The 121,896-nt window shown below is 42.1% G+C and overlaps 1 protein-coding gene across 1 annotated transcript; it reads left to right on the forward strand.

Annotated features, from left to right (window-relative positions):
- Positions 1 to 28,821: 28,821 nt before the first annotated feature.
- On the forward strand, positions 28,822 to 119,255 carry LOC138651326 (serine/threonine-protein kinase SBK1-like). Its single transcript, XM_069741427.1, has 4 exons — positions 28,822 to 29,027; positions 70,273 to 70,462; positions 75,507 to 75,706; positions 117,457 to 119,255. Exons 2-4 carry the CDS (start codon positions 70,297 to 70,299, stop codon positions 118,024 to 118,026), a joined length of 936 nt encoding a protein of 311 aa, XP_069597528.1. The 5' UTR covers positions 28,822 to 29,027; positions 70,273 to 70,296; the 3' UTR covers positions 118,027 to 119,255.
- Positions 119,256 to 121,896: the final 2,641 nt, after the last annotated feature.

Here is a 121,896-nt window from a genome sequence, read left to right on the forward strand (position 1 = left end):
TCAGAACACATTACTTAATTTTTTTACAAAACCTACACTACATCAGATGAAGATAAAAGGCGACATAGTGTTGCTCTGCACAGTAACAGGACCGCCCCCCATTTAAAACAGTATCCTCCATCCTGTCCCTTGGGTCTCCATCCTGCCTGTGTCTCCATCCTTCCCCTTATGTATTCCATCCTGCTCCTTGTGTATCCCATCCTGCCCCGTGTCTCCATTCTGCCCCTTGTCTCCATTCTGCCCAGTGTCTCCATTCTGCCCATGTCTCCATCCTGCCCCCGTGTTTCCATACTGCCCCATGTCTTCATCCTGCCCCCCGTGTCTCCATCCTGCCCCCGTGTCTCCCATCCTGCCCCCATGTCTCCCATCCTGCCCCCATGTCTCCCATCCTGCCCCGTGTCTCCATTCTGCCCCAGGCTTGCCCCTTTCAAGAAAAATGAAAAAAACACTTTCTCATTACCTGGCCGCGCTCCAGCGCCGACGTTCCACCTCAGGCATTTCAAGCGTGTACTCACTGGTGAATGACAATGACGTCATATGCCGGCGATGTGCACGTTGACGTCAGCTGCCAGCCTCCGATCCGCACAGCAATAGAGTTTTGAACCTGCATCTTGTTATTAGGTTCAGTTTCTGCACCGGCAGAATCCTGCCGCTAGGGCCCGATGAGCTGAAGAGACGGGGCCCAATGTGGGTCCCCTCTGCTCATCGGGCCCCATACGCCAGTCAGAGCAGTAATGCCCTGATGGCAGCCCTGGTCACGGACCGCTCCTGGTAGCGATTTTCCTGCTTCCTGTGATGTTATATCAACAGAGAAGTTCCTTCTTTTCCCCTCTGTTTTGTCAACGGGGCGTCATTGCCGACATCATGTGGATTGACATCTGGCTTCCACTGCCTAACTGAAAACTGAGGGGAGACAGTTATCAAATAAATATGATGTCAGCATTCACATACTGTCAAGAGAGCAGAGCAGTAGAGGATGTCACAGAAAGCAGGAAAATCCGCACCAGGAGAGGTCCGTGACTGCTCTGAGAACGGAGAAATCGTTGTATGGCTGAAGAGGCAGGTAAGTTAGTAGCTACCTGCTGATAAGTGCTTAGGCTAATAGAAAAAGTCCCAAGCATCTTATATTACAAATACTACATTTACATTGAATTCCAAATATGTCACAATTAGTGTTGAGCGATACCGTCCAATATTTGAAAGTATCGGTATCGGATGGTATTGGCCGATATCCGAAAAATATCGGATATCGCCGATACCGATATCCGATACCAATACAAGTCAATGGGACACAAATATTGGAAGGTATCCTCTATGGTTCCCAGGGTCTGAAGGAGAGAAAACTCTCCTTCAGGCCCTGGGATCCATATTCATGTGTAAAATAAAGAATAAAAATAAAAAATATTGATATACTTACCCTCGGACGCGCCCTGGTTGTCACCGCTGCAACCGCCATGATTCCCTTCCTAAGAATGAGCGCGTTAAGGACCTTCGATGACGTCGCGGCTTGTGATTGGTCGCGTGAGCGGTCATTCTCTCTGAACCCTGCTTATACAGATACTATACAGATGATCAGGTTTTTAATACATCAGATAGGGATTATGTACATTAGATAGGACTGCTCTATTATGGGTATACCTTGGCGATTGGTGGAGCAGCTTAATATACATTTTTTTGCAAAAAACGTATTAACTAAATACCCTGTATTTTTTTCATTTTTTGACCAGCACTTGCTCATTTACTGTGACTTCTTTACAACAGATTATTTTTGACCTCGCTGTGCTCTTTTGGTGTCTTCAGGTTTCTTGGTGGTGTGAACAGGTTTCTACAGACTTGTTCACTATGAAAGTAGCCCATGTGTTTTTGGTTCTATAATTGTTTTCTTCTTTCTACAAGACTGGGGAGTCCACCACTCCTCTGTGGGCCATTTGCATGGAAGCTGTTCCACCCTCGATGTCCACATGTATATTTTCTCTCTGAACCCTGCTTATACAGATACTATACAGATGATCAGGTTTTTAATACATCAGATAGGGATAATGTACATTAGATAGGACTGCTCTATTATGGGTATACCTTGGCGATTGGTGGAGCAGCTTAATATACATTTTTTGCAAAAAAACGTATTAACTAAATACCCTGTATTTTTTTCATTTTTTGACCAGCACTTGCTCATTTACTGTGACTTCTTTACAACAGAGTATTTTTGACCTCGCTGTGCTCTTTTGGTGTCTTCACTTAACTCCTAAACAAGATCAGTTACAGGATTGGATCAACACCACTGCAGAGCTTGCTCAGAAATGGCAGCAGACAGGTGTAAAGGCATCTACATGTACAGGGGAGTTGAAAACTGTTGGAGCATGGCCTGTTGTGCAGAAGAACAGCAAAAAAGAAAAAGAAAAAAATCAAGGACAGATTGACAGTCTGCAGGTCGTACAGCGATTGGATTGCAGAGTACAGGGTAAAGTTATTTTCGCTTATTTTCTTCTTCAGACTGTTTGAGACATCGGCAATAATTGTTGCTTAGAGAACAAATGTGAGAGCTATCATGAGTCCTGTCTCAAGCCAACAGTAAAGGATCATGAGACCATTTATGTACATGGTTACTTTTCATGCAAAGGAATGAGCTCACTCACAATTTTGCATAGAACACTGCTAGATCACAATTTCTGTAAATAATTATTCATATAAAGAATGGTATCTAAACATCCTCCAAGAACAACATCTCCCAAAAAGCTAGGAGCAATTTGCTGATGAGCAATGCTTTTTCAAGTATCTTGGAGCATTGTCACGGGGCAAAGGCAATAACCAAGTGGCTTGGTGAAGAACACACTGAAATTTTGGGTCCATGGCCAGGAATCGCCTCATCTCTCAATCCGATTCAGAACCTGTTGTCAATTCTCAAAAAAGTGGGTGGACAAACAAAAACACAGACATTATGATAAGTGCCAAGCACTGAATAAACAATAAAAGATTGCCATCAGTCAGGATTTGGCTCAGAAGCTGATATCCACCTACACGGGCAAATTGCAGACCTTATTAATGGGGTTGTCCGGTCCAAAATAATAAAATAAAAATTTTAGTTTGAAATAAAATCATTTTCCTTCAGGAGCGCATATTGCTGGGAGAAATATTTACAAAGTATTATCGCTTATGAAAGCACTGTTCAGTGCACTCATTAGTTCCCAGATCTCTGCAGCAAACTGAATGGAAAGAGGAATGGAGTGATCCATGGATTGGATCTACAAGCATTATGTCAAGACACCAAAAAGGTGAGTGAATTCACACAGAGTATAATATATATATCTATAATATAACGCTGGGAGCGTCACTCTGTCCGAAGCCTCTATAGACTGCGCAAGCGCCGGCGCAGTCTGGGCCTCACAGAGCGACGCTCCCGGGAGATCGCGGTGTGCGTAAGCACTGAACGCATACCGCCATCTCCACCGGAGAGTCAGGGACCGCCAGGAGGGAGGGTAAGTATACTCACCTTTCCCGGTTCCAGCGCTGCTTGCGGCTCCGTCTCCCGGCTCCTCTGCTCCCGGCTCCGGAGGGCGCGGACTGCGCAGGCGCCGATTCCTGCTGCCGGAATCGGCGCCTGCGCAGTCCGCGCTTTCCGGCGCCATTTTCTTGAAGACACACTCCGGCTCCACTGCAGGTGTGTCTTCAAGAAAATGGCGCCGGAAAGCGCGGACTGCGCAGGCGCCGATTCCTGCTGCCGGAATCGGCGCCTGCGCAGTCCCCGCTTTCCGGCGCCATTTTCTTGAAGACATACCTGCAGTGGAGCCGGACGATAGGTGAGTATGGTATTTTTTTTTTTTTTTATATGGCAGCAGCATTCGGGGGCATACACACTGGAGCGGGGGGCATATAATACAATGGTGGCGCAGGATGGCAGCAGCACATGACAGAACGGGCGCAGGATGGCCGCAGCACATGACAGAACGGGCGCAGGATGGCCGCAGCACATGACAGAACGGGCGCAGGATGGCCGCAGCACATGACAGAACGGGCGCAGGATGGCCGCAGCACATGACAGAACGGGCGCAGGATGGCAGCAGCACATGACAGAACGGGCGCAGGATGGCAGCAGCACATGACAGAACGGGCGCAGGATGGCCGCAGCACATGACAGAACGGGCGCAGGATGGCAGCAGCACATGACAGAACGGGCGCAGGATGGCAGCAGCACATGTCAGAACGGGCGCAGGATGGCCGCAGCACATGACAGAACGGGCGCAGGATGGCAGCAGCACATGACAGAACGGGCGCAGGATGGCCGCAACACATGACAGAATGGGCGCAGGATGGCAGCAGCACATGACAGAACGGGCGCAGGATGGCCGCAGCACATGACAGAACGGGCGCAGGATGGCAGCAGCACATGACAGAATGGGCGCAGGATGGCAGCAGCACATGACAGAACGGGCGAAGGATGGCAGCAGCACATGACAGAACGGGCGAAGGATGGCAGCAGCACATGACAGAACGGGCGCAGGATGGCAGCAGCACATGACAGAACGGGCGCAGGATGGCAGCAGCACATGACAGAACGGGCGCATGATGGGAGCAGCACATGACAGAACGGGCGCAGGATGGCAGCAGCACATGACAGAACGGGCGCAGGATGGCAGCAGCACATGACAGAACGGGCGCAGGATGGCAGCAGCACATGACAGAACGGGCGCAGGATGGCAGCAGCACATGACAGAACGGGCGCAGGATGGCAGCAGCACATGACAGAACGGGCGCAGGATGGCAGCAGCACATGACAGAACGGGCGCAGGATGGCAGCAGCAAATGACAGAACGGGGACGCAGGATGGGAGCAGCAAATGACAGAACGGGCGCAGGATGGGAGCAGCAAATGACAGGATGGGAGCAGCAAATGACAGAATGGAGGCGCAGGATGGGAGCAGCACATGACAGAACGGGGACGCAGGATGGGAGCAGCACATGACAGAACGGGGGCGCAGGATGGGAGCAGCACATGACAGGATGGGGGCGCAGGATGGAGCAGCACATACCAGGATGGAGACCATATACCAATATAAATGCTCGCCACCCGGGCGTAGAACGGGTTCAATAGCTAGTATATATATATATATGTGATGCTGCGACTGCTGTAAATACATAATATAGGTTATACTGTTTTGTGTAATATATATACAATTTTGCACAGTATATAGTGAGGAGTTGTGTGTGCATATAATTTATTGTACCATATATTGTGGCGCTGTGTATATTTCTCCTGTCCTGTATACATAGTGTAATTCTCAGCATCTACTCTTATTATATGTATGTATGTATATATGTATGTATGTATGTATATATACACTGCCGTTTAAAAGTTTAGGGTCATTTAGAAATGTCCTTATTTTTTAAAGAAAAGCACAGTTTTTTTTCCAATAAAGCTAACATTAAATGATTCAGAAATATACTCTATACATTGTTGATGTGGTAAATGACTATTCTAGCTTCAAACGTCTGGTTTGTAATGCAATATCTTCATAGGTGTATAGAGGCCCATTTCCAACAACCATCACTCCAGTGTTCTTATGGTACTTTGTGTTTGCTAACTGTGTTAGAAGGCTAATGGATGGTTAGAATAACCTTTAAAACCCTTGTGCAAGTATGTTAGCACAGCTGAAAACAGTTTGGCTGATTAGAGAAGCTGTAAACCTGACTTTCCTTTGAGCTAGTTGAGAATCTGGAGCATTACATTTGTTGGTTCTATTAAACTCTCAAAATGGCCAGAAAAAAAGATTTTTCATGTGAAACTCGACAGTCTATTCTTGTTCTTAGAAATATAGAGAAATGCGAGAAATTGCCAAGAAACTGAAGATTTCCTACAATGGTGTGTACCCCTTCAGAGGAGAGCACAAACAGGCTCTAACCAGAGTGGAAAGAGAAGTGGGAGGCCCCGCTGCATAACTGAGCAACAAGTACATTAGAGTCTGTAGTTTGAGAAATTGACGCCTCACACAATGTCAGGACTCTGAATGGTTTTTGGTTACCTTTTGGGCATGCCTGCCCTTTTCCAAGATGGTGTCTTTTATTTCATGTGCTCCTTGTCTTCCTGCCTTATAACTCCACCCCATGCTCTGGTCTGTGCTTGAGTATTCTGCTGGTGTTCTTGCTCCTGGTGGCTTCCTGGCTTTCTGGCTGCTCCTGCAAACCTGTGTGAACATTCTGCTCCTCGCTCTCTGAGATCCTGCTGCATCCATCTGTGCCAGAGCACCTCCTGCTCCAGACTGCTCGTGTTGCTTCTTCTAAGCCGCTGACCTACACCTGCAATTGCTAAACACGTAAGCTGGTTGCTGCTCTGGTTCTGCTTCATTTAATTAGCTGCAAAGCTCTGGACTGCTCTGCTTTATGTAAGAACTCTACCCAGGCCTTCCTGGATAATTTAACACTTTGTGACTACAGTCATGGACAAAAATTTTGAGAATGAGACAAATATTAATTTTTCCAAAGTCTACTGCTTCATTTTTTCTAATGGCAATGTGCATATACTCCTGAATTTCAGAGTGATCAGCTTAACAGCAATTACTGTACTTGCAAAGTCAATATTTGCCCAGAAAATGAACTTTAACCCCCAAAACACATTTCAACATCATTGCAGTCTGGCCTTAAAAGGAGCAGCTAACATCGTTTTAGTGATTGATCCATTAACACAGGTGTGGGTGTTGATGAGGACAGGGCTGGCGATCAGTCATGATTAAGTAAGAATGACATCACTGGACACTTTAAAAGGAGGCTGGTGCTTGGTATCATTGTTTCTCTTCAGTTAACCATGGTTATCTCTAAAGAAACACGTGCAGCCATCATTGCACTGCACAAAAATGGCCTAACAGGGAAGAGTATCGCAGCTACAAAGATTGCTCCTCAGTCAACAATCTATCACATCATCAAGAACTTCAAGGAGAGAGCTTCCATTGTTGTCAAAAAGGCTTCAGGGCGCCCAAGAAAGACCTGCAAGTGCCAGGACCTTATCTTAAAACTGTTTCAGCTGCGGGATCGGACTACCAGCAGTGCCGAGCTTGCTCAGGAATGGCAGCAGCCTGGTGTGAGTGCTTCTGCACGCCCTGTGAGGCGGAGACTCTTTGAGCAAGGCCTGGTTTCAAGGAGGGCAGCAAAGAAGCCACTTCTCTCCAAAAAAAACATCAGGGACCGACTGATATTCTGCAAAAGGTACAGGGAGTGGACTGCTGAGGACTGGGGCAAAGTCATTTTCTCTGATGAATCCCCTTTTCGATTGTTTGGGACATCTGGAAAACAGCCTATTCGGAGAAGAAGAGGTGAGCGCTACCACCAGTCTTGTCTCATGCCAACTGTAAAGCATCCTGAAACCATTCATGTGTGGGGTTGCTTCTCAGCCAAGGGAATCGGCTCACTCACAGTCTTGCCTAAAAACACAGCCATGAATAAAGAATGGTACCAGAATGTCCTCCAAGAGCAACTTCTCCCAACCGTCCAAGAGCTGTTTGGCGCCCAACAATGCCTTTTCCAGCATGATGGAGCACCTTGCTATAAAGCTAAGGTGATAACTAAATGGCCCATGGAACAAAACAGAGATTTTGGGTCCATGGCCTGGAAACTCCCCAGATCCTAATCCCATTGAGAACTTGTGGTCAATCATCAAGAGACGGGTGGACAAACAAAAACCAACAAATTCTGGCAAAATGCAAGCATTGATTATGCAAGAATGGACTGCTATCAGTCAGGATTTGGTCCAGAAGTTGATTGAGAGCATGCCAGGGAGAATTGCAGAGGTCTTGAAGAAGAAGGGTCAACACTGCAAATATTGACTTGCTGCATTAACTCATTCTAACTGTCAATATAACCTATTGGTACTCATAATATGATTGCAATTATATTTCTGTATGTGATATAAACATCAGACAAACACTAATAAAAACCAGAGCGCAGCAGATCATGTGAAAATATAATTTTGGTGTCATTCTCAAAAATTTTGGCCATGACTGTAGATACGGACTTATTTGTTTCCAGCATTCTCAAGTATAGACTGTGCCCTACAGACTGTCTGCTGATTGCATTTCTCCCTGAGATTTCCTACAGACTTGTTAAGTTGTTTAAGTGTTATGGACTTGAGTTTTCTGTGCACATGTTTGAAGCACCGTGAGTTTACAATATAGACTTTTTCACCTACAAACTGTGTTCTGTATTGTCTTGTTCCACGCAAAGAGACTCCTGAGTTTTCCACTATATTATTACACAGGTCCTCAACTGGCAGCTTCATTAAATAGTACACGCAAAACGCCAGTCTCAACGTCTACAGTGAAGAGGCGACTCTGGAATGCTGGCCTTCAGGGCAGTGTGGCAAAGAAAAAGCCATATGTGAGACTGGCTAATAAAAATAAAAGATTAATATGGGCAAAAGAACACAGACATTGGACAGAAGAAGATTGGAAAAAAGTGTTATGGACAGAAGAATCCAAGTTTGAGGTGTTTAGATCACACAGAAGAACATTTGTGAGACGCAGAACAACTGAAAACATGCTGGAAGGGTGCCTGACACCATCTCATCTGTCAAGCATGGTGGAGGTAGTGTGATGGTCTGGGGGTGCTGGTAAAGTTGGTAAAGTAGGAGATTTGTACAAGGTAAAAGGGATTTTAAATAAGGAAGGCTATAACTCCATTTTGCATTGCCATGCCATACCCTGTGGACAGCGCTTGATTGGAGCCAATTTCATCCTACAACAGGACAATGACCCAAAGCACACCTCCAAAATATGCAAGAACTATTTAGGGAAGAAGCATGCAGCTGGTATTCTATCTGTAATGGAGTGGCCAGCGCAGTCACCAGATCTCAACCCCATTGAGCTGTTGTGGGAGCAGCTTGACTGTATGATACGCAAAAAGTGCCCATCAAGCCAAACCAACTTGTGGGAGGGGCTTCTGGAAGCAGGGGGTGAAATTTCTTCAGCAAATTAACTGCTAGAATGCCAAAGGTCTACAATGCTGTAATTGCTACAAAGGGAGCATTCTTTGACGAAAGCAAAGTTTGAAGGAGAAAATAATTATTTCAAATAAAAATCTTTTTTTTGAACTTTGTCAATGTCTGGACTAGATTATAAAATCATTTGGCAACTCATTTGATTAAATAAAAGTATGAGTTTTCATGGAAAACACAAAATTGTCTGGGTGACCCCAAAATTTTGAACGGTAGTGTAGGTACGTGTGTGAGTATGTATGTGTGCATATGTGAGTGAGTGAGTGTGTGTATGTACAGTGGGGCAAAAAAGTATTTAGTCAGTCAGCAATAGTGCAAGTTCCATCCTTTAAAAAGATGAGAGGCGTCTGTAATTTACATCATAGGTAGACCTCAACTATGGGAGACAAACTGAGAAAAAAAAATCCAGAAAATCACATTGTCTGTTTTTTTAACAATTTATTTGCATATTATGGTGGAAAATAAGTATTTGGTCAGAAACAAACAATCAAGATTTCTGGCTCTCACAGACCTGTAACTTCTTCTTTAAGAGTCTCCTCTTTCCTCCACTCATTACCTGTAGTAATGGCACCTGTTTAAACTTGTTATCAGTATAAAAAGACACCTGTGCACACCCTCAAACAGTCTGACTCCAAACTCCACTATGGTGAAGACCAAAGAGCTGTCAAAGGACACCAGAAACAAAATTGTAGCCCTGCACCAGGCTGGGAAGACTGAATCTGCAATAGCCAACCAGCTTGGAGTGAAGAAATCAACAGTGGGAGCAATAATTAGAAAATGGAAGACATACAAGACCACTGATAATCTCCCTCGATCTGGGGCTCCACGCAAAATCCCACCCCGTGGGGTCAGAATGATCACAAGAACGGTGAGCAAAAATCCCAGAACCACGCGGGGGGACCTAGTGAATGAACTGCAGAGAGCTGGGACCAATGTAACAAGGCCTACCATAAGTAACACACTACGCCACCATGGACTCAGATCCTGCAGTGCCAGACGTGTCCCACTGCTTAAGCCAGTACATGTCCGGGCCCATCTGAAGTTTGCTAGAGAGCATTTGGAAGATCCAGAGGAGTTTTGGGAGAATGTCCTATGGTCTGATGAAACCAAACTGGAACTGTTTGGTAGAAACACAACTTGTCGTGTTTGGAGGAAAAAGAATACTGAGTTGCATCCATCAAACACCATACCTACTGTAAAGCATGGTGGTGGAAACATCATGCTTTGGGGCTGTTTCTCTGCAAAGGGGCCAGGACGACTGATCCGGGTACATGAAAGAATGAATGGGTCCATGTATTGTGAGATTTTGAGTGCAAACCTCCTTCCATCAGCAAGGGCATTCAAGATGAAACGTGGCTGGGTCTTTCAACATGACAATGATCCAAAGCACACCGCCAGGGCAACGAAGGAGTGGCTTCGTAAGAAGCATTTCAAGGTCCTGGAGTGGCCTAGCCAGTCTCCAGATCTCAACCCTATAGAAAACCTTTGGAGGGAGTTGAAAGTCCGTGTTGCCAAGCGAAAAGCCAAAAACATCACTGCTCTAGAGGAGATCTGCATGGAGGAATGGGCCAACATACCAACAACAGTGTGTGGCAACCTTGTGAAGACTTACAGAAAACGTTTGACCTCTGTCATTGCCAACAAAGGATATATTACAAAGTATTGAGATGAAATTTTGTTTCTGACCAAATATTTATTTTCCACCATAATATGCAAATAAATTGTTAAAAAAACAGACAATGTGATTTTCTGGATTTTTTTTCTCAGTTTGTCTCCCATAGTTGAGGTCTACCTATGATGTAAATTACAGACGCCTCTCATCTTTTTAAGTGGTGGAACTTGCACTATTGCTGACTGACTAAATACTTTTTTGCCCCACTGTGTATATATATATATATATATATATATATATACACAGTATATCTAATATATAAAGCTGAATGTGTGTGTATGTATGTATGTATGTACAGTATGTATGTATTTATGTATGTATGTGTGTATGTCTGGGATTGACATCTGCACCTTCGCAGCTACAGCCACAAAATTTTGCAGAGTCACACGTCTGGACCCTGAGAGCATCATAGGCTATGTTGTGAGGCAAAATTTTAACCTCACGTGTTTCAATTCACCAAACAATTTTGCCCCTATCTACATAATGGGGAAAAAGTGAAAGGAAAAGTGTTGGAGGCAAATTGACAGCTGCCAGATGTGAACAAGGGGGACTTAAAGAATGAGAGCGCCAAAGAGTATATACCGTACAGTTGCTAAGGTGGGGCCCCGACATGGGATACTCACCACACACGGGGATATGAACACACACACAAAATGCGCCACACACGACACCTCTTTGCTATTATTCTAACAACCTGTAGCATTTCAAATGCTCTTGAGATTTGGACAAAGTACAAAACTGACCTCAGTGAGGACATCCTCATGCAGATTAGAAGAGAAAATCCTCAGCTTGGTGTGCCTGCTCCAATAAGAAATCCTAAAGGCATCCAAATGTGTAGGGAGATTTTCATAGAAACAAACTACAATATTGATGAACTGACAGCATTTGTGTCTCAGAACGAGCCAATATTAGTACCAGATCAAACTACATTTTAAGTTTCAGTGAAACCAACAAAGGTGGGATTGTCTTGCTTGATGCTCCAGGTGGAACAGGAAAGACATTTGTAATCAACTTGCTCCTAGCAAGATTTCGACAACAAAAAAAGATTGCACTTGCAGTGGCATCTTCTAGAATTGCAGCTACGCTTTTAAAAAGTGTCAGGACAGCACATTCGACATTCAAATTACCACTTAACCTGTCTCATAGTGACAGCCCCATGTGTAATATTGCCAAGGGATCAGGACTGACCAAATTGCTTCAAAAAATGCAGTGCCATCATTTGGGATGAATGCACCATGTCACACAAAAAGGCTCTGGAAGCAGTGGACAGACTGCTGCAAGACCTGCGTAGCAACAAATATATCATGGGAGGAGGAGTTGTTGTTTTGGCAGGTAACTTCTGCCAAACACTACCTGTTATTCCAAGATCAACCCCTTCATACGAACTCAATGCCTGTCTCAAAGCATTGTACCTTTGAACAAAAGTGAAGAAAATGTCACTGAACACAAACATGAGGGTCTACATGACAGGCGATGTTTCTGCTGGACTGTTTTCGAGCCAGCGGTTGACTATTGGAGATGGCAAGGCACTTGTAAACTCAACCACTGGACATATCACCTTCCCAAGCAACTTTTGTTGCATTGTGAATTCCATTGAGGAGTTTAAAGCAAAGGTTTTTCCAAACATTCAACTCCATTTCAAAAATTCTGGCTGGCTGTGTGAAAGGGCTATCCTAGCTCCCAAAAATGACAACATCAACAAGATCAATCTTCAAATTCTAAATCTCCTTCCAGGTGTGTGGACAACCTACAAGTCAGTGGATACAGTAATAGACCCTGCTCAAGCATTATTTTATCCAACTGAGTTCCTCAATTCCTTGGAGCCACAAGGACTTCCTCCTCACAACCTCTTTCTAAAACCTGGAGCACCTATTCTCCTATTGAGAAATTTGGATCCACCAAAGCTGTGTAATGGAACAAGACTCTTGATTAAGAACCTGTTTGCACATGTAATTGAGGCAATCATTTTGACAGGATGTGCCACAGGAGAATATATTTTCATTCCAACAATTCCTCTCAATCCATCTGACTTGCCTTTTGATTTTAAACGCCTCCAGTTTCCTGTTTGACTGGCATTTGCTATGTCCATTAACAAAGCTCAGGGACAGTCCTTGAAAGTAGTTGGAATCTATTTACAATCTCCATGCTTTTCTCATAGTCAACTTTATGTGGCCTGTTCAAGAGTTGTAACAGCCAAAAATCTGTTCGTCTTTGCACCTGAAGGAAAAACTAAGAATGTCGTTTATCAAAAGGCTCTCGAATAAGTAGTAGAAGATTGCTTCACATTACTTGGCCAATTTAGTTAAATCTGTGTGGAATATCTCTGGTGTTGAAATATATGATGTGAAATGCTTCTATTAGCTTACTTTTTGCCTTTTTAATAATTGCATTTCTATTTGTTTTGTGGTTTTTGTGTGCAGAATAAATTTTTGTTAACACATCCTATTTTGCGAACAGCAGTTATTAATCCGGGCGAAGCCGGGTCGTACAGCTAGTTTCTTATATAATCCCTTGCTTTTGAAGCTTAGACACTTTTTTTATGTGGCAAAATATTGCATCCATGCTATTTTTATATATATATTTTATCTTTTCTTTTTGAGACCAACCCACGGGCACTGTACCTACATGTGTAACAACTTTCACTTGGGAAGAAATATATTACAGTGTCTCTGTGAGAAAACTATTGCTATCTGCACCATCTAGAAACATATGATATGTATTGGAGTTACTATGTTATTACCTGTTTTGTGATTTATTGACATCTGTCAGATTGAGGGATTTAACCAAACATTATGTTATGGTTTTGTATTTTCTTAGATATTCATGCTTTTAACTGATTTTAACTTGTTTTATGTGGTTTGCTTTTGTCAATAAAGGATTTTGTATTTATTTGGCCTGGATGTCTTCCTGGAACATAACAATATTGCATCTTACAGTAATTAGGTTCTTTAGAAGGATGTAGATTGGGGGATTTATTTTTACGAAATATAGGCTGAACTGGATGGACAAATGTCTTTTTTCGGCCTTGCTGACTATGGTGCCTGCAGTTTAGGTGCTTCCTATGTGGGCTGCAGGAAGTGGCAATCAAGGCTGGTTCAGTAGTGCCAATAGGACAAGCTCCCCCTGTAGGACTGTGGGTTTTTGGTAACTACGGCCGGCTCGAGGCCTAGCAATTTTTTCTTTTCCTGTGGACCTTCTGCTGCTTATCTGAGTTCCAGCACTGTTAGCTGGTTCTTGGGAAGACAATCTTGACTAGGTCCCCCTGGTTCCAGTACCGTCAGCTGGTTCCGGGCAGAGCCTTTGGCTTAGGTGCCTCCTTCTGGGTATCCGAGTTCTACCAACATCAGGTGGTCCTTGGTAGTGCTTTGTGGCACGGGTACTTCCTGCTTAGTAACTGGGTTCCAGTACCGTCAGCTGGTCCTCGGTAGTTCCCTTGGCTCTTGTACCTTGGGAGGCAACGCATCCGGGTTCCAGTACCGTCAGCTGGTTCTCGGCAGTGTCTTTGGCATGGGTACTCCCTCCTGCCCAGCCTGGTTCCAGCACGCCAGCTGTTTCCGGGTAGTGTCAAGGTCACTTAGACTCCAAAATGTTGTCCTGTCGTGGTGCGGTCGGGTTAGCCGACTCTATGGTGCCTGCAGTTTAGGTGCTTCCTATGTGGGCTGCGGGAAGTGGCAATCAAGGCTGGTTCAGTAGTGCCAATAGGACAAGCTCCCCCTGTAGGACTGTGGGTTTTCGGTAACTACGGCCGGCTCGCGGCCTAGCAATTTTTTCTTTTCCTGTGGACCTTCTGCTGCCTGAGTTCCAGCACTGTTAGCTGGTTTTTGGGAAGACAATCTTGACTAGGTCCCCCTGGTTCCAGTACCGTCAGCTGGTTCTAGGCATAGCCTTTGGCTTAGGTGCCTCCTTCTGGGTATCTGAGACCCACCAACATCAGGTGGTCCTTGGTAGTGCTTTGTGGCACGGGTACCTCCTGCTTAGTAACCGAGTTCCAGTACCGTCAGCTGATCCTCGGTAGTTTCATTGGCTCTTCTACCTTTGGGTAGCCTTCTGGGTTCCAGTACTGTCAGCTGGTTCTCGGCAGTGTCTTTGGCTCTTGTACCTTCTGTCCCCATCCTGGTTCCAGCACCGTCAGCTGGTTCCGGGCAGAGTCTTTGGCTTAGGTGCCTCCTTCTGGGTATCCTAGTTCCACCAACGTCAGGTGGTCCTTGGTAGTGCTTTCTGGCACGGGTACCTCCTGCTTAGTAACTGAGTTCCAGTACCGTCAGCTGGTCCTCGGTAGTTCCATTGGCTCTTCTACCTTCGGGTAGCCATCCTGTTTGCAGTACCGTCAGCTGGTTCTCGGCAGTTCCTCAGCCTTCTTGTACCTTCTGCTACATTTCCAAGTTCAAGACCCTAAAGATGATGACCCTGAAGACCGAGAAGCAGAAGAACAAGAAGCTGCAGAACAAAAAGCAGAAGAACATTAAGCATAAAACTAAAAATCAGAGCAAAAGATATTATCTAAATTATAAGCAGAAGAAGACTAAGCAGTTTATGGGGGTGAGTCCGTTCCGCCTCGTGGTGCCCCTGGAAAAAACCTGCTGCTGCAGGCCAAACTGAACGCGGACAAATCCTGTTGTAAATCTTTTGTGACAGGCAGAACGGAAGGTCTAATCTTCTAAATTTTATAGATAACAACTACAGGAATGCCTGTGACAAATAAGAATATGATGAAGAAGAAGAATATGAAGATGATGAAGAAGTAGAATATGAAGAAGAATAATAGTTGATTAAGAAGAATATGAAGAATTAAAAAAAAAAAGAATAATAGGAAGAAGGTGAAGAAGAAGATGAATAAGGTGAATAAGAAGTTGATGAAAAAGATGCTGCTGCTGAGGATGATGAAGAAGAAAGTGTGGGAGAAGTAAAAAAGAAGGTGCAGAGCATGGAAGTAGTGAAACATAAATATCTGACAAAATATAAAAAATCTAAACATAGTCAATATCTTTTTAACTCTGAACATTAGGGTTGAGCGAAACGGGTCGAACATTTTCAAAAGTCGCCGACTTTTGACAAAGTCGGGTTTCATGAAACCCGATCCGACCCCTGTGCGGGGTCTGCCATGCGGTACGCGACTTTCGCGCCAAAGTCACGTTTCAATGACGCGAAAAGCGCCATTTCTCAGCCAATGAAGGTAAACGCAGAGTGTGGGCAGCGTGATGACATAGGTCCTGGTCCCCACCATCTTAAAGAAGGGCATTGCAGTGATTGGCTTGCTGTCCGCGGTGTCACAGGGGCTATAAAGGGGCGTTCCCGCCGACCGCCATGTTACTGCTGCTGATCTGAACCTAGGGAGAGGTTGCTGCCGCTTCGTCAGAAGCAGGGATAGCGTTAGGCAGGGTCCATTAACCACCAAACCGCTTGTGCTGTAGCGATTTCCACTGCCCAACACCACCTTCGGTGTGCAGGGACAGTGGAAGCTACATTTTTTTTTTTTTTCCCCTCAGCGCTGTAGCTCATTGGGCTGCCCTAGAAGGCTCCCTGATAGCTGCATTGCTGTGTGTACGCCGCTGTGCAAACCAACTGCTTTTTTCAAAGCACAAATCCTCTTGTTCCTTCCTTTCTGCACAGCTATCTTGTTTGTTTGTCCACACTTTTTATTTAATTTGTGCATCAGTCCACTCCTTATTGCTGCCTGCCATACCTGGCTGAGATTACTGCAGGGAGATAGTAATTGAAGGACAGTCACTTTTTTTTTTTTTTTTGTGGGAGATTAAGATTGGCATTTCTGCTAGAGTGCCATCCCTGTCTGTGTCATCTCTCACTCAGTGGGCCATAGAAAGCCTATTTATTTTTTTGCTTGATTTGGGTTCTAAAATCTACCTTAAAAAATCACTACATCAATCAGTGGGAGAAAAATATTGGCCTCAGGGCTTGTGTGCCACTCCTTACTCCTGTGTGTGCCATCTCTCAGTGGGCCATAGAAAGCCTATTTATTTTTTTGCTTGATTTGGGTTCCAAAATCTACCTGAAAAAATCAATAAATCAATCAGTGGGAGATTAATATTGGCCTTTGGGCTTGTGTGCCAGTCCTAAGCGTGCCATCTCTCTCTCTCAGATAGTGGGCCATAGAAAAAAAAAAAAAAAGTGGGAGATTAATATTGGCCTCTGGGCTTGTGTGCCAGTCCTGAGCGTGCCATCTCTCTCACAAATAGTGGGCCATAGAAAGCCTATTTATTTTTTTGGTTGATTTGGGTTCTAAATTCTACCTGAAAAAATCAATAAATCAATCAGTGGGAGATAAATATTGGCCTCTGGGCTTGTGTGCCACTCCTGACTCCTGTGTGCGTCCTCTCTCACTCAGTGGGCCCTAGAAAGCCTATTTTTTGTTTTATTTGTTTTCTAAATTCTCCCTGAAAAAATCATTTTATTTTATTTGGTTTCTAAATTATTCCTGAAAAAAATCATTTTTTTTGTATTTTTTTTTCTAAAGTCTCCCTAAAAAAAAAACAAAAAACAAATCAGTGGGAGATTAATATTGCCCTTTCTGCTTGTGTGCCAGTCTTGACTCCTGGGTGTGCCATCTCTCTCTCTCTCCAATTGTGGGCCATAGAAAGCCTATTAATTTTTTTGCTTGATTTGGGTTCCAAAATCTACCTGAAAAAATCACTAAATCAATCAGTGGGAGATAAATATTGGCCTCTGGGCTTGTGTGCCACTCCTGACTCCTGTGTGCGTCCTCTCTCACTCAGTGGGCCCTAGAAAGCCTATTTTTTGTTTTATTTGTTTTCTAAATTCTCCCTGAAAAAATCATTTTATTTTATTTGGTTTCTAAATTATTCCTGAAAAAAATCATTTTTTTTGTATTTTTTTTTCTAAAGTCTCCCTAAAAAAAAAACAAAAAACAAATCAGTGGGAGATTAATATTGCCCTTTCTGCTTGTGTGCCAGTCTTGACTCCTGGGTGTGCCATCTCTCTCTCTCCAATTGTGGGCCATAGAAAGCCTATTAATTTTTTTGCTTGATTTGGGTTCCAAAATCTACCTGAAAAAATCACTAAATCAATCAGTGGGAGATAAATATTGGCCTCTGGGCTTGTGTGCCACTCCTGACTCCTGTGTGCGTCCTCTCTCACTCAGTGGGCCCTAGAAAGCCTATTTTTTGTTTTATTTGTTTTCTAAATTCTCCCTGAAAAAATCATTTTATTTTATTTGGTTTCTAAATTATTCCTGAAAAAAATCATTTTTTTTGTATTTTTTTTTCTAAAGTCTCCCTGAAAAAAAAAAAAAATCAAATCAGTGGGAGATTAATATTGCCCTTTCTGCTTGTGTGCCAGTCTTGACTCCTGGGTGTGCCATCTCTCTCTCTCCAATTGTGGGCCATAGAAAGCCTATTAATTTTTTTGCTTGATTTGGGTTCCAAAATCTACCTGAAAAAATCACTAAATCAATCAGTGGGAGATAAATATTGGCCTCTGGGCTTGTGTGCCACTCCTGTCTCCTGTGTGCGTCCTCTCTCACTCAGTGGGCCCTACAAAGCCTATTTTTTTTTATTTGTTTTCTAAATTCTCCTTGAAACAATCATTTTATTTTATTTGGTTTCTAAATTCTTCCTGAAAAATTCATTGTTTTGTATTTTTTTTTCTAAAGTCTCCCTGAAAAAAAAAAAAAAAAATCAAATCAGTAGGAGATTAATATTGCCCTTTCTGCTTGTGTGCCAGTCTTGACTCCTGGGTGTGCCATCTCTCTCTCTCCAATTGTGGGCCATAGAAAGCCTATTAATTTTTTTGCTTGATTTGGGTTCCAAAATCTACCTGAAAAAATCACTAAATCAATCAGTGGGAGATAAATATTGGCCTCTGGGCTTGTGTGCCACTCCTGACTCCTGTGTGCGTCCTCTCTCACTCACTGGGCCCTAGAAAGGCTATTTTATGTATTATTTGTTTTCTAAATTCTCCCTGAAAAAATCATTTCATTTTATTTGGTTTATAAATTCTTCCTTAAAAAATAATTTTTTTTTTTTTTTTCCTAAAGTCTCCTTTTAAAAAAAAAAACACAAATCAGTGGGAGATTAATATTTACATTTGCGCTTCAGTGACAGTCCTGCGTGTGTGGCATCTCTCTCATTTGTTGCCACCAACAACAGAGTGTGTAACATTGTGCCTGATTTTCGTTGTGGTCTCACCCACCTGTAAAGGGGTAGCTAAATCATACTGAAGTTATAGCTCACCGTGTAAGTTGTGTGACTGCAACAAATACCGTTAGTTTGGTAACGTTTTTAAAACAATGAGGAAGTCTGGTGGAAGAGGTCGTGGCCGGGGGCGTTCATTGTCAGCAGGTAATGAGGGTAGTGGTAGTGGTGGAGCATCAGGTGGTCGTGGGAAAAAAAATATTGCACCTAAGTCTGGAGCTGTGGAGCCAGGTTCGTCGTCTGGCTACACAAGGCCTCGAACGCTCCCTTTTCTGGGAGTAGGAAAACAGCTTTTAAAGCCGGAGCAGCAAGAGCAAGTTTTGGCTTATCTTGCTGACTCAGCCTCTAGCTCTTTTGCCTCCTCTCGTGAAACTGGTAAAAGTAAAAGCAGCGCGTCGTTAGTGGATGTTCACGGTCAGTGACAAGTCGCTTCCTTGTCCTCTTCAGCAAAAACAACAACAGAGAAGAATGCAGCAGGCGACACAACGGGTTACTCCATGGAGCTCTTTACACATACCGTCCCTGGCTTAGAAAGTGAAGCAGTTAACAGTCCATGCCCATTACAAGTTGAATCTGACATGGAGTGCACTGATGCACAGCCACAGCCAGACTACTATGCTGGTCCTTTGACTCAGACCACAACATTGCCCTCGCAGGGTGCTGATCAAGAATCAGACCCTGATGAGACTATGTTGCCCCATCACGAACGCTATACCACCGACCGACAAGGTGACACAGACGAAGTTGCACACGAGCTACAAGAAGAGGTAATAGATGACCCAGTTCTTGACCCCGATTGGCAGCCATTGGGGGAACAGGGTGCAGGCGGCAGCAGTTCTGAAGCGGAGGAGGAGGGGCCGCAGCAGGCATCAACATCGCAACAGGTTCCATCTGCCGGGCCCGTATCTTGCCCAAAACGCGTGGCAAAGTCAAAACCTGTTGGAGGACAGCGTGGCCATCCGGTTAAAGCTCAGTCTGCAATGCCTGAAAAGGTATCCGATGCTAGAAAGAGTGCAGTCTGGCATTTTTTTAAACAACATCCAATTGATCAGCGCAAAGTCATCTGTCAAAAATGTTCAACTACCTTAAGCAGAGGGCAGAATCTGAAAAGTCTCAATACAAGTTGCATGCATAGACATTTAACCACCATGCATTTGCAAGCTTGGACTAACTACCAAACGTCCCTTAAGGTTGTAGCACCCTCGGCCAATGAAGCTAGTCATCAACGCAACATCCCTTCCGGCAGTGTAGGGCCACCATTTTCTGCACCACCTGCAGTATCTGTGCAGGTTTCTTTGCCAGGCCAAAGAAGTCAGGGTCAGGGAATCACCAGTTTCGTAGTAGGAAACACTGCATCTAGGGCACCGGCGGCAACAATACCATCTCCAACCTTCTCTCAGTCTGCCATGTCCACCGGCACCCCCGCTAGTTCCACGATCTCCAGCTCTCCAGTCCAGCTCACCCTACATGAGACTATGGTTAGAAAAAGGAAGTACTTAGCCTCGCATCCGCGTACACAGGGTTTGAACGCCCACATAGCTAGACTAATCTCGTTAGAGATGATGCCCTACCGGTTAGTTGAAAGCAAAGCTTTCAAAGCCCTGATGGACTACGCTGTACCACGCTACGAGCTACCCAGTCGACACTTTTTTTCCAGAAAAGCCATCCCAGCCCTCCACCAGCATGTTAAAGAGCGCATCGTCCATGCACTCAGGCAATCTGTGAGCACAAAGGTGCACCTGACAACAGATGCATGGACCAGTAGGCATGGCCAGGGACGTTACGTGTCCATCACGGCACACTGGGTAAATGTGGTGGATGCAGGGTCCACAGGGGACAGCAAGTTTGGGACAGTTCTGCCTAGCCCACGGTCTAGGAAACAGTTGGCTGTAGCCATTCGCACCCCCTCCTCCTCCTCCTCGTCCTCCTGCAGAAGCGAGACCTCGTCCACAGACCGCAGTCGCACAACCACTCCATCCGCAGCTGCCACTGTTGCACACAAGGTCTCCCATTATGGGGCAGCTACTGGCAAACGTCAGCAGGCTGTATTGGCTATGAAGTGTTTGGGCGACAACAGACACACCGCTGAAGTTCTGTCCGAGTTCTTGCAGAAAGAAACGCAGTCGTGGCTGGGCACTGTAGATCTTGAGGCAGGCAAGGTGAGTGATAACGGAAGGAATTTCATGGCTGCCATCTCCATTTCCCAACTGAAACACATTCCTTGCCTGGCTCACACCTTAAACCTGGTGGTGCAGTGCTTCCTGAAAAGTTATCCGGGGTTATCCGACCTGCTCCTCAAAGTGCGTGGACTTTGCTCACATATCCGCCGTTCGCCCGTACACTCCAGCCGTATGCAGACCTATCAGCGTTCTTTGAACCTTCCCCAGCATCGCCTAATCATAGACGTTGCAACAAGGTGGAACTCAACACTGCACATGCTTCAGAGACTGTGTGAACAGAGGCGGGCTGTTATGTTTTTGTGGGAGGATACACATACACGGGCAGGCAGTAGGATGGCAGACATGGAGTTGTCAGGTGTGCAGTGGTCGAAGATTCAAGACATGTGTCAAGTCCTTCAGTGTTTTGAGGAATGCACACGGCTGGTTAGTGCAGACAACGCCATAATAAGCATGAGCATCCCCCTAATGCGTCTGCTGATGCAAAGTTTGACGCACATAAAGGATCAGGCGTCTGCAGCTGAGGAAGAGGAAAGCCTTGATGACAGTCAGCCATTGTCTGGCCAGGGCAGTGTACAGGACGAGGTAGCGGGCGAAGAGGAGGAGGAGGACGAGGAGGATGATGGGGATGATTATATTTTTAATGAGGAAGCTTTTCCGGGGCCAGTGGAAATTGTTGGCGCGGCAAGGCCGGGTTCTGGTTTTTGGAGGGACACAAGTGACGTGGATTTGCCTGAAACTGCCCCTCAACCAAGCACAACCACAGATTTGAGAACTGGAACTTTGGCCCACATGGCGGATTATGCCTTACGTATCCTCAAAAGGGACACACGCATAACAAAAATGATGAACGATGAGGATTACTGGTTGGCCTGCCTCCTTGATCCTCGCTATAAAGGCAAATTGCAAAATATAATGCCACATGAGAACTTGGAACTAATATTAGCAACCAAACAATCAACTCTTGTTGACCGTTTGCTTCTGGCATTCCCTGCACACAGCGCCCGTGATCGTTCTAACACGAGCTGCAGGGGCCAGCAGACCAGAGGTGTTAGAGGGGCAGAAATCAGAAGTGTCGTTGGCCAGAGGGGTTTTCTGACCAGGTTGTGGAGTGATTTTGCCATGACCGCAGACAGGACAGGTACTGCAGCATCAATTCAAAGTGACAGGAGACAACATTTGTCCAGTATGGTTACTAACTATTTTTCATCCCTTATCGACGTTCTCCCTCAACCGTCATTCCCATTTGATTACTGGGCATCAAAATTAGACACCTGGCCAGAATTGGCAGAATATGCATTGCAGGAGCTTGCTTGCCCGGCAGCTAGTGTCCTATCAGAAAGAGTATTCAGTGCTGCAGGTTCAATACTAACAGAAAAAAGGACTCGTCTGGCTACCCAAAATGTAGATGATCTAACCTTCATTAAAATGAACCACAACTGGATTTCGAAATCTTTTGCCCCACCTTGCCCGGCTGACACCTAGCTTTCCTATGTAAAGGTCTTGCCTGTGGACTATTCTGAACGACTTTTCCAATCTTGTAATTTGCAGCACCTGATTGTCCAGCATCCAACATGTTAACACCTCCCTAAATGGCCAAAGTCCCCACATGGGGCCGTGGTATCGCCACTTGGCGCCAGCACCCGTGAGAGTACTGTTTGTCTGAAGAGGTGGGTGTGCCCGCTTTTGGTCGACGGCACTGCCACTAGGTCCCTCATAGTACAATAAAGTGTCTGGCGGTGGTGGTGCGCACCCAACGTCAGACACACCGTTGTAATATGAGGGGCCCTGGGCCTGTAACGCCGGCCACAAGACAGTCCCCCCCCCCCAGGTCAAACAGTGCTCTACCACTTGCAAAATTTTCTCTCACAGCTCCACCAATGTTTAGTCTATGCGCTGACATCCTTCAATGCCTGGCACTGTCAATACCATTGTATTGACATTTTTCTTATGTTAGGCCTTCGAAGCCTGTCTGCGGTCACTCCTTCCACTAGGCCTCCACTGACCTGTCTACTGCTGCCCGGGTTCCCCTGGAACCAATTTTAAATTGCCTACAGCCAGCCCAATTTATTATGTTAGGGCTTCGAAGCCTGTCTGCGGTCCCTCCTTCCACTAGGCCTCCACTGACCTGTCTACTGCTGCCCGGGTTCCCCTGGAACCAATTTTAAATTGCCTACAGCCAGCCCAATTTATTATGTTAGGGCTTCGAAGCCTGTCTGCGGTCCCTCCTTCCACTAGGCCTCCACTGACCTGTCTACTGCCGCCCGTGTTCCCCTGGAACCAATTGTAAATTGCCTACAGCCAGGCCAATTTATTATGTTAGGGCTTCGAAGCCTGTCTGCGGTCCCTCCTTCCACTAGGCCTCCACTGACCTGTCTACTGCTGCCCGTGTTCCCCTGGAACCAATTGTAAATTGCCTACATCCCAATTTTTGTTATGTTAGGCCTTCGAAGCCTGTCTGAGGCCCGTTTTTCCACTACTACTACACTGACCAGGCCACTGCTGCCCGTGTTCCCCTGGAACCAATTTTAAATTGCCTACAGCCAGCCCAATTTATTATGTTAGGGCTTCGAAGCCTGTCTGCGGTCCCTCCTTCCACTAGGCCTCCACTGACCTGTCTACTGCTGCCCGGGTTCCCCTGGAACCAATTGTAAATTGCCTACAGCCAGCCCAATTTATTATGTTAGGGCTTCGAAGCCTGTCTGCGGTCCCTCCTTCCACTAGGCCTCCACTGACCTGTCTATTGCTGCCCGTGTTCCCCTGGAACCAATTGTAAATTGCCTACATCCCAATTTTTGTTATGTTAGGCCTTCGAAGCCTGTCTGCGGTCCCTCCTTCCACTAGGCCTCCACTGACCTGTCTACTGCTGCCCGGGTTCCCCTGGAACCAATTTTAAATTGCCTACAGCCAGCCCAATTTATTATGTTAGGGCTTCGAAGCCTGTCTGCGGTCCCTCCTTCCACTAGGCCTCCACTGACCTGTCTACTGCTGCCCGTGTACCCCTTGAACCAACATCAGAAAATATAAAAATAAGTATTTTGCTTATAAAAAAGAAAATACTGGAGAGATATCAAATGCAGACATTTTAACATTAAAAACAAACACATACAACAAAAATCTGGTACAGTACTAAAAATGGCCACCAGCTACAATAACTTTCTCCTGCAAGTAGTTAACTGAAAGTTTTTTTCAATTTAAAACACAGATATGGCATCCACCGAGTGTTGTCCTGTCGCGTCTTCTTTATATTATTGCCAAGAAGATGCAAAACAATGAAAATAATAAAATCATTATTTACCAAAAAAATAGAGTAAGTCAAAACCACATTGCAAATAAACATTCATTACAAATAAAGAAGCAGGGCGCGTCCGAGGGTGAGTATATACCTAATAAGAATATAATCACCCTCGGACGCGCCCTGCTTCTTTCCGACAGCCTTCCTTCCTAAGAATCAGCCCTTCCGTGGTGTAGAGAGAGGGTGTGTTACACTCCAAGGTGTTCTCCAGGTTGCCTTTCCTGAGCTTCGATCTTCATGCTCTCGTTTAGTAGTTGTCAGAAAGTAAGCTACAAAATGGGTATGGGGTGGAGAGAGATGGTGTGTTACACTCCAAGGTGTTCTCCAGGTTTCCTCGCCATTGCTTCGATCTTCCGACTCTCGTTTAGTAGTTGTAGAAAACTACACTGCATTAGGCCTACAAAATGGGTATCGGGTGGAGAGAGATGGTGTGTTACACTCCAAGGTGTTCCCCAGGTTGCCTTGCCATTGCTTCGGTCTTCCGACTCTCGTTTAGTAGTTGTAGAAAACTACACTGCATTAGGCCTACAAAATGGGTATCGGGTGGAGAGAGATGGTGTGTTACACTCCAAGGTGTTCCCCAGGTTGCCTTGCCATTGCTTCGGTCTTCCGACTCTCGTTTAGTAGTTGTAGAAAACTACACAGCATTAGTCCTACAAAATGGGTATGGGGTGGAGAGAGATGGTGTGTTACACTCCAAGGTGTTCTCCAGGTTTCCTCGCCATTGCTTCGATCTTCCGACTCTCGTTTAGTAGTTGTAGAAAACTACACTGCATTAGGCCTACAAAATGGGTATCGGGTGGAGAGAGATGGTGTGTTACACTCCAAGGTGTTCCCCAGGTTGCCTTGCCATTGCTTCGGTCTTCCGACTCTCGTTTAGTAGTTGTAGAAAACTACACTGCATTAGGCCTACAAAATGGGTATCGGGTGGAGAGAGATGGTGTGTTACACTCCAAGGTGTTCCCCAGGTTGCCTTACCATTGCTTCGGTCTTCCGACTCTCGTTTAGTAGTTGTAGAAAACTACACAGCATTAGGCCTACAAAATGGGTATGGGGTGGAGAGAGATGGTGTGTTACACTCCAAGGTGTTCTCCAGGTTTCCTCGCCATTGCTTCGATCTTCCGACTCTCGTTTAGTAGTTGTAGAAAACTACACTGCATTAGGCCTACAAAATGGGTATCGGGTGGAGAGAGATGGTGTGTTACACTCCAAGGTGTTTCCCAGGTTGCCTTGCCATTGCTTCGGTCTTCTGACTCTCGTTTAGTAGTTGTAGAAAACTACACTGCATTAGGCCTACAAAATGGGTATCGGGTGGAGAGAGATGGTGTGTTACACTCCAAGGTGTTCCCCAGGTTGCCTTGCCATTGCTTCGGTCTTCCGACTCTCGTTTAGTAGTTGTAGAAAACTACACAGCATTAGGCCTACAAAATGGGTATGGGGTGGAGAGAGATGGTGTGTTCCACTCCAAGGTGTTCTCCAGGTTGCCTTTCCTGAGCTTCTATCTTCAGGCTCTCGTTAAATTGTGGTTAAATGGAACAACTGCATTTGGCGTACTAGTTGGTTTGGGGCCTACTAACAGTGTCTGCCGCTCCTTGCTGTTCTCCTGGTTTCCTGTCCTGAAATTCCGTTTTCAGGCGCTCGTTAAGTAGTTGTTAATGTTAGACTGCATTTGGCCTACTAGTTGGGTTGGGGCCTACTATCGGTGTCTGCCACTCCTTGCTGTTCTCCTCCACTGAACAAAGCTGTGCCGCCTGTTTACTACGGTTGCCAATTTTGAACTGCATTTTGACTACTTACTGATTTGGGCCTACTCTCTGTGTCAGCCTCTCATTCCAGTTGTCCTCCACTGCAATGCCCCCTGGTTATTCCTGTGTTACCAATTTTGAACTGCATTTAGCACACTTTATTATTTGGGCCTATATCTGTGTTTCCTCCTCATCCTGCCCATTGCCCAGCCAGTGATAGATGAGTCTGCTGGTACATTGACCCATAACGCAACATTCCCCGTGCACGCTACACAACAACATTGTGACCCTGCTGAAAGTCAGGTTGCTCTTCCCGCATACCATACCACCTTACACGGGGACAGAGGAAGGTGCAGATGAAAGTGCAGGTTCCTTCATCAGGTGGGGGGAGGAATACTAGTTGGCGACGTCACTGGCACAGGGCCTCTCATAGTACGCAAAAGTGTTGCTGCCGGTGGGAGGCGCCCCCGCCGTGCAAACACACCGCTGTACTTTGAGGGGCCCTGTGCCAGTGCCAACGAGTGGGCCCCCCCTGCTTGCTCAGGTTCACAGCACTTGCAAAGTTGAAATACTTACCTCTCCCTGCTCCACTGCCGTGATGTGGTCCAGATTTCCTGGGCCCACTAATTACTTGAACCAGCCCTACCCACCACAACTTTAGCCAAATGACCCCCAATTTCAAATGCCTTCCAATTATTATAAGGTAAATTACGCTTGACAAGCTTCATTAAGAAGAATGGATGGTTTTGACATTAAAATGGGCACTCTAGGTGTTTTCCTGGCCCCCACTCACTGCCGACTATGCTGCCCCATTGACTTGCATTGGGTTTCGTGTTTCGGTCGATCCCGACTTTACGTCATAATCGGCCGATTTCACTCGACCCGACTTTTGAGATAGTCGGGTTTCGCGAAACCCGGCTCGACTCTAAAAAGGTCAAGGTCGCTCAACTCTACTGAACATCTTTAAAAAATTAATTCCTGCTATTCCATTTGATTGGGCTAAACCTCTATGCCTTTAATGTCTCCTCCACCTCCCCCAATACATTCTACATTATTCTTAGTTGTTTTCCTTCATGTGGAATTAACCTACAAGGAAAGAAAGGGTTTATTTTAAGATGGTCATCAGTGGACACCGCTGTGTGTGCTCGTCCAGACCGGAAACATGGGGCCAGAAGTAAAAAGCGGAGGAGGTCAAGCATGCAAAGAATCCTTGCGCCTGCGCAAAAGAAGGAGGGTGCTGGAGATGGGCAGACGTCTCTGCCCATACTGTTTCAATGCGCACGCGCCGGCAACACTGGTCTGGACGAGCACACACAGAGGCGTCCACTGATGACCATCTTGCCCTACATAAAAGGATGGCATCTTTTGCGGTAAGCTACTTCCCCTGACGAAGCGGTCCATTGTAACCGCGATACGCGTTGGGATCTCCCACCACCTGGTCTTGTTCGGCACATTGGCTGCTGGGCTACCCTTCCTATTTTAGGTAGTATTGGATGGTATCTTATACACTGCTGTGGGGACCTTTTTAGCAGGGTCCTTTTTTTCTGTGGCTTTTTTACCATGGATAGATTGTGTCATCATGGGCAGTAGGTTCTATGCCTGGTCATATTTAGGACCCATATGTATATACTAGCAGACCTCTTTTTCACATATGTAGGTCTGTATATTTGCATTAGCAATTTACATGCATCTTTTGATCACACTGGCAGTGTTATATTATGTGACTTTGTGTAGCATGCAGCACCTTGTGTATTATTTATGCTATTTATGCAGCGATTATTTCTGAACAGACCTTATGGGGGAGTTGTTTGTGTATTGGTTTTAATTGGTTTTTAATTGTTTGTTACCAATAAAGTTGTTCCTTTTTGATATGTTTAATAGGTGGTGTGTGGATTTTTTGGGTGGCTTCTTTTTTCTTCTTTTCCTTTGATGTACACTCCTGACCATAACCCAACTAGTGGCCATAGCCTTGCTTCGTACAATTGTATTGAGCAAGATCAGGTCCACTGGACGGCCATGCCCACTGGATGACTGCATCACCAGACAGGGAGCTTCGCTCAATACAACTGTATGGAGCAAGGCCATGTCCACTAGACGGGCCTCGGTCGTGAGTATGTATAACGCATATATACCCGCCGGTCCTGGCCCAGAAACCACAGTGCGTGCACTGGGGAGATTCTCTTCAGTCACACAGAATGACTACAGACTTATCGATTTAGACTGGACAACCCCTTTAAAAAGAAGGGTCAATCCTGTCTGTACATATTGAGTGTTAGCATAAACTTGATGTATTTGTCAATTAAAGTTGAAAAACTTATGAAATGCTGATAATTGTACTTCAGTAACCATAGAAATTTGTGACTAAAAGACCTAAAAACACTGATGCCGCAACCTTGGTGAAAACCTAAAATTGTATCAGTCTCAAAACTCGTGGCCACAACTGTGTGTTTTTTCTGCTTATATAGATAGGCTCAAGGTTTATTTGTTATTAATGTTATTGTGTGCAACTGAATATAACAGCTTCAGCTTCATTGAATGAAAATGGGTATTATAAATGCTATGCTTGTGGTTTTTGTGCAGAGTCTCACAATATTGATATGGAAACAGGAATTCTAAACAGAACTACAGATAACAGAAAATGGTGGATAACATGAATGCTAGAAAGGTGCTGGTTCAGACTAGTTCAATGATGTTAATAACAAGTTCAAGTATGAGGAGGGGGTCTACTAAATTTAGAAGCACATTCTGGAAAGTGCTTTATAAATGACACACATGCAGATTCACCTCTAGCTCTATTTTGTTCTAACGGTCATGAATAAACAGTGGCAGATACTGCAGCTTCTCATTAATAAGGTTTGAGTCCATCCAAATAAATTGTAGCAAAGGAAGAAAAGGAGAACAGGTTTATTCACAGTGGGCTATCGCTACTGTTACATTGTGGTCAAGGGGACATTTTCAAGTTAGGAGGATAGCATCAAACTTCTCCACTTGAAGGTATGCAATGAGAAATATATCTGTTATATCAGTAGATTTTTATGTTTTTCATTCTAAAATAGAAGGTATTGTGCATGTAAATAGCACTTTCCCACCTTTATAAGTATTTTAGCAGTTTATCATTTTTCACATTTGAAATGTGCTTCCACATCACTGTGCAGAAGTCTCTATCAAATGCATTAATAATTTACAACAAACGTCTGATACAAAAATAGATTGATAGTGATATTATAGTTTTTTGCAATTCTGCATACTGCATTTCCATCACTAAATCGTATTTTCAAAACTCCTCTATATCTTGATCAATTCTTACCAAGATCTAGTGGTAGGCTATTAGTTTTTTCTGCTGTCCATTAGACATGTCCACTAGTGTTCTGTCCAGTGACTGTGCATGTATGCTCCATCCTTCCCTACTGCGCCTGACCTGAATATATAGCAACACATAACCCATATGTGCTTATTGGCAGCAGCTTCTTGTTTGGCCATTATACAGAAATCTATAAAAGTTAATAAGATGGCTTCTATGTACACCACAGACTGCATCTTCTATTATTGTTTTCTTATAGTTGGATATCAGTAGAACAGCTGCCCCATTACTCTACTACCCAGTCCACTATCTGGCGATTGTGCATGCACTCACTGTTCTGGAACCTCGGACCTGTATTCATGGGAATATGCATATATTGCATAGAAAAGTGAATGGGATGGTGGCTCTGTGCATGCACAAATGTGTGAAACCATCCCTCTGTTGACCACCTACCTTCCCTCCAAGTAGATAGAAGCAGGACAATTTCACGCTATTAGGCATGCCCAGCATTGTCCTGTAATTTATTATGCCTAATATTAATTTTCTGCCACTCTTTTCGGTGTCAGCAGTAGGCAAATGTTGGGAAATTTGTCATTCAGTAAAGGTGAACAATAGAATACGGAGTATATACAGTAACATAGTCATACATGGGACATCTGATCCAGCCAATCTGCTATACTGTCAGCATTTGTTTTAAGAGAACATAATGGCTACATGCTGCCTCAATGTCACTCCAGTAAGCAAGGGAAACTATGTGAAATCAGGAGTATTATTTACTATTTGCAAAACAGATCTCCACTTAGATTATTGTGAAAATTAAATAAAAAAAAGTAAAAGAATACAAAACGTTTATAAAGAGCAAACATGATTTTGATCCTGGACTAGGGTCTTCATCAGGTTCTAATTGCATGAGAATAATTCCCCATTGCACATTTAGATGCAATATTTGATGCTCATACCAAAGGTTAAATGTTACATTAAATAATTAACTACTTCGGGAATGCCCACAGACTTTATATGTTGAGGCAGTCAACACGTTACTCTGCACTAACATTCTAAAATGTTAATGCAGAGTCGGTAGCTTGATTGTACAGTTGCTGCGGCAATGAGTTGGCTGTCAGGCCCCCACAGAGAAGGCAAGCTTGGTTTATTACCATCTCTGCCTTCTCAATCACGTTTTACACAATGCTGAAGCAGAATTGTATGCATAGGTTAGAAAGCAGTGATCATGTGATCGCCAGGTGTAGTGAGAGAGCATGAACTGCTGAGTCCTACAACACCCTTTCACCTCTGCTTTGCATCCAGGAAGCTGAATTTTCTCTGTAACTGGGGCATATAAACCAGCCCCAGTTACAGAGGAAATCAGCACAAAAAAGTCTACCACCTGAGTTGTTCCTAACCCTCACCTACCTAGTCATTCTACATTAGTCCACATACATTGAGTATCTGAAGAGTTTTTTTAACCTCAGTATTTGTAAGCCAAAACCAGGAGTGGGTAAAACATGTAGAAGTGGTGACATGTTTTTATTATATTTTTCTTCTGTCTTTTCCACTTCTGGTTTTGGCTTACAAATATTGAGGTAAATTATTCACCAAATACTCAACGTGTGAATGTGGCCTCACTCTGTAGATTGTAAGCCCATGAAAGCAAAGTCCTCTGCACCTCTTCACCAGTCTGTCAATTTGCTTACTATAATATATTACTTGTATGTAACCCTTTTCACATACAGAATCCAGAAGTTAATGGTGCCTTAAAAATTAATAATAATGTATTAACACCTTAACAACCACTGATACGCCTTTTAAGGGTACTTATTCCTCAGCTCCGAGGATCTAGCATACCAAAGGAAAGAGAAATGAGGTCCCCCCACCTCAGTACCTCTGGTGTCCCTGTACCCTCCGGCTCTGTCTCCGTAGCCATTGGTGTCTTCTTCCAGGAAGAAAATGGCAGGCGCACGCGAAATGCGCCTGCCAAGATCTGCCGGCCGGCAACAATAGGAGATTTTTCCTATTGGTTCATTTTGATCACTGTGATAGACCCTATCACAGTGATAAAAATAAAAAAATAGTAAATCAAACCCCCATTATCACCCCGTTAGTTAGGTAAAAATAAAATCAAAAAAGTATTTATTTCCATTTTTCAGTTAGGGTTAGAGTTAGGGTTAGGCTAGGGGCTAAGTTTATGGTTGGGGTTATAGCTAGGGTTAGGGTTGGGGCTAAGGTTAGGGTTGAGTTTGGGTTACGGTTGTGGTGTGGCGGTTAGGGTTGTGGTTACAGTTAGGGTTGGGATTAGGGTCAGGAGTAAGGCTGTGTTAGGGTTGGTGTTAGAATTGGGGGATTTCCACATCAGGGGTCTCCAAACGTGACATGGCGCCCGCCATTGATTCCAGCCAATTTTGGGTTAAAAAATTCAAACGGTGCTCCCTCCCTTCTGAACACTGCCATGCGTCCAAACAGTGGCTTTTGCCCACATACGGGGTATGGATGTACTCAGGAGAAATTGCACAACAAATTTTCTGGTCCAATTTCTCTTGTTACCCTTGTGAAAATAAAAAAGTTTGGGTCTAAAATACTTTTTTGTGAAAATGCAAAATCTTAATTTTTTCCTTTCCTCATTGCTTTCGTCCTTGTGAAGCACCTGAAAGGTTAATAAACTTCTTGAGTGTGGTTTTGAGCACCATGAGGGGTGCAGTTTTTAGAATGGGGACACTTTTGGGTATTTTCTGTCATATTGACCCCCCAAACAGCTAGTGTAGCTCAAAACGCGACGACCGCTGCGCTAACAGATTTTTTAAATTTTACTTTTTCATGTTTTAATCTACAAATAAATGTGATTTTTTGTAATTAATTTTACAGTTGCTGGATTTTCCACTTTAAAAAAAATAAATCATTACACTTATATCTTGTATAATTGACAAGACTCCATAACTAATATATAGTCGTGTGAAAAAAAAACTTTGCCTCTTTCCTGACAAATTTAAATATTAGAAGGGACAAAAAAATGGTCATAGGAGCGCATGCGAGATGGTGAGTTGATATAAAATCTTAATTTATTAGTTTCCAGTGGAAATGAAGATTTTATATCAACTCACCATCTCGCATGCGCTCCTATGACCGTTTTTTGTCCCTTCTTGTTTGATCCTCTTGCGAGGCATCCGGCTGGAGCTGTAGCGTATATTCCGTTTTAACCACTCCAAACACCAGCTTGGCGCTCCTGTGAAGCAGTTCGTCATTTTCTTTTTCTCTAAAATGTAAATATTAGACAAAGATAACACTAGTAGCTAACATAGAAAAATTCAAAAAAACACAACATGAAGTGCAAACTCACCAAAACCTTGTCAGATGACAAATGCACAAGCAGGGTGCAGCAGGCCCCTGATAATAAATGCTAAAGCAGCACAGGTGCAAGCTACTGATGAGAGCAGCCACCCACTCGCCCAAACATTGGAGCGGTTGGCTGCCTAGTAGCAAAAATGCACACAGGTAAGGCTTGCATAAGACACTATTCACACAGATAAATGTGATGCACAGTGTCTGGACAACCTATTGATCACGCCCATAGCATTAGCAGGCGGGCTGTCCAGCACTATATATATATACATGCAACACACAAGGAACAACATAAAGGGGCCCTGCTGCACCCTGCAAAAAGATGATAAAAAGTGCAAAAAAGATTAAAAATGAAATAACGTATATAATACATTAGATAAGGTATTAGTTACAATTTTGGCCAAAATGGATAAGCTCGCAACCCAACATCAAGGGTCCTCATAAACTTGCAAGTCCTACTCTAATATCAAAAACAGCTAAACATAGAAAAATTCAAAAAAGCACAACATGAAGAGCAAACTCACCAAAACCTTGTCAGATGACAAATGCACTCGCAGGGTGCAGCAGGCCCCTGATAATAAATGCTAAAGCAGCACAAACTTTGCCTCTTTCCTGACAAATTTAAATATTAGAAGGGACAAAAAAACGGTCATAGGAGCGCATGCGAGCCGGTGAGTTGATATAAAATCTTCATTTATTAGTTTCCAGTGGAAACGAAGATTTTATATCAACTCACCGTCTTGCATGCGCTCCTATGACCGTTTTTTTGTCCCTTCTTGTTTGATCCTCTTGCGAGGCATCCGGCTGGAGCTGCGGCGTATATTCCATTTTAACCACTCCAAACACCAGCTTGGCGCTCCTGTGAAGCTGTTCATCATTTTCTTTTTCTCTAAAATGTAAATGTTAAACAAAGATAACACTAGTAATCACTAAATGCAGCTTTTAAATGAAGGTTTTATTATTAAGGAAAAAATAATTCCAAACTTACAGGAGCTGTGTGGTAACTGGTTGGGCCACCCTAAGCAGCATCAACTAATCAAGCGTTTGCGATAACTGGAAATTAGTTTTTTTTAAATGCCATGGATGAATTTTGGCCCAGTCAAGTTTGTAATGTTTGCAGAATTGTTGTGATTCATTCACAATGGAGGGTTTCCTAGCATGAACCGCCTTTCTAAGGTCATGCTGCAGCGTCTCAGTTGGATTAAGCTCCAGACTTTGACTAGGCCACTCCAAAGTCTTACTTTTGTCTTTCTTAAGACATTCAGAGGTGGACTTACTAGTGTGTTTTGGACCAGTGTCCTGCTGCATAACCCAAGTGCGCATCCGCTTAGGGTCACAAACAGATGGCCGGACATTATCCTTCAGGATTTTTTGGTAGACAGAATTCATGGTTCCACTTACCATATCAAGTCTTCCGGACCTGAACACAACAGTCCCAGACCATCACGCTATGGCCACCATATTTTACTGTTAGTACGATGTTCCTTTTATAAAATGCTGTGCTACTTCTTCGCCAGATGAAATGGCACATACACCTTACAAAGAGACCAACTTTTGTCATATCAGTCCACAGCGTATTCTCCCAAAAGTCCTGGGACATCTGTCAAAACTGAGTCAAGTTATTATGGCTCGGCAGTCTAGGAACTCTGCCCTGCAGGGCATCTTAGCCCAGTCTGTTTCTTATGGTGGAGTCATGAACTCTGACATTAACTGAGGCAAGTGAGGCCTGCAGTTCTTTGGATGTTGTTGTGGGGTCTGTTGTGAACTCTTGGATGAGTCATCGCCGCGCTCTTAGGGAAATTTTGGTCAGCCGGCCTCTCCTGGGAAGGTTCACCACTGTTCCATGTTTTCACCATTTGTGGATAATTGCTGTCACTGTGATTCGTTGGAGACCCAAAGCTTTAGAAATGGCTTTATAACCTTTTCAAGACTGATAGATCTCAATTACTTTGTTTTTTATTTGTTTCAACATAGCGAGTGGTGATTGTAGCAGCCCCACACATTCCCCTATGCCTGAAAGAATTCGGCTTATGGAGGATATAAGTTCATTTTCTGCCGGTAGCCGTGCTTTTCAGTAAAACAGCAAGGAAGCATTTTAACACTAATCACTTGTAGATTAACCCTGTATCTACGTGTAAATAGCATTATTGCGCATGACAGGTTCATTTTAAGCTCCGGGTGTTTAATTTTTTGAAAGAGTCTATGTTTTTGGTACCTTGTTTTTTAAAATGAAAAGATTCTTGGAATTTGATATTAGACCTCTTATAACAACCTTATGGGCATTATAAGGAAAATGCATCCAGGTCTGAGGTATCCTTGATAGTAAAATATTATTTTAAGCAGCGATTGATTTTATCTCTTTACTCAGGAAGCTACAGGGCAAAAGTATTTTTTTGCCACATTATACAGTTATGTGATGAGGAAAGTGAAATGTTTAGGTTTATCGGGTTATGGTCAGAACGGGTTGTGCCAAATATGGCAGAGGCTTTAGAGCTAACTAAGGATTTTTCCGTGAGTTACAGGATTATCCAATCAGAAAGAACAATTCAGATATCTAAAAACATTACAGCTCTTGTAATCTAGAACAAGTGTGGGATGAGACCTCCTGTTCTGGGAACTCGTGTCCATTTTTGCATCTAATATTAAAGTCCCCAGAGGATTACATTATCTTGCCATATTTTAGGAAGTTAATCATACAATTAAAAATCTGATTTTTGCTAAGGTATTTTCAGTTTGTCTGATCAGGGCAAGTAATGTTTTCTCTCATCTATCATGTACTGTGAAAACACAAAAAAGCACAGTAAAACCAAAAACACACTGTTGCAAAAAAAAATCACAGTGGACAGCAAGTGCTAGTAAAAAGATGGAAAAAACAGGGTATTTGGTGTTAGGGGTCGAGTTCCCGCTTCTGCACAGGGGGAATCTCGAGCCACCTCCGCTGCGGTCTCCCATTCTTGTCCAGCCGCAGTGGGGTCTGCTCAGCAAGGACGTCGGTCCCAGCGTCTTGCTCATTCTCACTCTGTTCTGAGAGTTACTGCTGCTTCTCCAGTCTCTGCTATTAAAGTCTGTGCTGGTCAGCAGCGAGCGGACTTCTCTGGGACTAAGTCCTTGTCTGCATGTACTGAGCATGCCCAGCGTAAGGTCTCCCGTTGTAGATCGAGGGTCATGTGCTCAGGCTCTGCAGCACATTCTATTGGTCCTCTTGGCAGGTCCTAGAAGGGCAAAAGTGCTGTGGCCACTTCCTGTGCTGCTGCTATATAAACTGCGCATGACCGCACGGCCATGCGCTAGTATTGTCAAACAATTGCTAATGTGTGTATGTTGTGAGTGCAAGTCGTCCTTGGATACCCCTACCCTATAGTATGACTGTTCGCGGAAGGTGTATGGCTGCTACCTAGCGCCCGACTTATCCTACAGCACTAGTCACACATTATAGCGTCCAGTTGCTGTGACCGCCAGTACGGCGCCGTGCACTTCCTCTGTGCTTTCCTTACCCAAGCCTGGGTGGTTAGTGGCGTTCGTCAGTGCGGCAATGCATGCTCTTCTGTTTCACTTCACACCCAGTTGCGGTGTTGCGCCAGCAAGGGTCTAATCGGACTTCAATCCCAGTTGGGGTTGAGTTCGCTGACTACTTGCTCGCGCTTTAGGTGCGGTACCGCGGTCCTGTGCCTTAACAGGATTGCTTCTTTCACGCTCGGTGAGGTTAACCCACGCGTGTATACTCTAGTGTACCGCCATATAGTCTGCTAATTGCTAGCAGCAGGTTTTCACCTGCACGGTGGACCCCGGACTGCGAACGCATCTATACCATCTGTCTTGGTGCGTTCCGCCAGTCCTAACATTTGGTTGATACGTTTTTTGCAAAAAATGTATATTAAGTCACTCTACCAAACGTCAAGGTATACCCATATCAGAGCAGTCCTAACTATTGTATGTAATCCCTATCTGATGTATCCAAAACCTGGTCATATGTACAATACCTGTATGAGCAGGATTCAGAAAAGGAATGTCCATGTACTGTATAATACTGGTTGAAAGTTCACTGTGTCTTTAACTGCTTTCTTCGTATTGAAGTCAGCAATAAATTGCAGGAAATTATGTTTAGAAATTGTGTTTCCTTGAAAAAAATGAGAGTAAACATAATTCCATAATTAGTTATTACATGATGCTTTTAACATAGAACTTCAGAGAGCTGTATGATTAGCAAATCCAATGTTCTTACAAGTGATATAGTCCTCATTGACATGGGGAATTGGGAATAAACTCTACATATACAGAGAGATTAATGGGTCTCACTAACTCACTTGTCATAAACTTGCAGAAAAGAAAGCAGGTAAGGCAGCCTGCTATTTTTGGGATACTAGAAATTCTGTTTCAAGAAGAACTGCACCTCTGGTTATACAAAATCTAAATAGTCGCTCCACAAGCTTTGGATTTGCAAAAAATATTTGGTCCTGGTTTTGAAGACAAATTCTGAAAGGTAAGGTCCCAGTTCTGAAGCCATCCTATATCATATTCTGGTTTAATTAGGACATGGTAGTTGCCATATTTGTGAATCAAAAGTTTTGTGAGGAAGTGCTATTTGTACGTTATCTTTGATGAAGATAGCTCTGACCTGGGCAATTTTTTTTTCTTGCTTGAATTGTCATTTGAGATAAATCCATATAGAGGTGTGCTTCATCTCGTGGTTTAGGTAATTGTTGTATAATGGACTCCTTCATATGGAAAAAATGGATGGTCCTGAGATAGTGACAGAACGTAGCATTATTTCTTCTGTTTCTTACAGTTACACAATTAATATGGTGAAAAAAATACATAACTACCAAGTTCTACCACAGGACGGAAGATTATAAAAGGGATGGAATATATGTACAACCATAATGCATGATCAAGTCTGAGCCTAAGGCTGGGGTCACACTTGCGAGTGTGATGTGAGAGACTCACACGAGTCTCTCGCATCCATACCTGACACTCGTACTGGAGCGTGCAGCTGCATGTATTTCTATGCAGTTGCACACTCCGGTCCTGAGTGCCGGGTATTGATGCGAGTTTCTCGCATCACACTCCCAAGTGTGACCCCGGCCTAAGAGACAATCTTTCGCATCTGTTCCCAATTGTTGATCCACTGGAACACACTTTCAGAAGAATTTAAACATTGACATAATTATTTATGTAATTTTCACCTAAAAACATCCAAAATCATGAATTGTTCCCACTGTAGCCAGCTCCTGATGTAGAATATGCCACAGATTAGTAGTTCTCATGGTAAAGAAGCATTGTCTCTTTTTGAGAACCTGTCTTTTCCCATACAGAGGGCATACCTCCTTGTCTGATCATTCTTTTTGTATCAGCTATTTATGTATTTGCACAGTTTTCTCAAGACTAAACAAATGGAATCCTTTTAATTTTTCCCTATACATATTATAATAATTAAAATAATACATGTTATAATAAATACAATAATTATTTTCAATACCTGTTATCAGTTTTATGGCTCTTCTTTCTACCCTTTTCTAGTTCAATGGCATCCTTTTTTGAACTCATGCTCAAAACTGAGCATTCCAGATGTGATCGTAATAAAGAGTAGTATTTCACTTTGTAAAGTGGTAGTATTACATCCCTGTCCCTTGAGTTCATATCTCTTTTAATTCATGACAATATCCTGCTGGCCTTTGCAGCCAATGATTAACATTGCATGTTGTTCTTTAGTCTATCATCTACAAGTACACCCTGATCCTTCTCACAAAGTGATTCTCCTAGTTTTACTTTTCCTAGAACATAAGCTGCCCGCATATTATTAGTGTCCATGTGCATAAATTTACATTCCTCCACATTGAACGGTCTTTTGCAGACATTGCAGTGAGTTGCAGGTTGTATTTCAGCTAAAGGAAAAGCTACTATATTTAAAGCATCTATAGACTGTGCCTGTGCAGTTTGGCTGAACTCTGACACATCCAGTGGTGATAGGAAGGAGGACGAGGATGGAGGTATGCAGTCAGCGCCTATATATACCGCAATCTCCGGCACCATGAGGACATACATTGATCTCCGGCAAGGCTGGAGTAGGTGTTTGGTGCCAGGGTCAACGCCTGCACATAGCGCAATTTCTGGCGCCATTTTGATATAGACAAATTTGCTCATAGTATCTTCAACAAAATAGTGCTGAATACCGAGGTATGCGCTGCCTCCAGCAATACTGTGTTTAAATAACACAGATAACACGCTGCAGGGGAGTGGGAAAAAGGTGAGTAAGAATGGATTTTTTTATGCATGGCGGATCTGGGGGGGGGGGGGGTAGTTATGGCCGGGTTACTTAAAGACGCAGTTCACTCAGCATACGGTCAGCGAGCACCCCCGACCCTTTGTACATAAATAGATGGGGCCGAGACAACTTTTCCCGCAGTTTACCTTGCTCTCTCTCTCCGGTCATGGTAGTCCAGGCAAATTAGAGTACTAGAAGGCAACTGTTGTCCAACAGGGAATAACTTTTAGTGAACAGGGATGGAATATAAGGAGAAGAGTACAACACTGGATTCCTGATCTGTCCCTGACACTCTCCACAGCTGCACCCACAGCAGCTGCAGCAGCCGAAGATTCACTGTAGTGCACTCGTTGAGATCTGGGCGCTTAAAGGGACACTGTCACCTGAATTTGGAGGGAACAATCTTCAGCCATGGAGGCGGGGTTTTTGGGTGTTTGATTCACCCTTTCCTTACCCGCTAGCTGCATGCTGGCTGCAATAATGGATTGAATTTCATTCTCTGTCCTTCATAGTACACGCCTGCGCAAGGCAAGATTGCCTTGTGCAGGCATGTACTACGGTGGACAGAGAATGAACTTCAATCCAATATTGTAGCCAGCATGCAGCCAGCGGGTAAGGAAAGGGTGAATCAAACACCCAAAAACCCCGCCTCCATGGCTGAAGATTGTTCCCTCCAAATTCAGGTGACAGTGTCCCTTTAAAACCCCTTCAGCGGGGGCCCTTCCAGAGTCCTGGGGCCCGTGTTGCGGTCTTTAGTACTTTTTAGTCCTTGGGACCTGTGTTGCGGTCCTTAGTTTTTTCTAGTCCTTGGGACCAGGTCCTCTTGAGTCTGGGGCAACAGATCTTTCCACATCTGGAAGTCTGGCAATGACCCAGCTTTTACTATACATCTGGTCAGGGCTAGCGTACCTTAGCTTCTGACTGGGGACAGCAGCTTCCTGCTGCTGCCCCAGCCCACAATTTAACTATCAACTGTCCCTAACTTAGGCTACGTTCACATTAGCGTTTTGCGTGTTTGCGTCGGGCGACGCATGCGCCCCTATATTTAACATGGGAGACGCATGGACATGCGTTGTGCTGCGTTGTGCGACGCATGTGTTTTTTGCATTTTTCTTGCGTCCAAATTTCGGCAAAAAAGGACGCATGCGTCGCAAAACGCAGCGTTTTTGCGTGCGTTTTGGTGCGTTTTTATTTGCGTTGTGTCGCCGACGCAGCGGCGCACAACGCAAATGTGAACGTAGCCTTAGTGAAACAACAACAGATACTTAAAGGGGAACTAAACCACATTACACAATATGAACACAGTGCAATGTAATACACAAGGGGATAACATTAAATGGTGCATAGCATTACATATGACAATACACAGACATTTTACAACAAGGTATGCAACATATTTATATAGGACGCACGGGGGCCACAATGAGAAGGAGAGGGCGCAACTGAGGGAACCTGCCACCTCCTTACACATGTGTGTATGTATTGGTGGGTGAATGGATGGATAGATGGATCAAAAGCAGTGCAGGCAGGTTGGGGAGCATATAGTAGGATAGGGACCAGGGTGGGGCAGCATATACCAGGATGGGGGAGCATACACCAGAATGAGGAAGCATATTCCAGGATGGGGGACCAGGATGGGGAAGTATATTTTAGGATGGAGGAGCATATACCAGTTTGGGGGACCAGGATGAGGGGGAGCGTTTACCAGGATGGGCTGCATATACCAGGATGGAATAGCATTTACCAGGAAGGGGAACCAGGATGGAAGAGCCTATACCAGGATAGGGGACCAGGATAAGGTCCATATACTAGGATGGGGGAGCATATACCAGGAAATATACCAGGATGGGGTACATATACCAGGATGAGGGAGCATATACCAGGTTGGGGGATCAGGATGAGTAAGCATATACAAGGATGGTGGGCAAGGATAGAGGAGCATACAGTATACCAGGTTTGGGGATCAGGATGAGGGAGCAGGATGGAGGAGCATATACCAGAATGGAGGACCAGGATGGGGAAGCATATAACGGGATGGGGAAACAAGATGGGGGAGCATATTCGATCATAGGAGAAAGTATGTTCCAGGATGGGGGGACCAGGATGGAGGCGCATATACCAAAATGGAGGACCTGGAGGATGGGGGAGCATATGACAGGATGGATAAACAGGATGGGGAGCATATTCCAGGATGGGGGAGCATATTCCAACATGGGGGAGCATGTTCCAGAATGGGGGATCAGCATGGGGGAGCATATTATAGGATAAGGTGTTGTGAATTCTGCTCTTGGGCTCCCTCCGGTGGTTATGAGTGGTAGTGCTGCGGTAGTTGGATCGCAGCATTTATCAGGTGTATCCATTTTTTGCAACCTGGGCTGGGCTATTTAAGTCCTGCTTTATCCTTTAGTCAGTGCCAGTTGTCCATTGTTTTTGGAGGATTCACAGCCATACCTGGTCTCTCCTGATTTGCTGTTCATTTCTTCAAAGATAAGTTCTGGCCTTGTTTTTGCTGTCCACCTGCTGTGGACCATATGGTTCTGTGCATTTTCAGGTTTTGTTTTGTCCAGCTTTGTCTGTGAAGGATTTTTTGCAGCCAAGCTGTGTCTCTGGAGATGCAGATATACCCTCCATGTCTTTAGTCAGATGTGGTGATATGTATTTTCTGTGGTGGATATTTTCTAGCGTTTTTATACTGACCGCATAGTACTCTGTTCTATTCTTTCTTTTTAGCTAGTATGGCCTCCTATGCTAAATTCTGATTTCATGTCTGCGTATGTTATTTCCCTCTCCTCTCACAGTCAAAATTTGTGGGGGGCTATCTATCCTTTGGGTATTTTCTCTGAGGCAAGATAGGTTTCCTGTTTCTGTCTTTAGGGGAAGTTAGTTCTTAGGCTGTGTCGAGGGGTCTAGGGAGTGTTAGGTACCCCCCATGGCAACTTCTAGTTGCGCTGCTAGGTTCAGGGTTTGCGGTCAGTACAGGGACCACCTTCTCCAGAGTCCGTCTCATGCTGCTCCTAGGCCACCAGATCATAACAATAAGGGAGCATATACTAAGTTGGGGGACAGGCTGGATAAGCATATACCAGTTTGGGGGAGCATATACTAGGATGGGGACCAGGATGGAGGAGAATATACCAGGTTGGGGATCAGCATGGGGGAGCATATTATAAGATGGGGGAGCATATACCAGGATGGGTAGCATTCGGGGTGGCGCCTGTCAGTCACCACTCTGAGTATACAGAGCGGCTGCTGTAACCGTGCCCCCGGCCCTAACTGACAGCGGGCTTCAATGTAGAGCCAGTGTCAGTCAGTGCCCGCTCTATATATTCAGAGTACCGCTCCCGCCTCCATAACATACCGAATGTGGCCAGGGAGAATAAAGTTATTTTTCTCCCACCTGCATTCAGCTTCGTGCAGGCGCCTGTCAGAATAATAACGCTATTAACCTGCAGATTAACCAAAATATGCAGTGCATTGATAAAGTATTCATACCCTGTGAACTCTTCCACATTATTTTACACTACACCCACAAACAAAGGGAATATGTCAGCAGTTTTTGCCATGTAATCTGAGAGCAGCATGTGGTCGGGGCTGAGACACTGATTTCAGCAATGTATCACTTATTAGGCTGTGTGCAGTTTTTTTCAATACAATGTTTTATCAACAGGAGACTATTACAATGAAATCAATATTGACGGTCCAATCAATTAATCAACCTTAAGTAACAATAATATTATACATCATAAAACAGAGTTTATTATGACACTATTGAAAGAACATACAAATATAATAAAATCAGCAGGTAACTCAGAAAGGAAAAACACACAAGTTGAGTTGACACCCTTAGACAGTCATAGCGGTCATATAATGTCGATAAGCAATAAAGAGGTTACAATTGCGCTCACTAGCATCCTCTCACACTAGCTGCAGGAAATCTGACAAATCCACTTGTTGCAAATTGATATAATTATAATATATGTTGAACCCACACTTCAGTGGAGGTGCAAGGGTTAATAAAGACTAATAACCTTAGGTAAAGCTAGTATTCAGGTAGGTTGTACAAAGGAACCCATGCCATGAACTAGCTCTAATGGAGTAGTGGGATTTTTTCCATGTAATACGTGCAAAACATGCCGTATACTATGTCTCATTAACAGGAAGGAATTTCCAAAAGTGCATAAGATAGTCATGATCAGAGACCATATCACGTGTAGTTCTACTGGAATTATTTATATTCAATACTCTTGTCTTGCAATAAGATTTATGAGGGAAGAACAAAGAGACCCATGAATAAATGTATTAATGAACATCTGCTTAAAAATAGTAAAAAAAAATTGGGATCGCCCCAAGCATTGTCATAAAGATCTTTGCAAAGGCACTCAGATTTGGGGCATTCAAAAAGTGAAACAAAATTGGAGAGGGGGCAACAATGTTAAACAAATGTCATGGGTGGAATGTCAGTGGCCATTTGAGCTGGACACTATAAAGCCAGAAGGATTAAACAGCGAAATAGATCTATTCGGCTTCCACTAGAAATTAACACAATTGGAGGGCGGCACTGCAATAGGAACTATATAATGGAGCCTATTTAGCCAATGCTGCTAATTATCCCACCAAAGAAAAGTGCTGTTTTTGAAATGCGTTGATCAGAACATAAAAGTTAATCAGCATCCCAAGGAGGGACTTGATTGGAGGCTGAAAATTGTGAAGTCACTAAGCTCCAAGTTGGACCACTGTAAGCACCTACCGCTTCCTTGTTTTACAAAACTCTGCAGTACAAAATGCCATTATAATCCACTACGGTCGTGGACTAAGGTAAACTTGCCAGGGCCACAACTTTGCTTTAAAATGGTGGTATTATTCTCAATCTTTGTAACTTTTCCTTATAATCACCATTTTTTATCAGGTATATCCGAAACCTAGCCCAAGTACTATCGAAAACATTTAAAGCCATTTAGTGTTGCAGATCAGAAATAAATAACCTTTTCTTGGCTCCTATACCCGTAAAATCTTCCCGTAGTCCACCGCATAGTAAACCATGTAAGTGTAGGGCTCTGGGCTTTCATAAAATGTCGGCGGAGCCCCCGCACCACCGAACACCTGCAGCGGCACACATCCAAACACGCCCTCATCCCAACCTGCAGCAACGCTCCACTCTTGCCTCCTCCAGCAGCGACCCTGCTCCACTGCGGCGGGTATGGTATATCCGCATTATTTGTGGAGTATACGATTTAGGCTACTTTCACACTAGCGTCAGGCCGACGTACCGACGCATACTGTGAAATAAAATCACGACGGCGGCAGTGTATGCAGTTTTTCAACGCATCTGCTGCCCCATTGTAAGGATCGGGGAGGAGGGGGCGGAGTTCTGGCCGCACAGGCGCGGTCGGAAAAAGCGGAGCCGACGGACAAAAAAACGTTGCATCCCGACGGACTGCAAAAACACGACGCATCCATCGCACGACGGATGCGACATGTGGCAATCCGTCGCTAATGAAAGTCTATGGAGAAAAAACGCATCCTGCGGGCAACTTTGCAGGATGCGTTTTTTCTTCACAACGATGCATTGTGACGGACGTTGTCCGACGCTAGTGTGAAAGTAGCCTAAGGCTGAAGTCAGATAACCTTATGTTCTCTCATGCAAGATAATTCAGTCATTTATGCAAATACAGTAACAATCAGCTGCCATTTTTTACTCATGCCAAATCGGCATGAGAAAAAGAGTGTTAGTTGGCACTGCATGCTTAATATAACATTGGGCAGAGTGCTATCCGATAAAACATGGGATAGCACTCGGCCATGTTATGTGATTGTGTGAGAGAGCATTAATAGTTGTGCTGTGGACAGTTCCTCCCACCTGAGCTGTGGATCTACAGCTAATTCAGAGTGACCATGGGCCTCTTGGCTGCTTCTCTAATTAGTGCTCTTCTTGCTTGGGATGTCAGTTTAGGTGGATGGCTATGTCTTGGTAGGTTTGCAGTTGTGTGTTACTTCTTCCAGTTTTGGATGATTGATTGAACAGAGCATTGTGAGATGTTCAGAGTTTGGACTATATTTTAATAACCTAACCCTGCTTTACTTTTCTCTATAACTGACCTGTCCATGGTTTTCATGATGATGTTTGATGTCTCAAACAAACCTCTGAGGCCTTCACAGAACAGTTGTAGTTATACTGAGAATAAATTACAGATGGACTAAATTTACAAATGATGTGACTTTAGGAGGCAGAGGCAATTGGTCACTCAGGATTTTACTTAGGGGTATCAGACTACAAGGGGCTGAATACATATATGTCACAATTTTCAGATTTACTTTTAAAATAATTGGAAAGCCATGTATCATTTCCTTTACACTTCACAAATACTTGCTACTTTGGGTTGGTATATCACATAAAATCACAATAAAATACATTTATGTTTGTAGATGTGATGTGAAAAATGTGGAAAAGTACTTGTTCAAGTCACTGTATATCCTATGGGAATAAACAAGCTAGAAATAGGAGGCAACCTCTATAGCTAAATAGAGCTGTAAGGGGCGAAATAAATGATAAAATGAAAGATTAGAGATTGAAACAAGAGGCATTAAATAACTAGAAAAAATGTGTAAAAAGCAAATTAATAAAGCAAAGATTAAAACAGAGAGGTTCATTGCCAAATAAAGTAAAAATAATCCAAACATATTCTACATAAACAGTAAGAAACTAAAGATGACAGTGTTGGCCCCCTCAAAAATAGTCTGGCTAAATGGTGGAAGAGAATTCGGGAAAGGCGAGTATACTAAATACCTTTATCTTTACAGTTTTTACACAAGAAAATCCCATGGCAGATGGCAGGATCAGGGAAACCCCATTTAACCCCTTTACTCTCCAAGGTGGTTTGCAGGTTAATTACCAGGCCAATTTTTACAATTCTGACCAGTGTCACTTTATGAGGTATAGTGCAGCGGGGTTGGTGCAGTGCGACAGATAGGCAGGGAGCACAGAAAGTTCAACATAAATGGTGTCTTTATTTTCAGAACTCACACATAGGAGTAATGTCCTCCGGAACGCAGCCGGGTTTCCACACACACAGTCCAGAACTCAAAACCCATTGCCATGGACAATGGCACCATTGTGTCTTTTGGGTGCATTAGCCGCCTGGAACTCCCTGGCTCCGTGTTAGCTTCACACAGACCTGGGTTGCACAGAGCCACCTGCTCTGCAGCTTGCAAACTCCAACAATTACACACCCGAGGTAAAACTGACAAATTTAAATGGAATCGTGGCCATAGAGCCACTTCCAAAACCTGGAGTGGAGAGAAGGATTCGCTCCACTACCAAACCTGCAAATCCCTCTAAAAATAAAAGCCATTAACAGGTTTTCCTACAAATCTAACTGAGTCACTACTTGGACCCAATCCATTCTTTCTTTTATTTTGCGTTGAGACTCACAGGCATCCTGCTGTGAACACAAGGCACTCTAACAGGTTTAATAGGACTCCATCTGCATCCTGCAGGACACATATCGACCCTCGCATATGATCCCCCTCACTGCCTCACAGAGGTAATAACTCGAACGCTTTAACGAATCCCCCTGATACTGAGATTTTTTTTTGTGTGACATATTATACTTCATGACAGTGGTAAAATTTCTTTGATATAACTTATGTTTATTTGGAAAAAATGGAAATTTGGTTAAAACTTAGAAAATTTTACAATTTTCAAACTTTGAATTCTTACCCCTTAATGATCGCCAATACGTCTTTTAACTGACCTGAGATATAAGAGAATAGCCTCCCCATACAGATGACAATCCAGCATCTGTTGGTTGTACACTATAGCTGACAACTTGCTGTATCAGCCACGATCAGTATTTGCGCCTTCTAAATCTGTTTAACCCCTTAGATGCTGCTGTCAATAGTGACTACATCATTATAAATGGTTAACAGAGTGTGGGGGCTTCTTCTTTATCCCAATTGGTGCCCTCAGATCATGATTTTGTTGTCCTGATGTTTGCGATGGCAATTCATGACCAAATAGCGGCCTTAGAGTCTGCCGGCTATAGTAATCTGTTTAGAAGTTAGCAACATTTAGGTGGTAAAAATACACATTTTCATTTCTGTCATGCCATTTTGCATTAATTCCTGTAAAGCACCTGAAGGGTTAATAAACTACCTGACAGCAGTTTTCAATATGTTTAGGGGTGCTGTTTTTAAAATGGTATCACGTTTGGGGGTTTCCCAATATATGGGACCCCTAAAGTCACTTTAAACATGGATATGTCCCTAAAAAAATAAATGTGGTAAATTTCTTTGAAAAAATGAAAAATTGCTGCTACATTTTTAAACCTCCTAAAATGCTAACAAAATAAAATAACATTTTACAAATGGTGCTGATGTAAAGCAGACATGTGGGAAATGTTATTTATTAATGGTTTGCTGTTATATGACTATCTGGATGAAAGGGATAATCATTCAAATTTAGAAAATTGCTAATTTTTTAACATTTTTCTCAAATTTTTTATATTTTTTATAAATAAACACAAAAAATGTTGAACTAAATTTACCATTATCATAAAGTATAATGTGTCACGAAAAAACAATCTCAAAATCACTGGGATTTGTTGAAGCGTTGCAGAGTTATTACCACATAAAGTGACACTGGTCAGATTTAAAAAATTTGGCTCGGTCACTAAGGGGTTAATTGAGAAATATGTGTCGCTAGTTAATAAATAACATTTCCCACATGTCTACTTTACATCAGCACACTTTTTGAATTTTTTTTTTGTTAGGAAGTTATAAGAGTTAAAAGTGGACCAGTGATTTCTCCTTTTTCTTAAAATTTTCAAAGCCATTTTTTTAGGGACCACATCACATTTGAAGTTACTTTGAGGGGTCTGTATGATAGAAAATGCCCAAAAATGATACCATTCTAAAAACTGCACCCTCAAGGTGATCAAAACCACATTCAAGAAGTTTATTAACCCTTCAGGTGCTTCACAGGAATTTTTGGAATGTGTAAAAAAAAAATTAACATTTAACTTTTTTCACAAAAATTTACTTTAGACCCAAATATGCAAATATCCCATATATGGGGAAAAACCACTGTTTGAGCATAAGGCAGAGCTCAGAAGTAAAGGAGCGCTATTTAACATTTTGAATGCAAAATTTGTTGGAACAAAAATGTGCAAGCACAATGTTGCGTTTGGTGAGGTTCTGATGTGCCTAAACAGTGGAAACCCCCCACAAGTGCCCCCATATTGGAAACTAGACCTCTCAAGGAATGTACTTAGATGTGTGGTGAGCACCTTGAACCCCAAGGTGCTTCACAGAAGTTTATAACGTTGAGCTGTGAAAATAAAAAAATCACAATTTCCCCTCAAAAATGTTATTTGAGACCCAAGTTTTTAATTCTTCTAAGGGCTAATAGGATTTTTTTTCTACAACAGACTGCGGTTCATTTTTTCCTGGGTGCGCCAATACCCCTACATGTAAACTGGAAATATTTTTCAGGCACAGTGCAAAGCTCATAAGGGAAGGAGCGCCATACTATAGTGAAAATGTACCTGTTATGGTTTGTGGGTGCCATGACCCACTTGGAGAGCCTCTGAGTTGCCAGAATAGCAGAACCCCCCCATAAGTGACCCCATTTTACAAACTACACTTATTAACAAATTAATCTAGGGGTGCAGTGATCTTATTGACACCACAGGTGTGTCACAGAATTTTATATTATTGGGCACTGAAGAAAAAAAAAATTTAATTTTTACCACCAAAACTTTTGTTTTAGCTCCAGATTTTACATTTTCACACAAGAACTGTACTGCTTAGGCTTCTTTCACACTTGCGTCGATACGGGGCCGTCACGAAGCATCGGCGCGATGTACCGACGGAAGTGTGAAATTTTGAGTGACATGAGCAGCGGACGCAGTGTTTCAACGCGTCCGCTGTCCAATGTAAAGTCCCAGGGAGGAGGGGGGTGGGGGATTTCCGGCCGGGCATGCGCATTAAAAAATGCAGGATAGGATGTACGAAGAAACGTTCCCTCGAACGTTTTTTCGATAAGACGGCCCACCAAATACCGACGCATCCAGTGCACGACGTATGGAACGTGTGTCCATACGTCGCGATGCATTGGTAACATAGTAACATAGTAACATAGTTAGTAAGGCCGAAAAAAGACATTTGTCCATCCAGTTCAGCCTATATTCCATCATAATAAATCCCCAGATCTACGTCCTTCTACAGAACCTAATTGTATGATACAATATTGTTCTGCTCCAGGAAGACATCCAGGCCTCTCTTGAACCCCTCGACTGAGTTCGCCATCACCACCTCCTCAGGCAAGCAATTCCAGATTCTCACTGCCCTAACAGTAAAGAATCCTCTTCTATGTTGGTGGAAAAACCTTCTCTCCTCCAGACGCAAAGAATGCCCCCTTGTGCCCGTCACCTTCCTTGGTATAAACAGATCCTCAGCGAGATATTTGTATTGTCCCCTTATATACTTATACATGGTTATTAGATCGCCCCTCAGTCGTCTTTTTTCTAGACTAAATAATCCTAATTTCGCTAATCTATCTGGATATTGTAGTTCTCCCATCCCCTTTATTAATTTTGTTGCCCTCCTTTGTACTCTCTCTAGTTCCATTATATCCTTCCTGAGCACCGGTGCCCAAAACTGGACACAGTACTCCATGTGCGGTCTAACTAGGGATTTGTACAGAGGCAGTATAATGCTCTCATCATGTGTATCCAGACCTCTTTTAATGCACCCCATGATCCTGTTTGCCTTGGCAGCTGCTGCCTGGCACTGGCTGCTCCAGGTAAGTTTATCATTAACTAGGATCCCCAAGTCCTTCTCCCTGTCAGATTTACCCAGTGGTTTCCCATTCAGTGTGTAATGGTGATATTGATTCCTTCTTCCCATGTGTATAACCTTACATTTATCATTGTTAAACCTCATCTGCCACCTTTCAGCCCAAGTTTCCAACTTATCCAGATCCATCTGTAGCAGAATACTATCTTCTCTTGTATTAACTGCTTTACATAGTTTTGTATCATCTGCAAATATCGATATTTTACTGTGTAAACCTTCTACCAGATCATTAATGAATATGTTGAAGAGAACAGGTCCCAATACTGACCCCTGCGGTACCCCACTGGTCACAGCGACCCAGTTAGAGACTATACCATTTATAACCACCCTCTGCTTTCTATCACTAAGCCAGTTACTAACCCATTTACACACATTTTCCCCCAGACCAAGCATTCTCATTTTGTGTACCAACCTCTTGTGCGGCACGGTATCAAACGCTTTGGAAAAATCGAGATATACCACATCCAATGACTCACCGTGGTCCAGCCTATAGCTTACCTCTTCATAAAAACTGATTAGATTGGTTTGACAGGAGCGATTTCTCATAAACCCATGCTGATATGGAGTTAAACAGTTATTCTCATTGAGATAATCCAGAATAACATCCCTCAGAAACCCTTCAAATATTTTACCAACAATTGAGGTTAGACTTACTGGCCTATAATTTCCAGGTTCACTTTTAGAGCCCTTTTTGAATATTGGCACCACATTTGCTATGCGCCAATCCTGCGGAACAGACCCCGTCGCTATAGAGTCCCTAAAAATAAGAAATAATGGTTTATCTATTACATTACTTAGTTCTCTTAGTACTCGTGGGTGTATGCCATCCGGACCCGGAGATTTCTCTATTTTAATCTTATTTAGCCGGTTTCGCACCTCTTCTTGGGTTAGATTGGTGACCCTTAATATAGGGTTTTCATTGTTTCTTGGGATTTCAACTAGCATTTCATTTTCCACCGTGAATACCGTGGAGAAGAAGGTGTTTAATATGTTAGCTTTTTCCTCGTCATCTACAACCATTCTTTCCTCACTATTTTTTAAGGGGCCTACATTTTCAGTTTTTATTCTTTTACTATTGATATAGTTGAAGAACAGTTTGGGATTAGTTTTACTCTCCTTAGCAATGTGCTTCTCTGTTTCCTTTTTGGCAGCTTTAATTAGTTTTTTAGATAAAGTATTTTTCTCCCTATAGTTTTTTAGAGCTTCAATGGTGCCATCCTGCTTTAGTAGTGCAAATGATTTCTTTTTACTGTTAATTGCCTGTCTTACTTCTTTGTTTAGCCACATTGGGTTTTTCCTATTTCTAGTCCTTTTATTCCCACAAGGTATAAACCGCTTACACTGCCTATTTAGGATGTTCTTAAACATTTCCCATTTATTATCTGTATTCTTATTTCTGAGGATATTGTCCCAGTCTACCAGATTAAGGGCATCTCTAAGCTGGTCAAACTTTGCCTTCCTAAAGTTCAGTGTTTTTGTGACTCCCTGACAAGTCCCCCTAGTGAAAGACAGGTGAAACTGTACAATATTGTGGTCGCTATTTCCTAGATGCCCGACCACCTGCAGATTTGTTATTCTGTCAGGTCTATTAGATAGTATTAGGTCTAAAAGTGCTGCTCCTCTGGTTGGATTCTGCACCAATTGTGAAAGATAATTTTTCTTGGTTATTAGCAGAAACCTGTTGCCTTTATGGGTTTCACAGGTTTCTGTTTCCCAGTTAATATCCGGGTAGTTAAAGTCCCCCATAACCAGGACCTCATTATGGGTTGCAGCTTCATCTATCTGCTTTAGAAGTAGACTTTCCATGGTTTCTGTTATATTTGGGGGTTTGTAACAGACCCCAATGAGAATTTTGTTACCATTTTTCCCTCCATGAATTTCGACCCATATGGACTTGACATCCTCATTTCCTTCGCTAATATCCTCCCTTAAAGTGGACTTTAGACAAGACTTTACATAGAGACAAACCCCTCCTCCTCTCCGATTTTTACGATCCTTTCTAAACAGACTGTAACCCTGTAAGTTAACTGCCCAGTCATAGCTTTCATCTAACCATGTCTCGGTTATTCCCACTATGTCAAAGTTACCTGTAGATATTTCTGCTTCTAGTTCTTCCATCTTGTTTGTCAGGCTTCTGGCGTTTGCGAGCATGCAGTTTAGAGGATTTTGTTTTGTTCCAATCTCCTCGCTGTGGATTGTTTTAAAAATGTTCTTACCTCCCCTCTGAGTATGTTTTCCTGGATCTTCTTTGTTCAAGTCTAATGTTTTTCTTCCCGTCCCCTCTTCTTCTAGTTTAACGCCCTCCTGATGAGTGTAGCGAGTCTTCTGGCGAATGTGTGTTTCCCAGGTTTGTTGAGGTGTAGTCCGTCTCTGGCGAGGAGTCCATTGTACAAGTAATTCACACCGTGGTCCAGGAATCCGAATCCTTGTTGTCTGCACCATCGTCTTAGCCAGTTGTTTGCATCAAGGATCCTGTTCCATCTCCTGGTGCCATGCCCGTCTACTGGAAGGATAGAAGAAAAAACTACCTGTGCATCCAGTTCCTTTACTTTCTTCCCCAACTCTTCAAAGTCTTTGCAGATTGTCGGTAGGTCCTTCCTTGCCGTGTCATTGGTGCCAACATGTATCAGAAGAAATGGGTGGACGTCCTTGGAGCTGAAGAGCTTTGGTATCCTATCGGTCACATCCTTGATCATCGCACCTGGAAGGCGGTAATACAAGTCTATGTGAAAAAACGCATCCTGCGGGCAACTTTGCAGGATGCGTTTTTTAACAAAACGACGCATTGCGACGTATACTAGAAAACGGAAATGTGAAAGACTTTAGCTATACGGAAAGACTTGGGATGAACAGGGTGCCATTTCCTCCTGGAGCACAGATTTTCCTAGAACAGTTTGTGGACTCCATATACAGAGCCCCTAATTGCTAGAAGAACAGAATCCCCCTTCAAGTGACCCCATTTTGGAAAATATACCTCTTTGGGAATTTATCTACAGGTGTAGTGATGATTTTGACTCAGTGTTTTTCCAGAAAAAAGCAGCAATGAATGCTGTCAAGTGAAAATTGCAAACTGCCGTTGTAGTGACCAGTATGCTGTAGTGACTGGTATGTTAAAGTTTTCAGTACGTTATGCCCAGCTAATGCTCATGGAGAAACGCACCCATAAATTAGGCAGGCTCTCATCACTTCAAAAATGTCAAACATGTGGACACTATATGTGGTTTAGGTACACTGTGGGGCTTAAAAGGGAGGGGGCATTTGGATTTGGGAGTGCAGAATTTGCAGAATTTATTTTGGAGGGTGAGGCACCACTTTGCTTTTTCAGAGCTTTTGTGCTATCAGTAGCATGGAAGCCCCCTATATTTCCATTAACAAATGACCCCTGAGTGGGGATTTGCTTTTTTTGTGGATTGATTTGAAGCTCTATTGGGAACATTTTGCATAAAGTTTGGGATCACATTTATCCGACACACTACACTGAGCACTTACTTTGGGGATTCCATCTAAATCTCTGAGTAATGTGACCGATGAAACACCCGAGGGATCCATTCACTATAATGAGGCAGCAGAGTTACTCTGGACTCCGTCTGGCCTCTGTTCAGCGTTGTCCTTTTCAGACGTGCACAAAACCGTGGCCAACGGCACTTTTATGCAATTTTTAAAAGATTAACACAGCTGGATCACAGGTCCTATGGCATCCACAGTGCCTCCATCTGCCTCATTATAGGGAATTTTCTGCCTAAGGTTCTGTCTGAATCACGTAGTTTAGAGATTTACAAGGAAATCCTGGTGTAAGAGCTCAGCGTAGAGAATAGGATAAATGTAAGCTGCGCCTTACTGCGATCTTTGGGAGGCAGAATGAAAAAAAATCAACAGCAGGTGAAGAATTGGTTTTATTTATTTTTTATGTCGTTACTCATGCAGTATAAGTGATTAGGCGACTTTATTCTTCGGGTCGGTGCTATTACAGCGGCACAAGATTTATACTGGGTTTTTCTGTTTGATTCCTGTCACACACTAAAAAATGCTTTTATTTGCATCACCATATTTTGAGAGCTACAGTTTTTCCATGTTTTGGCCCACAGTCATGTGAAGGTTAAGGTTTGTTTTTTTGCGGGACAAGTTGATATTTTTATTGGTACGATTTTCAGGTGCATGAGTTTTTTATTGCTTTCTATTCCAATTTTTGAGAGGCAGAATGTCATTTTTATGTCATTCTGTGTGTGGTAAAATTGATAGGGCAGTTTTATTCTTCGTGTCAGTACAATTACAGAGATACCGCAATTATTTTTTTTAATGTATTGGCGCTTTTACAAAAAAATTTTTTTATAGAAAAAGTAATTATTTTTGCAGCACTTTATTCTGAGAGCTATAGCTTTTTTATTTTTCCGATGTATGGCAGTTTGTTTTTTGTGGGACAAGATGACATTTCCAGTGGTACCATGTTTTTTTTTTATTCGTCTTTTGATCGCGTTTTATTCCACTTTTTGTTCAGTGACATTATGATAAAGCATTGTATTTTTGCCTTGCTTTTTATTTATTTTTTATGGTGTTCACTAAAGGTGTTAACTAATGTGATATTTAAAACTATGTGTACTTTTATTTTTTATATATATATTTTTTTTCATACTAATATATTTAAAAAATATTTTATTTTATTTATTTTTTTAATAGGCGTACGATGATGAGAATAGTACTCATCAGCCGAAGCCCGTGACCGGCGGTAACCTTTTTACCGCCGGTTACAGCTCCTGACTCACACGCTGTCATCTGTATGACAGTGTAGGAACTGCAGCGCTCTGACTGGCAGTAACTTGAAAGGTTACTGCCAGAGCCGGTGTTTGTCGCGCTGTCACACAGATGACAGCATGGGAAAGACCCAATGTTCAAGCTGCTGAACCCGAACAGGATTTTCTGGAGAAGTCCATGTTCAGGGTCCTTGCATGGATACTAGGTATTTGATATGTACCCCGAACTTTACCTTTTGGGCTCGCCCATCCCTATACTGTATCTCTAATATAAAATACCCTCATTTTGGCAAGACCACCCTCTCCCAAAATAATAGGATGATATAGCCTTTGGAAGACAATAAAATGTTGCTAAGACAAGGTGTGATGGAAACTCAAACTCATTTTTATCTATCTGGCTTATATAGAGACCTTTAACAAGAAAAGTCTTGAGTTGACCAACAAAAGTGCATAGGATTAGAGGTAAGTTTACCATAGTTAGGGTATGTGTCCACGTTCAGGATTGCATCAGGATTTGATCAGGATTTGACGCAGGTAAAATCTGCACCAAATCTGCACCTGAGGTCACTGGCAGGTCACCTGCATTTTTCAAGCGTTTTTGACACGTTTTTCATGCGTTTTTTGACGCTTTTTTTCATGCGAATTTGTGTGTGCTTTTGTAAGCTCAATAAAGATATACCAAAAAAAAGGGTGATGTCATTTCTTGTCCAACCTCTTCATTTACATACTCCATTGAAGAATAATGTTTACACACACAGATAGATGACAGATAACAGATAGATCGATAGATGATAGATAATAGATAGATCTGTCGTATCTATCTATCATATCATCTATAAATATATCTATCGATAGATATATTTATAGATAGCTAGATAGATATATCGATAGATAAATAGATAGATGATAGATAGATACGATAGATAGATAATACCAAGGCGGATGTTTAGTATATCTATGTATCTATAGATATATCTATCTATAAATATATATATATGGATAGATTATCCATCTACTATATAATTGTCTAAGGGTCACTTCCGTCTATATTCTGTCTGTCTGTCACGGAAATCCCAAGTCGTTGATTGGTCGCTGCAAAACGGCCACGACCAATCAGCGACGGGCACAGTCCGGTGGTGAAATGGCCACTCCCTACTCCCCTGCAGTCAGTGCCCCCTCCAGTCAGTGCTCACACAGGGTTAATGGCAGCGTTAACGGACCGCGCTATGCTGCAGTGTAACGCACTCCGTTAACGCTGCTATTAACCCTGTGTGACCAACTTTTTACTATTCATGCTGCCTGTGCAGCATCAATAGTAAAAAGATCTAATGTTAAAAATAATTTTAAAAAAAATCATTATATACTCACCCTCCGTCGGCCCCTGGATCCAGCCGAGGCCTTTCCCGTTCCTCACGATGCTCCGGTGACTGGTCCATGCATTGCGGTCTTGCGAGATGATGATGTAGCGGTCTCGCAAGACCGCTACGTCATCATCTCACGAGACTGCAATGCACTCTTGGGACCGGAGAGTCGCGAGGATCATCGGTAAACGCCTCGCCTGGATCCGGGGGCCGACGGAGGGTGAGTATAGAGCTATTATTTATTTTAATTCTTTTTTTTAACAGGGATATGGTGTCCACATTGCTATATACTACGTGGACTGTGTTAGATACTGCGTGGGCTGTTATATACTACATCTCTGTGCTACAGTTAGGGCCAGAAATATTTGGATAGTGACACAAGTTTTGCTATTTTAGCTGTTTACAAAAACATGTTCAGAAATACAATTATATATATAATATGGGCTGAAAGTGCACACTCCCAGCTGCAATATGATAGTTTCCACATCCAAATCGGAGAAAGGGTTTAGGAATCATAGCTCTGTAATGCATAGCGTCCTCTTTTTGAAGGGACCAAAAGTAATTGGACAATGGACTCTAAGGGCTGCAATTAACTCTGAAGGCGTCTCCCTCGTTAACCTGTAATCAATGAAGTAGTTAAAAGGTCAGGGGTGGATTCCAGGTGTGTGGTTTTGCATTTGGAAGCTGTTGCTGTGAGCAGACAACATGCGGTCAAAGGAACTCTCAATTGAGGTGAAGCAGAACATCCTGAGGCTGAAAAAAAAGAAAAAATCCATCAGAGAGATAGCAGACATGCTTGGAGTAGCAAAATCAACAGTTGGGTACATTCTGAGAAAAAAGGAATTGACTGGTGAGCTTGGGAACTCAAAAAGGCCTGGGCGTCCACGGATGACAACAGTGGTGGATGATCGCCGCATACTTAATTTGGTGAAGAAGAACCCGTTCACAACATCAACTGAAGTCCAGAACACTCTCAGTGAAGTAGGTGTATCTGTCTCTAAGTCAACAGTAAAGAGAAGACTCCATGACAGTAAATACAAAGGGTTCACATCTAGATGCAAACCATTCATCAATACCAAAAATAGACAGACCAGAGTTAAATTTGCAGAAAAACACCTCAAGAAGCCAGCTCAGTTCTGGAAAAGTATTCTATGGACAGATGAGACAAAGATCAACCTGTACCAGAATGATGGGAAGAAAAAAGTTTGGAGAAGAAAGGGAACGGCACATGATCCAAGGCACACCACATCCTCTGTAAAACATGGTGGAGGCAACGTGATGGCATGGGCATGCATGGCTTTCAATGGCACTGGGTCACTTGTGTTTATTGATGACATAAGAGCAGACAAGAGTAGCCGGATGAATTCTGAAGTGTACCGGGATATACTTTCAGCCCAGATTCAGCCAAATGCTGCAAAGTTGATTGGACGGCGCTTCATAGTACAGATGGACAATGACCCCAAGCATACATCCAAAGCTACCCAGGAGTTCATGAGTGCCAAAAAGTGGAACATTCTGCAATGGCCAAGTCAATCTCCAGATCTAAACCCAATTGAGCATGCATTTCACTTGCTCAAATCCAGACTTAAGACGGAAAGACCCACAAACAAGCAAGACCTGAAGGCTGCGGCTGTAAAGGCCTGGCAAAGCATTAAGAAGGAGGAAACCCAGCGTTTGGTGATGTCCATGGGTTCCAGACTTAAGGCAGTGATTGCCTCCAAAGGATTTGCAACAAAATATTGAAAATAAAAATATTTTGTTTGGGTTATGTTTATTTGTCCAATTACTTTTGACCTCCTAAAATGTGGAGTGTTTGTAAAGAAATGTGTACAATTCCTACATTTTCTATCAGATATTTTTGTTCAACCCTTCAAATTAAACGTTACAATCTGCACTTGAATTCTGTTGTAGAGGTTTCATTTCAAATCCAATGTGGTGGCATGCAGAGCCCAACTCGTGAAAATTGTGTCACTGTCCAAATATTTCTGGCCCTAACTGTATATACTGTGTGGGCTGTGCTATGTACTATGTGGCTGTGGTATATATTACATGGCTGGGCAATATACTACATCGCTGTGCTCTATACTACGTGGCCTGTGTTATATACTACGTCTCTGTGCTATATACTATGTGGCTGGGCAATATACTACTTGGCTGTGCAATATACTACGTATCTGTGCCATATACTACATGCCTGGGCAATATACTACGTTGCTGCTATATCTACTGTGTTGGCTGTGCTATATATTGCGTGGGCTGTGTTATACACTACATCGCTGTGCTTTAGACTACATGGCTGTGCTATACAGTTAGGGCCAGAAATATTTGGACAGTGACACAAGTTTTGCTATTTTAGCTGTTTACAAAAACATGTTCAGAAATACAATTATATATATAATATGGGCTGAAAGTGCACACTCCCAGCTGCAATATGATAGTTTCCACATCCAAATCGGAGAAAGGGTTTAGGAATCATAGCTCTGTAATGCATAGCGTCCTCTTTTTGAAGGGACCAAAAGTAATTGGACAATGGACTCTAAGGGCTGCAATTAACTCTGAAGGCGTCTCCCTCGTTAACCTGTAATCAATGAAGTAGTTAAAAGGTCAGGGGTGGATTCCAGGTGTGTGGTTTTGCATTTGGAAGCTGTTGCTGTGAGCAGACAACATGCGGTCAAAGGAACTCTCAATTGAGGTGAAGCAGAACATCCTGAGGCTGAAAAAAAAGAAAAAATCCATCAGAGAGATAGCAGACATGCTTGGAGTAGCAAAATCAACAGTTGGGTACATTCTGAGAAAAAAGGAATTGACTGGTGAGCTTGGGAACTCAAAAAGGCCTGGGCGTCCACGGATGACAACAGTGGTGGATGATCGCCGCATACTTAATTTGGTGAAGAAGAACCCGTTCACAACATCAACTGAAGTCCAGAACACTCTCAGTGAAGTAGGTGTATCTGTCTCTAAGTCAACAGTAAAGAGAAGACTCCATGACAGTAAATACAAAGGGTTCACATCTAGATGCAAACCATTCATCAATACCAAAAATAGACAGGCCAGAGTTAAATTTGCAGAAAAACACCTCAAGAAGCCAGCTCAGTTCTGGAAAAGTATTCTATGGACAGATGAGACAAAGATCAACCTGTACCAGAATGATGGGAAGAAAAAAGTTTGGAGAAGAAAGGGAACGGCACATGATCCAAGGCACACCACATCCTCTGTAAAACATGGTGGAGGCAACGTGATGGCATGGGCATGCATGGCTTTCAATGGCACTGGGTCACTTGTGTTTATTGATGACATAAGAGCAGACAAGAGTAGCCGGATGAATTCTGAAGTGTACCGGGATATACTTTCAGCCCAGATTCAGCCAAATGCTGCAAAGTTGATTGGACGGCGCTTCATAGTACAGATGGACAATGACCCCAAGCATACATCCAAAGCTACCCAGGAGTTCATGAGTGCCAAAAAGTGGAACATTCTGCAATGGCCAAGTCAATCTCCAGATCTAAACCCAATTGAGCATGCATTTCACTTGCTCAAATCCAGACTTAAGACGGAAAGACCCACAAACAAGCAAGACCTGAAGGCTGCGGCTGTAAAGGCCTGGCAAAGCATTAAGAAGGAGGAAACCCAGCGTTTGGTGATGTCCATGGGTTCCAGACTTAAGGCAGTGATTGCCTCCAAAGGATTTGCAACAAAATATTGAAAATAAAAATATTTTGTTTGGGTTATGTTTATTTGTCCAATTACTTTTGACCTCCTAAAATGTGGAGTGTTTGTAAAGAAATGTGTACAATTCCTACATTTTCTATCAGATATTTTTGTTCAACCCTTCAAATTAAACGTTACAATCTGCACTTGAATTCTGTTGTAGAGGTTTCATTTCAAATCCAATGCGGTGGCATGCAGAGCCCAACTCGCGAAAATTGTGTCACTGTCCAAATATTTCTGGCCCTAACTGTATACTATGTGGCTGTTATATACTATGTGGCTGTGCTATCTAATGCGTGGGCTGTGTTCTATACTACGTGGGCTGAGTTATATACTACATGGCTGTGCTATACACTATGTGGCTGTGCTATATACTACGCGGCCGGCCGCGACCAATCAGCGATATTGCAGCGGGATTTAAACACCACTTTGTAAATAAAGTACATACATATTCTAGAATACCCGATGCATTAGAATCGGGCCACCATCTAGTAGCTATATAATAGCAAGTCCGATGTTTATGAATGAACGTTGAATTTAAAAAAATGGGAAAAAATGGCGTGGGCTCCCGAGCAAAATTCTGCGCCAGAGGGGGAAAGCACATGGCCAATATTTGTAGCCTGGGAAGGGGGTAATACTCATGGTCCCTCCCAGGTTATGAATATCAGCCTGCAGCTGTCTACGCAGCCTTTACTGGCTATTAAAATATGGGAACCCCCCCAAAAATTGATGTGGGGTCCCCCTATAATTTATAGCCAGAAAGGCTACGCAGACAGCTGCGGACTGATATTCATAGCCTAGAGAGGGGCCATGGATATTGCCCCCCCCGGCTACAAATACCAGCCCACAGCCGCCCAAAGAAATGGCGCATCTGTAAGACATATGTTGTCGCATGTAGTTGCATGTCGCATGTAGTTGCATGTCGTCGCATGTTGCATGTCATCACATGTTGCATGTCATCGCATGTCACATGTTGCATGCCGTCACATGTCGCATGTTGTCACATGTTACATGTTGTCACATGTCGTCGTATGTTGCATGTCGCACGCTGTCGCATGTTGCATGTTGTGTGTTGCATGTCGTTGCATGTAGGATGTTGTCGCATGCTGCATGTCATGTTGTGTGTCGCATGTTGTTGCATGTAGCATGTTGTCGCATGTTGCATGTCACATGTTGCGTGTCGCATGTTGTATGGTGTATGTTGTGTGTGGTATGTGCAGACAGTGTAGATGAGTCCGGCTCTGCTACATCTTGATGCCTGACATCCAGATGTAGCAGAGCCTGTAGATGATCGCTGGAGATAACTCTCCAGCGATCACCTACACTACAGCGTTCTCACAAACAGCTGATCAGCTGTTTGCGAGAACCAGACTAGTGACCAGAGACAAGTCCCGGCAGTTCTTGTGATAACATAAGTTGAGCCGGCAGACATGCGTAGTAAGCTGCTTGTACGCAGTTTCTACGCATGTGACTAATCATTAGATGCGATTTTATCGCATCTAATGATAGTCTATGGGAAATATACGGAGCGTCGCCGCTTTGTAAACAGACATGCTGCGTTCTGACGCACCGCATGTCCGTTTACGTGGGTCTGCCGCCTCCGTGTTTTACCGCATAGTGGACATGGGATTTCATGAAATCCCCTCCACTATGCTGTAACATCTGGATGCTGCGTGTTTGACGCTGCGGCTCTCTGCAGTGTCAAACACGCAGCGTTTCCTGAACGTGGAAACATACCCTTAGAGTTGTCATTAAGAACTGTTAAGCACATTTGCTGATATTGAATTGAGTCCATGATAACTATATTTTCTCCTTTATTGGAGAAAAACATGATTTTCATGCAGGACAATGCTCCATCACATGCCTCCAACTACTCCACAGAGTGGCTGGCCAGTAAAGGTCTCACAGAAGAAAAAATAATGACATGGCCCCCTTGTTCACCTGAGCTGAACCCCATAGAATACCTGTGGTCCCTCATAAAATGTGAGATCTACAGGGAGGGAAAACAGTACACCTCTCGGAACAATGTCTGGGAGGCTCTGGTGGCTGCTGCACGCAATGTTGGTCGTAAACAGATCAAGCAACTGACAGAATATATGGGTGGAAGGCTGTTGAGTGTCATCATAAAGAAAGGGGGCTATATTAGTCACTAATTTTTGGGGGTTTGTTTTTGCATGTCAGAAATGTTTATTTCTAAATTTTGTGCAGTTATATTGATTTACCTGGTGAAAATAAACAAGCGAGATGGGAATATATTTGGTTTTTATTAAGTTGCCTAATAATTCTGCTCAATAATAGTTACCTGCACAAACAGATATCATCCTTAGACAGCCAAATCTAAAAAAAAACCCACTCCAACTTCCATAAATATTAAGCTTTGATATTTATGAGTCTTTTGGGTTGATTGAGAACATAGTTGTTGATCAATAATAAAAATAATCCTCTAAAATACAACTTGCCTAATAATTCTGCACACAGTGTAGTTTTTCCCATGTATTGCCGTAGGATTTCACACAATCAGGCCACATTCTCTCCCTTGTCCTGTTAGACATACCTCACTTTTGAACAGTTGCTAAAATACTCCTCTCTATAACTATCTCTTATCTCTCAGAAGTATTACTTGAAGAAGAACCTTCCACTGCCATGTGCCATTTATAGCATATAGCCTACATAGCTTCACTCCTGCTTTCTACTGTAAAACAATGTATACGGTAATATATTCTAGACGTTGTGCATGAATAAGAAACTAACAGAAACTATTACTGTAACAGAATTCACTGTATGGCCGGCGTCACACTTGGCGTAAGACAATACGGAACGTATTATACGTCCGTACTACGCGTTCAATACGCCACATTGTGTCCGTAATCGACTTCCGTAGTTAATGCGTTTCTTAGGTGTGGTCGCGTATTTTGCGCATGTGATTGTGCGTGTGTAATCCGTATGTAATCCGTATGGCGTTTTTTTCACGCACCCTCACAAAATGGACATTTAACGGTTTTCTGGCCTGCAAATCATTTAAATCATCATTAAACACACTATTTAAGCCCTCTACAACAGGTGGACCCCTCCCATCTGCCCTATATGTTCTCTAGCATATTTTGGCTGTGTTGCTTGGACCTTACAAAGATGTCTGACCATGTGTATTTAAGCACAACTCAGCGGGTGTTGCTTCACTGGGTGTTGTCTCGTCGCTTTGGCCAGCCATATCCGGTCAATGTTGATCCGCGAAGGAGGAGACGAAGATTATGGGTCCATCGTCTATTGACCCAACGCCAGAATAAAGGACATTTCCAGAGACTATATTCAGCTTTGAGGGCACATCCTGACAAGTTTTACCTGTATAGTCGCATGTCCATCAGGACTTTTGACATGTTGTTGGAGATCTTACGTCCTGGCCTCACCTATCAGGACACCTGGATGAGAAAAGCCATCTCTGCTGAGGAGCGTCTGCTCCTAACCTTACGGTATGTATTCCACATTCGCCCATACTGTTTTTTGTTGGTTTGTTCAAAACTGTGGGGTGTCCTACTATGTTAACTTAACTTGGACATGAAGCCACAAGCACATATAAAAGAATGTTGTTGATATGCTATTATTTTAAGATAGTAAAATTAACCTTTTTCTATTGTAAATAATGTCCTAGTAAATGAAATATACACTTGTGCTTATTCATGTTTTCATAGTCATCATGTTAATGGTTTTTTTACCTTTTTTTTGTATTGCAGCTTCCTGTCCACAGGCTTGTCCTATGCGGGTCTACACCTGGAGTTTCTGATTGGGCGGTCGACAATTTCAGGCATTGTTAGGACAACCTGTTCCCAAATATGGCAGAAACTTCAGGAAGTTGTGATGCCTGAGCCCAAACAGGAGGATTGGCTCAAAATCGCCACTGGTTTCAAAAATACTTGTGACTTCCCTAACTGCATTGGAGCTGTGGATGGGAAACATATCATGGTGCGTAAGCCGCCGAACTCTGGTTCCCAATTCTACAATTACAAACAGTTTTTCTCTGTAGTTCTGTTATCAGTTGCTGACAGTAACTACAGGTTTATAATTGTAGACATTGGGGCCTATGGGCGAACTGGAGACTCTAGGGTCTTCAATTCGTCCATAATGGGTCGGCGGCTACGTGACAACCAGTTGAACCTCCCACCACCACAACAACTCCCAGGCTCCAATGCGGAAGCAGTGCCTTTTGTTTTTGTTGAAGATGAGGCCTTCCAACTGACGAGGCACGTCATGAGGCCTTACCCCAGGCGCAACCTTGACCACCGGCGGAGGGTGTTTAATTTGAGACTTGCAAGGGCATGGAGACTGGTTGAGTGCGCCTTTGGGATTCTTGTTGCCAAATGGCGTGTTCTTCAGTCTGCCATCCAGCTGAGTGAGGCTACAATCAATGAAGTGATCAAAGCCTGTGTAATTCTACATAATTTCACAAGAATACATGATTGTTCCTCTCCAAATTTTGAAGATCACCTCATGAACAATGTTAGTAGGCCTACCCCATATGTCCCTCCTTCGCGCCGTCCACTTTCTGGTCTTAAAGTTCGTGATGTCTTTACAAATTATTTTTTGACTCCTCAAGGTGCTACTCCCTGGCAAGACTATGCATTTTTGCATGTTTAATTATTTGGATCTATGAAGTATGTGTTAACCAATTTATAAACTCGGTCTGTTGTATTTAATTTTTTCACATATGGTTGTCAGCATATCATGTGTGTGTGATGGAAGAATGATTCGAGCGCATCCAGACTTTGATTGGTAGTAATATAACTTTTTACTGTAGAACATTTGTTATGGGTTTTTTTTTGCCCATAACCAGATTTTGGCATCAAATTTGCCTTTTTTTTAGTGGCAACCAAATTATTTACAACATCCACAATTAAGACTGCTATGTATGCACAATCTAAACCAATATTGTGGATAAAAGAATATAAAACTCAAAAAAATTACAAGGAAAAACTAAAAATCAAAAACAAACCAAAAAAAATTACAAGTCCTGGTAGGTTGGTGCAGGAGATGTAGCTTGCTCAGGGTCAGCATCAGGTGGCCTTTGTAGGCCCAATTGTCCAGCACCCTGTGCAGATGTTGTAGTGGCCTGAGGGACATTAGCCCAGCTATGATGCTGGAAAGTTTGAAGACTGGGCCGAGGATTTGAGACATACCCCTGCTGTTGCTCACCATATGTCCGGGAATCATACCCCAACCCAAAATGACCATATTGTCCATACCCAGGTTGGGACCAGCCTCCAGCACTAGGTGAGGACAAGTGGCCATATTGGGATGTTTGAGGATATCCTGCCATATGTTGCTGAGGTTGCCATTGTGGGTTCGTTGTGGGTTGGGGTTGAGGGTTTGGCTGACGTTGAGGGGGTGCTTCAGATCCTTGTTGAGCAGCCAGGCCTTGTAATCTCTGAGGCCGCAGAATATTTTCAGGTGACATCTGCCACTGTTCAATCATCTGCAAGAGATTGTATGGGTTATTTGGGGGGGTGCATGCGTCAATAAGGATCTGAAAACACCCTCTCAAACGCAGCCTCAACTCCCGCTCTATGGACCTTAAGTACTGGGCAAGGCTCCTTGTAAATCCCTCCTCCCCATCATCCTCTCGAACCCGTGCCAAATAGTTCATGACCCCAGCATCAACGTTTCGCCGGCTTTGGATCAGCTCTCTCCTGCGGCGTGAACGCTGTGGTCTGACTGCAGCCTGTGGGGATGGATCCAGGGCAACAGTTGGGCTGCTGCTATTTCCCGGGTCATCCTGGCTAGGTGGTGGTGCTGCTGCTGCTGCTGATGATGCTGCGGCGGAAGATGAAAACTCTGGGGCCTCTGGGTATGGTTCTGATGCAGATGGAGCTGCCTGGCCAGATGTGGAGGATCCATGAGGGATGGAGCCGGAGGGAGCAGCAGATGGACCAGCCACCTCTTCACCTTCCCCAACTGGGTCAATGACCAGCTCGGACTCAGACCCTGTCTCCCTGTCAGTGAGGTTAGACTGAGTTCTGAAAATGAAAAATGTATATTTATTCAAAATTTTAAGCAAAATTTGTATCAAAAGACTTAATAAAAACAGTGAGTGATGTTTGTACTTACGGCCTGAGGTCCATGCTGGGATTAAGGAAGTTTAGGCGGTCGAAGTAGATGTATTTTTTTTTTTTAGGAGGTGCCCCGGCTCCACTTTTCTCCCGCTGCTGCCTCTCCCTCCTATACTGGTAACGGATACTCCACCACCTTGTTGTAACATTACCCACTAAAACAACAAAAAAAAAACACATTCATTACACCATTATGCAGATTGCTCACACAAGGTGAAATTGAATACACAGATTTAAGTGTAGCATACAAATAGGCATTTGTGGAGCACATTTAATATTAAATTTACAAACCACACACACAATTATCAAGCAAGGCCACAAGGACAGAGTCCCCTAACCTCTATCACAGAAAGGACAATTAATGGGAAACACTGTTAGTAAGGGACACCTATTCAAACCATTAATACATAGTAACATAGTAACATAGTTAGTAAGGCCGAAAAAAGACATTTGTCCATCCAGTTCAGCCTATATTCCATCATAATAAATACCCAGATCTACGTCCTTCTACAGAACCTAATAATTGTATGATACAATATTGTTCTGCTCCAGGAAGACATCCAGGCCTCTCTTGAACCCCTCGACTGAGTTCGCCATCACCACCTCCTCAGGCAAGCAATTCCAGATTCTCACTGCCCTAACAGTAATTCTCACAGCCCTAATGAAATACTTTTATCAGGTACAACACCATGTATCTACTGGTGTGCTTTCTAGTTCTTTCATGAATATTTAAGACATTCTTGTTGATAAATTCTAAGTAGTAAAGGCCTGCTGTTTCACCAGAACATTACATTTCAAACATGGGTGTACTTACTTATCTGTCGCTGTGCCTCACGTGGCTGCTGGTCATAATGTGGGAAGAGGGACCCACACACACTCCTCCATGCAGCCTCTTTTTGTGCCCTGTTAGCATAGTTGGGGTCTCTTTGGTCCCAGATTACAGGCCTCTCTTGGACCAAAATGATCAGCATGTCTACATTAATTATGCTGGCCATGCTGAATATCACTCCGTGGAGGCGTGCAGCAGACTTCCGGGTTCACTGTCTGGCTTTTTCAGCTAATTAGCATGTCTCACCTGGCTGATTGAGTCCTTTGGACATTTCCGGACATCTGCCAGTAAGTTGCGTATTCCTCGCAAGGCACACGCATGGTCCGTATGCATTCCGTATTATACGCTCTCCCATAGACTTGCATTGGCGTATTTTTTGCGCGATACGCTGACAAACGCAGCATGCTGCGATTTTGTGCGCCCGTAGAACGCCGTATATTACGGATCCGTAATATACGGCTGATAGGACTAGACCCATTGAGAATCATTGTGCCGTATGTTATGCGAGTTTTACGGACGTAGTTTCTGCTCTCTTACGTCCGTAAAACTCGCAAGTGTGACGCCGGCCTATTTCTCAATGGCAAATTTGGATGGGGAGGTCATTTGCGCAGGGCTCTCATCTCATGATTTGTCACATAATATCTACTTTGTTGGTATACAGCTGCCTTCCTGAACCATGGGATGTGCAGCGCTGTATACTATGTATGTTTTAACCCCTTCACGACCGGAGCTTTTTTCGCTCCCCTTCTTCCCAGAGCCATAACTTTTTTTTATTTTCCTGTCAATATGGCCATGTGAGGGCTTATTTTTTGCGGGACGAGTTGTACTTGTGAACGACACCATTGGTTTTACCATGTCGTGTAACAGAAAATGGGAAAAAAATTCCAAGTGCAGTGAAACTGCAAACTGCAGTGTTTGGCTTTTTTGCTAGGTTCACTAAATGCAACAACTGACCGGTCATTATGATTCTCAGGTCATTACGAGTTCATAGACACCAAACATGTCTAGGTTCTTTATTATCTAAGTGGTGAAAAAAAATCCAAAATTTGCTATAAAAAAAAAAGTTGCACCATTTTCCGAGACCCGTAACGTATCCATTTTTCGTGATCGCAGGTTGGGTGAGGGCTTATTTTTTGCATGCCGAGCTGACATTTTAATGATGCAATTTTTGTGCTGATACGATCTTTTGATAACATGTTATTGCATTTTAATGCAATGTCACGGCAACCAAAAATACCTAATTCTTGCATTTTGATTTTTTTTCTCTCTACGCCGTATACCAATCAGGTTAATCTTTTTCTTGTTCATAGATTGGGCGATTCTGTACGGCGATACCAAATATGTGTATGTTTGATTTTATTTTTATTGTTTTATTTTGAATGGGGCGAAAAGGGGGGTGATTTGAATTTAGTTTTTTTTATATTTTTTTCATATTTTTAAACACTTTTTTTTTTTACTTTTGGCATGCTTCAAATGTCTCCATTGGAGGGCTAGAAGCTGCCACAACTCTGCTACATTGAGGCAATGCTCAGATCTCCTCTATGTAGCAGAATTACTGCATTGCTATGAATGCTGACCACAGCAATCCAGCATCAACAACCATAGAGGTCTCAAGGAGACCTCTGGTTGTCATGCTGATGCACCGATGACCGCCGATCACGTGACGCAGTTATGTAAAGGTAATCTGTCACCATGTTTTTGCTACCCCATCTGAGAGGAGTAGGGGCAGAAATGCTGACTCTAGCAATGAATCACTTACTGGTCTTCTTGCTGCAGTTTGGCTAAAAAGAAAATCGCTGTTTTATCTAACATAGATTGGATCAATCAGCTCTTTGATTGCTGAGCTCTGTAGAACACTGCCCACACCACTGATTGAGAGCTTCCGAAACATAGGCAGTAAGATGCCAGTGAGTGGTGGGATTGGGGCTATACAGAGCTCATGATGGAGAACTACATGGCAGAAGATTTACTACTCTTCTAAAGGATCATAGAATCATAGAATATCAGAGCTGGAAGGGACCTCATCGTGTCCAACCACCTGCTCAAAACAGGATTCACTTAACCATCTCAGATAGATGCGTGTCAAGACTCTGTTTGAAGACTTCCATTGACGGAGGACTCACCACCTCTCGTGATCACCCTCAATGTCAAAAAGTTTTTTCTAATATCCGATATATATATTATCCCATTCAGTCTCATCCCATTGCTTCTCGTGTTTCCATGTGCAAATGAGAATAATGATGATCCCTCTACACTGTGACAGCCCTTCAAGATATTTGTAGACATTTATTAAGTCTACTCTTAGACTTCTGTTATGGAAGCTAAACATTCCCAGATCCTTTAACCATTCATCATAGGACATACTTTGTAGTCCACTCACCATCCTGGTAGCTCTTCTCTGAACTTGAACAAGTTTTTCAATGTCTTTTTTAAAATATGGTGCCCAGAACTGGACACAGTATTCCAGATGAGACCTGACCAAGGAGGAGTAGAGGGGGATAATTACTTCACGTGATCTAGAGACGGGATGGAGGTCTCATACAAAGCAATGCTGATGAAGGATGCAAATCGAAATATACTTGGAAGGATTTATTATGCAGGTTTTAGAGTCAACACTTTTCGAGGTCACGCAAGACCTCTTCATCCGGACAAAAACCTAGTAATGATTGTCAAGAATGGCTCTCTTATATGTTGTCTTTAAAAAAAAAAAAAAACCCCAGCAGAACCGAGCACGTCAATGTTAAAGTTCAACATTAGCACGGGACTAGAGTTAATGTCGGATATACAATTTAGTGTACCATATAAAAAAAAAAAAGAATACATTGACAAGTTATAAAATCTTCTTTGGAAAATAGTAAAAAAACGTGATTGGAAAATAGCATAAAATCATCATGTATAAATAGAAATGAGTCTCCATATGAGAAGGAATCATGGTAGTTGGGATTTGAACTGGTGAAGGAGAATGTGTATAGATATAGAATCCAGGGAATAAGGTTGCGAGCCACTCCAATGATGCCTGGATCTGAAGTTAAAGAAAAAAGCAAGTATATGCGGAAAAGAAAGGAATTGGGTATATACAAAAACGTGTATAGCGAGACTCAAAATAAAAGTATTTAATAGTTTATTTGTTAAAATCAATAATAAAAAGGAAAAAATATATATTGAGAATTATTTAATATTTAGCTAATAAAAAATATATATAAATATAACTTAGAAAACCACTTAGAAAAAAAACAGGTTATAGACCACATGTGAGCAAATGGAACAGAATATTAAGCCGTGGAATTATACAAGCAATGAAATAAGAGATTAAAAAATGAGTATGAATTTAAAAATGATTGTAAGGATAAATTATGAAAAGGGGTAAAGATTACGGAGTCCACGCCTGATGGTCATGTGCTCTCAGGTTAGGTGGCACAAACCTGGTGACAGATTCCCTTTCAGTAAGAGATCACATTAATACTTATTGTAGATATTGTAATTATCTTTATTATTATTATAGCGCTATTTGTTCCATGGCACTTTACATGTAAGGAGGGGTATACATAATAAAAACAAGTACAATAATCTTAAACAATAAAAGTCACCGACCGGTACAGAGGGAGAAAGGGCCCTGCCTGCAAGGGCTCATAGTGTATAAGGGATGGGGTAATAACAATGGTATAAGAAAGTATAATAATACAAAATGTGATAATGAGTACAAGATAATCAGACAATTATCTGACTATATAATTTTAACTGAATACAGAAAGAAGTCGATCATCTGAGAATAATGAATCTCAATGAGAAAATGTGGAATGGGAACTATCTAGAAGAAATGCTCATTCTTACTTCCCAAAATCTTCCCATGATCAAGGTAGAAGATAACTATGTCATTGTCAAAGAGCTGGGCAGTGGATCTTATGGACATGTTCTGCTTGCTTTAAACCAAACTAAAGGTACAAGAGATATAGTGAGACATTTGTGATTTGTAATAAGATGCAATATTTAATCTACAGTAAATAAAATATATCCATTGAGTTAACATCTTGGATTGTTTGGGTGAGAACACTTATAACACTAATGTATTTTTTCAAATGAGAAAAACCAAGAAATCCCTCTGGCCATGTAGCATCCTATGCCATGTGAAAGAACTGAAAATTAGAGATCACGTTTCTCTTATTTTTGCATTTGCTTCACATTTCAGACAATAGATGAGCAGATTCAGTTCAAGTAGAATTTCCTGAAATTTGCAGGTCACTGTGAATTTGAACACTTTGCAATTCGATTCGCAAAAAAATGCAAAGGTTGGCCATACAAAATACTCAATGCCATTTCACACACTGCTGAGGACTGGGCAGGCTAAAGAGATCAGGGACAGCTTTTTCCATGATGCTTTGCGACTAGATCACATTTTAGTGCAGTCAATCAGAATGGCTATCACGAGAGAAGGATGGGCAACATTTTGTACCTGTACAGTGTAGAAATAGAAGGTCAAAGAAAGCAAGTCATTCCACCTAGAGATAGAAGTAGGCCAAATGTGGTGTACTATTTCAGTGATGAAGCAGACAGAAAATGGGAGCACAATTGTCAGTCTCTGAATACTAATCCAAGGGATTCAGAGAAGTGCTGCAGCTGTACAGTCACTACTGCTGGATCTGTGTTATACTGCAGTAACAGCATTTTACTATTCTTCACACACTGCAAACAAGGAGAAGAATATTTAATCCCTCAATGCTTTTTGCTACTAAAACAAAATCCTGTCACACAGATTGTTCATGATTAGGGAACGGGGCTCTGAATGGTCCCTAGGACTGGGACCTTAACTATCCCCAGAGGTGTATCTAGGTTTTCTGTCACCAGGGGCAAGAATGCAGTTTAGCGCCCACCGAAGCACATAGGCGATTAGTACACTGTGGGTATGTGCAAACGATGCGGAAAACGCTGCAGATCCGCAGGGTTTCCGTAGATGCGGGTCCGCAGCAGTTTTCCATGAGTTTACATTACAATGTAAACCTATGGAAAACAAAAAACGCTGTGCCCATACTGCGGAAAAAAAACGTGCGGAAATGCAGTGATTTACATTCCGCAGCATGTCACTTTCTGCGGATTCCGCAGCGGTTTTACAACTGCCAATTATGGAAAACCGCAGTTGTAAAACCGCAGTGAAAACCGCAGAAAAACCACGGTAAATCCGCAACAAATCCGCAGCAAAAACGCGTTTTTGTCCTGCAGATTTATCAAATCCGCTGCGGAAAAATCCGCAGTGGACCATTATATGTGTGCACATAGCCTGAGTCACGTGCTCACAGGCTGCTCACCCTAATTTAATGTTCAGTGAAAAACAGAGAGGCAGGAAGAGAAGCTCATTGTCACATAACAGCAAGTATGAAAATCACATATGAGTGAAGCGGCCATGTGTGATGACTGCTGGAACCAGAGCTGAATCCTGACAGTATATTTCAGGCTGTTAGGATTGGCTGCAGGGCTTCTTTTTATAATTTAAGGGTGCATCCAGGTTTAACATGGAAGTCTGTAGTCACTATAGTTTGGCTGCAGGCTTCCGAATTCTCACAGTGCATACACTGCACACTTTTAGGATTCTCCCATGCACAAGTATGTGATTTGGATACTTCTGGCCACATTCCGACTAGACATGCAGGGCCTCACTCAGTTCATTTTCATTGAGTGAGGCCACGCATGTCTAGTCAGCACGTGACCACATGTATGCAAATCAATGGCACCAGAGAATCCTGACAGCATGTAGTGCGCACTGTGAGAATTCAGAAGTCAGCAGTCACATAGAATGATTGCAGACTCATCTCAAACTTGGACAACCCTTGTAATGCTCCTACCATAAATAAAAATATGAGAATTAGTATCACAAAAAAACATTTACATCCAGGTACCTTATGGATGACGTTATCTCTGGAGTGGTTCTCTTTCTTTTCTTCTTCATTTTGTCCACACTATCAATTTTTTCATCCACAGCTTTCTCTGCACACTTCTATCTTCTCTGGTCTTGTGCAGCACCTCCCCACATGACGCCCTTAAAGATAGCAGTCTCATTATAATGTTCAGAATAAAAATATCTGCCCTATGCTGAGCCCCCTAAATAAAAAATTGCCCCTCACTATATTCCCTGCACAAAATATGACCCCACACTGTCCCTCTTATGGTACATGCTCTCCACACTGCTACCTCCTTTCTCATACTGAGTCGCTCTATAGGGCCCAGTCTCTAAACTGTGCCCCCTCATCACCCCCCTTTGGAATACTGTCACCTCCTGGCTATGCCCTTACACTGTTGCCCCATGCTACACCCCCACACTACTCAGTCTCTATTCTGTGCCCACTCACACTTTTCCCCCATACTGTCTCCTTGCACATTTCCCCTTCCCTCCTTATACATTAAGGGCATGTGCACACGTTGTAGATTTCGCTGCAGATCCACAGCGGATTGGCAGCAGTTTTCCATGTGGTTTACAGTACCATGTAAACCTATGGAAAACCAAATCTGCAGTGCCCATGCTGCAGAAAATACTGCTCGGAAATGCTGCGGTTTATTTTCCACAGCATATCAATTCTTTGTGCGGATTCTGCAGCATTTTACACCTCAAAAGGAATTTGCAGGTGTAAAAATGCAGGTGAAATCCGCACAAAAAACGCAGGAAATCCGTGGTGAATCCGCAGGTAATCCACAGGTAAAACGCAAATGCGCAATGTGGGCAAATAGCCTTACCCTTTCATTTCCATACTACCTGCTCACACATCCCTCTGACTCCCCATACTATGTGTCCGCACCCATTCCATCACCCCCCATACTGTGTCCTCATGCATTTTCCCCTCGCTCCACACACACAGTAATTACCCCCCTCCACACACACACACATAGCAAATACACCCCACACATTAAATACACCACCCCCCAATAAACTCCACCCAGTAAATACCCCCCATCTTCGGTGTCTTTAGCTCAACTAATGTGGAGCACTTACCACTCATCTGCGCCATCAAGTGATGTCAGCAGCCTGATTGCATGACCTGATCACACTTCTGGCGTCACTCTGACCGGCGGGTAGAACTTTAATTGTCCTCGCGTCTGCTGGATGTAAGTACAATTGAACACTGGGAGCTGGCATGCTGTAGCTTCTCTGGGCCGGCTGTCGGCTTGGCAGCTTGCTCAGACAACTGTCGACTCCCAGTCCGGGGAGCGGCAGAATGCAGCCACCGGGGGAGACACTTCGGACTGCCGCATTAGCTACCCCTCCAGATACACCTCTGACTATCCCTGCTCCCAAAGATACCTCTAAAGGTGAGGAGATTTGAGCCACCAGCCTTACTGTTCTCCTGTTATACCCTAAGCTGTCCCCTCTCCCTCACCCAGGAGGCCCGGGACAGAAATGCTAGTGTATTAACACGTAAGACAGATAGGGATAACAGAAAGCAACAAACACAGGTATAAAAGGAAGGATAGGGATGTACAAACCCAATGGGTATGGAACAATAAGCAAAGCATACATCTAAAAACAGCACACAACAATCTCCAGTAGCAATAATGATCTCCAATTCAGCACAGCGTCTCCAAGGAGCTAGGAAGAAAAGTTCTCACTGGCAAGGAAGAGAAGGTCTGGAAAGGTTTTATAGGGAAAGGTAATGACCAGATCAGAAGCAGCTGAAATGGAGCTGCATGTTTCTGACCAGCATATCAAAGGGTAGTTGTTGATCACTTTTTAGAATTTTTAGATGCCAAATGAATAAAAACAATCAATTTATTTTGTGTTTAGTTTTTTTGCGCGGTTCATAGCCCGATAAAAGTGATACAACCGAATTGTTCATCAGGACAGTACAAAAACAGCAATACAAGATTTATACTTTTCTGCTTTGGCACACTATAAACAATATTTTAGAAAAATTAATTTGTTTTTGAATCACCCTATTCTGTAACTTTTTTTTATCCTCCAAATGAGCCATATTAAGGCTATGTGCAAACATAGAAAATGTGGTGCAGAATTTTCTGCACAAAATCCGCATCTCCTGGCAGAATACGCAGCTGTGGATTTGCAGCGGTTTTTCTGCGGATTTTGTGTGGATTTGCCGCGGAATTGATGCAGATTTTGTGTGGATTTTCTGCAGTTTTTGCCACTGCGGATTTCTATCATGGAGGGGTGCAGAAATGCTGCAGATCCGCACAAAAGAAGTGACATGCACTTCTTTTAAATCCGCAGCAATTCCGCACTGATTTTTCCGCACCATGTGCACAACTTTTTTTTTTACCCATTGATTTACATTGTACTGTAAGTCACAGTGCGGATCTGCAGTGTTTCTGCATGGAGAAATCCGCTGCGCAGCAAATCCGCTCGTCCGAATTTTGCCAGTGACCTCAGGTGCAGATTTGTTGCAGATTTTTTTTCTCAAGGGGAAACGCGGCGCTTTAGAGCCGCGAAACGCGCTTCGGGGCGCTCTTTTATTCCGGTGGGACCCCCCTCCTGTGCCCTCCATTGGTATGCCTACCTGGGATACTTATAACGCTATTATGCATTACATATCATTATCACAGCCTGTCTGTTTGGCTATTGTATCTGCTTAGACATATCTAGGTTTGCCTGCCACCTTACTTTCAATGTGGGTTTTTTTCTGTTTCCCCTTTGTTATGGTTTATGTACCTACATATGGGGGTAACGGGGGGTAGTCCCCTTTCCTGTGCTTGACTGGGTAATGCCCATGACTGGAATCTATTACTATTTCAATATTTTTGTATCAATAAAGACACTTGTTTAAATAAATTTATACTGTACGCTCCTTTTTCCTCCGGTTCATATATGTATTTCATGGAGCTTATCTGATCCGTCTGGGGGCACTTAACGTTTGTGTGCTTTGGCTCAGATTATCGCTATGACATTGGGATTTTTGCTATCATTAATAATATTAACGACACTGAGTATTACTCTACATACAGTACATAATCTACGAAAGAAGTAACGAAATCTCATTCCATTTTTAGGAAATTTAATGGCTCTGAAGTTCATGCAAAAGAACAAGACAGATCTTCACATGTTCCTCATCGAGTATTGTGTTTCCTTGTGCCTATCAATGCACCCATGCATTATCAATACTTTTGGAATTGCCTTTCAGACAGAGAGACATTACATATTTGCACAAGAAATAGCACATGATAATCTATTCTCTATTTTGAAACCTCAGGTATGTATTAATTTTTTTTTTAACGTTTGAAGATGATTAGTAGTGTTGAGAGCAAGCGCTCATTACTCGAGTTTGCAGAGGGTGCTCGGGTGTGCACTGAGTATCGCGGGCGCTCGACTGAGATGTTCGAGTCCCCATGCCCGAATGTTTCACAGCTGTTAGCCACAGAACATGCAGGGATTTCCTGCATTTGTCAGGCAATCCCTGCGTATTTTTTTGCAAACATGTCAGTCGAGCGCCCGCGATACTCAGTGCACACCCGAGCACCCTCTGCAAACTTGAGTAACGAACACTTGCTATCATCAATAATGATTAGTATCCTGTTCATTTCCATTGTTGCATATTTGCTGCAGCATTTCTGCACCTATCAGCTAAGATTATTTATATTTTTAAGTGCCTTTTTACTGCATTTTTGATGCTGTGTTTTTCCTCTAATATGTTTTAAATAAAGCGGTTTTCTTTTGATACTTCCTGGAATCTGCTTTGATAAAACTTTATCGATACAGTCAAGTGTGCATTAGTAGTGTAGCAGAACTACCATTCGTCAAACTCAATCTGACAGGTGGACACGCCCCTATCAAAGTGTATCAAAGTGTGTAACCCCTCCTCTCCCCTTGTCTGACAGCTGGTAGCCAGCTGTCCCTCCTTGGCTGACTTTCCCCTTTTGATATAGTTTGATATTGTTTGATACAGTTTGATATTATCAGAGTATTTGATACAGCGATTCTCACTTTCATATCAATTAAATTCTCATTTTATATGAAGTTGTTATGAGTTTGCTGCAGTTATCAGAGCAATGTATTTTATTTGACAACCACAACGGTCACACAGGCCATAATGATAGTGTATCTGCAGCGTGTTATTTGGAAATAAAGAACACATTTTAAGTTAGCTGTAACTAATTTAAAACATTTACTGTCACAGGCCGACAGACAAATACACACGGTCATTTAACACAGACAGAATAAGACAGCGTAGCTAATTGTTAGCACATGTAAGGTAACAAAGGGGTAAACACATTTTAAGTTAGCTGTAACTAATTTAAAATATTTACTGTCATAGGCCGACAGACAAAAAAACAGACGGTCATTTAACACAGACAGAATAAGACCTGGGGTAACACATTTTAAGTTAGCTGTAACTAATTTAAAATATTTAATGTCACATGCCACCCCGACAAAAAAACAGACGGTCAATGGTATAATTCTCAGTATTATGAAAAAATGACAGTCATTGTCTGAGTTTTGACTTCCCCTTTTGATATAGTTTGACATTGTTTGATACAGTTTGATATTATCCCTGGTATTTCTTTTATGTTAGATTTTCTTAATTTGTTTTATTTTATAGCCTATTTGACTTGCATATTATCTGTATGCTGCTGTAGCTGTTATGAGTATCAGTGCATTGTGTTTTTTTCATGTTTTTATAACACACCATGCCATTTACTAAAAAAGTTTAAAAGATATTTTACTGTGTGCCAAGATAAATACATCTCAAAGACATTTCAATACTATAAAAATTCTTACAGAATATAAAAAGTAAAAGCATTAAATAGTGAATGAACATACACCACCACACTTCAAATAGTATCACAAGTACAATTAACATACATCATCACATAGCATCTGCTGTGTAGATACAGAACGTGTCTCACTGCTAGAAATTTTTTGCAGAAACAGTGTATTTCTTTTTTATATTTTTTAGATTTTCATATGTAGTTGTTGTGCGATTACATAGGCTCTGTTCATGAATACTTATGTCCATGTGATATTTCAGTTTTTCTTTTTAATAAATTTGCAAAAAATTCTACATTGTAAGAAACAAATGTATAACTATTAGCTCTGCCACATCCACAGATATTATTCCAGCTTTCTTTAATTCTACATTATTTTATCACATATTAATTTCACAACTTTTATATGATATTTATAACACTCATTTTATATGAGTTTTATAACACATTCTCACGGGGATATTATGTATATTTTGTGTTTTGCATCATTATTTGACACTGCAATTCTCATTTTATATAAAATCTGTATAAAAAAATCTTCTTGGCTACACCAAAACACGTAAGAAACAAATGTATAACTTTTAGCTCTGCCACATCCACAGATATTATTCCAGCTTTCTTTAATTCTACATTATTTTATCAGATATTAATTTCACAACTTTTATATGATATTTATAACACATTCTCATTTATATGAGATTTATAACACAATATTGTAAAACCATTTATTGGTTCGGGGCCTTACTAGTGATCTCAGGATCCCATGTTTAGTACTGTCATATGTTGCATAATTTTAGCACATTTCCTGTACCACAGTATATTTTTTCATGTGCAGCTTTATTAGCCATTTAGGCCTTATTTATGTTATCATGTTTTTGCACTTTATTAATATGCTGTCCATATAGGTCAGTGAGATATATATCTGTATGTGTGCCTGTTTTCCCATTTTCACCTTGTGTACAGGCACTGGCCATATTATAGGCATTGTGGGTATTCGCTTTCTCTTTGTGCCTGTAGGTGTTATCTGAGGGTCATTTGCCCGGAGGTGTTATGGGGTTTTTGTTTTTTTTGCTTATAATGCATATTTATTTACATGGTTTACATTATAGGCATTGTTCTAAGTGTTTTTAGATGTTTTTAAAATGATCTGTCCTGTATTTGCACTTTATTAAAGCTGTGGTGTTTTTTGTACAAATCCATGCTGTTTGGTGATCCCCTTTTTGTATGGCCTCTGCTTTTTCTTGTTTTTTGTGTAAAATCTCTGACAGACAGGCACAGCTGTATCTCTACAAGACATGCTGGACACACCAGAGATAGTGGAAATTGGATTTATAATGCCAAATTCTGAAAATAGCCATTTTATATTGAATGACTAATGATTTCTATAGGCATACTTTACTGCGAAATTATGCATAAAAATCTTCTTGGTTAGCCCAAAACCCGTAAGTAACAAACGTATAACTTTTAGCTCTACCACATCAACATATATTATCCCAGCTTTCTTTAATTCTACATTATTTTAGCACATATTTTTACAGTTGTCTGTGCTGTCTATAATTTTGACGCCTTTTTATTCAAAGACATCTAACATATGCAGGCTTTTAAAGCTTTTTTACATTTCTATTGGTGTTACTCTTGCACGTGTTTTACTGGCTTCTTTAAAAATATGATTATTATTTAGTTTACTTATGTTACAGTATTTTATTTTCCTGGTGTTACTTTTGCACATGTATTACTGGCTTCTTTAAAAAATATGAATATTATTTAGTTTACTTATGTTACAGTATTTTATTTTCCGGGTGTTACTTTTGCACATGTATTACTGGCTTCTTTAAAAAATATGAATATTATTTAGTTTACTTCATTATAGAGCCATTATGAAGCCATGTTTTATAGCCCTTAAACATTTTGTATAACAGATGCGTTTTCTCCTGATTTTTTGTGGTTAAGGGGTCACTGATGTTTTAATAAACGCTGAATAAATAACTGGACATACATAAGAAACCATGCAATATATCTTTATAGAAATAATACATGGTGATCCCATTTTAAATGTGGCTCTGTCAAGATTCTTTTTCTAAATATTTTGTGGGTAATGATTCAAACGCAGTTTCACATGACACATCAAAAACAAATGTAACACTTCACATTGCTGGTCGGCTATAGTCCTTTTATCTACATATATTAGTAGACCCTATAATGACAGCTCTGGCATTGTTTATTTTCAAAGAAAGCATTTGTAATGCACAGATAAAAAATATCCCTGTGTGGCTAACAGATAAACTAGCCACAAGCCCAGAGGCCACACCCTGTACAGATAATGACCATGAAAACTTTGATCACAGGCATGCCTATTTAGCTTTATGAGTAAGAGACATCCTACAAACAGAATCCTACTCCCATTTCATTTGAACTGGGATATTCCACATTTTTTTTCCAGTGGGCATGAGAAAGATTTTAACAAGTAAGTAGAGCTTTTTCTTATCTATATATTAAATGTAAACACCTGGCCTATTTATAATACTCTTTATATACTCTATATATGTGCACCGGGACGCATGTGTAAGAATAAATTTAAATCTTAACCAGAAATCTAAAAACGAGTGTTTTATAATCACTAGTATTCATATTAATAGTTACTTTTAACTATCCTTTTAGAGTGTCTAGTAGTTTTATATTCTTTGTCTGATATATTTCTACACAAAGCTTCAAAACTATTTTGTGCTTTATAATGTATCACAGTAGTTTCATATGAAGTTACATCTTAGGTTCTGTTCAGACTATTGTAATATACAGTGGGGCAAAAAAGTATTTAGTCAGTCAGCAATAGTGCAAGTTCCACCACTTAAAAAGATGAGAGGCGTCTGTAATTTACATCATAGGTAGACCTCAACTATGGGAGCCAAACTGAGAAAAAAAAATCCAGAAAATCACATTGTCTGTTTTTTTTATCATTTTATTTGCATATTATGGTGGAAAACAAGTATTTGGTCAGAAACAAACAATCAAGATTTCTGGCTCTCACAGACCTGTAACTTCTTCTTTAAGAGTCTCCTCTTTCCTCCACTCATTACCTGTAGTAATGGCACCTGTTTAAACTTGTTATCAGTATAAAAAGACACCTGTGCACACCCTCAAACAGTCTGACTCCAAACTCCACTATGGTGAAGAACACAGAGCTGTCAAAGGACACCAGAAACAAAATTGTAGCCCTGCACCAGGCTGGGAAGACTGAATCTGCAATAGCCAACCAGCTTGGAGTGATAAAATCAACAGTGGGAGCAATAATTAGAAAATGGAAGACATACAAGACCACTGATAATCTCCCTCGATCTGGGGCTCCACGCAAAATCCCACCCCGTGGGGTCAGAATGATCACAAGAACGGTGAGCAAAAATCCCAGAACCACGCGGGGGGACCTAGTGAATGAACTGCAGAGAGCTGGGACCAATGTAACAAGGCCTACCATAAGTAACACACTACGCCACCATGGACTCAGATCCCGCAGTGCCAGACGTGTCCCACTGCTTAAGCCAGTACATGTCCGGGCCTGTCTGAAGTTTGCTAGAGAGCATTTGGATAATCCAGAGGAGGTTTGGGAGAATGTCCTATGGTCTGATGAAACCAAACTGGAACTGTTTGGTAGAAACACAACTTGTCGTGTTTGGAGGAAAAAGAATACTGAGCTGCATCCATCAAACACCATACCTACTGTAAAGCATGGTGGTGGAAACATCATGCTTTGGGGCTGTTTCTCTGCAAAGGGGCCAGGACGACTGATCCGGGTACATGAAAGAATGAATGGGGCCATGTATCGTGAGATTTTGAGTGCAAACCTCCTTCCATCAGCAAGGGCATTGAAGATGAAACGTGGCTGGGTCTTTCAACATGACAATGATCCAAAGCACACCGCATGGGCAACGAAGGAGTGGCTTCGTAAGAAGCATTTCAAGGTCCTGGAGTGGCCTAGCCAGTCTCCAGATCTCAACCCTATAGAAAACCTTTGAAGGGAGTTGAAAGTCCGTGTTGCCAAGCGAAAAGCCAAAAACATCACTGCTCTAGAGGAGATCTGCATGGAGGAATGGGCCAACATACCAACAACAGTGTGTGGCAACCTTGTGAAGACTTACAGAAAACGTTTGACCTCTGTCATTGCCAACAAAGGATATATTACAAAGTATTGAGATGAAATTTTGTTTCTGACCAAATACTTATTTTCCACCATAATATGCAAATAAAATGATAAAAAAACAGACAATGTGATTTTCTGGATTTTTTTTTCCTCAGTTTGGCTCCCATAGTTGAGGTCTACCTATGATGTAAATTACAGACGCCTCTCATCTTTTTAAGTGGTGGAACTTGCACTATTGCTGACTGACTAAATACTTTTTTGCCCCACTGTATATAGCTTAAAATAGAGCCAAATAGCTACTTTCAAATCCGGACATACACCATTGATTTTAATGGGGTCTAAGGGGTGTTCTATCAAGGGCTCCCACATAATAGTTATGGAGAGAATAATGCTACAGAATTGTCCATTCCAGTTATAAAACAAAAATGATGAAAATTACCCTTGATGATAATGTGAAAAGGCTTATGCAACGGGTTTATGGATCTCTATTGCGCAGCTCCATGTAACATCCAATATACACTATTTCTTCACAAATGGATCCAATATACACTATATCTCCTTCCTCTATATATATATAGTTTGTAACATTCTGGTTCAAATACAGACGGCAGTCATCTTATTTACACGGCACTTTATAAAATCTTTCGTTTGAAAGGTTATTCTGTATTTCTAAAGCTCAACTCTGTGGCGATAAGCGAGTAATTCTAAAATCACAGTCAAACATATGTACCACAGTTTATTTTTCTACGTTATGGTTTAAAGTTATAATCATTTAAATAATAATTTACTCATTAGATATGTGACCTGTACTATTTATTTGCTTAGGCTAGATCATTTACAGTTTACCAATACATTTTATCACAAAAATGACCTTATCTGGGTACCTAGAAATAACCTAGCAGCATTAGTAATCCCCTTTCTTTTTGCATTATCAAGAATCCTTGGGTTAAGATAACGTAAGTTTATATGCAAAAATCCATCTTTGTATTGATGGAGGCAGCAACATTTTACCATTATAAGTTTATGGTTCTGTGTGTTTGTTGTGTGTGTTGCATGTGTTGTATGTGTTCTGTATGTTGTGTGTTTGTGTATGTTTGTTGTGTGTGTTGTATGTGTTGTGTTTTGTATGTTATGTGTTTGTTGTGTGTGTGTGTTCTGTGTGTTGTGTGTGGGTTTGTGTGTGTTCTGTGTGTGTTGTGTGTGGGTGTGTGTGTGTTCTGTGTGTTTGGTGTGTGTGTGTTCTGTATGTTATGTGTGTTTGTTGTGTGTGTGTGTGTTCTGTGTGTTGTGTGTGTCTGCCGCCATCTCCTTTCTGTAATTCTCCTCTCTCTTTACAGTTATTTATTCAAAGTTTATTAAATACTGTAACATATGTAAAACAATATATTCAATTATATTCATATTTTTAACCTTATATGTTTTGTTTGCTGCAGTTCAGAGAAATCAAAAAACCATATAATGTTTGGTGCACTATATTAAATGATTTTTGCATATAAACTTACGTTATCTTAACCCAAGGATTCTTGATAATGCAAAAAGAAAGGGGATTACTAATGCTGCTAGGTTATTTCTAGGTACCCAGATAAGGTCATTTTTGTGATAAAATGTATTGGTAAACTGTAAATGATCTATCCTAAGCAAATAAATAGTGCAGGTCACATATCTAATGAGTAAATTATTATTTAAATGATTATAACTTTAAACCATAACGTAGAAAAATAAACTGTGGTACATATGTTTGACTGTGATTTTAGAATTACTCGCTTATCGCCAGAGTTGAGCTTTAGAAATGCAGAATAACCTTTCAAACGAAAGATTTTATAAAGTGCCGTGTAAATAAGATGACTGCCGCCTGTATTTGACCCAGAATGTTACAAACTATATATATATATATATATATATATATATCTATATATATATATATATATATATATATACAGAGAGAGAGAGAGAGAGAGAGAAAGGAGATATCTATATATATAATTGTCTAAGGGTTTTTCCGTCTGTCTGTCTTTCTGTCCTGGAAATCCCGTGTCTCTGATTGGTCAAGGCCGCCAGGATAATATATGTTCATGTGGTAGCGCTAAAAGTTATACGTTTGTTACTTATGGGTTTTGGGCTAACCAAGAAGATTTTTATGCATAATTTCATAGTAAAGTATGCCTATAGAAATCATTAGTCATTCAATATAAAATGGCTATTTTCAGAATTTGGCATTATAAATCCAATTTCCACTATCTCTGGTGTGTCCAGCATGTCTTGTAGAGATACAGCTGTGCCTGTCTGTCAGAGATTTTACACAAAAAACAAGAAAAAGCAGAGGCCATACAAAAAGGGGATCACCAAACAGCATGGATTTGTACAAAAAACACCACAGCTTTATTAAAGTGCAAATACAGTACAGATCATTTTAAAAATATCTAAAAACACTTAGAACAATGCCTATAATGTAAACCATGTAAATAAATATGCATTATAAGCAAAAAAAAAAAACCCATAACACCTCCGGGCAAATGACCCTCAGATAACACCTACAGGCACAAAGAGAAAGCGAATACCCACAATGCCTATAATATGGCCAGTGCCTGTACACAAGGTGAAAATGGGAAAACAGGCACACATACAGATATATATCTCACTGACCTATATGGACAGCATATTAATAAAGTGCAAAAACATGATAACATAAATAAGGCCTAAATGGCTGCACATAAAAAAATATACTGTGGTACAGGAAATGTGCTAAAATTATGCACCATATGACAGTACTAAACATGGGATCCTGAGATCACTAATAAGGCCCCATAGATAGATGGCACGTAACGCAGTACACAAATACACAACACTATCTGAGTATATAAACTGCTAAGATATACAAAATGCGCTGAAGGCATACAGAGTGCCGACATGGGATCCTGAACTCAGTGGTAAGGCCCTATAGATATATGGCATATAATGCAGTACGCACACTGTTGTGAATTCTGTGGCAGAGCTCCCTCCTGTGGTCACAAGTGGTACTTCGGCTTATTCTCTCTGGGAGCTTCCGTTTGTGGAGGAAACTGGTACTGCTGCTTCTGAGTTTCCTCCCTCAGGTGATCTGGTGAGGTCGTTAGGTGCTTCTCTACTTAACCCCACCTAATGCTTTGATTCATGCTTCCTGTCAATGTTCCAGTGTTGGACTTGCTTTTCCCTGGATCATTCCTGTGGCCTGCTGCTCTGCATAGCTCAGTGCTTCTTTGCTATTTGTTGCTATTTTTTCTGTCCAGCTTGTCTATTTGTTTTGCTGGAAGCTCTGGGACGCAAAGGGTGTACCTCCGTGCCGTTAGTTCGGTACGGAGGGTCTTTTTGCCCCTTTGCGTGGTTTTCTTTAGGGTTTTGTGTAGACCGCAAAGTTATCTTTCCTATCCTCGTTCTGTCTAGAATATCGGGCCTCACTTTGCTGAATCTATTTCATCCCTACGTTTGTCTTTTCATCTTACTCACAGTCATTATATGTGGGGGGCTGCCTTTTCCTTTGGGGTATTTCTCTGAGGCAAGGTAGGCTTATTTTTCTATCTTCAGGCTAGTTAGTTTCTCAGGCTGTGCCGAGTTGCATAGGGAGCGTTAGGCGCAATCCACGGCTGCCTCTAGTTGTGTTTGGAGAGGATCAGGGATTGCGGTCTGCAGAGTTCCCACGTCTCAGAGCTCGTTCTATGATTTTGGGTTATTGTCAGATCACTGTATGTGCTCTGACCGCTATGTCCATTGTGGTACTGAATTGCCTTTCATAACAGCACACACTGGTAACAGTACCTAAATTCAAACAGGCGAATGAATCCGACAGTAATGCACACCTAAAAATAAGCCAGTAGCAGTATAGTACTATCAGTAAACCATGTAAATAAATATGCATTATAAGCAAAAAAAAAAAAACCCATAACACCTCCGGGCAAATGACCCTCAGATAACACCTACAGGCACAAAGAGAAAGCGAATACCCACAATGCCTATAATATGGCAAGTGCATGTACACAAGGTGAAAAGGGGAAAACATGCACACATACATATACAGGTCCTTCTCAAAAAATTAGCATATAGTGTTAAATTTCATTATTTACCATAATGTAATGATTACAATTAAACTTTCATATATTATAGATTCATTATCCACCAACTGAAATTTGTCAGGTCTTTTATTGTTTTAATACTGATGATTTTGGCATACAACTCCTGATAACCCAAAAAACCTGTCTCAATAAATTAGCATATCAAGAAAAGGTTCTCTAAACGACCTATTACCCTAATCTTCTGAATCAACTAATTAACTCTAAACACATGCAAAAGATACCTGAGGCTTTTATAAACTCCCTGCCTGGTTCATTACTCAAAACCCCCATCATGGGTAAGACTAGCGACCTGACAGATGTCAAGAAGGCCATCATTGACACCCTCAAGCAAGAGGGTAAGACCCAGAAAGAAATTTCTCAACAAATAGGCTGTTCCCAGAGTGCTGTATCAAGGCACCTCAATGGTAAGTCTGTTGGAAGGAAACAATGTGGCAGAAAACGCTGTACAACGAGAAGAGGAGACCGAACCCTGAGGAAGATTGTGGAGAAGGACCGATTCCAGACCTTGGGGAACCTGAGGAAGCAGTGGACTGAGTCTGGTGTGGAAACATCCAGAGCCACCGTGCACAGGCGTGTGCAGGAAATGGGCTACAGGTGCCGCATTCCCCAGGTAAAGCCACTTTTGAACCATAAACAGCGGCAGAGGCGCCTGACCTGGGCTACAGAGAAGCAGCACTGGACTGTTGCTAAGTGGTCCCAAGCACTTTTTTCTGATGAAAGCAAATTTTGCATGTCATTCGGAAATCAAGGTGCCAGAGTCTGGAGGAAGACTGGGGAGAAGGAAATGCCAAAATGCCTGAAGTCCAGTGTCAAGTACCCACAGTCAGTGATGGTGTGGGGTGCCATGTCAGCTGCTGGTGTTGGTCCACTGTGTTTCATCAAGGGCAGGGTCAATGCAGCTAGCTATCAGGAGATTTTGGAGCACTTCATGCTTCCATCGGCTGAAATGCTTTATGGAGATGAAGATTTCATTTTTCAGCACGACCTGGCACCTGCTCACAGTGCCAAAACCACTGGTAAATGGTTTACTGACCATGGTATTACTGTGCTCAATTGGCCTGCCAACTCTCCTGACCTGAACCCCATGGAGAATCTGTGGGATATTGTGAAGAGAAAGTTGAGAGACGCAAGACCCAACACTCTGGATGAGCTTAAGGCCGCTATTGAAGCATCCTGGGCCTCCATAACATCTCAGCAGTGTCACAGGCTGATTGCCTCCATGCCACGCCGCATTGAAGCAGTCATTTCTGCCAAAGGATTCCCGACCAAGTATTGAGTGCATAACTGAACATTATTATTTGTTGTTTTTTTTGTTTGTTATTAAAAAACACTTATTTGATTGGATGGGTGAAATATGCTAATTTATTGAGACAGGTTTTTTGGGTTATCAGGAGTTGTATGCCAAAATCATCAGTATTAAAACAATAAAAGACCTGACAAATTTCAGTTGGTGGATAATGAATCTATAATATATGAAAGTTTAATTGTAATCATTACATTATGGTAAATAATGAAATTTAACACTATATGCAAATTTTTTGAGAAGGACCTGTATATATATCTCACTGACCTATAGGGACAGCATATTAATAAGGTGCAAAAACATGATAACACAAATAAGTCCTAAATGACTAATAAAGCTGCACATGAAAAAATATACTGTGGTACAGGAAATGTGCTAAAATTATGCAACATATGACAGTACTAAACATGGGATCCTGAGATCACTAGTAAGGCCCCGAACCAATAAATGATTTTACAATATTGTGTTATAAATCTCATATAAATGAGAATGTGTTATAAATATCATATAAAAGTAGTGAAATTAATATGTGATAAAATAATGTAGAATTAAAGAAAGCTGGAATAATATCTGTGGATGTGGCAGAGCTAAAAGTTATACATTTGTTTCTTACGTGTTTTGGTGTAGCCAAGAAGATTTTTTTATACAGATTTTATATAAAATGAAAATTGCAGTGCCAAATAATGATGCAAAACACAAAATATACATAATATCCCCGTGAGAATGTGTTATAAAACTCATATAAAATGAGTGTTATAAATATCATATAAAAGTTGTGAAATTAATATGTGATAAAATAATGTAGAATTAAAGAAAGCTGGAATAATATCTGTGGATGTGGCAGAGCTAATAGTTATACATTTGTTTCTTACAATGTAGAATTTTTTGCAAATTTATTAAAAAGAAAAACTGAAATATCACATGGACATAAGTATTCATGAACAGAGCCTATGTAATCGCACAACTACATATGAAAATCTAAAAAATATAAAAAAGAAATACACTGCTTCTGCAAAAAATTTCTAGCAGTGAGACACGTTCTGTATCTACACAGCAGATGCTATGTGATGATGTATGTTAATTGTACTTGTGATACTATTTGAAGTGTGGTGGTGTATGTTCATTGTACTATTTAATGCTTTTACTTTTTATATTCTGTAAGAATTTTTATAGTATTGAAATGTATTTGAGATGTATTTACCTTGGCACACAGTAAAATATCTTTTAAACTTTTTTAGTAAATGGCATGGTGTGTTATAAAAACATGAATAAAACACAATGCACTGATACTCATAGCAGCTACAGCAGCTACAGCAGCATACATATAATATGCAAGTCTAATAGGCTATAAAATAAAACAAATTAAGAAAATCTAACATAAAAGAAATACCAGGGATAATATCAAACTGTATCAAACAATGTCAAGCTATATCAAAAGGGGAAGTCAAAACTCAGACAATGACTGTCATTTTTTCATAATACTGAGAATTATACCATTGACCGTCTGTTTTTTTGTCGGGGTGGCATGTGACATTAAGTATTTTAAATTAGTTACAGCTAACTTAAAATGTGTTACCCCAGGTCTTATTCTGTCTGTGTTAAATGACCGTCTGTTTTTTTGTCTGTTGGCCTGTGACAGTAAATATTTTAAATTAGTTACAGGTAACTTAAAATGTGTTCTTTATTTCCAAATAACACGCTGCAGATACACTATCATTATGGCCTGTGTGACCGTTGTGGCTGTCAAATTAAATACATTGCTCTGATAACAGCAGCAAACTCATAACAACTTCATATAAAATGAGAATCTAATTGATATGATAGAAAGTGAGAATCGCTGTATCAAATACTCTGATAATATCAAACTGTATCAAACAATATCAAACTATATCAAAAGGGGAAAGTCAGCCAAGGAGGGACAGCTGGCTACCAGCTGTCAGACAAGGGGAGGGGAGGGGTTACACACTTTGATACACTTTGATAGGGGCGTGTCCACCTGTCAGATTGAGTTTGACGAATTGTAGTTCTGCTACACTACTTGCATTAAATGTGTTTTTTTGTAGCGGAACACTTAAAACGCGCATGCGTTTTTTCTCTGTGGATTTTCCACAAGTAATGTAATTTTATGGGGAAAATCTGCACATAACATTCAGTGTACCTGATAAGTTGCTGTACCTGATAAGTTGCTGATTTCAAACATGCACTGCATGTCAGTTTACAAAGCATAAAAGACAGTAGAAACGAGATTCCTGTAAATCCCATCCACTGTGGTGGAACAGTAAGTCGATGCATTTTAAAATATGTAGCAGCAAAATTACACCAAAAATTCATCCTTGTAATTTAACACAGGGTATGTTCACACAATGTGTTCTTCCAGAATTGTTTTCTGTCCAACTGACAGAAAAAACACTGAGTACAATATTTCTTTTTGGAAGTGCATTTGAACAGCAAGGTAAATTGCTGTTAAGGGAACTAGAGAAAAAAAAATCTATAAATCTTCAGCAGAGCGAGTGTGAGCTGAGTGTAAGTGTGAACGGCGGTAAGTGTGACTTGTGATTCAGTGACTTTGGATTCAGGGAGTTTCCAAAGGAGGAATTACTGAATTGCTGTCTGTTTTTTATTAATACTTTGTATTTATTTTTTATATTTAGCAATCCCCATTAGGAAATGTGCTCCACTGTTGTCAACCCCTTTACCCCCAAGGGTGGTTTGCACGTTAATGACCGGGCCAATTTTTACAATTCTGACCACGGTCCCTTTATGAGGTTATAACTCTGGAACGCTTCAACGGATCCCAGTGAATCTGACAATGCTTTCTCGTGACATATTGTACTTCATGACAATGGTAAAAAATTTTTGATAGTACCTGCGTTTATTTGTGAAAAAAACGGAAATTTGGTGAAAATTATGAAAATTTCGCAATTTTCCAACTTTTAATTTTTATGCAATTAAATCACAGAGATATGTCACACAAAATACTTAATAAGTAACATTTCCCACATGTCTACTTTACATCAGCACAATTTTGGAACCAACATTTTTTTTTGTTAGGGAGTTATAAGGGTGAAAAGTTGACCAGCAATTTCTCATTTCTACAACACCATTTTTTTTTAGGGACCACATCTCATTTCAAGTCATTTTGAGGGGTCTATATGATAGAAAATACCCAAGCGTGACACCATTCTAAAAACTACACCCCTCAAGGTGCTCAAAACCACATTCAAGAGGTTTATTAACCCTTCTGGTGCTTCACAGGAATTTTTTGAATGTTTAAATAAAAATGAACATTTAACTTTTTTCACAAAAAATTTAATTCAGCTCCAATTTGTTTTATTTTACCAAGGGTAACAGGAGAAAATGGACCCCAAACATTGTTGTACAATTTGTCCTGAGTACGCCAATACCCCACATGTGGGGGTAAACCACTGTTTGGGCGCATGGCACAGCTCGGAAGCGAAGGAGCGCCATTTGACTTTTCAATGCAAAATTGACTGGAATTGAGATGGGACGCCATGTTTCGTTTGGAGAGCCCCTGATGTGCCTAAACATTGAAACCCCCACAAGTGACACCATTTTGGAAAGTAGACCCCCTAAGGAACTTATCTAGAGGTGTGGTGAGCACTTTGACCCACCAAGTGCTTCACAAAAGTTTATAATGTAGAACCGTAAAAATAAAAAATCATTTTTTCACAAAAATTATCTTTTCGCCCCCAATTTTTTATTTTTCCAAGGGTAAGAGAAGAAATTGGACCCCAGAAGTTGTTGTACAATTTGTCCTGAGTACGCTGATACCCCATATGTGGGGGTAAACCACTGTTTGGGCGGATGGGAGAGCTCGGAAGGGAAGGAGCGCCGTTTAACTTTTCAATGCAAAAGTGACAGGAATTGAGATGGGACGCCATGTTGCGTTTGGAGAGCCACTGATGTGCCTAAACATTGAAACCCCCCACAAGTGACACCATTTTGGAAAGTAGACCCCCTAAGGAACTTATCTAGAGGTGTGGTGAGCACTTTTACCCACCAAGTGCTTCACAGAAGTTTATAATGCAGAACCGTAAAAATAAAAAATCATATTTTTTCACAAAAATCATCTTTTCGCCCCCAATTTTTTATTTTCCCAAGGTTAAGAGAAGAAATTGGACCCCAAAAGTTGTTGTCCAATTTGTCCTGAGTATGCTGATACCCCATATGTGGGGGGAAACCACTGTTTAGGCGCATGGGAGGGCTCGGAAGGGAAGGAGTGCCATTTGAATGCAGACTTAGATGGAATGGTCTGCAGGTGTCACATTGCGTTTGCAGAGCCCCTAATGTACCTAAACAGTAGAAACCCCCCACAAGTGACCATTTTGGAAAGTAGACCCCCTAAGGAACTCATCTAGATGTGTTGTGAGAGCTTTGAACCCCCAAGTGTTTCACTACAGTTTGTAACGCAGAGCCGTGAAAATTAAAAAAAAAAATCTATCCCCCAAAAATTATTTTTTAGCCCCCAGTTTTGTATTTTCCCGAGGGTAAGAGGAGAAATTCGACCCCAAAAGTTGTTGTCCAATTTGTCCTGAGTACGCTGATACCCCATATGTTGGGGGGAACCACCGTTTGGGCGCATGGGAGGGCTCGGAAGGGAAGGAGTGCCATTTGGGATGCAGACTTAGATGGAATGGTCTGCAGGCGTCACATTGCGTTTGCAGAACAGGGAACTTATCTAGATGTGTTGTGAGAACTTTGAACCCCCAAGTGTTTCACTACAGTTTATAACGCAGAGCCGTAAAAATAAAAAATCCTTTTTTTTTCCCACAAAAATTATTTTTTAGCCCCCAGTTTTGTATTTTCCCAAGGGTAAAAGGAGAAATTGGACCCCAAAAGTTGTTGTCCTATTTGTCCTGAGTACGCTGATACCCCATATGTTGGGGTAAACCCCTGTTTGGGCACACGGGAGAGCTCGGAAGGGAAGAAGCACTGTTTTACTTTTTCAACGCAGAATTGGCTGGAATTGAGATCGGACGCCATGTCGCGTTTGGAGAGCCCCTGATGTGCCTAAACAGTGGAAACCCCCCAATTATAACTGAAACCCTAATCCAAACACAGCCCTAACCCTAATTCCAACGGTAATCCTAACCACACCTCTAACCCTGACACACCCCTAACCCTAATCCCAACTGTAAATGTAATCTAAACCCTAACTGTAACTTTAGCCCCAACCCAAACTGTAGCCCTAACCCTAGCCCTAATGGGAAAATGGAAATAAATACATTTTTTTATTTTTTCCCTAACTAAGGGGGTGATGAAGGGGGGTTTGATTTACTTTTATAGTGGGTTTTTTAGCGGATTTTTATGATTGGCAGCCATCACACACTGAAAGACGCTTTTTATTGCAAAAAATATTTTTTGCATTACCACATTTTGAGAGCTATAATTTTTCCATATTTTGGTCCACAGAGTCATGTGAGGCTTGTTTTTTGCGGGACGAGTTGACGTTTTTATTGGCAACATTTTCGGGCACATGACATTTTTGATCGCTTTTTATTCCGATTTTTGTGAGGCAGAATGACCAAAAACCAGCTATTCATGAATTTCTTTTGGGGGAGGCGTTTATACCGTTCCGCGTTTGGTAAAATTGATAAAGCAGTTTTATTCTTCGGGTCAGTACGATTACAGCGACACCTCATTTATATCATTTTTTTATGTTTTGGTGCTTTTATACGATAAAAACTATTTTATAGAAAAAATAATTATTTTTGCATCGCTTTATTCTCAGGACTATAACTTTTTTATTTTTTTGCTGATGATGCTGTATGGCGGCTCGTTTTTTGCGGGACAAGATGACGCTTTCAGCGGTACCATGGCTATTTATATCTGTCTTTTTGATCGCGTGTTATTCCACTTTTTGTTCGGCGATATGATAATAAAGCGTTGTTTTTTGCCTCTTTTTTTTTTTCTTACGGTGTTTACTGAAGGGGTTAACTAGTGGGCCAGTTTTATAGGTCGGGCCGTTACGGACGCGGCGATACTAAATATATGTACTTTATTTTTTTTATTTATTTAGATAAAGAAATGTATTTATGGGAATAATATACAGTGGGGCAAAAAAGTATTTAGTCAGTCAGCAATAGTGCAAGTTCCACCACTTAAAAAGATGAGAGGCGTCTGTAATTTACATCATAGGTAGACCTCAACTATGGGAGACAAACTGAGAAAAAAAAATCCAGAAAATCACATTGTCTGTTTTTTTAACATTTTATTTGCATATTATGGTGGAAAATAAGTATTTGGTCAGAAACAAAATTTCATCTCAATACTTTGTAATATATCCTTTGTTGGCAATGACAGAGGTCAAACGTTTTCTGTAAGTCTTCACAAGGTTGCCACACACTGTTGTTGGTATGTTGGCCCATTCCTCCATGCAGATCTCCTCTAGAGCAGTGATGTTTTTGGCTTTTCGCTTGGCAACACGGACTTTCAACTCCCTCCAAAGGTTTTCTATTGGGTTGAGATCTGGAGACTGGCTAGGCCACTCCAGGACCTTGAAATGCTTCTTACGAAGCCACTCCTTCGTTGCCCTGGCGGTGTGCTTTGGATCATTGTCATGTTGAAAGACCCAGCCACGTTTCATCTTCAATGCCCTTGCTGATGGAAGGAGGTTTGCACTCAAAATCTCACGATACATGGCCCCATTTATTCTTTCATGTACCCGGATCAGTCGTCCTGGCCCCTTTGCAGAGAAACAGCCCCAAAGCATGATGTTTCCACCACCATGCTTTACAGTAGGTATGGTGTTTGATGGATGCAACTCAGTATTCTTTTTCCTCCAAACACGACAAGTTGTGTTTCTACCAAACAGTTCCAGTTTGGTTTCATCAGACCATAGGACATTCTCCCAAAACTCATCTGGATCATCCAAATGCTCTCTAGCAAACTTCAGACGGGCCCGGACATGTACTGGCTTAAGCAGTGGGACACGTCTGGCACTGCAGGATCTGAGTCCATGGTGGCGTAGTGTGTTACTTATGGTAGGCCTTGTTACATTGGTTCCAGCTCTCTGCAGTTCATTCACTAGGTCCCCCCGCGTGGTTCTGGGATTCTTGCTCACCGTTCTTGTGATCATTCTGACCCCACGGGGTGGGATTTTGCGTGGAGCCCCAGATCGAGGGAGATTATCAGTGGTCTTGTATGTCTTCCATTTTCTAATTATTGCTCCCACTGTTGATTTCTTCACTCCAAGCTGGTTGGCTATTGCAGATTCAGTCTTCCCAGCCTGGTGCAGGGCTACAATTTTGTTTCTGGTGTCCTTTGACAGCTCTTTGGTCTTCACCATAGTGGAGTTTGGAGTCAGACTGTTTGAGGGTGTGCACAGGTGTCTTTTTATACTGATAACAAGTTTAAACAGGTGCCATTACTACAGGTAATTAGTGGAGGAAAGAGGAGACTCTTAAAGAAGAAGTTACAGGTCTGTGAGAGCCAGAAATCTTGATTGTTTGTTTCTGACCAAATACTTATTTTCCACCATAATATGCAAATAAAATGTTAAAAAAACAGACAATGTGATTTTCTGGATTTTTTTTACTCAGTTTGTCTCCCATATTTGAGGTCTACCTATGATGTAAATTACAGACGCCTATCATCTTTTTAAGTGGTGGAACTTGCACTATTGCTGACTGACTAAATACTTTTTTGCCCCACTGTATATAATTTTTTTTTCATTATTTAGGAATTTTTTTTTTTTTTTTTTACACATTTGGAAATTTTTTTTTTTTACTTTTTTACTTTGTCCCAGGGGGGGACATCACAGATCGGTGATCTGACAGTGTGCACAGCACTCTGTCAGATCACTGATCTCACTTAGAGCAGTACAGCCTTCACAGTGCCTGCTCTGAGCAGGCTCTGTGAAGCCACCTCCCTCCCTGCAGGACCCGGATCCGCGGCAATCTTGGATCCGGGTCTGGAGCAGGCAGGGAGGGAGGTAAGACCCTCGCAGCAACGCGATCACATCGCGTTGCTGCGGGGGGCTCAGGGAAGCCCGCAGGGAGCCCCCTCCCTGCGCGATGCTTCCCTGCACCGCCGGCACATCGCGATCATCTTTGATCGCGGTGTGCCAGGGGTTAATGTGCCGGGGGCGGTCCGTGACCGCTCCTGGCACATAGTGCCGGATGTCAGCTGCGATAGGCAGCTGACACCCGGCCGCGATCCCCCCTGTGAGCGCCGCCGATCGCGCTGGACGTACTATCCCGTCCATGGTCATAGGGGCCCACCCCACCTCGACGGGATAGTGCGTCTGATGTCAGAAAGGGGTTAATGCCATCCAGTGCACATCTTGCCACATGTATGCAATTCTTGAGCAGCCGGCCGAGGGTGCATACTGCTGTGCGAGATGTGAGCACGTTGTGCATTTGGAAGCCCAGATTCTGGATCTAAATGTGCAGCTGGCAACACTGAGATCCATAGACAATATGGAGATGAGTCTTCTGCTCACTGAGCAGATGCTCAATTGGATAGATGAGGGGGGATGGTAGGATGGAGCTGCAGGACACAGAAGTAGCAAGCTGGGTGACAGTTAGGAAGCGGGGTAGAGGGAAGAGTGCCAGGGAGGCTAGTCCTGATCTGGCACACCCCAATAAGTTTGCTAAGTTGGCAGATGAGGGGGGTGCCAGTACAAGGGTAGCACTGCTGCAGCCAGGCATATCCTCTGAAAGCCGGAGGAGTGACTGCTCCAGTAAGGAGGGAAATAGGAGAGCAGGGCAGGCCAGACAGGTGCTGGTAGTGGGCGACTCAATTATTAGGGGAACAGATAGGGCAATCTGTCACAAAGACAGGGATCGTCGAACGGTGTGCTGCCTACCTGGCGCTCGAGTCCGACACATCGCTGATCGGGTGGACAGATTACTGGGAGGGGCTGGTGAGGACCCAGCGGTCATGGTGCACATTGGCACAAATGACAAAGTTAGAGGTAGGTGGAAGGTCCATAAAGATGATTTCTGGGAATTAGGCCGCAAGCTGAAAGCAAGGACCTCCAAAGTGGTATTTTCCGAAATACTGCCTGTACCACGTGCCACACCAGAGAGGCAACGGGAGATTAGGGAGGTTAATGAGTGGCTCAAGAATTGGTGTAGGAAGGAGGGGTTTGGGTTCCTGCAGAACTGGGCCGACTTCTCAGTTGGCTACAGGCTCTACGCTAGGGACGGGCTGCATCTCAATGGGGAAGGTGCAGCTGTGCTTGGGGAGAAAATGGCTAGAAGGTTGGAGGAGTGTTTAAACTAGGAATTGGGGGGGGGAGGGTATTCATTTTATAGGAGGGGAAGATAGTGCAGATAGAGACCTGGGCACAAATAAGGAAGTTGGGTTTTTTGGTGGCATGGAGGGTGGGGCTAGAACAGTTAATAATTTAAGAAATAGAGGTACAGAGAGGAACATCAAGTGCATGTATACTAATGCCAGAAGCCTCGCCAACAAAATGGACGAATTAGAACTAATGTTGTTGGAGCATAATTATTACATGGTGGGGATATCTGAAACATGGCTGGATGAGAGCCATGACTGGCATGTTAACTTGCAGGGCTATAGCCTGTTCAGAAAAGACCGTACAGATAAGCGAGGGGGTGGGGTCTATATGTAAAATCGTCCTTAAAACCCATCCTGCGTGAGAATATAGGTGAATTTAATGAAAATGTAGAATCCCTGTGGGTGGAGATAAGGGGAGGGGGAAAAAAATAATAAATTACTGATGGGGTTTGTTATAAATCTCCAAAAATAATGGAAGCAATGGAGAATATCCTCGTAAAGCAAATAGATGAAGCTGCGACTCAAGGAGAAGTCATTATTATGGGGAACTTCAACTACCCTGAAATAGATTGGGGAACAGAAACCTGCAGTTCCAGCAAAGGTAATTGATTTTTGACAACTATGAAAGACAATTACCTTTCACAACTGGTTCAGGACCCAACAAGAAGGGGGGCACTGCTAGACCTAATATTAACCAACAGGCCAGACCGCATAGCAAATATAAGGGTTGGGGGTCACTTGGGAAATAGCGATCACAAAATAATAAGTTTTCATGTATCCTTTAAAAAGATGTGTAATAGAGGGGTTACAAGGACACTAAACTTCAGGAGGGCAAATTTCCAACGGATGAGAGAGGATCTTGGTGCAATTAACTGGGACGATATCCTGTGACACAAAAATACACAAAGAAAATGGGAGACGTTTATTAGCATCCTGGATAGGACCTGTGCACAGTGTATACCGTATGGGAATAAACATACTAGAAATAGGAGGAAACCAATATGGCTAAAAAGAGCTGTAAGGGGCGCAATAAGTGACAAAAAGAAAGCATTTAGAGAATTAAAGGAAGTATGTAGTGAGGAGGCATTAAATAAATACAAAAAATTAAATAAATTCTGTAAAAAGCAAATCAAGGCAGCAAAGATTGAGACAGAGAGACTCATTGCCAGAGAGAGTAAAAATAATCCTAAAATATTCTTTAACTACATAAATAGTAAGAAACTAAAAAATGATAGTGTTGGCCCCCTTAAAAATAGTCTGGGTGAAATGGTGGATGAGGATGAGGAAAAAGCCAATATGCTAAATGACTTTTTTTCATCAGTATTTACACAAGAAAATCCCATGGCAGACAAAATGACTAGTGATAAAAATTCCCAATTAAATGTCACCTGCTTAACCCAGCAGGAAGTGCGGCGGCGTCTAAAAATCACTAAAATTGACAAATCTCCGGGCCCGGATGGGATACACCCTCGAGTACTGCAGGAATTAAGTACAGTCATTGATAGACCATTATTTTTAATCTTTAAAGACTCCATAATAACAGGGTCTGTACCACAGGACTGGCGTATAGCAAATGTGGTGCCAATATTCAAAAAGGGGACAAAAACTGAACTCGGAAATTATAGGCCAGGAAGCTTAACCTCTATTGTGTGTAAAATCCTGGAGGGCATTCTAAGGGATGCTATACTGGAGCATCTGAAGAGGAATAACCTCATGATCCAGTATAAGCACGGGTTTACTAGAGACCGTTCATGTCAGACTAATTTGATCAGTTTCTATGAAGAGGTAAGTTACGGATTGGACCAAGGGAACCCAGTGGATGTAGTGTATATGGACTTTTCAAAAGCTTTTGATACGGTGCCACACAAAAGGTTGATACATAAAATGAGAATAATGGGGATAGGGGAAAATATGTGCAAGTGGGTTGAGAGCTGGCTCAGGGATAGGAAACAAAGGGTGGTTATTAATGGAGCACACTCGGACTGGGTAGCGGTTAGCAGTGGGGTACTACAGGGGTCAGTATTGGGCCCTCTTCTTTTTAACATTTATTAATGACCTTATAGGGGGCATTCAGAGTAGAATTTCAATATTTGCAGATGACACTAAACTCTGCAGGGTAATCAATACAGGGGAGGACAATTTTATATTACAGGATGATTTATGTTAACTAGAAGCTTGGGCTGATAAATGGCAAATGAGCTTTAATGGGGATAAATGTAAGGTCATGCATTTGGGTAGAAGTAATAAGATGTATAATTATGTGCTTAATTCTAAAACTCTGGGCAAAACCGTCAATGAAAAAGACCTGGGTGTATGGGTGGATGACAAACTCATATTCAGTGGCCAGTGTCAGGCAGCTGCTACAAAGGCAAATAAAATAATGGGATGCATTAAAAGAGGCATAGATGCTCATGAGGAGAACATAATTTTACCTCTATACAAGTCACTAGTTCGACCACACTTAGAATACTGTGTACAGTTCTGGTCTCCGGTGTATAAGAAAGACATAGCTGAACTAGAGCGGGTGCAGAGAAGAGCGACCAAGGTTATTAGAGGACTGGTGGGGTCTGCAATACCAAGATAGGTTATTACACTTGGGGCTATTTAGTTTGGAAAAACGAAGACTAAGGGGTGATCTTATTTTAATGTATAAATATATGAGGGGACAGTACAAAGACCTTTCTGATGATCTTTTTAATCATAGACCTGAAACAAGAACAAGGGGGCATCCTCTGCGTTTGGAGGAAAAAAGGTTTAAGCATTACTAAGTAATGTAATAGATAAACCATTATTTCTTATTTTTAGGGACTCTATAGCGACAGGGTCTGTTCCGCAGGATTGGCGCATAGCAAATGTGGTGCCAATATTCAAAAAGGGCACTAAAAGAGAACCTGGAAAATATAGGCCAGTAAGTCTAACCTCTATTGTTGGTAAAATATTTGAAGGGTTTCTGAGGGATGTTATTCTGGATTATCTCAATGAGAATAACTGTTTAACTCCATATCAGCATGGGTTTATGAGAAATCGCTCCTGTCAAACCAATCTAATCAGTTTTTATGAAGAGGTAAGCTATAGGCTGGACCACGGTGAGTCATTGGACGTGGTATATCTCGATTTTTCCAAAGCGTTTGATACCGTGCCGCACAAGAGGTTGGTACACAAAATGAGAATGCTTGGTCTGGGGGAAAATGTGTGTAAATGGGTTAGTAACTGGCTTAGTGATAGAAAGCAGAGGGTGGTTATAAATGGTATAGTCTCTAACTGGGTCGCTGTGACCAGTGGGGTACCGCAGGGGTCAGTATTGGGACCTGTTCTCTTCAACATATTCATTAATGATCTGGTAGAAGGTTTACACAGTAAAATATCGATATTTGCAGATGATACAAAACTATGTAAAGCAGTTAATACAAGAGAAGATAGTATTCTGCTACAGATGGATCTGGATAAGTTGCAAACTTGGGCTGAAAGGTGGCAGATGAGGTTTAACAATGATAAATGTAAGGTTATACACATGGGAAGAAGGAATCAATATCACCATTACACACTGAATGGGAAACCACTGGGTAAATCTGACAGGGAGAAGGACTTGGGGATCCTAGTTAATGATAAACTTACCTGGAGCAGCCAGTGCCAGGCAGCAGCTGCCAAGGCAAACAGGATCATGGGGTGCATTAAAAGAAGTCTGGATACACATGATGAGAGCATTATACTGCCTCTGTACAAATCCCTAGTTAGACCGCACATGGAGTACTGTGTCCAGTTTTGGGCACCGGTGCTCAGGAAGGATATAATGGAACTAGAGAGAGTACAAAGGAGGGCAACAAAATTAATAAAGGGGATGGGAGAACTACAATACCCAGATAGATTAGCGAAATTAGGATTATTTAGTCTAGAAAAAAGACGACTGAGGGGCGATCTAATAACCACGTATAAGTATATAAGGGGACAATACAAATATCTCGCTGAGGATCTGTTTATACCAAGGAAGGTGACGGGCACAAGGGGGCATTCTTTGCGTCTGGAGGAGAAAGTTTTTCCATCAACATAGAAGAGGATTCTTTATTGTTAGGGCAGTGAGAATCTGGAATTGCTTGCCTGAGGAGGTGGTGATGGCGAACTCAGTCGAGGGGTTCAAGAGAGGCCTGGATGTCTTCCTGGAGCAGAACAATATTGTATCATACAATTAGGTTCTGTAGAAGGACGTAGATCTGGGGATTTATTATGATGGAATATAGGCTGAACTGGATGGACAAATGTCTTTTTTCGGCCTTACTATGTTACTATGTTATAATAACAGACGCGGATTCTTTACTGTAAGAGTAGTGAGACTATGGAACTCTCTGCCGTATGATGTTGTAATGAGTGATTCATTACTTAAATTTAAGAGGGGACTGGATACCTTTCTGGAAAAGTATAATGTTACAGGGTATATACACTAGATTCCTTGATAGGGCGTTGATCCAGGGAACTAGTCTGATTGCTGTATGTGGAGTCGGGAAGGAATTTTTTTCCCCATAGTGGAGCATACTCTTTGCCACATGGGTTTTTTTGCCTTCCTCTGGATCAACATGTTAGGGCATATTAGGTTAGGCTATGGGTTGAACTAGATGGACTTATAGTCTTCCTTCAACCTTAATAACTATGTAACTATGTAACAATATGTGTGTTTTTGCTGCGTTTTTACATGCATTTTTCAGGGCTTTTACGTGCGTAATTTTTCCATTGTGTATGGTTGGACTCTGCATTTTATTTAGCAGCACCTGTTTTTAGCATGATATACTCTTGTATGTTAACTGTTTTCTATATCAATGAATAAAGAATTGCATGGGTTTAATATATTCTTGTTTGGGATCTTTGTACCCTCCTCTACAAGTAGAACTGTGTTTATTGGAGTTTTGACCAGTTATGTTTTGTAACTCTATATGTGATTTCCATTCAGTGAAGGTGTAAAATGCAATTTTCTTAACACAGGAATATTCAAGGTAACTCTATATGTGATTTCCATTCAGTGAAGGTGTAAAATGCAATTTTCTTAACACAGAGTATTCAAGGTAACCGCCAAATTAACACATCAGTATTTTATTAACAACGTCACTTTTGTGCACCTTCTTTTATATTTTAATGGTTTTTTTTATATATATTATTATTTTTTTTGTGTATCACACAACCATCACCAAGATAGGGTGGGAACTAACGCGGTGCTGTCATGGCTCTGGAAAATCAAATTACCGGTAAGTAATTATCATTTTTTCCCTTCCCCATGACAGCACCGCACATTGAGAGGAAGAAATAGAATAGAATCCTAGGGTGGGACAACAGCAGATAACACTTTCCTATCAAAGCCTAGATTTGAGGGTCCTAGGTCTAGCCTGTAGTGGTGGAAGAAAGTGGATGGTGAGGACCATACTGATGCCCTGCAAATCTATTACACAGATGCATTAGACCTTTTAGCCCAAGATGTGGCTATGGCACTTGTAGAGTGAGCCCTTACACCCAGTGGGGGAGTCTGACCCGAGGAAGAGTAAGTGTTGTGAATTCTGTGGCCAAGCTCCCTCCTGTGGTCGTGAGTGGTACTGCGGCTGGTTCTGTCTATGAGCTTCCTTTGGTGGATGAGAGTGGTACTGCGGCTTCTGAGTTTCCTTCCTCAGGTGATGAGGTTAAGTCGTTAGGTGCTGCTCTATTTAACTCCACCTGGTGCTTTGATCCTGGCCTCCAGTCAATGTTCTAGTATTAGTCTTGCTTCCTCCTGGATCGTTCCTGTGGCCAGTCTATCCTGCATAAGCTAAGTTCTGCTTGTGTTATTTTTGTTTGCTATTTTTCTGTCCAGCTTGCTATATTGGTTTTTCTTGCTTGCTGGAAGCTCTGAGACGCAGAGGGAGCACCTCCGTACCGTTAGTCGGTGCGGAGGGTCTTTTTGCCCCTCTGCGTGGTTGTTTGTAGGTTTTTGTGTTGACCGCAAAGCTATCTTTCCTATCCTCGGTCTATTCAGTAAGTCGGGCCTCACTTTGCTAAATCTATTTCATCTCTGTGTTTGTATTTCATCTTTACTCACAGTCATTATATGTGGGGGGCTGCCTTTTCCTTTGGGGAATTTCTCTGAGGCAAGGTAGGCTTATTTTTCTATCTTCAGGGCTAGTTAGTTTCTCAGGCTGTGCCGAGTTGCATAGGGAGCGTTAGGCGCAATCCACGGCTACCTCTAGTGTGGTGTGATAGGATTAGGGATGCGGTCAGCAGAGTTTCCATGTCTCAGAGCTCGTCCTATGTTTTTGGTCAATGTCAGGTCACTTTGTGTGCTCTGAACTTCAAGGTCCATTGTGGTTCTGAATTACCTGTTCATAACAAGTAAGATAGTGAAATAACCATACGAAGCCACCGTGCAATAGTTATTTTGAGGCTTTCTTACCCCTGTTTGCCCCCTAGAAGGAGGCGAAAAGGGATGGCGACTGTCGCCATGGTTTTGACATTTCTATGTATTGGAGTAGGCAACGGCTAACGTCAGGGCAATGGAAGGCTTGTTCTCCCTGGGATTTTGGATTTGCACAAAATGAAGGCAGAATTATTTCCTGGTCCCTGTGACATTTTAAATTAACCTTTGGGAAGAACGACGGGCCAGTTCTTATGATTACTCTGTCCTCCATAAAGGTAGTATATGGAGGATTTACCGAAATGGCTTGCAGCTCGCAGGTACGCCGAGCCGACGTCAGGGCAACCAGGAGCACTGTTTTTAAAGTTAAGGCCTTCTCTGAAATAGAAGCAAGAGGCTCGAAAGAAGGAGATGTTAAGGCATTAAGGACTAAATTTAGATCCCAGGGAGCCACCTTTGGTATCAATTTTGAGGGTCTCTCTGCAAATGAGGCTTGGATAAACCAGTAGACCCAGGGGTGATCTGCAAGTTTTTGGTCAAATAGGGCACCCAAGGCAAAGACTTGTACCTTTAGGGTGTTCGTAAATAACCCTTTTTCTAGCCCTTTTTGAAGGAATTCTAGTATTTCTTTCACTGGGACTTTTTGGCTCGTATTGGACAACGGTCGTCCCGAAAATTCTAGGAACTTTTCCCATACCTTTTGGTACTTGTCCAATGTTACTTTCTTTCTGCTGGTGAGCAGAGTGTCTACTAAAGAGTTTGAAAAACCCTTTGCTAGTAATAGTACCCTCTTCAAGTTCCAGGTGGTGAGATGGAGTCTGTGGAGGATGTAGGACCGGGCTCTGGTGTAGGTTTGGGATGTCCGGGAGGATCCATGGGTCCGAGATAGACATGCGTCTAAGCCATGTGAACCATGCCTGTTTCCGCCAAAACGGTGCCACGAGGATTATCCGCGCCCTGTCCTCTCGAATCTTCTTTAGAACTATTGGAATCAGTGGAATTGGTGGGAATGCATACCCTAGGTAAAAGTTCCACCGCTGTAGCAGTGCATCTACTCCCTCCGGGTGTTCTTTTGGATTCAGGGAGTAGAACTTGTTTACCTGTCGTTTTTTTCTTGTGGCAAATAAATCTATTTTTGGCATGCCCTAGATGGCACAGATTTACCCAAACATCTTGGTTCAGGGACCACTCCCCCTGGCGTAATACATGACGGCTTAAGAAGTCCGCCACCAGATTCTCTGTTCCCTTTAAGTGTGTTCCTGATAAGGACAAAAGGTTGCTTTCTGCCCAATCGAACAGTTGTTTGGCTTCTGACATCAGGGATGTTGATCTTGTTCCCCCTTGATGTTTTATGTAAGCTATCATGGTACTGTTGTCCAATAGTATTGTAATGTGTTTCCCTTTGACTCTTTTGCCTGCATGAAGAAGTGATTGCCTTACCACGGTCAATTCTTTTAGGTTGGAGGATGCGGTTCTCATTAAGGGTTCCCACAGCCCTGCAGAACTAAGGGTGGCTTCACACTTGCGTTTTTGTCTGCAGCGTTTTTCTTTTCAAAAAAACGCATGCGTTTTTTTTCCTATATTTAACATTGAAAACGCATGCGTTTTTGTTTGTACGCGTTTGGTCACGTTTTGCAACGCATGCGTTTTTTTACTGCATGCGTTCATTTTCAGAAATGCAACTTGTAGCATTTTTGAGAGGCGTTTTTTGGACCAAAAAAACGCATGCGTTTTCTTTTTGGGTCAAAAAATACATTGGAGTCAATGGGGACGCATGCGTTTTTTTGTGCATGCGTTTTTTTGCGTTAAAAACGCATGCGTTTTTATATTAAAAAAAACAGAAAACACACTGATATGCCACCCCCCAACATAAAGGTGATAAAGGGATCCTAACCCTAACCCTACCCCTAACCACTTTAGGGTTAGGGGTAGGGTTAGGGGTAGGATCCCTTAGGGTTAGAGGTAGGGTTAGGATCCCTTTAGGGTTAGGGTTATGATCCCTACCCCTAACTATTTCTGTTTATAGTGGGTTTTTTACTTTATTTTGATGATTGGCAGCTGTCACACATTTCTCAGCATGCGTTTAAAAAACGCAAACGCATGAAAAAACGCATGTAAACGCGTCAAAACGCCGCTTTTTTCACCACATGCAAAAACACATGTGTCAAAAAAACGCAGTGTTTGCACGCGTTTACATGCGTTTTTTCACCATGCTTTTTTTGCGTTTTTTACCGCAAAAACGCACCCAAAAAAACGCAAATGTGAAACCAGCCTAAGTCTGACAGATGTGCTTCCCAACCTAATGGCCATGCATCTGTAGTTAGTACTACCGGGTTTTGGATTGACCATGGTACCGCATTTTTTAAGTTTTCGGTGCTCAGCCACCACTTCAACGATTCCTGCACCTGCGGTGATAGAAAAAACTTCTGATTCAAGTTGCATGGAACCACTGATTGTTCAGACAATATTTGGTGTTGTATTTCTCTTGTATGGGCTTGTGCCCACTTTACTGCCGGAATTGTTGCCATTAGGACTCCTAGCAGTGACATCATGGACCTTAGAGAAATGGGCTGTGCCTGCTGTATTTTTTGAAGGACGGAGTGGACTTTTTTGTGTGGGAGAACGCATTTTTGTTCGATCGAATTCAACTGGATTCCCAGGAATTCCTGTATGTGGGTTGGATCTAATCTTGACTTTTTGAAGTTTATTATCCAGCCCAGATTTGTTAGTATTTCTAGCACCCTTGTGACAGCCTTCCCGCATTTTTGTTTGTCGTCTGCTACAACAAGAAAGTCGTCTAGATAGGGGACCAGGAGTATATCTTCCTTCCTTACGTAGGATGTTATTTCCGATATTATTTTTGTAAATATACGGATTAGCTATTGAGACCCCGAAGGGAAGGCACTGATATTGTAGGTGAGTGGGAACCTGAGCAATTTCCACTACCAATCTTAGGTATTGTTGGTGCTCTTCGCAGATTGACACATGGTAATAGGCGTCAGTTAGGTCTATTACCACCATGTAACACCCTGAACTGAGTAATTTCACTGCCGACCTTAATGTCTCCATCTTGAATTTTTCCACCCGGATATATCGGTTTAAAGATTTTAGATTGAATATCGTTCTCATTGAACCATCTGGTTCTGGTGTAAGGAAAAGGGTACTGTAGAATCCTTCTCCAACCTGTTAATGAGGTACCTTTTTTAACACTTTTCTGTAGGAGTATCCGAACTTCTTTCTCCAACGTGGCCTGATTTTTCTTGGCCACCTGGGTGAATATTACTCTCCGTGGTGGGGTTTTGGTAAAACTCAGTCGCAGGCCCTTGGATAATAGATTTGTTATCCATCAAGAGGCAGGTAATGCTTCCCACTGATGGAAGAAATTTCGGAGCCTTCCTCCTACCGGATTCCTGGCATCATTGCTGTTTTGGGTGTGATCTAGGGGGAGGCTTATTGAAGAGGAATCCCTTATCTTTTCTCCAGGGTCTTCCTCGCATGGACCTATCCTCAGAGCGTCCCCGGCCCCCTCTATTTCCTGATCCTCGAAAGGACGAACGAGTATCACCCCAACAGCATTTAAAGAAGTGAGGGAGTGGAAACCGTTTCTTTTTATCCTGCTTATTTCTTTTTATGCTGCTTGCAAGTACTTTCCGTTTCAGGAAAGCATCCACTATGTATTTCCTTTAAGTAGAGGGCTTTTCGGTCTCTTTCGTCCCGCTACATTTAGCCCAACTTGGGTCTCTCCCTAAGGTGGCTAGCATATATGTATTTCTTTTTATCCGACACTTTCTCCAATAGCTCATCTAATGTTTTCCCAAAGAGGTACTGACCCTCGCAAGGGACAGCACAAAGTTTTACTTTTGACTTGAAGTCTGCGTTCCAGTTTTTTAGCCATAATGCCCTCCTTCCTGAGTTTGATAGGGCACACACACGGGCGGCACACCGAACGGAGTCCACCGACGCATCCGCTATAAAACCTGCCTCTCTTTCTGTATTGAGGGTATTGCCTCTAAAAGTCTCTCTCTTGGGCATTTATTTTTAATTTGCTCAGTTAATTCCTCCAACCACTTGACCATAGCACGAGCTGTGCAAGTGGCGGCAACCCCAGGCTTTAATGACCATGCTGACGCCTCCCAAGCGGATTTTAAGAAAGCATCAGCCTTCTTGTCAAGAGGGTCTTTTAAGGCACCCATATCTTCAAATGGTAGGGCTATCCCTTTTGAGGTGCTGACGATGGCTGCATCTAGCCTTGGGGCTTTCTCCCATTTCTCACAGACTTCCTCATCAAATGGATATTTACATTTTAGTGTCTGTGGAACCGACATTTTTTTTATTAGGTTTCTTCCATTCTCTTTTAATTAAATTTAAAAGGCTTTCACGAAAAGGAAAAACCTTACGTTTTTTCCCCTCTAAATTGCTAAACATGGAGTCTTGTACCATGCGTTGTTCTTTGGGTGTTTCAACCCCCATAGTTGACCTAACCAATTTTAGCAATTCCCCAATATTTTCGGATAAAAATAAGGTGCGGCCACACTCCTTATCTGATGAGTCTAGTTCTAATACATCCGAGGGGGTTAATTCTCCCAACTCTCGTCCGAGTCTACATCGGAGCTTTGTTTTTTTTTTTTTTTAGAGGTATGGGAAGGGGTGGGTTTTCCAGTGTTGAGTGCAGCTTGGGCTTTTAACTGTTCTTTCACTGACATTTTCACTTCATCCCTAATAATTGTTTTAATGCTTTGGAGTAGGGATGGCGACTCTTCGGCTACTGTTTTATCAATACACGGCCAACAGATCCGTTTTTCGTATGTTTTGGGGAGGGTTTCTCTGCATAACGCACACACCCTATTCTTCTGCTTTGTGGTGGCTTTTTTACCTACGACAGGCTGTGGGTCCTACTCTGGTACGCGTCTATCTGCAGCAGGGTCTGCCATGCTTGAGCTGTACAGCACTGAATTCTGTGCGCTGTTTTAATTTTATAGGAGTAGAGCAGTGTGCGCGCTCCTGGAACAACTTCCACCCTCTTACTCCAGCGTGTGACGTCACTTCCGGCGCGACCGGAAGTAGTCACCCATTCAGTCGACACCAGCGTCGTGATGGGCACGCCTGCCCCCTGGCCCAGCCTCCAAGCAGGAGCAGACGCCGGGGAGTCCAGGAAGGGGGACGAGCGCGGTCTAACAGCTCCCTATGGCTAGGACTACAGGCGTGCACCACTGCGCCCAGCTGCAGCCCCCCCGTGGACCTCGGCCTCCGGACCGGAACATCAAAGGGAGATCCCTCTGGAGGTATTTTACCACAGGCATCTGCCTGCAGGAACAGGAAACCAAAACTGAGGAGAGAGGTGCCGCCCCCTTCTTTTATCCCTACTACAGGTTTCCTGTTCCTGCGGGCGGATCCCATCTCTCAATGTGCGGTGCTGTCATGGGGAAGGAAAAAAATGTACTAAAAAACCCCACCCCTGTGAACATATACTTATGGTGCTTTTATATGTATTTTAGCATCCACACAGTTTACTGCAGAATGCAGGGCGGCCCTTGTAAAGCACTTGCCATTTGAAACAATGGCAATGCTAAGTGCATGCTGCCAACCAGTGGCAAACTGTGCATTATCAACAACGCAAAGGTAATGGCTGAACAACAATTTGTGTTACTCCGTTGACAGAATAAGGGTATGTTCACACTAAGGTTTTGTTTTGTTTTCAAAGACTTTTTGGAGCAGAAACTGAACGGAAATGCTTCAAAACCCTCCTGAAAAAAACCAAAAACTAATCAAAAACTTGGTGTTTGGGCTCCATTTCCACTACAAAAAAATCAGCAAAAAGACTGAGTGTGAATATACTCTTAGGCTACCTGCACGCGATGCAGAATTGCTGCGGATGCGCAGCGGATTTTTCCACGCAGAAACGCTGCAGATCCACACTGTGATGTACAGTATAATGTTATTGTATGGGGAAAAAAAGCTGTGCAGAAAAATCAGTGCGGAATTGCTGCGGATTTCAAAGAAGTGCATGTCACTTCTTTTGTGCGGATCTGCACCCCTCCATGTTAAAATTCCGCAGGGGCCCAAAACCGCTGAAAATCCGCATAAAAACCGCACAAAATCTGCGTCAAATCCGCAGCTGCGGATTCTGCCAGGAGATGCGGATTTTGTGCAGAAAATTCTGCACCTCTTTTCCGACGTGTGCACATACCCTAAGGGTGCTATTACAAATTTTAGGTTTTAATCAGGCTTTTTGATGTATGCATAAAAGGCAGATATAATTTCTTGTCTTTTTCAATCCACTGCTTGTTGTGGCTTAAAATATGACATCTAAAAACCAGAGCAAAACCTGGAATATGTATTGAAACTTTTACTTTTTGGGCAATTACTTTTTTCTTTCATACTGGTAATTAACAGTGCAAAACTACAAATATAGTTAATATATATATAATGCTAATATAGTTAATGTATATAATGCATCCCATTACATGAATACCACAAGGCATTTATATGAATTAACGCAGCAAAAAGAGGGGAGAAGCCAGCGCAGCCTAAGCTTAAGACACAATACATAAAGTGCAGATGCACATATTAATTTCTAACTGTATTTTCAAAATGAGACATTTAGCAAACAAATGATGAATTCTTTGAGCCACCCCGCCTCTTCACGGCATTCTCATATTGGGGCAGTCCTACACTACGTTTTTTATATTCGCTGTGCCATAAAGGCCTCCTAAATGAACTAAAAGCAAGACCACATTAAAAGCATGCTGTACCTGGAGCATTACTGAGTCACCCGCATGGCGCCAGAGTAGGCAAGCGAGGATAAAGGTTGACCAGGTCCAGACAGACATTTCGGATCCAACCTCCACACTGCCCATCCAGAGCCACAGATGAAGAGTGAGACAGGCTGAGACACAGGTGCATAATTAAACAAAGCCTAAGGCAGGGCAGGGCTGCTGTGTGTGGACAGCAGCCTATCAATCACAGAAACACAGAAAGAATGGCGCACATAACCCGGCGCGGCGCACACGGCAACAGTGGTGGTCAGCCACTTCCCAATATCAGAGCAAAAAGAGGGGAGAAGCCAGCGCTGCCTATGGTTAAAACGCAATACATAAAGTGCAAATGCACATATTAATTTCTAAGACCACATTAAGTGCAAGCTGTACCACAGATAAAGAGTGAGACACTCTTTATCTGTGGTTCTGGATGGGCAGTGTGGAGGTCGGATCTGAAATGTCTGTCTGGACCTGGTCAACCTTTATCCTCGCTTGCCTACTCTGGCGCCATGGGGGTGACTCAGTAATGCTCCAGGTACAGCTTGCATTTAATGTGGTCTTGCTTTTAGTCCATTTTGGAGGCCTTTATGGCACAGCGAATATAAAAAACGTAGTGTAGGACTGCCCCAATATGAGAATGCCGTAAAGAGGCGGGGTGGCTCAAAGAATTGATCAATTGTTTGCTAAATGTCTCATTTTGAAAAAACAGTTAGAAATCAATATGTGCATTTGCACTTTATGTATTGCGTCTTAACCTTAGGCTGCGCTGGCTTCTCCCCTCTTTTGCTCTGATATATGAATTAACAGTATATAAAGTCCTAGTAGAATATAATGTAGGGGAACTGATAAACTGCCCCATAAGATTATTAATGTATCTGATCATTGATCTGTTATTAAAATAGACATGCACATTTTTATGGATTTAAAATGTAACAAATTTTTGGTACCACTTGGTGTTCAAAGTTTAAAGCAACTTGTACACCCACTTAATGAGCTGAGTGTTGGTGGGAATAGAGGTGTTCCTGGGGTGTTGAAAGATCAGAGGAATGTGCTCATAGACATCATATGCTCAGAGTTACAGTGGATGGCAGATCAGGGAACTAATTGCTTAGGAAGTCTGATGCTAGCAATTCCTTGGACACCCAATGATGGCACTGCTCCCCATACAGCATAGCATTACTTTGTTTACTACAGAGCAGCCAATGCAAGTGGCAGCTTTTCATGGAAGCACCTCTGCAGTAACATGGCAGTATTGCTGAAAAGCATCATTCTGCAAGAAAAATAGGAAGGGACTATTATTGACTGCCAGAAGGAAACTAAGGGCCCATTTACACTGCAGAAATAATGGGCTTCACCGACTGACTACATTCAAGTTATCCAGGATTCCTTTACCAGCCTGTTTACACAGGACAGCAAATAATGATGACAAAACTATCACTAATAGTATCGGATTAGAGTGCCAGAGCCCACCAGTAACTGACTCTCAGGAAGCCTACTGTTCAGCAAATTGCAAATATTCCAATACCCTTGGTCACAAATTTACCTTTCTTTTACGTAATAGACTGGGTAGTTAAAGCATGATATGCTGCTTCGTCTGTACAGTGGGGAAAATAAGCATTAATACACTGCTGATGTTGAAAAGTTTCCCACCTACGAAGAATGGAGAGGTCTGTGATTTTTATCATAGGTACACTTCAACTGTGAGAGTCTTAAAAAAAAAAAAAAAAATCAAGAAAATCACATTGTATTATTTTTACATAATTAATTTGCATTTTATTACATGAAAAAGTATTTGATACAATAGAAAAACAAAACTTAGGGTATGTGCACACTTTCAGGTTTTTTCGTGTTTTTTCGCAGACATATGCATCCTATCATTTAGAATGCATTCTGCAATTTTTCTGCAGTTTTTCGCGTTTTTCCCGCTATTTAATGCATTGGGAAAAAAAATCACATGACCGGACGTCATGGCAGGTCCTTGTCGCGCAGGACATGAGATGACGTCGCGGTCACATGACCGTGATGACGTCGCGGTCACATGACCGTGATGTCATGGCAGGTCCTTCTTGCGCAGGGCCTGTGATGACGTCACGGTCACAGGACTGTGACGCCATGGCAGGTCCTTCTCCCATACCACCGGAACCTGCCGCTTGCATGGAGCGGTCATTGGACCGTAGCTAGGAGCGGGAAAGGCACTGGAAGGTGAGTATATAATGATTTTTTATTTTTTTAAATTATTTTTAACATTAGATGTTTTACTATTGACGCTGCATAGCCAGCATCAATAGTAAAAACTTGGTCACACAGGGTTAACAGCGGCGGTAACGGAGTGTTACCCGCGGCATAATGCGGTCTGTTACCGCTGGCATTAACCCTGTGTGAGCAGTGACTGCGGGGAGTATGGAGCGGGCACTGACTGCAGGGGCATAGGGAGGGACTAATCGGACTGTGGCCGTCGCTGATTGGTGGCAGCAGCCATGACAGCTGGCGAGACCAATCAGCGACTTGGATTCCATGACAGACAGAGGCCACGACCAACGAATATCCGTGACAGACAGAAGGACAGACAGACAGAAAGACGGAAGTGACCCTTAGGCAATTATATAGTAGATTGCTCAGCAGTAGTTTTCATCTTGGTACTCTGTACAGGCCATTTTTACCCAGTCTCTTTCTTATAGCATGATGAACACGGACCTTAACTGAGGCAAGTTAAGACCTGCTGTTCTTTGGATGTTGTTGTAGGGTCTTTTGTGACCCCTTGGATGAGTTGTCACTGCGCTTTTGGGGTAATTTTGGTCAGCCGACCACTCTGGGGAAGGATCATCACTGTTCCATGATTTTAATTAAATAAATAGGGCAGCACACTGCAGCGCCAAAACATGCAAACTTGAAAAAACGAAATTTGAACTGCATTACTGCACTAGAAATATGAAAAATGAGAGCTTTTAGCGCACAAAAATGGCCAATTTTATGTGTACCTCGTAGCCACGTTAAGGCATCTCTCTTATACGAGGTCCTACGTTTGACCTACCTCACTGAGAATAAACGTCTCCATCTGAACGGGTACATGTGAAACCTCTTCTTGGACTCAAATTCTCTCTCTATGTGGAGGGGTATTGGACCTACTATAATTAAAACACCTGAAGGTAGGAGGCGGGGAGTGCATGATCAGAAGGCTAGAGAATACATTTCAAAAACCTGACCTGCACATCCAAACATAGACTGAGTGTGAACAGGTGCTGAACCCAGAGTCGCCAACTCGTATATAATTAAATAAATAGGGCAGCACACTGCAGCGCCAAAACATGCAAACTTGAAAAAACGAAATTTGAACTGCATTACTGCACTAGAAATATGAAAAATGAGAGCTTTTAGCGCACAAAAATGGCCAATTTTATGTGTACCTCGTAGCCACGTTAAGGCATCTCTCTTATACGAGGTCCTACGTTTGACCTACCTCACTGAGAATAAACGTCTCCATCTGAACGGGTACATGTGAAACCTCTTCTTGGACTCAAATTCTCTCTCTATGTGGAGGGGTATTGGACCTACTATAATTAAAACACCTGAAGCTAGGAGGCGGGGAGTGCACGATCAGAAGGCTAGAGAATACATTTCAAAAACCTGACCTGCACATCCAAACATAGACTGTGTGAACAGGTGCTGAACCCAGAGTCGCCAACTCGTATATAATTAAATAAATAGGGCAGCACACTGCAGCGCCAAAACATGCAAACTTGAAAAAACGAAATTTGAACTGCATTACTGCACTAGAAATATGAAAAATGAGAGCTTTTAGCGCACAAAAATGGCCAATTTTATGTGTACCTCGTAGCCACGTTAAGGCATCTCTCTTATACGAGGTCCTACGTTTGACCTACCTCACTGAGAATAAGCGTCTCCATCTGAACGGGTACATGTGAAACCTCTTCTTGGACTCAAATTCTCTCTCTATGTGGAGGGGTATTGGACCTACTATAATTAAAACACCTGAAGCTAGGAGGCGGGGAGTGCACGATCAGAAGGCTAGATGCCTTAACGTGGCTACGAGGTACACATAAAATTGGCCATTTTTGTGCGCTAAAAGCTCTCATTTTTCATATTTCTAGTGCAGTAATGCAGTTCAAATTTCGTTTTTTCAAGTTTGCATGTTTTGGCGCTGCAGTGTGCTGCCCTATTTATTTAATTATATACGAGTTGGCGACTCTGGGTTCAGCACCTGTTCACACTCAGTCTATGTTTGGATGTGCAGGTCAGGTTTTTGAAATGTATTCTCTAGCCTTCTGATCGTGCACTCCCCGCCTCCTAGCTTCAGGTGTTTTAATTATAGTAGGTCCAATACCCCTCCACATAGAGAGAGAATTTGAGTCCAAGAAGAGGTTTCACATGTACCCGTTCAGATGGAGACGTTTATTCTCAGTGAGGTAGGTCAAACGTAGGACCTCGTATAAGAGAGATGCCTTAACGTGGCTACGAGGTACACATAAAATTGGCCATTTTTGTGCGCTAAAAGCTCTCATTTTTCATATTTCTAGTGCAGTAATGCAGTTCAAATTTCGTTTTTTCAAGTTTGCATGTTTTGGCGCTGCAGTGTGCTGCCCTATTTATTTAATTATATACGAGTTGGCGACTCTGGGTTCAGCACCTGTTCACACTCAGTCTATGTTTGGATGTGCAGGTCAGGTTTTTGAAATGTATTCTCTAGCCTTCTGATCGTGCACTCCCCGCCTCCTAGCTTCAGGTGTTTTAATTATAGTAGGTCCAATACCCCTCCACATAGAGAGAGAATTTGAGTCCAAGAAGAGGTTTCACATGTACCCGTTCAGATGGAGACGTTTATTCTCAGTGAGGTAGGTCAAACGTAGGACCTCGTATAAGAGAGATGCCTTAACGTGGCTACGAGGTACACATAAAATTGGCCATTTTTGTGCGCTAAAAGCTCTCATTTTTCATATTTCTAGTGCAGTAATGCAGTTCAAATTTCATTTTTTCAAGTTTGCATGTTTTGGCGCTGCAGTGTGCTGCCCTATTTATTTAATTATATACGAGTTGGCGACTCTGGGTTCAGCACCTGTTCACACTCAGTCTATGTTTGGATGTGCAGGTCAGGTTTTTGAAATGTATTCTCTAGCCTTCTGATCGTGCACTCCCCGCCTCCTAGCTTCAGGTGTTTTAATTATAGTAGGTCCAATACCCCTCCACATAGAGAGAGAATTTGAGTCCAAGAAGAGGTTTCACATGTACCCGTTCAGATGGAGACGTTTATTCTCAGTGAGGTAGGTCAAACGTAGGACCTCGTATAAGAGAGATGCCTTAACGTGGCTACGAGGTACACATAAAATTGGCCATTTTTGTGCGCTAAAAGCTCTCATTTTTCATATTTCTAGTGCAGTAATGCAGTTCAAATTTCGTTTTTTCAAGTTTGCATGTTTTGGCGCTGCAGTGTGCTGCCCTATTTATTTAATTATATACGAGTTGGCGACTCTGGGTTCAGCACCTGTTCACACTCAGTCTATGTTTGGATGTGCAGGTCAGGTTTTTGAAATGTATTCTCTAGCCTTCTGATCGTGCACTCCCCGCCTCCTAGCTTCAGGTGTTTTAATTATAGTAGGTCCAATACCCCTCCACATAGAGAGAGAATTTGAGTCCAAGAAGAGGTTTCACATGTACCCGTTCAGATGGAGACGTTTATTCTCAGTGAGGTAGGTCAAACGTAGGACCTCGTATAAGAGAGATGCCTTAACGTGGCTACGAGGTACACATAAAATTGGCCATTTTTGTGCGCTAAAAGCTCTCATTTTTCATATTTCTAGTGCAGTAATGCAGTTCAAATTTCGTTTTTTCAAGTTTGCATGTTTTGGCGCTGCAGTGTGCTGCCCTAATTATTTAATTATATACGAGTTGGCGACTCTGGGTTCAGCACCTGTTCACACTCAGTCTATGTTTGGATGTGCAGGTCAGGTTTTTGAAATGTATTCTCTAGCCTTCTGATCGTGCACTCCCCGCCTCCTAGCTTCAGGTGTTTTAATTATAGTAGGTCCAATACCCCTCCACATAGAGAGAGAATTTGAGTCCAAGAAGAGGTTTCACATGTACCCGTTCAGATGGAGACGTTTATTCTCAGTGAGGTAGGTCAAACGTAGGACCTCGTATAAGAGAGATGCCTTAACGTGGCTACGAGGTACACATAAAATTGGCCATTTTTGTGCGCTAAAAGCTCTCATTTTTCATATTTCTAGTGCAGTAATGCAGTTCAAATTTCGTTTTTTCAAGTTTGCATGTTTTGGCGCTGCAGTGTGCTGCCCTATTTATTTAATTATATACGAGTTGGCGACTCTGGGTTCAGCACCTGTTCACACTCAGTCTATGTTTGGATGTGCAGGTCAGGTTTTTGAAATGTTCCATGATTTTGGCATTTGTGAATAATGGCTCTCACTGTTGAGTCCCAAAAGCTTTAGAAATGGCTTTATAACCTTTTCCAGAATGATAGATCTCATTGAACCATATAATTTTAGAGTTGGAAGGGACCTCAAGGGTCGTGTCCAACCCCCTGCTCAATGCAGGATTCAATAAACCATCTCAGACAGATGTCTATCCAGTCTGTTTGAAGACTTCCATTGAAGGAGAACTCACCAACTCATGTCAGCTTGTTCTAATCATTGATCACCGTCACTGTCAAAAAGTTGCTTTTCTAATATCTAATCTGTATCTTCTCCCTTTCAGTTTCATCCCATTGCTTCTCATATTTACATGTGCAAATGAGAATAAGGATGATCCCTCTACACTGTGACATACCTTCAGATATTTGTAGACAGCTATTAAGTCTCCTCTTAGCCTTCTTTTGTTAAGCTAAACATTTCCAGATTCTTTTACCGTTCTTTGTAGGACATACTTTGCAGTCTGTTCACCATCCTGGTAGCTCTTCTCTGAACTTGCTCCTTTTCAATGGCTGTTCTCAAATATGGTGCCCAGAACTGGACACAGTATTTCAGATTAAGCCTGAGCAAGGATGAGTAGATCTTAATTACTGTTTCTCATTTGATCCATAATTTCTTAGAATCGCGGTATGGTGTCTACTCACATTGTCAGCCAGTTCATATTTAAGTGATTTCTCAATTAATAACAGGTGTGGCAGTAATCAGGCCTGGGTGTGGATAGGGAATTTGAACTCCGCTTCTCAACGATGTGATAAACCACAGCTAATTTATGTTTTAGGAAGGGAGGGGGCAATCACTTTTTCACTCAGGGGCCTTCATTTTGTGTTTACTTGTTATCTTTATCTAATATTTACATTTGTTTGATGATCTGAAACATTTAAGTTTGACAAACATGTAAAACAATTGGAAATCAGGATGAGGCAAAACACTTTTTTCCAGAAATGTACATTGATGGGGAGCATATATGTACATTGATGGGGAGGATGACGAGCAAATACTAAGATGTGGTGCAAATACCACAATGGGAGGGAATATGCCAGGATGAGGGGCATAAACTAGGATGGGCGTAGCATATTCCTTCATATCTGCAGTCTGGTACCCCTGCTCCTGTCTGTGACTGCTGTCCGTTTCACCCACCTGCATTCTGCTGCCCCGCCTGCTCTCTGGAGGAGTTGATTTTTCTAAACAAAAGCTTCAGTATTCAGGTTAAATTGCAATGTTGACACTTTGCAATACATAAGTTTGTTTGTGGTTGCAGTTTGAGCACTCAGTCTGTAAAAGGTCTGCCAGCACTGCAATAGGGAGTACCCATTTAATCAGTTGGAAGTGTGGGTAATATACCATGAAGAAGTGATCTAATCTCCGGCTCTTGAAGTTAAAGTGAACCTGTCAGAAGGATTGTGCACAGTAACCTACAGTGTCAGGTCAGCACCATTATACTGATTAAAATGACACCTGGAGACGAAATCCGTCTCGTGGTTGTTGTTAATCTTTATCGGTAGTTTTCAGTTAATGAGATTCTCATGCTCCAGAGCGGCCTGTGTGACTTTATTTGGTGTTCCGCTTACACATTCATCTGTATGGCTTATGACAGGCCACTAATCCCTCAGTGACCTGCAAATGTTTAGCACAGTTTGTTACTATGTGACTCAGCCCTTTCAGAAAACAAGTAATCGGTACAACATTTTTTTAGACTAATGAAAAATAGGTCTCTTATGCGAGTCTACAACTATGGATCTCTTGTGCAAGGCTCCAACTGCAATATTTTGTTATGTACAGTAAGTGATTATAGCCATAAAAATGCTATGGTTTTCCATTTGCATTTTGTTTACGGTGTAACGTATTCTACGTTTTTTGTCATTCATAGATTGGATTGCCAGAAAACACAGTTAAACGATGTGCTATCCAACTTTCCAGTGCCCTAGAGTATATACACAAGAAAGGCCTTGTTCACCGTGACATAAAGCCTGAAAATGTTCTCATCTTTGATCAAGAATGTCGCAAGGTTAAACTGACCGATTTTGGTCTTTCATGCACAGCAGGAACATATGTTGAATCAATGTCTGAAAATTTGCCATATACAGCTCCCGAGATGTGCAGCTTAGGATCAGCAGATAAGCTTAATGTGCAAGGAAGTTTGGATACTTGGGGATTTGGAGTACTACTCTTTTGCATTTTGACAGGATATTTTCCATGGACATCCGCAGTCTCAGGTGATAAAAATTTTGTTCAATATACCAAGTGGCATAAAAGCAGCAAGATATTTCGGCTTCCATACCAGTGGAATACATTTAGCACAGAGGCCCTAGAAATGCTGAAAAATTTGCTTGTACCAGACCCAAAGAGGAGATGTGCCTCAACTGAAGTCATAAAATATGTCAAGTCACCTTGGAAAATGATGTGTTCTAAATCCAACAAATATAAAATGTCATATTAATGAAATGACATTTATGATTGCACAACCTCATTCAGACTCTCCGATAGTTGCACATTTAGTACAATAGAAGTGTAGAGAACTGACCTGGAACATGGACATGTCTGAATGAGAGCCTATGCATGTTTCTTACATGCATCCATTCTGCCAACAGAACTGTAGTTAATCTCTATTATATTCTTATAGAATAGCATAAAAGCTGCAGTAGAAAAGATTGTAGAACTGCAACACTTGATTACACCATAAAACTCTTAAGGCTTATTTAAAAGCATGTATAAAAAGTAATGAAAACATGAAAAAAAAATAAATGCCAGAGTACATCAGCAAAATTCATACTTTGTTATAAGAAATAATGCACATTTAAAAAATAATAATTGTGTAATAAAATGAACTGTCCTTGTTGCACCTTGAAAGCCACTTCAGCATTTTTACTTAAATGAGTAGTCAATTATTGGACAACCCCTGCTTAATCCATTGAGAACCCCAATTAACGTAATGCACAGTTATTCCTCACCCACCACAGCAGCCCCATTCCAGTGATGTCGCCAGAGCAGCTGCAGACTGGCTGCAGCTCAATAATAGTCCATCAGGGCAGATGTCTGCGCTGACAAAATAGCAAAGGCTGCAGTCAAACAGTGGCCCATCATCGAGTACTGCGGGCACGTGACAATGTCAAGTCACCAGAAGGGACCAGCGGCACTGGCACTACTGTAAAGGCACCACTGCAGTGACTATACATTGGTTTAATCTTAATTGGGGTCCTGTGAATTGATTAATTAGGAGTCGTCCAGCGGTGGACATCTCCTTTAATTATTACAGTATGGGAGGGGAGGTTTTACTCCACCCATTTCTTTCCTAAGCCCACTTTGGTGGAATGTTTTGTGCCTCAACATACTTTGGGCCATAAATTTTTTTTCCTTAAAAGGGTAGGTGTATTCATTAATGGCATTATTTGTGGGTACATAATTTCTTGACTTGCATACTTTTGTGTGATGATTGAAAAAAACAGCAATTTTGCTATTTTTTTCTGTGTTTTAAATCACCACCTTTTATTGCTCAACATAAAATAAATGTTACTTATATTATGTGGATCAGTACATTCAAGTTTAAATCAAACATTCAGTATATATTTATGTATTTTACCTTTGACCAACACCACCAGGTTTTTACTGTTGTAATAATATAATATATTTGAGTTTCCTTCTTTACAATTTCATACAATAAAACAAATGATTGTGAAAAAAAAAATAGTTTTACTTTTTTTTGTCTCCGCATAGGACCTCACAATGTGATCTACTGATAACATATTAATTGTGAAATATATATTATATACCGTATATATTCATGTATAAGTCGACCCGAGTATAAGCGGAGACACCTAATTTTGCCTTGAAAAACTGGGAAAATATATTGACTTCAGTATAAACCGGGTATGCATTGTCCCCCAATCCCTATTTTGGTATGCATGGTTCCTCATACCCATCCTTGTCTGCATCGTTCCTAATCCCCATCCTTGTACCATGAAAAAAAAAAAATTATATATATCATACTTACCTTCCCTGCACCCTCGCATCTCCTTCCGATGCCAGCAGCTCCTGCGGCCGAGCGATCACGTGTCTCCGCTCATTAAAGTAATGAATATTCACCTCTCCTCCACGCCTATGGGAGTGGAGACAGATGAATATTCATTACCTTAATGAGAGGGCACCTGTGATAGCCCAACAGCTGCTGAAAGCCGGTGGCTGCTGCTGTAACTGTGCACACGTTATAATAAATGAATATTCATTCCCAGGGCAGTGAATATTCATTTCTCTTTAGCAGCAGGCACAGGCTTTAGCCGCAGCCGCCGGCTGCTGCCTCCTGTGATCTGCTGCCCCCCCTCCATCTTCTGGGACAATGACTCGTGTATAAGACGAGGAGGGGGGGGGGGGCATTTTCATAAAAAAAAATGTGCTGAAAAACTCGCTTTATACACAGGTATATACTGTACAGGACAGACCAAAAGTTTGGACACCTCATTTAACCCCTTTACCCCCAAGGGTGGTTTGCACGTTAATGACCGGGCCAATTTTTACAATTCTGACCACTGTCCCTTTATGAGGTTATAACTCTGGAACGCTTCAATGGATCCTGGTGATTCTGACATTGTTTTCTCGTGACATATTGTACTTCATGACAATGGTAAAAATTATTTGATAGTACCTGCGTTTATTTGTGAAAAAAACGGAAATTTGGCGAAAATTATGAAAATTTCGCAATTTTCCAACTTTGAATTTTTATGCAATTAAATCACAGAGATATGTCACACAAAATACTTAATAAATAACATTTCCCACATGTCTACTTTACATCAGCACAATTTTGGAAACAAAATTTTTTTTTGTTAGGGAGTTATAAGGGTTAAAAGTTGACCAGCAATTTCTCATTTCTACAACACCATTTTATTTTAGGGACCACATCTCATTTGAAGTCATTTTGAGGGGTCTATATGATAGAAAATCCCAAGTGTGACACCATTCTAAAAACTACACCCCTCAAGGTGCTCAAAACCATATTCAAGAAGTTTATTAACCCTTCTGGTGCTTCACAGGAATTTTTTGAATGTTTAAATAAAAATGAACATTTAACTTTTTTTCACAAAAAATTTAATTCAGCTCCAATTTGTTTTATTTTACCAAGGGTAACAGGAGAAAATGGACCCCAAACATTGTTGTACAATTTGTCCTGAGTATGCCAATACCCCACATGTGGGGGTAAACCACTGTTTGGGCGCATGGCAGAGCTCGGAAGCGAAGGAGTGCCATTTGACTTTCAATGCAAAATTGACTGGAATTGAGATGGGACGCCATGTTTCGTTTGGAGAGCCCCTGATGTGGCTAAACATTGAAACCCTCCACAAGTGACACCATTTTGGAAAGTAGACCCCCTAAGGAACTTATCTAGAGGTGTGGTGAGCACTTTGACCCAACAAGTTCTTCACAGAAGTTTATAATGTAGAACCGTAAAAATAAAAAATCATATTTTTTCACAAAAATTATCTTTTCGCCCCCAATTTTTTATTTTCCCAAGGGTAAGAGAAGAAATTGGACCCCAAAAGTTGTTGTACAATTTGTCCTGAGTACGCCGATAGCCCATATGTGGGGGTAAACCACTGTTTGGGCGGATGGGAGAGCTCGGAAGGGAAGGAGCGCCGTTTGACTTTTCAATGCAAAATTGACAGGAATTGAGATGGGACCTCATGTTGCGTTTGAAGAGCCACTGATGTGCCTAAACATTGAAACCCCCCACAAGTGACACCATTTTGGAAAGTAGACCCCCTAAGGAACTTATCTAGAGGTGTGGTGAGCACTTTGACCCACCAAGTGCTTCACAGAAGTTTATAATGTAGAACCGTAAAAATAAAAAATCATATTTTTTCACAAAAATTATCTTTTTGCCCCAATTTTTTATTTTCCCAAGGGTAAGAGAAGAAATTGGACCCCAAAAGTTGTTGTACAATTTGTCCTGAGTACGCTGATACCCCATATGTGGGGGTAAACCACTGTTTGGGTGGATGGGAGAGCTCGGAAGGGAAGGAGCGCCGTTTGACTTTTCAAAGCAAAATTGACAGGAATTGAGATGGGACGCCATGTTGCGTTTGAAGAGCCACTGATGTGCCTAAACATTGAAACCCCCCACAAATGACACCATTTTGGAAAGTAGACCCCCTAAGGAACTTATCTAGAGGTGTGGTGAGCACTTTGACCCACCAAGTGCTTCACAGAAGTTTATAATGCAGAGCCGTAAAAATAAAACAAAATTTTTTTCCCACAAAAATTATTTTTTTAGCCCCCAGTTTTGTATTTTACTGAGGGTAACAGGAGAAATTGGACC

This window comes from Ranitomeya imitator, chromosome 10 (assembly GCF_032444005.1).
Source record: "Ranitomeya imitator isolate aRanImi1 chromosome 10, aRanImi1.pri, whole genome shotgun sequence".
Classification (NCBI taxonomy): Eukaryota; Metazoa; Chordata; class Amphibia; order Anura; family Dendrobatidae; genus Ranitomeya; species Ranitomeya imitator.

Excerpts from the sequence above, each read along its gene's own strand:
- LOC138651326 (XM_069741427.1), top strand. The coding sequence starts at position 70,297 with ATGAATCTCAATGAGAAAATGTGGAATGGGAACTATCTAGAAGAAATG. Across the intron at positions 70,463-75,506 it reads TGCTTTAAACCAAACTAAAG|GAAATTTAATGGCTCTGAAG; the intron begins GTACAAGAGATA and ends TTCCATTTTTAG. Across the intron at positions 75,707-117,456 it reads TCTCTATTTTGAAACCTCAG|ATTGGATTGCCAGAAAACAC; the intron begins GTATGTATTAAT and ends TGTCATTCATAG.